This window comes from Elephas maximus, chromosome 10 (assembly GCF_024166365.1).
Source record: "Elephas maximus indicus isolate mEleMax1 chromosome 10, mEleMax1 primary haplotype, whole genome shotgun sequence".
Taxonomy (NCBI): domain Eukaryota; kingdom Metazoa; phylum Chordata; class Mammalia; order Proboscidea; family Elephantidae; genus Elephas; species Elephas maximus.
In genome coordinates this window covers 83358510-83460526 of record NC_064828.1, presented here as the reverse complement: position 1 = coordinate 83460526, position 102017 = coordinate 83358510, and the positions used below count along the sequence as shown (strand labels likewise).

At 41.6% G+C, this 102017-nt stretch overlaps 1 protein-coding gene across 1 annotated transcript; it reads right to left on the bottom strand.

Annotated features, from left to right (window-relative positions):
• Positions 1–33321: 33321 nt before the first annotated feature.
• Positions 33322–85251, bottom strand: TTC9 (tetratricopeptide repeat domain 9). Its single transcript, XM_049897958.1, has 3 exons — positions 84670–85251; positions 47530–47712; positions 33322–36761 (listed from the first exon to the last, which is right to left on the bottom strand). Exons 1-3 carry the CDS (start codon positions 85073–85075, stop codon positions 36682–36684), a joined length of 669 nt encoding a protein of 222 aa, XP_049753915.1. The 5' UTR covers positions 85076–85251; the 3' UTR covers positions 33322–36681.
• Positions 85252–102017: the final 16766 nt, after the last annotated feature.

Sequence of the window (102017 nt, the reverse complement as noted above, 5' to 3'; positions counted from 1 at the left end):
TATGCCCCTGCATCCTCAAAAAAAAAAAAAAAAAATTTTTTTTTTTTTTATCCTCAGCCTGTGAATTGGGGCTAACACCTCGTGGAGCTGTGAGGATGAAATGAGTCATGCATGGAACACTTTGGAGAGTGCCTGGCACTTGAACAGTTTTATATAAATTAGTTATTACTGTACATATCAGTATAAATTGATATGATGTAGCCCAATAAGTTTTTGTTTTGTTTTTTTAGCCCAATAAGGAGCTATTCTGCTGGTAGGCAGGATCTCCTTCCATGTCATGGCAGCTGAATCAATGACCCTCATGGGGATGGCAGATTCTGGGGGTGGCTAGATCAGTGTTTGCTGATATCAGAGTGGCCAGGCCAGCACTGGTGAAAGGCCGAGCCAAATACCTAAATCAGCACAGTCATCTTGAGACTTGGGAGCCACTGAAGAGGAGCAGCTGAAGTAGAGAATATGTCATAGATTGGACTGTGTTCCCCAAAAAGTTATGTGGGTGTTCTAGCCCCTACACCAGTAAATATGACCCTGTTTGGAAACAGGGCTTTCCTTTTGTTGTGCTTTTTTTTTTTAATTATTGTACTTTAGGTGAAGGCTTACGGAACAAACTAGTTTCTCATCAAACAGTACACACATTGTCTATGGCATGGGTTAACAACACCACAACATATCAACACTCTTTCTTCTCAACCCTGTGTTCCCTATTACCAGCTTTCTTGTTCCCTCCTGCCTTCCAGTCCCTGCCCCAGGGCTAGTTCGCCCCTTTAGTCTTGGGCCTGTTCAATCTTTGTCTGAAGGGCGAACTTTTGAAGTGACCTCATTACCGAGCTAAAAGGGTGGCCGGGGGCCATACTCTCATGGTTTCTCCAGTCTCTGTAAGGCCAGCAAGTCTGGTCTTTCTTTTTGAGTTAGAATGTTGTTCTACATTTTTCTTCAGCTCTGTCCAGGACCCTCTGTTGTGATGCCTGTCAGAGCAGTCAGTGGTGGTAGCCAGGCACCACCTAGTTGTACTAGACTCAGTCTGGTGGAGGCTGTGGTAGATGTGGTACATTAGTCCTTTGGACTAGTCTTTCCCTTGTATCTTTAGTGTTCTTCATTCTTCCTTGCTCCTAAAGGGGTGAGACCAGTGGAGTATCCCAGATGGCTGCTCACAGGCTTTTAAGGCCCCAGACACTAATCACCAAAGTAGAATGTAGAACATATTCTTTATAAACTATGTTATGCCTATTGAGCTAGATATTCCTCAGGATCATGGTCCCCACAGCCCTCAGCCCAGCAATTCGGTCCCTTAGGGAGTTAGGCTGTGTCAATGGAGCTACCATGACCTTGCCTTGTACAGGTTGTGCTGGCTTCCTCTGTACTGTGTACTGTCAAGAACCAACTTTTTAGGATTCTTTTTTTAGCATCTTCCACAGCATTGCCAAGCTAATGGATGCATCAGGGATACCTCAAGCTGTGAGCACCAGGGTAAAACTAGGAGTCCACAAGTCCAACAGTCAGGTGTGCACCTAGCATGATGGCAGCAGTACCCAATGTCCTGATTGGGATGATAGGTTCTCTCTGGGCTCAGGAAGGAACCCTTTCAGGGACTGCACCTCCAGACTTCCAAATGACACAGTCATGTGCCTGGGCAGGGCTGCAGCCCCAGTGACTCAGCAGGAAGTGGGTTCCCAGCAATGCTCACTCCCCTTGGCAGGTATTTGGCCTGAGGAACATTTGAGACCAGAGGGCAGTGCTCGGGCCTGTTCACTTCTTCACCCTCTCTATCAGTAACCTCCCTGCCTTCTGCCTTGCGCTCCCCATTCACTGATACAAAATAGTACCAGACATTAATTCTTTCTTTGCATGATGTCAGGGAAGGGGCCTCGGGTTGCTAAGGCAGTGCCATTGACCAGCTGGAGGGAATGTGTTTAGATAGATAGATGATAGATAGACAGATAGACAGACAGACAGGTAGGTAGGTAGATAGATAGATTTTTTAAAATTTTTTTCTGCTTTAAGTTAAAGTTTACAAACCAAGTCTGTCTCTCATACAAAAACTCCTAGTTGATCTTCCTCTAACGAGACAGGACACTCTTTCCCTCCACTCTCTATTTTCGTGTCATTTGGCCAGCTTCTGTCCTCCTCTGCCCTCTCATCTCTTCTCCAGACAGGAGCTGCCCACATAGTCTAATGTGTCTACTTGATTCAAGGAGGTCACTCGTCAGCAGTATCATTTTCTATCCCATAGTCCAGTCCAATCCCTGTCTGAAGAGTTGGCTTTGGGAATGGTTCCTGTCTTCTGGGGACCATGACCTCTGGGGTATTTTTAGTCTCAGTCAGACCATTCAGTCTGGTATTTTTACAAGAATTTGGGGTCTACATCCCACTGCTTTCCTGCTCCCTCAGGGGTTCTCTGTTGTGTTCCCTGTCAGGACAGCCATCGGTTGTACCCGGGCACCATCTAGCTCTTCTGGTCTCAGGCTGATGTAGTCTCTGGTTTATGTGGTCCTTTCTGTCTCTTGGGCTCATAATTACCTTGTGTCTTTGGTGGCCTTCATTCTCCTTTGCTCCAGGTGGATTGAGACCAACTGATGCATCTTAGATGGCCATGTGCTAGCGTTTAAGAGCCCAGATGCCACTCTCCAAAATGGGATGCAGAATGTTTTCTTAATAGATTTTATTATGCCAATTGACTTAGATGTCCCCTGAAACCATGTTCCCCAAACCCACGCCCCTGCTGTGCTGGCCTTTGAAGCATTCAATTTATTCCAGAAACTTCTTTGCTTTTGATTTAGTCCAGTTGTGCTGACCTCGCCTGTATTGTGTATTATCTTTCCTGTCACGTAAAGTAGTTCTTATCTACTATCTAATTAGTGAATACACCTCTCCCACCTTCCCTCCCTCCCTCCTCTCATCACCATCAAAGAATATTTTCTTTTCTGTTTAAACTATTTCTTGGGTTCTTATAATAGTGGTCTTATACAATATTTGTCCTTTTGCAACTGACTACTTTCACTCAGCATAATGCCTTCCAGATTCCTCCATGTTATGAAATGTTTCACAGATTCTTCACTGTTCTTTATCGATGTGTAGTATTCCATTGTGTGAATATACCATAATTTATATATCCATTCATCTGTTGATGGGCACCTTGGTAGCTTCCATCTTTTTCCTATGGTAAACAGTGCTGCAGTGAACATAGGCGTGCATACATCTGTTCATGTAAAGGCTCTTATTTCTTTAGGATATACTCCAAGGAGTGGGATTGCTGGATCGTATGGTAGTTCTATTTCTACATTTTTAAGGAAGAGCCAAATTGATTTCCAAAGTGGTTGTACCATTTTACATTTCCACCACTAGTGTATAAGTGTTCCAATCTCTCCACAGCCTCTCCAACATTTATTATTTTGTGTTTTTTGGATTAACGCCAGCCTTGCTGGAGTGAGATGAAATCTCATTGTAGTTTTGATTTGCATTTCTCTAATGGCTAATGATGGTGAGCATTTCCTCATGTATCTGTTAGCTACCTAAATGTCTTCTTTAGTGAAGTGTCTGTTCATTCATATCTTTTCAGGCCATTTTGAATATGTGGCAGTATAATAGGTGTCAAAATCAGGTAGAGTGAGGCCTCCCTCTTTGTTCATTTTTGGTAATGCTTTACTTATCCAGGGCTTCTTTCCCTTCCATATGAAGTTGGTGATTTGTTTCTCCATCTCATCCTAAAAAATGTCGGTGGAATTTGGATTGGAAGTGCATTGTATCTATACACGGCTTTTGGTAGAATAGACCTTTTTACAATGTTAAGTCTTCCTCTCCATGAGCAAGGTATGTTTTTCCAGTTATGTAAGTCTCTTTTGGTTTCTTGCAGTAGTGTCTTGTAGTTTTCTTTGTATAGGTCTTTTACTTCTCTGATAAGATTTATTCCTAAGTATTTTATCTTGTTGGGGGCTACTGTAAATGGTATTGATTTGGTGATTTCCTCTTCAATGTTCTTTTTATTGGTGTAGAGGAATACAACTGATTTTTGTATGTTTATCTTGTATCCTGATAATCTGCTGAACTCTTCTATCAGTTTCTATAGCTTCCTTGAGGATTCTTTAGGGTTTTCTGTGTATAAGATCATGTCATCCACAAATAGAGATACTTTTACTTCTTCCTTACTTACCTATCTGGATGCCCTTTATTTCTTTATCTAGCCTGATTGCTCTGGCGAGGACCTCCAGCACAATGTTGAATAAGAGTGGTGATAAGGGGAGTCCTTGTCTGGTTCCTGGTCTCAGGTGGAACGCTTTTAGGCTCTCTCCATTTAGGATGATGTTGGTAGTTGGCTTTGTATAAATGCCCTTTATTATGTTGAGGAATTTTCCTTCTATTCCTATTTTGCTGAGAGTTTTTGTCATGAATGGGTGTTGAACTTTGTGAAATACCTTTTGTGCATCAATTAATAAAACCATGTGATTCTTGTCTTTTGCTTTATTTATATGATGGATTACATGAATTGTTTTTCTAATGTTGAACCATCCCTGCATACCTGGTATGAATCCCACTTGGTCGTGATGAATTATTTTTTTGATATGTTGTGGAATTCTATTGGCTAGGATCTTGTTGAGGATTTTTGCACCTAAGTTCATGAGGGATATAGGTCCATAATTTTCTTTTTTTGTGGTGTCTTTACCTGGTTTTGGTATCAGGGTTATGCTGGCTTCATAGAATGAGTTTGGTAGTATTCCGTCCTTTTCTACACTCTGAAATACCTTTAGTAGCAGTGGTGTTAACTCTTCTCTGTAAGTTTGATAGAAGTCTGCGGCGATGCCATCAGGCCAGGGTTTTTTTGTTGTTGTGAGTTTTTAAATTACCTTTTCAATCCCTTCTTTTGTTATGGGTTTATTTAGTTGTTCTAACTTTGTTTGTGTTAGTTTAGGTAAGTAGTGTGTTTCTCAGAATTCATCCATTTCTTCTAGGTTTTCAAATTTGTTAGAGTACGATTTTTCATAGTAATCTGATATGATTCTTTTAATTTCAATTGGGTCTGTTGTAATATCGCCCATCTCATTTCTTATTTGGGTTATTTGCTTCCTCTCCTGTTTTTCTTTTGTCGGTTTGGCCAATGGTTTATCAATTTTGTTAATTTTTTCAAAGAACCAGCTTTTGGTCTTGTTAATTCTTTCAATTGTCTTTCTGTTTGCTATTTCATTTAATTCTGCTGTAATTTTTATTATTTGCTTTCTTCTGGTGCCTGTGGGTTTCTTTTGTTTCTCTCTATTTATTCAAGTTGTAGGGATAGTTCTTTGATTTTGGCCATTTCTTCTTTTTGGATGTGTGCATTTATTGATAGAAATTGACCTTTGAGCACTCCTTTTGCTGTGTCCCAAAGGTCCTGATAGGGAGTGTTTTCATTCTCATTGGATTCTCCGAATTTCTTTATTCCCTCCTTGATGTTTTCTATAACCCAGTCGTTTTTGAGCAGGGTATTGTTCAGTTTCCAAGTGTTTGATTTCTTTTCCCTGCTTCTTCTGTTATTGATTTCTACTTTTATGGCCTTATGGTCAGAAAAGATGCTTTGTAATATTTGCATGTTTTGGATTCTGCTAAGGCTTGCTTTATGGCCTAATATGTGGTCTATTCTAGAGAATGTTCCATGTGCACTAGAAAAGAAAGTATACTTGATTGCTGTTGGGTGGAGTGTTCTGTGTATGTCTATGAGGTCAAGTTGGTTGTTTGTGGCATTTAGATCTTCCGTGTCTTTATGGAGCTTCTTTCTGGGTGTCCTGTCCTTCACCGAAAGTGGTGTGTTGATGTCTCCTACTATAATTGTGGAGCTGTCTATCTCACTTTTCAATGCTGTTAGAGTTTGTTTTATGTATCTTGCAGCCCTGTCATTGGGTGCATAAATATTTAATACGGTTATATCTTCTTGGTATATTGTCCCCTTAATCATTACATAGTGTCCTTCCTTATCCTTTGTGGTGGCTTTAATTTTAAAGTCTATTTTCTCAGAAATTAATATTGCCACTCCTGCTCTTTTTTGATTGCTGTTTGCTTGATAAATATTTTTTCCATCCTTTGAGTTTTAGTTTGTTTGTGTCTCTAAGTCTAAGGTGTGTGTCTTGTAGGCAGCTAATAGACCGATCGTGTTTTTTTTATCCATTCTGCTACTCTCTGTCTCTTTATTGGTGCATTTAGTCCATTTATGTTCAGTGTAATTATGGATAGGTATGAGTTCAGTGCTGTCATTTTGATGTCTTTTTTTGTGTGTTGCTGACAGTTTCTTTTTCCCACTTAATTTTTTGTGCTGGATAGCTTATCTTTATATATTGTCTTTTCCTCTTATTCTTTGTTGTTGATTTTGTTTCTGCTGAGTCGCTATTTTTTTGTTGTATTTTATTTTGATGAGTAGGATAGTTAGCCCCCATTGTGGTTACCTTAATATTTACCCCTAGTATTCTAAGTTTAAACCTAACTTTTATTTCTTTATATTACCTTGTTTTCCTGAAAGATCTATGACTGCATTTCTTAGTACCTCTTTATTGTTTTAATGTTGTCTTCTTTTATATAATCACATCATGTTTCCCTGTTTTGAGCTTTTTTTTAATCTTGATTTATTTTTGTGATTTCCCTATCTGGGTTGACATCCGATTGCTCTGTCTAGTCTTCTAGTCTTGGGTTGATATCTGATGTTACTGATTTTCTTACCAGAGAACCCCCTTTAGTATTTCTTGTAGTTTTGGTTAGGTTTTTACTAATTCCCTAAACTTCTGTTTATCTGGAAATGTCCTAATTTTGCCTTTATATTTGAGAGACAGTTTTGCTGGATATATGATTCTTGGATGGCAATTTTTTCCTTCAATGCTTTAGATAAGTCATCCCATTGCCTTCTTGCCTGCATGGCTTCTGCCGAGTAGTCTGAGCTTATTCTTATTGACTTTCCTTTCTAGGTGACTTTTCGTTTATCCCTAGCTGCTCTTAAAATTCACTCTTTATCTTCTGATTTGGCAAATTTGATTATATTATGTCTTGGTGACTTTCTTTTAAGATGTACCTTATGTGGAGTTCGATGAGCATGTTGGACAGATATCTTCTCATCTTTCATGATATCAGGGATGTTTTCTGCCAAGAAATCTTCAACAATTCTCTCTGTATTTTATGTTATTCCTCCCTGTTCTGGTACTTCAATCACTCATAGGTTATTTCTCTTGATAGATTCCCACATGATTCTTAGGGTTTCTTCATTTTTTTTAATTCTTTTATCTGATTTTTCTTCAAGTATATTGGTGGCAAATGCTTTATCCTTATTCTCATAAATTCTGCCTTCCACTTGCTCATTTCTGCTCCTCTGACTTTCTATTCAGTTGTTCAATTACGTAACTTTATTGTTAATCTTCTGAATTTCTGATTGCTGTCTCTCTATGGATTCTTACAGCTTATTAAATTTTTCATTAAGTTCTTGAAACACCTTCTTAGTTTCTTCAACTGCTTTATTTGTGTGTTCCCTGGCTTGTTCTGTGTATTGCCTCATCTCCTTCCTGATCTCATTCCTGATGCCTTGAAGAGCTCTGTATATTAATCTTTTGTATTCTTCATCCCATAATTCCAGGAAGGCACCTTCATCCAGAGGATCCCTTTATTCTTTGTTCTGAGAGCTCATTGAATATGAGCTGTTTCTTTATGTGGTTTCATATTGACTGTTGTCTCTGAGCCACCTGTAAGTTATTGTATTAGTTTAGTTTATGTTTGCTTACTGTATCCTAGCTTCTTCCTTTGTTTTGTTTTGATATGCCCAAATAGGTTGCTTGAGCAAGCTAGTTTGATTACTTTTACCTTTGAAGCTCTAACGTCCTATCACCAGATGGCTAGAGCTGTTACCAGGTATACGAGCCTGGTAACTTTTCTTGTATCAATTCAGCTCAAGAGTCCAGGTAGTTGGACATCAAGTGCATGGTAGAGGCTCTGACCTACAGTCTTGGCGGAGGGGGGAGGAGGGCAGGGGTGATTGGTGTAGGTACCAGTATCTGGTTGCAGCAGGGGGTCATGCTCTGTAAAAGGCAGGGGGCTGACAAGAGTCCTCCGAATGAGGATTGCACAACATCCCTGTCCTCTACAGCACACAAGTGGGTGGGTTCTATAGACAGACTTGGGCACCCAATGCATTTGGCTGTAAGGACTGGGAGGTACCAGTTATTCTTGGGCCCCAGTCATGGGTGGCTGGGTGACCTGAGTGGAGCCATCAGTCCTTAGGCCCCTGATGTGGGTATGTGAGGACCCTGTTTAATAGGCAAAGTGGTGTCAAACATCAAACACCCTCCTCTCCACTGCACCGCTGAAACACTTGCTGTCTGCCAACAAGGGCCTAGTCTCCTGCAATAGTCCCACACAGGTCCATGCAGGGTGGAAGATATTCAAAGTCCATGGACTGTTTATGCCTGGATAGGAGCTGCTTCTGTCCTAAGCTCCCCAGGTTAGTGGAGCTGGCAGATTATCTTTTCCCTGATTGTGAATTTATTCATTCCTTCTCCAAGGCCGGGAGAATGGCTGTGAGCACTCAACAGGACCTATCTCAGTTCCAGGGAAATCAACAGCCACTGAAGCAGGCTTCAGGGTGTGGGGCACAGTACAACATACGCCAGTACTTAGCTTTTGCCAAGAGCGCCATCCTTCTCTGGTTCTGGAGGTGTGAGTAGGCTGTGTGGCTGGATGTTTCTCCCTGAGGAAAGTCAGCCAAACACTACCACCAGTCTGCTGCACCCGCTCTCAGGAATGGTGCCTGAGGGATGCCGGTGATTCAGGTCCACCAACTCCTCTTTGCTTCTGAACTGTCTCTCCCTCCCCCTGCCGCTCAGGCCATTTTCTAACTTTGCCTTTGTTGTTCAGGGCTTCTACCTTGTCATAATTTTAATCTTTTCACTTGTTTTTTTGGGTCTTTGTTGTAAAAGAGTTCACCGGAAGCATCTGACTGCTCTACCATCTTGGCCCTGCCTCATATGTTTTAATATTTTAAGAAGTTGATTTTTATGAACAGGTGTTGGTTGAATGCCAGCCCTTCCTAGTCCGCATCTGAATCTTAAGCCTGACTGCATAGGCATTTTGGAACTTACTCTTGACTGGATGTTACAGAAATCCCATTCCTCACTCTCAAACCCCCACTACTGTTCTTTCACCAACGCAAGCTTCAGGAGACTCTTGGAGTGTGAGAAATCTCTACTTTAGCCAGTTTTTTGGTCAAGGCTTCATTTCTTAATACCAGTGTGTGTCCTTCCTTTCTAGCTCAGTCCCCTCTATTTCATTTCACACACCACGTACTATCCAAATGGAACTTCTTGCTATTTTTTCCCAAACATACCCTGAGTGTTCCTGCCATCATGCCTTTGCTCATGCAGTTTCCTCTATGTGAAGTCCCTTTTCCTCTTTTCTTATTGTGCCCAACTCAAATTCCTCCTCTAAGGCGTATTCAAATAAGTCTTCAACGATTGTTCTGTTCAGAAAGGATCTCTCACCTCTGAGATCCCAAAACACTTTGTTCTTTTTTAAATTGTGATTTAGGTGAAAGTTTACATAGCAAATAAGTTTCTCGTTAAACAGTTAGTACACAAATTGTTTTATGACTTTGGTTGCCAACCCTGCAATGTGTCAACCCTCTCGCCTTCTCTATCCCAGGTTCCCTATTTCCATTTGTACAATTTTCCTGTCCCTTCCTGACTTCTCATCTTTTCTTTTGTGCTAGTGTGCCCATTAGTCTTATACATGTAATTGAACTATGAATCACGTCATGTGTGTTATTGTTGGCCCTATAGACCTGTGTAACCTTTGGCTGAAGGACGAACCTCAGGAGTAACTTCAACACTGAGTTAAAAGGGTGTCCTGGCACCCTCAATTGTGATCCCTGCCAGAACAGTCAGTGGTGGTAACTGGGCGCCATCTAGTTGTTCTGGGCTCAGTCTCCAAAACAGTTTATTTTTTAACTTCAGTTATGGCACTTACAATTTCGTCATCGTCACTGGAGTGGGTTGAATTGTGTCTCCCAAAAAGATAATTCCCAAGTCCTAGCCCCCGTACCTGTAGATGTGACCTTATTTCCAATGGATCTTTGCAAATGTAGTTAAGAATCTTGGGATGAGATCATCCTGGACTTAGAAAAAAAAAAAAATTTTTTTTTTTTGGACTTAGGGATGGTCCCTAAATTCAGTGTCTGGAGTCTTTATTTAAAAAAAAAAAAAAAAAAAAAAGGTGTGGGGGGGGTTATTATAGACAAACTGAGAAAAACAGGAAAGAAGGTCATGCGAAGATAGAGGCAAAGACTGGAGTTATGCTGCCACAAGTCAAGGAACATCAGGAGCCATCATAAGCTGGAAGAAGCATGGAAGGATTCTCCCCTAAAATCTTTGGAGGGAATGTGGCCCTGCTGACACCTTGATTTTGGACTTTTGTCCTTCAGAACTGTGAGAGAATAAATTTCTGTTGTTTTAAGCCACCAAGTTTGTGGTAATTTGTTATGGCAGCCTTAGGAAACTAATGCAATCACCACCATCATTATCATCATGTCATGGTATTTGTTGAGAATCTATTGTGTGCTAGGAAAATATTCTATGCTTTATAGTCTCATTTCCTTTTTTGTCCTTTAAAGTAGTTATTTGTTGTTGTTGCTAGGTGTCATCAAGTTGTTCTCAACTCATAGTGACCCTATGTATAAAAGAATGAAACACTGTCCAATCCTGTGCCATCCTCACTATCGTTGCTATGTTTGAGCCCATAGTTGTAGCCACTGTGTTAATCCATCTCATGGAGGGTCTTCCTTTTTTCACTAATCCTCTACTTTATCAAACATGATGTCCTTCTCCAGGGACTGGTCCCTCCTGATAACATGTCCAAAGTATGTGAGACAAAGTCTCACTATATTCACTTCCAAGGAGCATTCTGGCTATATTTCTTCCAAGACAGACTTGTTTTGTCTTCTGGCAGTCCATGGTATATTCAATATTCTTTGCCACACATAATTCAGAGGCACCAATTTTTCTTGGGTCTTCCTTATTATTTGTCCAGCTTTCCCATGCATGTGAGGCATTTGAAAATATTATGGCTTGGGTCAGGTGCACTGTAGTCCTCAAAGTGACATCTTTGCTTTTTAGCACCTTAAAGAGGTGTTTTGCAGCAGATTTGCCCAATACAATATGTCATTTGATTTGCTGACTGCTGCTTCCATGGGCATTAATTGTGGGTCCTAGTAAAATGAAATCCTTGACAATGTCAATCTTTTCTCCATTTATCATGACGTTCTTTATTGGTCCAGTTGTGAGGATTTTTGTTTTCTTTACACTGAGGAGTAATCCATACTGAAGGCTGTAGTTTATGATCTTCATCAGTAAGTGCTTCAAATCCCCTTCGCTTTCAGCAAGCAAGGTTGTGTCATCTGCATATCAAAGGTTGTTAATGAGTCTTCATCCAATCCTGATGCCACATTCTTCTTTATATAGTCCAGCTTCTCAGATTATTTGCTGAACATACAGACTGAATAAGTATAGTGGAAGGATGCAACCCTGACACACGACTTTCCTGATTTTAAACCACGCAGTATCCTCTTGCTCTGTTTGAATGATTACTTCTTGGTCTATGTACAGGTTCCTTATGAGCACAATTGAATGTTACAGAATTCCCATTCTTTGCAATGTTATCCACAATTTGTTATGATCTACACAGTCAAATGCCTTTGCATAGCCAATAAAACACAGGCAAACACCCTTCTGGTATTCTCCACTTTCAGCCAGAATTCATCTGACATCAGCAATGATATCCCTTGTTCCACGTCCTCTTCTGAACCTGGCTTGAATTTCTGGCAGTTCCCTGTAGATGTACTGCTGCAAGCTTTTGAATGATTTTCAGTATACTTTTATTTGCATGTGATATTAATGACATTGTTTGATAATTTCCACATTCAGTTGGATCACCTTTCTTTGGAATGGACACAAATATGAATCTCTTCTAGTCACTTGCCAGGTAACTGTCCTCCAAATTTCTTGGCATAGACACGTGAGGGCCTCCAGCACTGCATCCATTTGTTGAAACACCTCAATTGGTATTTCATCAATTCCTGGAGCCTTGTTTTTCCCCAGTGCATCACTGCAGCTTGGACTTCTTCCTTCAATACCATCAGCTCTTGGTCAAATGCCACCTCCAGAAGTGGTTAAATGTCAACCAATTCTTTTTGGTACAGTGGCTGTGTATTCCTTCCATCTGCTTTTGATGCTTCCTGCATCATTCAATATTTTGCCCATAGAATTCCTCAAAATTGAAACTTGATGCTTGAAGTTTTTCTTCAGTTCTTTCAGCATGAGAAATGCTGAGCGTGTTCTTCACTTTTGGTTTTCTAATTTCAGGTCTTTGCACATTTAATTATAATATTTTACTTTGTCTTCTCGAGCTCTCCTTTGAAATCTTCTGTTCAGCTTTTTTATTTCATCATTTCTCCCGTTTGCTTTAGCTACTCTGAGTTCGAGAACAAATTTCAGAGTCTCTTCTGACACCTATTTTGGCCTTTTCTTTCTTTCCTGTCTTTTTAATGACCTTTTTCTTTCTTCATGTATGATATTCTTGATGTCATCCCACAACTTGCCTGGTCTTCCGTTGTTAGTGTTCAGTGCATCAAATTTATTCTTGAGATGTTCTCCGAATTCAGGTGGGATATACTCAAAGTCATATTTTGTCTCTAATGGGTTTGTTCTAATTTTCTTCAGCTTCAACTTGAACTTACATATGAGCAATTGATGGTCTGTTCCGCAGTCGCCCCACAGCCTTATTCTAACAAATGATATTGAGCTTTTCCATCATCTCTTTTCACAGATGTAGTTGATTTGATTCCTGTGTTTTCCATCTGGTGAAGTACACATGTATAGTCACTGTTTACGTTGATGAAAAAGGGTATTTGCAATGAATAACTCATTGGCCTTGCAAAATTCTATCATTTGATCTCCAGCATTGTTTCTATCACCAAGGCCATAGTTTCCAACTATTGATCCTTCTTCTTTGTTTCCAACTTTCTCATTCCAATCACCAGTAATTATCAATGCATCTTGATTGCATGTTTGATCATTTTCAGACTGCAGAAGTTGATAAAATCTTTGGCTCTAATTGTTGGTATGTAAATTTGTATGATAATTGGATTAACTGATCTTCCTTATAGACCTATGGATATTATTCTATCACTGACAGCTTTGTACTTCAGGATAGATCTTGAAATGTTCTTTTTGATGATGACCATTTCTCTTCAATTTGTCATTTCCAGCATAGTAGACCACATGATTGTCTGATTCAAAATGGCCAATGCCAGTCCATTTCAGTTCATTAATACCTAGCATACTGATCTTTATGTGTTCCATTTTATTTTTGACATCTTCTTATTTTCCTAGATTCATACTTCATACAGTCCACATTCCGATTATTAATGGATGTTTGCAGCTGTTTTTTCTCATTTTGAGTCTTGCCACATTTGCAAATGAAGATCTTGAAAGCTTGACTCCATCCATGTCATTAAGTTGAACTTCACTTTGGTGAGGCAGCTCTTCCCCAGTCGTCTTTTGAGTGCCTTCCAACCTGAGGGCCTCATCATCTGGGACTATATCAGACAATATTCTGCTGCAATTCATAAAGTTTTCACTGGTCAGTTTTTTCAAAAGTAGACTGCCAAGTCCTTCTTCCTAGTCTGTCTTAGTCTGAAACCTGTCCACTAAGGGTGACCCTGCTGGTATTTAAAATATCAGTGACAAAGCTTCCAGTATCACAGCAACAAGAAAGCCACCACAGTAGGACAAACTGACAGACACCTGGTGGAAAAATTGTTATTTATGCATACTTTTTTCCTTTCTAGTTTATAATAATTAAGCAGATGTGGACTTGGATGCTAGTTCCATTGTTGGCTATGGGACTCTGGGCAAATTACTAAGCTTCTCTATGCTTCAACTTTCTTGTTGGTAAAATGCAGATTATCATACTTACCTTATGTGGAATGGTTATATTACATGAAATAATAAAGATAACTAACATTTATTGAATGCTTATTCTATCCTGGGCTCCAAGTACCTTATATATATTATCTTATTTAATAATTTAAATTCTCACAACAAGCCTATGATATGAGTAATAGTGCCCTTACTTTACAGTGTGGGAAACTAAGGCCAAAGTTTAAGTCGGCAAGTGGAAGAGCCAGAATAAGAACTTTGACTTTAGAATCCTTATTCTTAACCGTTACCTAACAACTGTCTCCCTAGAGTAGAAATGGCCAGCATAGACTGTATAATGTCTGTACAACACATAGCCCAGTATTTGTTAAGACTTTGTAAGTAGCAGATATTCTTATTCCCATTTCTACTCTTGAGCACAAGGGCCTGTCCTATGCATCTTTGTTTCCTCACAGCACCTCATAATAGTTACAGCTAGCCTTTGTTAGGGCGCAGTCATGGTCCAGTGATAGAATTCTTGCTTTTCATGCAGGAGACTGAGATTTGATTCCGGCCAATGTACATCATGTGCAGCCACCACCTATCTGTAAGTGGACCCTGCGTATCGCTATGATGCTGAACAGGGTTCAGGAGAGTTTCTAGACTAAGATGAACTAGTAAGAGAGGCCTGGCAATCTACTTCTGAAAACCAGCCAAAGAAAGCCCTATGGGTCACAATGGTCTGATCTGCAACAAATCATGGGAATGGCGCAGGACCAGGCAGTGTTTTGTTCCATTGTGCGTAAGGTCATCATGAGTTGGGGGCCAACTCTATGGAAGCTAACAACAACATCTGTTAAGCATTTTCCATGTGCCAAGGATTGTACCAAGTCTTTAGGCCTAGCACAATGAATGAATGAGTGATTGAAGTAATGAACAAATGGAAAATGTGGACAAAAACTCCCGAACAATGGGTAAAGCCTGTCTGAAAAGAAGAGTCTCCCCTTCCAGCTTGTTAGCCAGGCAAGAAGGTGATGAGACCGAGGCGAGTCCTCCTAGGAGCCTGACTTACCCCTAGTATTCATCAGGATCTTCATTAATGACTCAAAAGATGGAGTGCAGAGTATGCTAATCAAATTGGTGAAGCCTGCAAGGCAGGACAGAGCAGAGCTTTTAGGAGGCAAGCTGGAGATTGCAGACAGCACTTAACAAATTAGGAAAATAAACAGTCAATAAGCAGAGCTGCAGGAGCTGCAGACTTCAAGTGGCTCTGGGGGAGCAGCTGCCTATAATGGATCTGACCAGAGACACCTATGGCCCACTTTTCTCAGGGCTTCACCTGGCTAGGTTGTATCTTTGGAGCAAGTCTGCATGATAGGTAGGCTTGAGGGGAAAACCGATTTGGCTTGGAGTCCTCAAGGACGATGTTCCCACTGCACGGGCTAAGCTGTCCCTATACTTCTTCCTGGTCTCTCCTCTTCTTACCCTACCCATCCTCTCAGTTGTCTCAGAGAGAGAAGGTGGTGGCTCCACCTGCTACCTCAAAGACCTGAAGCTCAGTAAAAACATAAACTTACCCCATAATGCCCTGTCTTTACCACCAAAATGGTGCTGCCCTTCTCCACATTCTCTTCTTTAAGTGGCTTCTTTCTCACTCAAGGCTGCCCTGGAGCTTACTCTGACCTCAATTTCCTTTGGGATAATGTATTGGGATCATAAGGTTGCCATGAGTCAGAATCAACTCACAGCAACTAACAATAATGTATTGGGTGTGAAAGGAGGGGAAAGGAGACAGAGTGCATTGGTTGGGAATGCCCTGCATATGCCCTGCCAACCTTGGGAAGGAGACAATGTCTGACTGGTTTGGCAATTACCGAAATGGGTGGGCTCCGTGGAGCCCCAGTTTTGTCTTTTTGAGCTATGTGGTGTGGGATAAGATACTTAACATCTCTGAGTCAAGCTCCTTAGGTTACAAATAATTGAAAGCCACTTGGTTTGCCTTAATTAATCAAAACAGGGTATTTAGTTGGAAGGACAAGAGGGGTTTCTTAATGCCTGGGAGCTGGATATATAGCCAGACCATAAGGGAAAAGATTCAGGGGTGGAAGAGCTGCTGCAGACCAAGGGCTGGCCTCTCTTTTCTTCACTTGCCTTCTCCAGAGTTATAAAGTTCTCTGTTCCTGCTTTTCTTAGTCCGTCAGAGTCATTCTTTCTCGATTAACCTTCATGGCACCCGTGACCACACTCTGATGTTCCATTATCACCTTTACGAAGGAGGGCCTTACAGTGAGAACAAATGTCTCTATGTCCAATTCTGTATTTTCAGGACAAAGAAACTGGTGGCCCCACTGGGGTCAGGTCTCTTTCCTGGCCCAATCAGCCAGGGCTGGCCTGAGGTGGCAGGTTTGTGCTTGGTACCAACATCCTAGCAACAGCCCACCCTTGTGGGTAGGTAAAAGGTTCTCAGAGAAAGGAAAAAATGAGAAGTCACTCAATTAGGTGTTCATGCCATCTCTAAACTTCAGTTTTCTTATGTGAAAATAGGAATACTGTTACCTCCCTCATAGGTTCATTGTAAAGATCAAATAAAATATTTAAAAGCGCTTAGCACAGTGGCTGATACATAATTAGTGCCACCATTTCTTGAGCTACTGCTCTTGTTGAAGATAAGGTTCATTCAACTTGGTAGGAGGATCTCTGAGGTGGGGTGGACCTGGGTGCAGAAGGAAGCTCAGAAGGGACAGGCCAGAGGGATGTGGGGATGCAGAAAGAAAATGCCAAGGACCAGAAGGAATCTGTCTCCATTCGTTCGTTTATTGGGGAAGACATGGCTGTAAACAGTTGTGGATAAAGGTCCTCAAATGTTACTTTCAGGAGACTTGGCTTCTGATTCCAATCTGGAAGACAGGTCAGCGCTACCATGGCATGGGCTCAAGTGCCCAAACCACCTTAGTTATCTAGTGCTGCTATAACAGAAATACCACAAATAGGTGGCTGGGAAGCTAAACACCCTCCTGTCAACAGGCCTCACTTGGGATCCTGAGCCAAAGATGCTCATCTCTGAGGGAAGAAGGAATGAGTCAGCAGAAACGAGAGAAGAAAGAAGGTGACACCTGCAGAGTTTAGTTTCCTTGTTCTTAGTTGTCTTTATTCTCATGTTTCTTATGGGTTGTCCTTTCAGAAAGCAAATGAAAATTCTCTGTCAGCTCCAGGGCTATATGTGTGATAAAGGCAAGGGCAATTTTTACTTGTGAAGAAGTGAGCCAGTCCATTTCTTGGGTGTTGCCAGGTGATCCTTCCCTCACTAGCAGCCTGATAGAAGGAGCTAGGAAAGAATTTGGGTTGTATTAGCTTTAGACAAGGAGTCCCCATGTGGTACAAACAGTTAATGTGCAGTCAAAAGGTTGGAAGTTCGAACCTACCTGGAGATGCCTCAGAAGAAAGGGCTGATGATCTACTTCCAAAAAATCAGCCATGGAAAATCCTGCAGAGCACGGCTCTACTCTGACACACATGGGGTCACCATGAGTCAGAATTGACTCGAAGGCAACTGGTCAGCTTTGGACAGGAGATCTCTGTTCTGTGGCAATACAGGGCCTGCAAGCTGTCTTGAAACCAGCCTGGAAGCTGCTCCTTCAAGTCAATGATGTGAAAGCCCAAAGTCACCCTCCAGCCCTCCTGATCTGGTGCGCTTAATACCACGTTTCCTGATTGATCCCTGAACAAGTGACACCGGTTTGCTTCTTGCTCTGTATGGGGTTATGGGAGTAGAAGTCACACATCATGTAGTTATTTTTTTCCCAACTGAGACCCAGTGGCCAAACTGTTGCCAGAATTATAGCTCCAGAATTATAGGGAGTTTGCTTTTGGCTGCAAAACCTGTGATTTTTAGGAAGCAATGAGTTGGGCAAAGTGAGACTGGGAGAGGACGAAGAAAGGCTGGGCTTTTATTAGAGCAACTTCAGGGCACAGGTCTTTCCTTGCTTTGAGCTTTGTGCAGAAAGTAGGTGGTGCAGAAGTAGCACTAGCTATTTTACCTCTTTTTCTTGCCCTCTTTATTGTGGACTCTTTCTCCTGCCTGTTAATTGCTGAAAGGCCAGTGTATTATAAACACTTACTCTGTGCCTATCATCAAGGATGCAATAGTAAGTAAGACACATGGTCTCTGCCCTTAAAGAGCTTGTCTATATTGGATGAGACAAACATGTAGACTAATAGCTAGATGCTCAACACTTCACTGAATAGCTAGAGATGAATTAAAAAAAAATTCGAACCAGAGTGAATCAGGATTGGACCTTGCTGGCTGTTTTTTAGAGTACGCTGTTCTTAGCCAGGTCACTGGGCAAACATTTTGTGGACAAGAACCTTTCTTTTGTTTTTCTATCAAGATCTAACACAATGGTCAGAGCCAACTGGTTAGAAAGACTTGTTTCAAACGTTTACTGCACTCTTTTCCCATGCTTGCACATGTAAAAGCTTAGCATTTTCCTGCAAATGCCTATACTAACACACCCATCTTGCTCTTTGCTTTTGTAAGTAGGCCCTTACCAGGTAAGTGGCCCTGGTTCTCAGTCTAAGAGGTAATGGGAAGATGTTTCAGCAGACAATAAGGAACTGATAATTTGGCCCCTTATACTTTGCCCCATACATATGATCATAGCTTCCCAGTGTGTTCCCAGATTCCCATTGCTCACTCTTCTACCATTCAGAAGTACAAAGGCATGAGCCAATACTAAAACAACCCATTGCCGTCGAGTCAATTTCAATTCATAGATATCCTACAGGACAGAGTAAAACTGCCCCATAGGGTTTCCAAAGAGTGACTGGTGGATTTGAACTGCTGACCTTTTGGTTAGCAGCTGAGCTCTTAACCACTGTGCTACCAGGGCTCCCAGTCAATACCAGACCCCTTCAAAACAAACAAACCAAACAAAACCCATTGCCATTGAGTCTATTCTGATTCCTTATATAGTTCAGAGTAGAAGTGTATTCCACAGGGTTTTTGATGGCTGTGATCTCTCAGGAGTAGATCACTAGGCCTTTCTTCCAAGACACCTTTGAGTGGGTCAGACCTCCAGACTTTTGGTTAGTAGCCGAGCACTTAACCTTTTGTGTTACTCAGGACCTCCAGCTGCCAGAAATTCACCCCAAAGCTGATTTTGCTATATTTCTTGCTTGCTAGCTCTTAGAGAAATAACCACCATTCCTCATAACTCAGGCTAGCCGAAAGGTTGGAGAATGAGGGCAGGAAAATGAGGCACACAAAAAGAATGGATGGAATTGTGGGTCACACACTAAGATGGCATGTGGCTTCCCCAGCAAAGCACTAGATTCTTTTTGCCATTCCTGACAGGGCTCCAGAAGTCAGATGCCACCCCTGAATGACTGTGCAGAAACTCCAGAAGGAGAAACCTTGTAGAGGCCTAAAGAGCCAAAAGAACCAAAGGAGGCAGCTCAGCCTTATTGCTGTGTAACAACTGCTTTTTGGTTGGAAGTCATGGATTTCTTCTTCTTTAAGTGGTAGGTGGTGGTAATTGTTGTTTTTGCTTTTTGAAAGCCCAATAAAAGGAAAAATCAACACAGATAGTCAGGAGAGGAAGGATGTCATATATTGTTTCTTATCCAACTCTTTTCTCTCAGAGGTAGGAGAGACTCAGGCTTTTGCAGGGAGATTCCTCTCTGAATCCCCTATAAACCTAAATGTACCCCTTTCTTTTTTATTGTTTCATCAACAAAGATTAATTGAGCAACTCTAATATGCAAGAAAAAGTCCTTCCCTTGGAATTCCTTCCTTCTTCCCCTTCATTTTCTGGCCTTGGTCTAATCAATAACCGTTCATCCTTCAGACCTAAGCTCCCTGGAGACTGAACCTTTCCCCCTTTGATTAGTGATAAGGCTTAAAATGGAAAACTTCCCCCAAACACATGGAGGCAATCATAGATGTCTTCAGACCTTTCCCTGAAAACCACTTTTGATGTGGAGGGGTGGGGGGAGGAGGGCAGAGAATGAAGGAGGACAGAAGCTGCTGAGGTGAGTGGAAGGAGGGTCCTGTAAGGTGGTCCCATGGAGGGTGGAGGGGAGGTTCAAGAAGGGAAGGGCAAGGATCTTGGAGAATAATTTGGTCAACTTTGTAAGTGCTGACAGTATTTACAGGGTCATCAGTCTTCTATTCTGGGTAGTCAAGACCTAATGCAGTTTCATTCTAAGTTAAGGAGAGATGAAAACAGCAAAGTGAGTTAGGACCAGATACAATCTCAGCTGAAAAGAGGATGTGAGAGCCTTTTGACATCACAGGGAGGATGGATTGTTCCCATCCCAAGATACAATTTCCCACAGGGACCAAGAACTTGAACGTTGGAGTCAGACAGTCTGGGTTCACATCATAGCATTGCCATTTATTAGTTGAATGACTTTCGGCAATTTATTTACTCCTCTCAGCCTCAAATTTATCATCGGTAATAATACCTACTTCATAACGTGGCATTTACAAACCCAATAAGGATAGCAAAACACAATTCTGGCACATAGTAGTCAATGGGACTGGATTGTTTTGGAGGGAAGAAAATGGAGAACTAAGTGGTAAGGTTGGGGTATGGAATGTAAGGGGTAAATGGGGATGATTTACAAAGAAGGGATTTAGTCATTAGCAGAAGGGATTGGAGATGGAGGTGGGGATGTGAAATCCTTATCTTGGTTCCCATGATGTTTGGAATGATGGAATACCAAAAAGTTCCAATGACACTTAAGAATACAATAGTTTATTTAAACAATGTGTAGCTAGATAAAGATACAGTCTAAGGGAGTATCTGGAGAACAGGTTATCTGTCTCTGTTCATAAGTCAGGCTACGCTACACCCTAACTACTCAGGGTGTGGTCCATGGACCAGCTACATCACCTGATCTTGTTATAAATGCAGAATCTTGGGCCCTACTCCAGACCTACCAGGAATCAGAATCTACATCTTAACAAGATCCCCAGGTGACTCATATGTACATTAAAGCCTGAGAAATACTGCTGGTCAAAATTGCCCACCAAGACCCCAGGCTATTCATGGGGATGTGTGAGCTTCTGGAATTTTTAAACTCTTTACAGCAGTACGGAATGCCAAGAGTGATGCTCAGAACCTGATTGCATTCTAATTTTAAACTAAGCTTGTACTTTAGTGGGCTCATATTTGAATAAAGCTTTTGTATAAAAAAAAATTTGTTTTTCTTTTTTTTTTTTTTGTATACAGACCATTTGCAGCATGGGTCCACATCAACAATATGCTTTTGACATATTGAACATTCCTGGCCCTGGCATATATGGATGATAGATAGACAGACAGTTAGAGACACACAGTATAACATCAGCAATATTCAGTATCGGTTTTGATCCCCAGACATAATTCCTCTATTAGTGGATTCACTAGACATTCTCAAATGCATAACTTCTATTAATAGTCTTATTAAAAATACCCCTATTGCCACCTGCCAGGGATGCAGGAAATATATTCAAGCAACCTCCAACAGTCCTGATGGGAGCCTTTGAGGTCTCTGAGCATTGAATCCCAGATGGACTGAGAGTCAGGTTCACAAAGTTATTGCTGTGTCCATCATGGGTCATTGGACACATCGCTGCTCTGTGCCTCAGTTTCTGACCTGCAAAGTGAGCTGCATAATTGACAAGGAGGGTTTTAGCTTATCGAGCAGACTTTCAGCTCCTTTCACTCCTTCTGTTTTAACCTTACTTTTTATGGATCTAGGGACATGCTTCAATTACAACCTTGGGCTTTATTAACCAGATGCTTCTATAAGCCTGGGCAAGTGTAGGATTTGACCCAGGCTAGGACAGTGGGGCTTAATGGCTCAAAATGTAGCTGCAGTTGCATGGAGTGGAAGGGAAAGGAGGAAGCTAAAGAATTTAGACTGACCACAACCCCGGTGCCAGCTCTGATGGTACCTGAAAGCCCTAAATTACCATGTACTCAAAGGTTATACATTCAATCCACTGGGGATGATGTGTCAATGCCTTGTTTACACTGAACTATGTGCCAAATAGGGGCACTGGCATGTCTTTTTAATCTCTTCATTGCCTTATCATAGAAGCCTCCATCAAGTGTAAGTCTACCATGATACTGTAACCATGACTGAGGGTCCGACATTCCATCTCCATCATCTTTATAGTCATTCCTCTACCTTTTCTCAAGTCCCTCTGTGAAAAAACAACAACAACAAAGCAGACCTTTGGTCAAAACCAAAGTCCCAGTGCATACTAATTCATGCAAATAGATGCATGGGCCAGGAAGGACAAACTCTGCCTGGGATCAGCTAGGATACCCTACAACATATTTGTAGAATATTTGAACTGTGGAAGACCTCTGAGTTTATCTTAGTTTGGTGTTTCCCAAATATCAGTTTATGAACCAATATCAGAATTTTAGCTTTTAAAAAGTAGTTTCCTGGACCTCACCATCCATATTTTTTAAACATGCCGCCTGGGTGATTCTGATCCCCTGCCAGATTTCCGAATCACTGTCACCCATGTGTAGATGAGGGTGAGGTAAATAAGGCCTGCCACAAGCTCAGGGTCCACAAGTACAGCCACTGATGGCAGATCCAGGGTCACATTTCCTCAGTCACAGGTTGTGTGCTCACCTGCATCTCTTAGCCCACGTATGTGTCAAAGAAATAGAAGCCATAAGATGCTGAATCAAAAGTAATCAAAATGTAAAAATTTAAGGAACATTTTGAACAAGCTGATCTTTAGATTATCAGAGCTCTCCCCCATAAAAGGTTAAAAGAACCAACATGTCCCAAATGTCTTTCCCTGCCCTCCTGCACCAGCCTGTGTGCAAATATATACTGCTTTGAGGCTGCGGGGAGTAAGGGAAGGAACTAAGTGTTCTTCACGATTTTAACAATTCCAGTGGATTCTAAATCCAGGAGAGTAATTTTCCTTCTAAGCTGCCAGTCTCTATTTAGAACTTGTCAAAACAAACAAAACAAAACATAACAGCAGACCAAACAATAGCTTTAGTTAAGGACTCCAGATGACCCTGGAAACCTTAAGGCCTTCTGATTGTGGATGACTAATTCTGGCTGTCTGTTCTCCCCCTAGGGAGCTTTTTTCCTTCCTTGGCCTTGGTGCTTATTTCCATGCATGGGACTCCCAGGCCTTCCTCTGCAACCCTGCCCTCTCCCCTGTACCCATCTCCACTGGGGGACCTGTCGACATGTCCCTCTTCGTTGCATCCTAATCAAAACTCAGTCCTTCCCATCCACGTGGATCATCTCCCAGTGGCTCCTCTCAGCCAGCACTTCTACAGTGCTTCTCATCTCCTAAACTTGAAAATTGAAGACAGCCTTCTAATTAAGTGCTGCTGGGCTCCATTTTTATTCTTGTCTTATGTTCACTGATAACCTGAATTATGAATGGCAGGCATGATTATCAAAATTGTAGATGGCTTGAAGTTGCACATATTAGGAGACAGTGGATGCTGTCGTGCATTTTATCAAGATGAAAATGCTTGCAACAAGCTGTAAGGAAAGGCTGAAAACAATGTGATTAAATATGATAGGAATAAAATTATGCATTCAGATTAAAAATAACATTATAGTACTATATGATTTCATTCGTATAAATGTCAAAAACAGGCAAAACTTATCCATAGAGCTAGAAATTAGAATAGTGGTTGCCTTTGGGCATTGCAGGAGTGAAGGTTGACTGGAAAGAGGCATGAGAGGACTTTCTAGAGTAGTAGCAACGTCTTACATTGTGATTAAGGCATTAGTTACAGAAGTATATTAAAATTGTAGGACTTTGGCCATTAACCAAAAGGCTGGCAGTTCACCAACAGCCACTCCTTGGAAACCCTATGGAGAAGTTCTACTCTGTCCTATAGGGTTGATGCTATGAGTTGGAATCCACTTGATGGCAACAGGTTTTTTGTTTTTGTTTTTTTTGGTTTTGGTTGTCAACTGGCATTTGAAATCTGTGCAATTTACAGCATAAAACTATTCTTCAATAAAACAATATAAAAACAAAAAAGACAATGGTACAAGTAGAAGATGGGATCACGAACATACTACTAGCCAATAATAAAATGATCTGGTTAAAAAAGTTAGGCACATTTGCAGTTCAAATGTAGAGAGAAGTAGATGGTCTCCCTGTTTTCTGTGCTGGTCAGTATGGTTCTGTGTACTGCCTTTTAAAGGGGGCACTGATAGAATACAAAATAAGTGCCAGAGCTGGAAAACCTGCTATGGGAAGAATAGATGAAGGAAATGAGAACATACAGGCTGGAAAAATAGGAAACTATAAATAGAGACCAGGTGACTGTTCTCAAATATTTGGAAGGATGTCATGTTGAAGAGAAGACTGTCTTGCTCTGGACAGAGCCAAAGGTGGGTTGAATATGGAAGCTACTGAAAAACAGATTCCAGCCCAATATAAGAAAGTGCACTCTAACATGTAAAACTACCTAAAAATGGAATGGGCTACTTTTGAAATAGGACTCCTTGGAAGTATTCAGGCAGAGGCTAGAAAACAACCTGTTGGGGATTGTAAACTTCTAATGTGGAGATCTGTGGTTTACTGAGAATCTGCTATATGCCAGGCACTCTGCTGAAACCTGGAGACAAAATAAATAATCATAATTTTTATTATACAATAATTAGCTAACACTAAAGAATGCTTCCACCACCTGTCTGTCACTTTGTCATAATGTGATGACTTATATGTTTCTATGATACTGGAAGCCATGCCAGTGATATTTCAAATACCAGCAGCAACACCCATGGTGGACAAGTTTCAGCGGAGCTTCCAGACAAGACAGACTTGGAAGAAAGATCTGGCTATCTACTTCCAAAAAGCAGCCAAAGATCGCACTAGAATATTGTCTGACATAGTGCTGGCAGATGAGCCCCATAGGTTGGAAGGCACTCAAAATACACAGAGACCACAACAGTGGACTCAAGGATACCGAAGATCATGAAGATGGTACAGGACTGGGCAACATTTTGTTCTGTTGTACATGGGGTCACCATGAGTCAGAGCCAACTCAGTGGCAGCTAACAACATGAAGAATGCTTACTCTGTGCAGCCACCATCCTCAACAGTTTACATGTATCAGCACATTTAATCCTTACAATAGCTCTGTGAGGGTGATACTATTATTATTTCCATTTTCAGAAGCCAGGAACACAACTAGTAAGTGTTTAAGTCTGAAGTTGAGTCCTGGCTTGGCTCACATTGTACAGGGTGTGGGAGCCAGTGTGGGAGCAGAAGTGGAGGCTCATGGAGGAGGCTGCTGAGCCCTCCACTCTCTGTTCCTCTCTCCCCCTGCACTGCAGGCCTGGCTCCTCTGCCTTGGCTGGGCAGCAGTAGCTATAGAAGAAGCTGGGGGTAGGGCTGCTAAAAACTACATGAATGAGGAGGGTTAACATTACCAGGAAGGCCTCACCAATCTGGTCATTACTTAGTCCTCGTGATCTCTTCCTTGCAGGCTCTAGAACTTTGCTGTCCAATATGATAGCCACTAGCCACATAACACTACTGAGCAATTGAAATATGGCTAGTCTGAACAGAGACGTGCTGGCAGTGTAAATTACACACTGGATTATGAAAAAAGAATGTAAAATATATTAATATTTTTATATTGACTACTTGTTTAAATGGCAATATTTTAGATATTCTGGGTGTGATCGTTAGGGTTGTGTATCAGTTTGGATGGGTCTTGATTCTCAGTGTTTTGGCAGTTATGATATAGTTTGGCAGTTGTATGATGATGTGATCATTTCCATGATGAGATTTGATATAATGTGATCACCTCCGTGATGGGATCTACTGTGAACAGCCAATTAGATGAAAGGGAGTTTCCCTGAAGGTGTGGCCTGCATCGAATATACAAGGACTCTCTGGCAAGGCTCACTGGCTTTTGCTCACTCCAGGATCCTGCAGCTGGCTCCTGTTCATCTGACTTCCAGTTCTTGAGACACTTTAGCAGCTCACCTGCAGTCTCACCTGCTGATCTCGGGATTCGTCAGTCTTTGCAACCTGTGAGCAAGAGCCCTGCTGTCAGACCTGCCAATCTTGGGTCCGCCAGCTCCTGTGGCTATGTTAATCAGGAGAAGCCTCCAGCCCCAGCTATGGATTTGGGACATTCCAGCCAGTACAACTGTGTGAGCTATTTCCTTGATATAAATCTCCTTATATAGATGTTTATACATTTTACTGGTTTTGCTTCACTGTAGAACCCAGCCTAAGATACTGGATTAAATAAAATATATTATTTTAACTGTTTTATTGAGATACAATTAACATACCACATAATTAACCTATTTAAGATGTACACTTCAATGGCTTTTAGTATATTCACAGAGTTGTGCATCCATCACCACAATTTTAAAATCTTTGCATCACCCCTGAAAGAAATTCCACACCCCTTAAAAGTCAGCCCCCAAAACCCTGTCCTCCTGACCCTAGGCAACAAATAATCTACTTTCTTTCTCTGTAGATTTACCTGTCATGGACATTTCATATAAATGGAATTATATAATACGTGACCCTTTGTAACTAACTTCTTTTACTTAACATAATGTTTTCAAGGCTCATCCATGTTGTAGCTTATATCGGGACTTAATTTGTTTTTATTGCCAAATAATATTCCATTGTATGGGTATAGCACATTTGGTGTATCCATTCATCAGTTGGGGGACATTTGGGTTGGTTCTACTTTTTGACTCTGAGAATAATGCTATGAACATTTATGTACAAATTTTTGTGTGGATGTATGGCCTCATTTTTCTTGGGTGTCGTGTATTGAATTGTGTCCCCCCTAAATATGTGTCAACTTGGCTAGGCCATGGTTCTTAGTGGTTTGGCAGCTATGGAATGATGTAGTTTGGCAGTTATGGAATAACGTAGTCATCTTCCATTCTGTGATCTTATGTAGCTATTCTCCATTTTATGTGTTGTAAATTCTATAGGGAGGATTAGGGTGGGGTGTATTTAAGTTCACCACCCTTCACTGTCTTACTGAAGTCATGCTCTTGCTTGAGTCACACCTTTTATCTTACAAGAGGTAAAAGGAGAGAGAAGCAAGCAAAGAAAGAGGGGCCTACTACCTCCAAGAACCATGAGCAGAGCACTTCTTTTGGATCTGGGGTCCCTGCACTGAGAGCGTCCTAGCCCCGGAGGAATATTGATGCCAAGACATATTGAGATCTCCAAGGAATGCGGGGCTCACAGGTGTTGAAAGGAGATAAGGACATTCCTCCAGCACCAACAGAGAGAGAAAGACTTCCCCTTTAACTGGTGCCCTGAATCTGAACTTCTGGCCTCCTAAAATGCGAGAGAATAAATTTCTGTTTGTTAAAGCCATTCACTTTTGACATTTCTGTTATAGTAGTACTAAATAATTAGGATACTGGGTATATTCCTAGGAGTGAGCTAGATGTGTCATATCGTAACTCTGTTTAATCAGCCAGACTGTTTTCCAAAGCACCTACATATTTTGTATTCCCACCAGCAGTTTAAAATGGTTCTGTTTTCTCCACATCCCTGGGAACTGTCTTTTTGATTGCAGGCATCCTAATAGATTAATGGTTCCCTAGATACCTGATTCTGGTTTTGATTTGTGTTTCCCTAGTGCCTAGTGGGAGTGCCTAGTGATGTTGAGTATATAGTTATATGCTCATTGGCCATTTGTGTATCTTCTTTGGAGAAATGTATCTTCACATCCTTTGCCAACTTTTTAATTGGGTTATTTGTCTTTTTTATTATTGAGTTATAATAGTTCTTTATGTATTCCAGATACAAGTCCTTTATCAGATATATTATTGGCAATTTTTTTTTTTTCCATTCTGTGGTTGGTTGTTTCACTTTCTTGATCATGTCTTTTGAAGCACAAAAGTTTTTTTTAATTTTAATAGATAAAAAGTCAAATTTATCAATTTTTTCTTTTGTTGCTTGTGCTTTTGGTGTCAAAGAAATCATTGCCTAACCCATGGTTGTGAAGATTTACCCCTGTGTTTTCTTCTAAGAGTTTTATCGTTTTAGCTCTTATTTTAGGTTTTTGAAGTATTTTGAGTTAATCTTGTATATGGTGGAAGGTAGGGGTTCAACTTCATTCTTTTACATTTGGCTATAGAGCAGTTCTACTATGCATACAGGGGGTCACCATGAGTTGGAATTGACTCAGCTGCAACTAACAAGAATCCAGTTGTCCAAGCACCATTTGTTGAAAAGACTATTCTTTCCCTATTGAATATTCTTGGTACCCTTGTAAAAAATCAATTTGCTATAAATATAAGTTTTTATTTCTGAACTCTCAATTATATCCCATTGATCCATATGTCTATCCTTACGCCAGTACCACAATTTCTTACTATAGGTTTGTAGTAAGTTTTGAAATCAAGAAGTGTGAGTCCTATGATTGAAAAGATCTTATTTTTCAAGATTGTTTTTTAAATATCTGGGGTCTCTTGCAATTCCATATGAAATTTTGGGTCAGTTTGTCAATTTGTGCAAAGAAGTCAGCAGGAATTTGATAGGATTACATTAAATCTATGGATTCATTTAGGGAGTATTGCCATCCTAACAATTTTAAGCCTTCTGATCCATGAACATGGAATACCTTTTCATTTATTTAGATCTTCTCTAACTTTTTTCAACAACGTTTTGTAATTTGCAGGGTAAAAGTTTTGCACTTTTGTTAAATTTATTTCTCTGCATTTTATTCTTTTTTATGCTATTGTAAATGGAATTGTTTTCTTAATTTAATTTTCAGTTAAAATATATTATTAAAATTAATTTTGTCTTTTTTTTCCTTTTGAAATATGGCTACCATGAAATTTTAAGTTACATAGGTGGCTCATTTTTCTATTGGACAATGCTGCTCTAGAATAAAGGAGCTGAAAATAGAGTGAATAGAGGAACAAACATAAAGCAAATGGATCTATCTTGGGTGAGTTGAGTCCAGGGGTGCTCATGACTTTATGCCTCTGGAGTTACATTTGTGAAACCTGGTCTAGAATTTTCCTATATTCTGTCAATCACAGGCCTTGAAGAGCTCTGATTGCACTCAGAGAAAAAACATGCTCTACTGGAGGAGATTTAAGCAGATATAACCTGCAGGTCTTCTGTGACTTCTCAGCCCTTGGGCCTACAAGTGTAGTAAAATTGATACTGCCTGAGCTTGAAAAACCAGGTTAAAGGTTAAAAAAAAAAAAAAAGCCAGCTCATGATGACTGCCTCAAACCTTACCCTGAGTTACGTACAGGAAAAGAAATAATAGAGCGCTGACATTCACCTGGTCTGCATTTACTCATCTTCACCACTCCTGTACCACTCCCAGCCATTCTGAGCAACTGGCACTTCATGGAGGTGCCATGTCCCTTTTCCCTTCCGGCCTTTGCTGGTGCATTTCCCGTCTGCACTATTCTTCACTTAGTTAAAGACTGCTGGGTTTTCCGGTCTCCACCCACTTGGCAGCCACTCAGGAACATCTTCCCTAGTCCTCTGGGATTGGTATAGATGCCCCTCCTGTTTATGCTCAATATGTTTTTGTAATACTCATTATGCAGAATTGAAGTTGCCTATTTTCTTTCTTCCCTATAGCCTGTAAACTTAAGCAGAGACACAATGTTGTCAACCATTGAACCACTTACTGCAGTGCCTGGAAAGATACACATTGAGTAAGGGGATGAGTGAATGAGGACAACGTTCTTTCTTTCTTTAGAAGAGAATACTTATATGGCATTAAAATAAATGTTCTTTTCCATCTTTTTTTTTTTCTTTTTTGTTTAAGATAAGTGCTTTGTGAGCTTTGGTTCTGTAGAAAGAGTATTAAGTTCGCTGTCAGAAAACTGACCTGGGTTCCAGTTCTGACTTTGCTACTTACTAGTTGTGTGACCTTAAATAAGTCACTTGACTTCTCTGGACTAGATTCCTCATCTATAAGATGAGAGAGTGGGACTGTATGAGTTGTAAGTCTCCTTCCAGCCCTAATATTCTGCAGGACTTTGAAAACAGGGCAAGTCTAGATTTCAAATGCAGGCTCGCTTCCAGACAAGCACTTCAGCAGAACAGCTGTGATCCCCAACCTTTTGCAGGGGCCTCTGCCTCCTCCCCCTCCTCCATTTCTAAGCAAATATTAATAGCCTAGGGCCTCGCTGAATGTGGTTTTTAATAGAATCCAATTTCAGTCCATTTAGAACGGGACTTTTCTTGCTGACTTGGTCATTTGAACTCTGTCATGCCTGATAGTCTGAATGCATTTTCCCTGCCTCTGCTGCCCGTGCCAGGCCAGTGGTGAGAGCACGCGGGCATTGGAACAAGGGAGAAATAGCATCTTATTCAAAGTTGCTACAGATCAACTCTTTTGGCCACACTACCAGTCTTGTCTGTCCTCCCTCAAGGCATGTGACAAGGATACCAGGGGTGTTGGAAGGAGGGTGGGCAGTGGCCATTTTCCCCCTTGACAACCAACTGTCCTTGCAGCTCAAAGGTACTGTCCTTTGGGTAGACTAGCAGGAAGAAAACTGTGCTGGTCTTCAGATGTGACTGGAAGACAATTGGTTCTGAAAAAAATATCAGAATGATTTCCACTGTTTTCTGTGGAGTCTGATGTGCCTGGAGAGACATGGGGTGGGGCTTCCAGCATCCTCTGCCTCCTAAATCCCCAGGTACTTGCTTTTTATAATCAGAGAGTAACCCAAGCACCTGTTGGAAAGTCCCTTTCTTCTGGAGTACAGAGCTTGGGAATGTGGAAAGCAAACACCCAGGTATTGGCAGCCTTCAGCAGTTTCCTAAAGATGAGAAAACCGAGGCTAAGGAGGATGGCGGAAATGAAGAAATATATATTGTGTGCTTACTTGGTGACAGGTACAGAGCTAGGAGACAGTTATTTCTTAATCCTCCCAACAGCCTTTAAGTGATGTAACATTATCCCCATTTAGATGAGGAAAAAGAGTCAGGAAAGTTAGGCAACTGCCTGAAGGATGTCAAAGCTGGGATTCAAACTCCTCCAGCCACTACAAAGGGTCACATGATTTGAAAAGGTAGTAGAGTGCTGGGAAATTTGTCTGCTGGTCTACCACAGCAGTGGCTGCTTAACTTGACTAGTTACCAGAATCACTTCAGGACATTCAAACACTATAGCATCTTGAGCACTATTTCCCTTCAGTCTGATTCAAGAAGCCTGGGGTGGAGCCTGAGATTACATATTTTTAAAAAGCTCTCATATGATTTTAATGGTCAGCCTGTTTTGGGAAGCACAATACTGGAACACCTGGCTTCTTTCCTGACTTGACTATCCTTGGACTTGTTCAATTCTCAGAGGTTAACATTCCTCAAGTAACATTTGCCACCGAATTCTTTAGTCAGTCCAGGCTCAATGCTCAATATTGATTACCTACTATGCACTGTGTTAGACATTCTGGCTGCAAAGATGAATAAATCACAGGGCCTCCTTGAGGAACATACAGATAGCGGGGGAGCCTGAAATGCAAATGTTGTTGTTAGTTGTTGTCACGATGATTCCAACTTATGGTGACCCCATGTATGTCAGAGTAGAACTGTGTTCTGAGGGGTTTTCAGTGGCAAAGATCTTCTGAAGAGTCTGTCTTCCAAGGCACCTCTGGGTGGGTTGAAGGCTTAATCATTTGTGCTACCCAGGGACTCTTGAAATGTGAATAGAAAATTCCAATACATCGTGGCAAACGCTAGGCAGAGGCAGGCTCGTGTTGCTTTAGGAGCACAGACTAAGGGATCAAGCAGGCTTTCTAGCAGTGATACCCCAGTCAAGTGCCTCTAGTAAGGCAAAGGAAGGATTGAAGAGGCAGGGAACAGCAGACTGGGCAGAGGGAACAGCGTGAAAAGGCCCAGGGACTGAGGACGACAGGCTCAGGGAATCATAGAAAATCGTGCAGCAGTAGAATGCAGGGTACTTTGGGAAAAGGGCCAGGAGGTGAGCCTGGAAAAGGAAGTGGGAGAAATCTCATCAAAAACTCTGTGTGCTATGCTAAGAGCTTTGGACTTTATCCTAAAAGTGATGAGGAACCATAAAAAGCTTTAAGCAGTGGAGTGACATGACCAGATTGCGTTTTAGAAGGATCACTCTGGGTTGGAAATGAGAGGATGAACTGCAGGGCAGAAGAAGCTGGCAACAAAGGGACAAATTAATTGCAGAATTAAGAATTTATGTATGTTAAAAAGCACCATAAGCAAAAATTGAAAGCAAAGCACTTGGAAAGCATATCTGCAGCATTTTTTGACAAAAATAATATTCTTAATAAAATTCCATATTAATAATAGAGATAAACATACCAATATCAAATACACAGAAAATTCACAAAGAAAGAAGTACAAATGGTCAATAAGTATATGAAAATGCTATTCACTAATAATCAAAGAAGTGAGAGTTAAATCGACATTGAAATAGTATTGTTTTGCCTATCAAATTGATAGGGTTAAATAAATGATAATACCCAGTGTTAGTGAGGCCCAAGGAACAGAGCACTCTCAAAACTGCAAATAGGAGAGTGTTTTCTGGAGGGCAATTGGTAACGTATCAAAATTGTTAAAAATAGCCAAGCAACTTCCTTTCTTGGATTTTACCCTAAGTTAATAGTCATAGGTGTGTGCAAATATTTAGTTATAACAATGTCTGTTGCAACGTTAGTCACAATAAAAAAATGGGAACAAATGAACTCTTATTATTGGGGACTGGCTACAAAATGAGGGTCCATCCATATAATGAGGACGCTATTGAAAAAGTTTGAGAGACATGCAAAAAACATTCATGATATAGTAAATGAAGTGACACAAGTTGGAACAGTGTGTGTCCAATATGCTACTGTGTGTGTGTGATAAGAGAGCATATATACATATATGTTTAAAAATGCATAAATATCTTGGGAAGGATATACAGGTAATTGGAGGGAAATTGGGTGGCTGGCAGACAGGGCAAGAGGGAGATGTACTTCTTACCATACAGCCTTCTATACTTTTTATATTTTAATCTGTGTATGTATTACCAAAAAAGCCCACTGCCTTCGAGTCGATTCTGACTCATAGCGACCCTATAGAACAGAGTAGAGCTGCCCTATAGAATTTCCAAGGAGCGCCTGGCGGATTCAACTGCTGACCTCTTGGTTAGCAGCCATAGCACTTAACCACTACGCCACCAGGGTTTCCGTGTATGTATTACATATGCTAAAATATAAATACACAATTTGAAAAGCAGATTATTAAAGAGTATATACAGTGTGATCCACCTTCTGTTAAAAAACGAAACTCTGTGCATGTGTATGTGTAAATTTATATTCTAAAGAACCAAAAGGCATATTAAAAATGATAACAATGTTTATCTCAGGTGGTAGAATTATGCATAAGGTTTTGTCTTAAACTTTTTTTCCCTAACATTTCTGCAGTAAACATGTGATGTTTTCACAGTTAAAAAAAAAAAAGGTATAACTTTTCACCCAAAGAGTCTATCATAAAAGTCCAAGTAGATGACAAAGCAGGTCAGGTCCAGGATTCGTATTCCATGTATAGTTCAGCAGTGACATCTGCAAAGGAAGTGTGTAATTTATCAACAGTCCCTGTTTGGGGGAGGGGTGGGAAAAGGAAGCTGAAGGTTTGGTGAGGTGAAGGTACTTGATTTTGCTTAATAGCTCTTTGAAGTTTCTGTTGGACAAATGTACAGATAATTCAGCCCCACCACTCCCAAATATCCTCAGCCAATACCCCAGGCAGCTTTTTTCTTTTGGATCATTTAACTTCAGGTCAGAGTGAACGGAGTTCCATAAGCACGTGTCTCTAAGTCATCAGACAAGCAGATGGACTGTACACCTGTTCAACGAGGTTCCATGAGGTTGTGCTCACTTAGTACTGGTTTTCAACCTCTCTCCTTGGGACCACAATAATCTTATCCCCATCTGTCCAGCCCTGCCCCAACTCACTCATTTAGGCAAGACCTCTCTCCTGCCTCCACGGATGGAATAGTTACTCTGAGTACTTCTTGATGGCATGAAGATCAAAAGAAGAGCCTGTCAATTGGAATAGGCCCTACAAGCCACCTCTGTCCTCATCTTCATGCTTCAGGTCCTAACAGTATGTCAACTCACACACTTTCTGGCCTGGGGATCTAGGGTGAGGGCATTTCACACATAAGCCTATGCTACTTCTCAGGGTGGGATTGAGTTCAGGTCATGTGAAGTTGTTTTGGAGAAAGAGGGCAGAGAAGAGGACATGGTAGGGATGAGGGAGAGTGCAGTAGCAGGAACAGCTTTTTCCTTTTCCCCTTCTCCACAGGGTGAGCTATAGGCAATCAACTATGCGCCCTTGAGTATTTCTAGCACCTTCCTGCAGCCCCCATTGAAAGCCTTTGAGTAACCATGTGAATATAACCTGTGCTGCTGCCTTCTGGGCCCCTGGGCAGTGATTGGATCCTGCAAAAGTGGAACCTCTGATTAAACAAATAACCTATAATTAACTTTGTGTTTCCTTTTAGTCTCTAACTATAATTGTGACTCTTCCCTGATGTTAGGGATGGGGTGAGGAATGCTAGGTGGGTTGTGTGGATAGCGATGGCCCATCAGCAAGTAGAACAGACAATACATAAAAATACCTGCTGGGCCTTAGCTGTCTTTTCCTGGCTTGTCACTGCTCTGACTCCTAAGGAGTCTGGTCTCAGGAACTTTTTCTCTTTTAGTCTCAGTACAAGAGGAGGCCATGGAGCAACATTAATATGGTCATGGCTTTTCATTTTATTCCACATTGTCCTGCTTTGGAATGACTGAAACTGTTCAACATAATACTTCATGCAGAGGCAATTTGTAGGTTAGTTAAGAGCTAGAGCTCTGGAGTCAGACAGACCTGGTCCAAACCCTAGCTCTGCCACTTAGGGCCATGCAAAATTAACTATCTTGGGATAGTTAATTTTCCTGGCTTTCATTTTCTTATTCATAAAGTGGGAATAATATCTCCTGGGGGAATTGCATGAAAGAAATAAGATTATACAGGTAAAGATCTGAGGATAGTGCATTTAATAAATGCTAACTATTAACATTATTGCATCTGTATATATTTTAATTATACAATATTGTCTCTTTCACTAATACCATGAAAAAATACATGAAAGTGCCTTGTAAAATTTAAAGCATCATATAAATTAAAGGTGTCACTGGTAATAATCTCATATGCTTATTTCTCAACTCCTCTATCTTCTTGGAGACTGAGACTGCGTCTTCTGTTCCATAGCGTATTGCACTTTGATGGGCAAACAATAAGCCCTCAGTAAATGTTTCTTGTTTGACTGAAGCAGTATGGCATAGTGTAAAGAGCATAGCTATCAGGATACTAGGCTGGAATAAAATTAGTTTAAGGCAGGAGAGCCAGTCTGCAGTCATAATTTATTCATTCAACAAATATTTGTTGAACATATTCTATGAGCTAGATATTGAGTTCAGATAATTTCATCAAAAAGAGGCTACACAAGTCTCCATATAGGAGTCCCTGGGTGGTGCAAATGGTTAAGTGCTCACCTACTAACCTAAAGGTTAGCGGTTAGAACCCACCCAAGGCTGCCTCAATAGACAGTCCTGGAGATTCACTTCCAAAAGTTCACAGACTTAAAAACCCTATGGAGCAATTCTATTCTGCACAATGGGGGTTGCCCTGAGTCTGAATCAACTCAAGGGCAACTAACAATAATAAAAAGAAGTCTCGATACAGCCAAGCCACTGGGCAGTCTCCACAATCCCAGCCCACTCTCAAAGTACAAAAGCTGCAGCCAACATTGCATACCACTGGACAAATGTCCAGTTGCTTTGGGAGAAGCTCTAACTGCCTGGCTATAACCAGCTGGTTGAGGTTTGGAAGAGAGAGCTAAAGTGAGGGAATGAGCTGCTTCTAACAGAAATGGCAGGAATTATTCCCTGTTAATTTATTTTTATTTACACTTGTTAGTCCACAGTTCAATCCCCTAATCTCTACAGTGTTCTTTCTACTAGTTGTCATCTCTCCCTCCCCCAACAATCTGTTTGGTCTGCCCTGTTCCAACCCTTTCCCACTTCACTCTGCCCTTCTGCTGTTCAGCTGCCTGCTGTGTGGGAGTATGGGCGCATGGTATGTGCAGTCACCAGAGGGCACTGAGAGTGGGCTTTGATGGCATGTGAATCCTGGCAGGGTCTTGGATCCTCAAATGGGAGGGAAAAAAGCTTACAAGCCAATATAACACGTGAGGGAGGGAGGCAGGGCTGAGTTACTGAGAGGGACTCCAGTGTACAGATTCAGAGTCTGTTATGTTGGCTTAACAAATGCTTCTGGTGTATGTCTAATTCCTGGATTTGTCACAGTTGGCTTGAGATGCTCTGGTCTGTCAGGAAGGTATAGAAAGGCCCAGCCCATGGGCTCAGGGTCTGCTGCCTTTGGGATGGCATATCTGCCAGGCTCTACCTCTATCAGGAGCACTGGCCAAAGTCAAAGTCACAATATCACTCAGGACCTGTGAGACTCCTCTCCAGCTGTCCCACTAGAAGATAGGCCCTTCTCTGTCACTGGCCTGCTAAGGAAGAGAATTTCTCCATTTTCTGGGCAACCCACCAGTTTGCAGATTTGGGTCTCTCTTTCATTCACACTGGGAGTAGCTAAAGAGTCGAAGGGCAAGTGGAAGAAGAAGGGGGAGAAAGAAGAGGTGGAAAGAAAGGAACAGTCCCAGGGAGGGGTCTTCATCAAGGGTGCCTGAAGGTCCCAGGTCAGGCATGGGCACAGCTCTGGAGAGGCTTCTGGTTACATGGCTTCTTTCTCTCTCTGGGAGCATCTGCTGAGCTTCATTTCTGTCAGCTGGATATATCGAATCACGTTGGTGTCTGTGAGGAGAGAAATATACTTCAGGGAACTTGTGGTGAGGGGAACTGGTAGGTCTACAGAGAAGCAGTCTAAAGCTGGATCTGCAAATAACCAAGAGGCCAGACTCACTCAGCCAAGGTGCTTCTGCCTGCTGATGGGCAACCAGAATGTTGAATTTCTCATCTACTGCCTCCCCTTAGCAAATGTGGGAGTGGTCACTGTGACCTAAGTGGCTAAAGGGAAGAAGAGACACAGAGAAGGAATTTCTCTGCTTACTTCTATATAACAGCACACCCCAGCAATCCCTGGGTCAGCATACTTGGAGTTTAACCCAGGCAGGTTACCAATGTCTCTGAGTCTCACGTCTTGTCTACAAGAAACAGCCTCCAACTTTGAATGCCTATTTTGTGCCAGGTTTTTTACCTTCATTATTTCATATACTACAATACATACCTTACTACAATCCTGCAAGGTATGTATCAGCATCTTTACCATGACAAAAAAGACATCTGGGCCTTGGAGAGATTAGGTAACATGACCAAGGAGACATATAGTGAGTGGTGCTGTCTGCCTCCAAAGCCTGCCTCTCCTGGGGAAAATAATATCTTCCTCATAAAATTGCTGCAAGGACCAAAATAGATAAATACAAAAGTGCTTAACACAACGATCAATTAATATTAGTTGAATGTAAATTTTTAAAAACTCGAACAGTTTAAATGACTTTGCTTCATCGTCTCATTTTATCCTTACAAACGGAGTCAGACAACCACCTCACCACAGACTGGTCCATTTTCCCCAATTCATGTCCTTAAATTAATGAGCAGAGAATGATAATGAATAGCTGCTTAGCTCTGAATATACTAGAACCTAGGTGTTACAGGACTGCCTGGGATATTTACTTCCAGAAGCAGGAATGAATGCTGTAAAAATGCTAAAAAATGCCAGGCATAGGAAAATACAGACAAAACTCTAGAATAATTTAGGAAAATAATAATAGAACAAAATGACAAATTAAATAATTAGAAAAATACAAAAACAACAACTAGAAATTCAGAAAGTTAACAATAAAATATTAGAAATAGATAATTCAATAAAAATAGCAGGACATAAAAGTAGGATTGAATCAATGAAAGAAAGAATTAGCAAAATAGAAAACAAATCTCTTCATACTAATTTACTTGAGGAACAATCAGAAAAAGAATGAAGAAAAAGGAAGAAAGCCTAACAGTTACGTGGGACACTATCAAGAGGAATAATTTACACATGATTGGAATTCCAGATCAGGAAGAGACCAAAAAAAAAAAAAGCACAGGGAGAATCTTTGAGGATTTGCTGGCAGAAAACTTCCTTTACATAATGAAAGATGAGAAGGCTTCCATCCAAGAAGCTCAACAAAGCATACACATGATAGACCCCAATAGAAAGTCACCAAGACATATCATAATCAAACTTGCCAAAACCAAAGACAAAGAAATAATTCTAAAAGCAGCTCGAGAAAAACAATCACCTACAAAGGGGCACCAATAAGACTAAACTTTGATTTCTCAGCAGAAACCATGCAGGCAAGAAGGCAACGGGATGACATATAAAACTCTGAGAGAAAAGAATTGCCCACCAAGAATTGTATATCCAGCAAAAGTGGTCTTCCAAATATAATAGCGAAACTAGGATATTCCCAGATAAACAGAAATTAAGGGAATTTGTAAAAACCAGACTAATCTTGTAAGAAGTATTAAAGGGAGTACTTTGGACAGAGAACCATTGACATCAGACAACCTGCAATTAAGACACACAACAGCTTTACCCAGATACCAACCCAGATAAAGAAATCTCAAAAGTAAAATAAAGCTACAAAACTGAAAACAGGGAACCAGAGATGTCAATTTGTACACTATGACAGCTTCAAAATACAGAGGGAATAAATGGTATAGATGTAGAAATTCCACATGAACAGGAAGCCATGGCAAGATCAAGAAATAACAGACTGTTTTAAACTTAGTAAGATGAAAGTAAATTTTAGAGTAGCCATAAAAAAATTAAGAAATACACTCACTAATATAAAAAAGAAGAAAACAATAAAGACCCAGTAAACACAAAATCAACAACAATGAAGGAAAAGAAAAGAAAATCCATAAACAAAAAGAACTCAGCACAGATAATTAAGTGGAACAAAGAAATCATCAAGACTACAAAAAAAAAAAAGCCTATCAAAATGACAGCCATAAATTCATACCTATCGATAGTCACACTGAATGTACATGGTTTAAATGTACCAGCCAAGAGACAAAGAGTAACAGAATGAGTAAAAAATGACCCATCAATATGTTGTCCACAAGCGACACACCTTAGACACAAAGATGTAAACAGGTTAAAAAGCAAAGGATGGAAAAAAATATACCAAACAAACAGCAACCAGAAAAGAGCAAGAGTGGCAATATTGATCTCTGCTAAAATAGACTTTAAGTCAAAATCGATCACAAGAGACTAGGAAGGACATTATATAATGATTAAAGGGTAAATCCACCAACAGAACATAACCATAATAAATATCTATGCACCCAGTGACAGAGCTCCAGGATATATAAAACAAACTTGAATAGTATTGAAAAGAGAAATAGACAGTTCCACAATAATAGCAGACTTTAACACACCACTTTTGACGAAGGACAGAACAACTAGAAAGACACTCAACAAAGATACCAAACCCACTGCCATAGAGTCTATTCCAACTCATAGTGACCCTATAGGACAGAGTAGACCTGCCCCATAGAGTTTCAGGACCACCTGGTGGATTCGAACTGCCGATCTTTGGTTAGCAGCCATAGCCCTTAACCACTACACCACCAGGGCTTCCAACAAAGATACAGAAGACCGAAATAAAACAATCAACCAACTTGACCTCATAGACATAGACAGAACATTCCACCCATCAGCAGCACATTACACATTCTTCTCCAATACATATGGATCATTCTCCAGAATAGAACATATTTTAGGCCTCAGAGCAAGCCTCAATAAATTCAGAAGCAATGAAATGGTACTGAGCATCTTCTCTGATCACGGTGCTCTAGAACTAAAAACCAGTTACAGGAAGAACAAGGAAAAAACATCAGAAACATCAAATACATGGAAACTGAATGACACCTTCCTTAAAAACACTGGGAAACCCTGGCGGCGTAGTGGTTAAGAGCTACGGCTGCTAGCCAAAAGATCGGCAGCTCGAATCCTTGGAAACTCTATGGGGCAGCTCTACTCTGTCTTACAGGGTTGCTATGAGTCGGAATCGACTCAATGGCAACGGGGTTTTTTTGTTTTTTTTTTTCCTTTTTTTTTTAAAAACACTGGGTAATAGAGGAAATTAAAAATGAAATTTAAAAAAATCCTCGAATTAAATGAGAATGAAAACAACATACAAAAAGCTTTGGAACACAGCAAAAATAGTAGTCAGAGAATTCTTTTTCTTTCAGATTTTTTTTTTTTTTAATTGTGCTTCAGGTGAAAGTTTACAGCTCAAGTTAATTTCTCATTCAAAAATTTATACACGTGTTGTTTTGCAACATTAGTTGCAATTCCCACACTCCCCCTTTCCATCCTGGGTTCCCTGTGTCCCTTTGACCAGTTCCTGTCCCTTTCTGCCTTCTCATCCTGTTTTTGGACAGGAGCTGCCCATTTGGTCTTGTATATCTGAATGAACTAAGAAGCATATTCCTCACATGTATTAGCTTTTGTTCTATAGTCCTGTCTAATCTTAGTCTGAAGAGTGGGCTTTGGGAATGGTTTCAGTTCTGGGTTAACAGTGTGTCTGGGGGCCATAGTTTTGGGGGTTCCTCCAGTCTTTGTCAGACCGTTAAGTCTGATATTTATACATGAATTTGATTTCTGTTCTACATTTTTCTCCTGCTCTGTCCAGGACTCTTTGCTGTGTTCCCTGTCCCTGTCATTGGTGATAGTGGGGCACAACCTAGTTCTTCAGGTCTCAGGATGGTGGAGTCTCTGGTTCATTAGTCCTTTGGGCTAGTATTTTCCTTGTGTCTTTGGTTTTCTTCATTCTTCCTTGCTGCAAGTGGGATGGGACCAATTGATGTACCTGAGATGGCTGCTTGAAAGCTTTTAAGACTCCAGATGCCACTCACCAAAGTGGGATGCAGAACATTTTCTTAATAATGTTATGCCACTTGACCTAGATGTTTCTTGAAACTATGGCCCCCAGGCCCCAGTCCCAGCTAGTCTGTCCCTCAAAGTATTTGGATGTGTCCAGGAAACTTCTTTGCTTTCGCTTGGGTCCTATTATGCTGACTTCCCCTGTATTGTATGCTGTCCTTCCCTTCACCAGATTTGATCCTTGTCTACTATCTGCGCAATAATTTCCTCACCCATTGCCACCCTACCCTCGTAACCATCAAAGAATGCTTTTTTCTGTGTTTAAACCTTTTCTTGAGTTCTTATAATAGCAGTTTCATGCAATATTTGTCCTTTTGTGACTGATTTATTTTCCTCAGCATAGTGCCCTTCAGATTCATCCATGTTGTGAGATGTTTCACAGATTCATCATTGTTCTTCCTTGTTGTATAGTATTCCATTGTGTGTATGTACCATAATTTCTTTATCCATTCTTCTGTTAATGTGTATTCAGGTTGTTTCCATCTTTATGCTATTGTGAATAGTGCTGCAATGAACATGGGTTACATATGTCTATTCGTGTGACAGCTCTTATTTCTCTCGAGTATATTCCCAGGAGTAGGATTGCTGGATCATATGGCGTTTCTATTTCTAGCTTTTTAAAGAAATGCCATATTGTTTTCCAAAGTGGTTGTACCATTTCACATTCCCACCAGCAGTACATAAGCTTTCCAATCTCTACAACATTTGTTATTTTGTGCTTTTTGGATTAGTGCCAGCCTTGTTGGGGTGAGATGGTATCTCATTGTAGTTTTGATTTGCTTTTTGGTCAGAGGAGAATTTATAGCAATCAATTCACACATCAAAAAAGAAGAAAAGGCCAAAATCAATAGTTTAATCCTAAAACCCAAACAAATGGAAAAAGCAGCAAAAGAAGTCCACAGTCACCAGAAGAAAGGAAATAACAAAGATTAGAGAAGAAATAAATGAGACAGAAAAACAGTAGAATCAACAAGACTAGAAATTGTTTCTTTGAAAGGGTTGATAAAATCGACAAACCATTGAGCAAACTGACAAAGGAAAAGAAGGAGAAGATGCAAATGATCAGAAGAAGAAATGAGATGGGAGCAGTTACAACAGAACCAACTGAGATAAAAAGGATCATAACAAAATATTATGAAAAATTATACTCCAACAAATTTGAAAACCTACAAGAAATGGACAAATTTTTAGAAACACACTACTTGCCAAAAGTAACCCAAACAGAGGCAGAAAATTTGAACAGACCAGTAAGAAAAGAAGAACAGGGACCAAACAAGTATGCCCTTTATCACCATTCTTATTCAATACTGTACTGGAAGTCCTAGCTACAGCAGTAAGGCAAGAAAGGAAAATAAAGGGTATCCAAATTGGTAAGGAAGAAGTAAAACTATCCCTACTTGCAGATGACATGATTCTATACATGGTAAATCCCAGAGACTCCACAAGAAAGTTGCTGGAACTAATACGAGAATTCATCAAAGTGGCAGAGTACACGATCAACATACAAAAATCAGTTGGTTTCCTCTACACTAACAAAGGGAGCTCTTAAAAGAAAATCAGAAAAACAATACCATTTACAAAAGCCTCCTCCTCCCCCACACCAATAAACCTAGCCAGGCATGTAAAAGACTTATACAAAGAAAACTACAAAACACTACTACAAGAAACCAAGAGACCTACATAAATGGAAAAACATACCATGCTCATGGATAGGAAGATTCAATATTATGAAAATGTCAACAGTACCCAAAGTGATCTACAGATATAAATTCCAACAACATTTTTTTAACAGAATAGAAAAACTAATCTCCAACTTTATTTGGAAAGGAAAGAAGCCCTGGATTGAAGAAGAAGAACAAAGTGGGAGGCCTCACACTTCCTGATCTCAGAACCTACTATATAGCCATGGTAGTTAAAACAGCCTGGCACTGGTACAATGACAGACATATAGACCAATGGAACAGAATTGAGAGTACGGAAGTAAATTCATCCGTCTATGAATAGCTGATCTTCGACAAAGGGTCAAAGTCCATTAAATGGGGAAGAAATAGTCTCTTTAACAATTGGTGCTGGCAAACTGGATATCCATTTTCAAAAAAATGAAACAGGATTCATACCTCACATCGTACATAAAAACTAACTGAAAATGGATCAAAGACCTAAAAGTAAAACCTAAAACTAAAAAGTTCATGGAAGACAACATAGCAACAAAACTAGGGGCCCTAATTTATGGCATAAACAGACTATCATAACTAAAAATGCACAAACATCAGATGATAAACTAGATAACTGGGACCTCCTTATAATTAAATATCTGTGCTCATCAAATGACTTCACCAAAAGAGTAAAAAGAGAAACTACAGACTGGGAAAAAAATTTTGGCGGTAACATCTGACAAGGGTCTAATCTCTAAAATTTATAGAAAACTTCAATACCTCAACAATTAAACAATCAAACAATTAAAAAATGGGCAAAGGACATGAACAGATACTTCACCAAAGAAGACATTCAGGTGGCTAAGGAGATGTTTGCTATCATTAGCTATTAAAAAAGAGATGCAAATCAAAACTACAATGAGATACCATCTCACCCCCACGTTACTGGCACTAATTAAAAAAATAGAAAATAACAAATGTTGGAGAGGTCGTGGGGAGATTGGAACTCTTATGCACTGCTGATAGGAATAGTCCAGCCACCCTGGAAAATGGTATGGTGCTTCCTCAAAAAGCTAGAAATAGAAATACCATATGATCCAGCAATCCCAATCCTGGGTACAGAGGAATAAGACCTGTGGCACAAATATATGCACACCACGTACATTGCAGCATTATTCACAATAGCAAAAAGATGGAAACAACTTAAGAGCTCATCAACAGATGAATGGATAACCAAACTATGGTACATACACAAAATAGGATACTAAGCATTGATAAAGAACAATGGTGAATTTGTGAAACATCTCAACATGGATGAATCTGGAGGACATTATGCTGAGTGAAATAAGGCAGTTACAAAAGGACAAATATTGTATGAGACCACTATTATAAAAAAATCAAGACTTACATACAGAAAGAAACATTCTTTGATGGTTACTAGGGATTGGAAGGGGAGGGAAGGAGAATCACTAACTAGACAGCAGACACGTGTTAATTTTGGTGAAGAGAAATGCAATACACAAGATGGGAGAAGTCAGCACAATGTGATCAAGGCAAAGGAAGACAATGAGAGACACACAAAAATAAAGGGTGACTACAGTAAATACTATAGCGTATAGAAACCTGCAACAGCAATAAGAGTAGATACACATGTAGATATGTGAGGCGTAATGGACTGCTTTTGTGTGGCCTTTTTTGCCATGGTCTTGTTACTCTGACCCAGGTGATTGGGCAGGACTGCGTAATAGGGTAATTGTGGCCCACCAAGGGATTAGTCAGTTTTGCCATCTTGCTGGGCTTGAAATGAGTGACCCCGGAGGCGAGAAAGAGAAGAGCCCACAACCACCAAGGAAGGAGAGATCGGCAGCAGAGATCTGGCAGAAGAGATCCCATAGCTGGAGACAATACCATGGGCCTATGAGCCCACAGAGATAGAAAGCTGAGTGAGTACCTTTGGGCAGAGTGAGGGCCAGGGAGAGGTGTGCCTGTGAGCATGACTGGGAAGAGGCTGTCCTGATGGAAGAACTGTATCCTCAGCTTTCCTCAATCTGAATTGCAACTTATTACTCCCCTAATAAACCCCATAACTGTGAGTACAGTCTGTGAGTTCTGTGTGGCCATTTCAATGAATTACTGAACCCAGCAGAGAAGTAGAGATTGCCATGGGAGGGACGGTTGGTGTCAGAACTGGTAAAGATGGCAAAGAGAGAAGGCGTACCTGACCTCCGCCTCATAGGAATCAGCCTTGGGCTGTTGGTCTTGATTCTCCTTTCCCCTTGTGAAATTAGAGGAGGTCAGATATTGCCCTCATGCCGTTTTGACAATATGTATGCTTAATAGGTAAGGGAGGTCATAGAAGCATACACACGCATGCATATATAGGTACTTCCATTGCCTTTGAGTCGATTCCAACTCATAGTGACCCTACAGGACAGAGTAGGACTGTCCAATAGGGTTTCCAAGGAATGGCTGGTGGATTTGAACTGCCGACCTTTTGGTTAGCAGCCAAGCTCTTAAACACTGCCACTCCATATATAGATGTAGTTCTGGATATTTCTACATATATGTATGTGCTGCAGGTATATTCATATATATATATATATATATATATATATATGAGAGCATGTGGGGGCACAGCTATGGAAACCACTTAAAAAACAAAAAACCAAACTCATTGCTGTCAAGTTGATTCTGACTCATAGCAGCCCTATAAGGTTTCCAAGGCTGTAAATCTTCATGGAAGCAAACTGTCACATCTTTCTCCCACAGAGTGGCTGGTGGGTTTGAACCGCTGAACTTTTGGGTTAGCAGCCAGCTGCTTTAACCACTGCACATGGAAATGACTTAGTCATTAACCAAACTCCTTGAGGGACTAAGATACTGGGCTTGAAGGCTAAGGACCAATGTCTCGGGTGACATCTAGGTCAACTGGCACAACATAATTCATAAAGATAATGTTCTACATCCTACCAAAGTGAGTACAATCTGGGGTCTTCAAAGCTTGTGAGCAGCCATTTAAGATACTCCTATTGGTCCTATTCTGTCCAAAGGTAAGGAGAATGAAGAAAACCAAAGACACAAGGAATATATTAGTCCAAAAGGCTAATGGCCCACATGATCTATAGCCTCCGCCAACCCAAAACCAGAACTGGCTGGCTACTACCACCAACCACTCTGACCAGGAACACAATAGAATGTCCCAGTTAGAGTGAGAGAAAACTGTAGAACAAAATTCAAATTTACAAAAAAGGACCAGACTTACTGGTCAGATAGAGACCAGAGGAACCCCTGAGACTATAGCTCTAAGATACCCTTCTAACTTGGATTCGTGGAGATCCTTCTAACTTGGATCTCCACTCCCTAAGATCACCTTTCAGCCAAATAATAGTCTGGCCCAAAGAAGACAATAACACCAGGAAGGAGTGTGCTCTTTGGAACAATCAACTATAGGAGACCAAGGGGGCAGCAGTTGCCCAAAAGCAAAGATGAGAAGGTAGGCAGAGGCAGGGAAACTAAATGAATGGAAATGGGGAACCCAGTGTGGAAATGGGGAAAGTGCTGACACATTGGGAGGATTGCGACCGATGTTACGGAACAATTTGTATATGAACTACTGAATGGGATACTAATTTGATACATAAACTTTCACCTACTGCGCAATAAAGTATTTAAAAAAAAAACATGCCAAGCATAGCACCCAAAATAGTGCTGGCACATAGTAGAGTCTCAAGAAAATGTTGTCGAATGAGTCCAGTTCTTAGTCCTCGTGCTGCTTCTAGTAGCACTGGGGGAAAATGATTTACATACAAAAAGCAAACCACCAACACATAAAAATAAAGATCTTGGTGTCCTTAAAAAAAAAGGTATACTTTTTGCAAATTGATCCTACAGTTCTTAAAAATTTCTTGGAAGGAGTACTCCACTAAAAAAAAAAAAAAAACATATGAACAACGGCAGCATCAAGTCAAAGTCATTGTTTAAATGTTACCTCCTCAGAGAGGCTCTTCCTGATCACCTGGTCTAAAACAGCACCCCCATCACTCTAGTCTTTTACTCTTGCTTCTTTTCTTATAGGATTTGTTGTTGTTGTGTGCCACCGAGTCAATTCTGACCCATAGGGATCCTATAGGACAGAGCAGAACTGCCCCACAGGTTTTCCAGAGTGTAATCTTTATGCGAGCAGATTGCCAGGTCTTTTCTCCCACAGAGCTGCTGGTGGGTTCGAACCATTGACCTTTCAGTTAGCGGCCGAGTGCTTAACCATTGCACCACCAGGGTTGCTTCATAGCATTTACCATAAATGAATACTACATTATTTATTTGTCCATTTGTTTACTTCCATCTTCTTCCATTACAACATAAGCTCCTTGAAGGTAGCAACTTTCTTTTGTTCACTGCTGTATATCCAGCACCTAGAATAGTATCTGGCCCACTGTAGCTGCTCAATAAACATGGAATGAATGAACGGGTGAGCTAGTAGATTTGATCTAAGTGAATGATAACACGTGCTCCAAGGAATGGGATCTGACCAGAGAAGTAAGAGAGAGCATGCTGCCTGGAAGACACAGGCTTAGCACTGAAATGATCTGGTCATGTTCTCTCTTGCCAACAAGAGTGTGAGCTCTTTACAGGTAGGGACCACATGCTCTCATCTATATCTCTGTTGCCCAGTACAAAGCTTGGCATATAGTAAGAATTCAATGTGTATTTATTGAATGAATAAAGGAAGCTGGACTCTGGGTTGGAAAAGACGAAGAATTGTGTGCTTAACTTGAAGAGGCACCATGCTCCCTGGAACTCAGACCCCAGACAAATTCATGGACTGTGTGCTTTCCTCACTCTGGATCCAAGCACACACCCTGATGCCTAAACTGCCTGGCCCTCCTACCCGTGAAAACCAATCACCCTAATGAGAAGCCCTAGGAGCTGCAAGAGGGGGTTGAGAGTAAGAAAACAATAATGGCTACCTTACCTGTTGGCTGTCGGATCTTTGCTTCCTTCAGGTAGTAGAGTGCTTTGTCATAGTCTCCAAGGTGGTAGAAGGCCACACCAGACCGGTAAAGGGCCTTGAAGTTCTCCCCTTCCTTCTTCAGGACTTTGAGGCAATACTCCTTGACTCGCTCGTAGTTCACCAGCTCAGCCTGGAGCAGGCAGGCTGTGAAAGAAGGGAGAAAGAAGGAAAAAGGTCATCAACACAATGGTGGCAGGCTGTGAGGGTCTCTCCTAGGTTTTTCCTCCCAGAGAAGGTTTAGCAATGTGGTGTGATGCTTTACATCACGGGATTTGTCCTCAAGTGATACTGGGTCCCAGGATGTTTCATCATTAACAAGCTTTGTGACCTTGAGCAAGGTACTTAGCCTTGCTAAGCTGCAAGAGGCAATAATAATAATAACTGTGGTTAATATTTGTTGAGGGGGCAGTGGTAGTTCAGTGGTAGAATTCTTGCCTTCCATGTGGGAGACCCGGGTTTGATTCCCATCCAATGCACTTCAAGGGCAGCCACTGTCTGTCAATGCAGGTTTCAATGTTGCTTTGGAAACCCTGGTAGCATAGTGGTTAAGCGCTACGGCTGCTAACCAAAGGGTCGGCAGTTCGAATCCGCCAGGCGTTCCTTGGAAACTCTTTGGGGCAGTTCTACTCTATCCTATGGGGTCGCTACGAGTCGGCATCGACTCGAGGGCATTGGGGTTTTTTTATGATGCTGAACAGGTTTTAGAGGAGCTTCCTGACTAAGACAGACTAGTAAGAAATGCCTGGCAATCTATTTCTAAAAATCACCCAATGAAAACCCTACAGATATCTGCAACTGATCATGGGGATGGCGCAGGACTGGGCATTGTTTCATTCCATTGTGCATGGGGTCACCATGAGTCATGGGTTGACTCAAACAACAATACTTATTACCTTGTGCCAGATGCTTGTCTCATTGCTTTAGATGTATTACCTGATGTAATCTTCAGAATATTATGATCTAGGTACAATTATTATTCCCACTTCACAGTTGAGGAAGCTGAGGCCCAGAGAGGTTAAGTCATTTTCCAATGTCACATCACTTGAAAGAGGCAAGGCTGGGATTTAAACCAAAGCCATCTGGCTCCAGAGCCCAAGTTCTTCCTTGTTGAGTTGTTGGGGGCATTATATAAAATAATGGCTATAAAGTACTTAACATGGGGCTTCGCATAGTGTAAGCACTCAAAAAGTGGTAGTTAATATCATTATAACTCTTTTCACTCCCACATCAGTGACATTTGCCTCTGACTTCCCTCAAGTCCCCCTTTGTCCTCTATCATGTTTGTCTAAGCAGTTCCTGAAAGCAGGGACTTTCTGATGGGCCGGTGACTAGCCTCATACAGGGCACACTTCTGGATCTGAGAGGCCTAGGCATCCCAGGCAAGAAGACGCCCAGGTGGCCAGGTGCCCATGGTGGGAACCCCTTCCCATTCCATAAGCAGCCATCCCTGAATAAAGCATCTCCTCCTAAGACTTTCTGTCACCAACTCTGAACCACTAGAGTGGGACTAGGCTGAGGAAGCTTGCGTGACCCTGGAGAGTGAGTGCAGTGAGCGCCTCCTGAAATCTTGTGCCCCAGGTACCTCACTTGCCTTACCCAAATCCCTGTCCTGCCGAGCCACTTCTGCCTCCATTCACTCACTCAACTATTTATTTAGTAGGCATTGACTAAGGGCAAAGAGGTGTGTTACACACTTTGGATGCATTACAGAAAAAGGGAAAAGGCACCTGTCTACCTCTTCAAAGGAATAAGAGCAGGGACAACCTGTCTGGATGGATGGGGGAAGCTGCTGATACTCTGCCCCTATGCTCAGATTTTTCTCTCCTTGGAAGCACTGCCTCTGGGTGGAGGTCAATCACCGATTTTAATCTTCAAGAAAAAAAAAAAAAAAAAAAACGATAAACTGATTTTTTTTCTTACTGTGGTAAAATTTACATAGTGTAAAAGTCACTGTTTTAACTGTTTTAAAGTGTATAATTCAGCAATATTTAGTACATTCAAGATGCTGTGCAACTATCACTACTCTCCAGTTTGAAGAACATTTTCATCACCCCAAAATGAAGCCCTGGACCTATTAAGCAGTCAGGCACCACTCCCTCCTGATCTTTAGCCTCTGACAACCTCTGAACTGAGTTTAATCTTAAAGGAATCTAACTTCATTGTTTCAACCTTTTAACTAGCTTCCCAGGTATCCGAATTGCTGAGCTTCTTTTTAAGAGACAAGACCTTTCACTGCACACTTTGGACAAACAAACAAAAAACATCCTTTTGTAGAGTGAGGAGGAGGTGAGCCACACAGTCTCTCAGGTTGAAGGTGTGAAAACCAGGAAGCGAAAGAGAATCAGCCCAGATCTAGAAACTGACCCTTCAAGTTTCACTGGCCGCAGGGCAGGAAGCCAACAGTCAATGGCAGCCACAGGCTAGCAAGGAGGCAGACTGATCTTTGTCTCTGCTTTGCCAGGAAAGACTTCAGTAAGGTCTGCTGGCTTTGTGAGGGGAACTGCTAAACCCTTGGGTGCCTGCGGTGCACTGGGACCCACACTGTAAGGGCACACTAGAGGGACCATCCCACTGAGCTGATGCCACAGTCTCCCCTCCCCTCTTCTCCCTCAGCTGTGGGTCTTAGACCCCTCTGTCCTCAGGGAGGGGTTCCTGCAAAGAGTTTCCTGCATATGAACATCACTGGTTGCTACCTGTGTGGGACTTGGCTCCAACATCTGCTCCCAGAGTTAAAGGATTTCCTGTCTGTAGCTTCCATGTGCCCTGTCTGACTTCCTCTAGAGCAGGCTGAGCAGTGGCCCTCTTCCTGCCCAGCCTTCCATCTCCAAACAGACACTTCTGTTTGCTGACCTGAGCTGTCTAGGAAACGGATTTTTGTGTCTTTCAAAAACAGTTTCAAAGGTCTAAAATGGGGCTGAAAGGCAGCAAAGAGCCCTGGAAATGGAAAATTTCCCCACTCAAGGGTAACCAGTCAACAAGTTTCTTTTGAGGCAACCCCGACTCATGGCAACCCCATGTGTGTCAGAGTAGACCATGCGCCATAGGATTTTCAATGGCTGATTTTTCAGAGGTAGATAGCCAGGCCCTCTTCCAAGGTGCTTCTGGGTAGAGTCGAATCTCCAACCTTTCTGCAGCAGCTGAGTGTGTTAACTGTTTGCAGGACCCAGGGACTATGCCCAAGAGTAAAATGGACTACAGTAGGCAATTTCTGGAACTCATTTGGTAAAAATGTTTCAAATTCCCCTTCAGATCCAATGGGAGCTGGGATACCTGGCTAGGTACCAGGAATTCAGGCCCGCTGGTTGGCGGGGCCAGTCTGGTTACAGGGTGTGGAGTCCCTGCTGACATGAGGCTGAGCCCAGGAAGATGGAGAAATCTAAAGCTAGGTAGGGTCCAACTGGGCTGCTGTCCTGAAGGGGCTGGGCAGAGAGGCAAAATCCAGATAAGAAGTCAGGGATGCCAGGCCAGAGCTCTTCAAGGGCAAAAGAGGTAGAAGGGGTGATAAGAAACTGTCTCGAAAGCTGCTTTCAGTTGTACCTGTAGGTGATTTTTAAGTACCTCTCTGCTTTGGGTAGGGAACTACTAGGGCTATATATAGCAAGCCCATAGGATGGGTAAGATGGGTTGTTTGCGTGCACATTTTAGAGTTGAGGAAATTAAGAAGGAGAAGCTGCCTGGCTGCCCTCTGATTGTTCTTTCCACATCACTGTGTCCACCGAACAGGGCATGGGGCCCATAGTGGACCCTATGAACAGGTCACAGTGGCCCATGGCTGGCCATCGTGTTCTTCTCACGCTTATTGTCCCCTTACCCTATGTCAGAGGTGGTGCTAAGTGCTTTATATACACTAAGTCTTTTAATCTTCACAACAACTCTATGAAACAGGTTCTATCTTTACCCTTCTTTTGTAGATGATGAACCTGAGTTCCAGAGAATTAACTTGTGAAAGGTCACTCAGCTAGGAGGAAGAGGAATTAGGATATCAACCCACTTCTGCCAGACTCCCAAGACTGTTCTCTTCACCACTGGGGTATCTGCAGGCCTGCATCTGAAGCCCTTGGAGCCCCATGCCAACCTTGGTGAAAGACAGGCCATCTGTGCATACTGCATTTCCTCTGTAGTGTAGGGCCAACAAGGTGAAATGTGATGCCTAACTGTGCTGGTGCCATGCAGGGCACTGGGGATCAGGTGATGAACCAAACACTTTGCCTCTGTCCTCCTGGAGCTGGTAGACTGGTGTGGAAGGCAGATGATACATTATCTCAAGTAACCGCATGTGGCCCAAGTGCAGTGAAGGAGAAGGGAAGGGTGTGGAAACATATGGGGGTGGGGGGGGTGCTCAACCTACATTATCAAGGGAGGGCTTCTTAGAAGAAGTGGTCTTTAAACTGGGACCTGAAGACTGAGTGTTATGAAGGTCAGGGTTCTCAACCTTGACACTATTGACATTCTGGGCTGGGTGATATTTTGTTGTGGGAGAGGGGGGCTGTCCTGCTTTGTAGGATGTTCACCAGCATTTCTGGCTTCTACTCAGTAGATGACAGTAGCAAGCCCCCCTCACCCCCCTCCCCAGTGATGATAACCAAAAACGTCTCCAGACATTCTCAAATGTCCCCTGGCTAAGAGCCACAGATCTAGGTGAAAAGGAAACTACATTATCTAGAAAGAAAGAAAGAAAAAAAGGCATTGCCTAGTTGAGGAATTTTGAGAAGCTATTCCCGACTGGAGTGGAGACAGAAGGGAAGGGTGAACAGGATAAGCTGGAAGAGCAAGAAGAAACCAGGACATACAGGCCCTTCGGTCCATGTCGAGGAACTGGTACTTTATTGTAAGGACAAGCGTGTATTTGGATGAAAGGCAGGGAGAAACGGATCCATTTAAGTGGCATCCAAGGGGTAGAACTGACTAGCATTAGCAAACCTCTGAAATATTTTCTCTCTGCTGTCCACAGTCATGCGGTTACCTACCTTCATCCAGGAGACCTTAGATGGACATTTGGATTTACTGATGATCCACAAGTGCTCTTTCAAGCTGTAGTACCCTGGTCTTTATGTGAATGAAGCCTTATAAAATGGCCATTTCGATGTTCTGTGCTATGGCATAAATCAATATCTTAAAGAACACCGGCCTTGGAATCAGGAGAGCTGTATGCTAGTTCCAACTCTGCCACTATTCAACTTCAAAAAAATGGCTTTCACTCAGCTGGGGTGGCAATCTTAATATCAGAAAAAGTAGACTTTAAGGCAAAATCTGTTCGAAGAGATAAAGAAGGGCACGGGTTTGTTATTATATAGTGATAAAGGGTCAATTAATCAAGAAGATTTAACCATCATAAATATATATGCACCAACATCAGGACACCTAAATGTATAAAGCAAACAACATATAGAATTGAAAGGAGAAATAGATACTACTACAATAATAGTTGGAGACTTCAATACACTATTTTCAATATTGGATAGAACATTTAGACAGAAGATCAACAAGGAAACAGAGTACTTGAATGACTCTATAAACCAACTAGACTTAACAGACATATACAGAACACTCTACCCCAAAACAGCACGATATACATTCTATTCCAGTGCACATGGATGATTCTCCAGGATAGACCACATGTTAGGTCACACAGCAAGTCTTGATAAATTTAAAAAGGGTGAAATCATACAAAGTATTTTCTCTGACCACAACAGAGTGAAGCTAGAAATCAACAACAGAAAAAATCTGAAAAATATACAAACATATGGAAATTAAACAACACACTTAAACTACCAATGCATCAAGGAAGAAATCAAAAGAGAAATCACGAATTTCCTGGAGTCAAATGAAAATGAAAGCACAACATTCCAAAATTATGGGATGAAGTGAAGGCAATACTCAGAGGGAAATTTATAGCAATAAACACCTACAGGAAGAAAGATCTGAAATCAACAGCCTAACTTGATAACTCCAGGAACTAAAAACAAAAGGGAAAACTAGGTCTAAATCTACTAGAAGAAAGGAAATAACAAAGATCAGAGCAGAAATAAATAAAATTGAAAACAGAAAAACAATAGAGACTCACTAAGACCAGAAGGTGGTTCTTTGAAGAGATCAATAAAATTGACAAACCTTTAGCTAGACTGACAAAGAAAAGAAGAGAAAAGATGCAAATAACCAAAATAAAAAATGAAAGAGGCAACATTACAAGTGAACTGATAAAAATAAAGAGAATTATGACAGAATATTATGAACAACTGTACAGCAAAAAACTGCATAACCTAGATGAAATAGACTACCTCTTAGAAGCACACAACCTACCCAAACCGACTGCAGAGGAAACAGAGAGTTTCAACACACCCATACCAAGTGAAGAGATTGAATCCATGATCAAAAATCTCCCAACAAAAAAAAGCCTGGGACCAAATGGCTTCACTGAGGAATTCTACCAAACATCTACAGAAGAATTGACATGTTTAAACTCTTCCAAAAGATAGAGAAGGAAGGAATATGCCCTAATTCATTCAACAAAGCAAACATAACCCTGATACCCAAACCAGACAAAGACATCACAAGAAAAGAAAATTACAGGCCAATATCTATAATGAACACAGATGCAAAAATTATCAACAAAATACTAGCGAACAGAATCCAACAGCACACTAAAAGAGTCATACACCATGACCAACTGGGATTTATTCCAGGAATACAAGGATGGTTTAACATTAGAAAATCAATCAACATAATACATCACATCAAGAGAACAAAGAAAAAGAGCCACATGAGCTTCTCTATGGATGCAAAAAAAGCATTTGATAAAATCCAATGCCCTTTCTTGATGAAAGCCCTAAAGAAGATTGGAATAGAAGAGAAATTCCTCAATATGATTCAGAGAATATATGAAAAGCCAACAGCCAACATTACACTTCATGAAGAAAGACTGAGAGCTTTCCCTGTGAAATAAGGAACAAGACAAGGGTGCCTACTTTCTCCACTTCTATTCAGTATTGTATTAGAAGTCCTAGCCAGAGCAGTAAGTCAAGAAAAAGAAATAAAACATATCCAGATTGAAAAAGAATATGTAAAATTATCTCTATTCGCAGATGATATGATCATATATATGCAAACCCCAAAGAATCCACAAGAAAACTTCTAGAGCTAATAGAGGAAGTTAGCAAAGTTACATGGTACAAGGTCAACAAACAAAAATCAGTTGGATTTCTATACACCAGCTATGAGATCTCTGAAAAGGAAATTAGGGCAACAATTCCATTTATGATATCATCTAAGAGAATAAAATACCTAGGGATAAATCTAACAAGGGACGTGAAGGACTTATACAATGAAAACTATAAAACGCTGCTGAAAGAGATTAAAGGAGACTTAAACAATTGGAAAGACATTCCATGTTCATGGATCGGAAGACTTAATATTGTTAAGATGTCAACATTACCCAAAGCGATTTATAGATTCAACACAATCCTGATCAAAATTCCAACAGCCTTCTTTATAGAAATATAAAAACCAATCTTCAACTTTATATGGAATGGCAAGAGGCCTCCAATAGCTAAAGCAATGTTGAAAGAGAAGAAAAAAGTAGGAGAACTCACACTTCCAGATTTTAAAACATACTATACAGCTACAGTACTCAAAACAGCCTGGTACTGGTATAATGACAGACACATAGGCCAATGGAATAAAATTGAGAGTCCAGATTTTTTACAAGTGTGCTAAGTCCATTTGATGGGGAAGGAAGAGACTTTTCAATAAATGTGGTGGGAAAATTGGATTTCCACATGCAGAAAAATGGAACAGGATCCATGCCTCATACCATACATAAAAACAAGTTCAAAACTGATTAAGGACCTAAATGTGCAAACTAAAGCGATAAAATCCTTAGAAGAAAAGGCAGGGGCAATGCTGTCAGCCTAGCTTTTAAACAGTATAATTTAATGACAAAAGCACAATCAGCAAAAGACAAAATGAATGGGACCTCATAAAAATTAAAAACTTGTTCATCAAAAGTTACCAAAAAACTGAAAAGACAAGTTACCAACTGGGAGAATATCTTTGGGAAGTATGTATCTGTCAAGAATCTAATAACCAAAATATATATAAAACTTTGACAACAACAAAACAAATAACCCAATCCTAAAATGGCCAAAGCCCTTGAATAGACATTTCACCAAAGGGAACATTCAAATGGCCACGAAACATATGAAAAGATGCTCTGTGTAATTAACCATCAGAGAGATGCAAATCAAAACCATAATGAGATCCATTTCACTCCCACTAGGATGGAAACGCTGATGGCATAGTGGTTAAGTGCTAAGGCTGTTAACCAAGAGGTCCGCAGTTCGAATTCACCAGGCACTCCTTGGAAACTCTACAGGGCAGTTCTACTCTGTCCTTTAGGGTTGTTATGAGTGGGAATTGACTTGACGGCAGTGGGTGGGTGTGGTGGGTGTGTAAGATGGCTCAGATCAAAAAATCAGGAAACAAATGTTAGTGAGGATGTGGGGAAACTGAAACCCTTACCCATTGCTGGTGGGAATACAAAGTGGTACAGCCGTTGTGGAAAAGTGTGGTAGTTCCTCGAAAATCTAAAAGTAGAACTACCATATGATCCAGGAATTCCACTCCTAGGTATACACCCAAAACACTTGAAACAGAGACTCAAACAGAGCCTTGTATACCAATGTTCATTGTAGCACTATTCACAATAGCTAAATGCCCATCAATAGATGAATAGATAAACAAAATGTGGTACATACATACTATGGAATACTACTCAGCCAGTAGGAAAAATGAAGTCTTGATACATGCTACAATGTGGATGGAGCTGGAAGACATTGTGCTGAGTGAAATAAGTCAATCACAAAAGGACAAATACTGTATGACCTCACTTACGTAAAAAGACAAGACAAACATACGGATATCAAAACTTATAAGTGGTTACCAGGAGTGGCATGGAGGGGGAAAGGAGGAGTTAATGGTGATGGAAATATCACATTGATTAAGGGTAGCGTTGCACAGCCAATTATTGCAATTGTTGTCAGTAAGTCATATACCTGTAAAAAACTGAATTGGCAAAAGTTGTAACAATGCAAAAAAAAAAAAAAAGGAGTAGTTGCTGAGCCTGCTTATGCACAACCAAATACGTCATGGGATTTGGTCCCTTGGTTTGGAGGTTTAGGGTCATGGTTTCATGAGACATCCCAGTTAACTGGCCTAAGAACATGTTCAGTGCTTCTGTTCTGCCTCCTAGTTCGTTGCGTAGTGCCTGGAGTTTTCAAAGCTTGTAAGCAACCATCCAAGGCACAACAATTGGTCTCTATTAATCTAGAACAAAAGAGGATGAAGCAGGTTCAGGAATAGGAGGAGGATGTGGGATGTGTGGCTAATTGCCTCCATGAACAACTGCACCCTTTGCCGTGAGACCAGAAGAACTGGATGGTGCCCAACTACCACTACTGAACATTTTGATCAAAGATTCCACAGAAGAATCCTGTTCAAAAGTGGAAAATGCAGAGCAGAATTTCAAATTCTCATGGACTCCAGACTTTCTAGAGCCATGGAGGGTGGATGAACCCCTGAAACTAATGTCCTTAAATACACCTTAAACCAAAAATATCCCCTTAAGTCTTTTTGAAACAGAATAGTTTAGTGAGCTTAACTAGTAAAAAATGTCTGCCTTGAACATTATGCTGTTTTAAGAACTATCCACATGGGATCACACTAACAACAGCAACTCAAAAGTTTATATAGGAACCTTGAAGGGTGGTGAGTTTTGTTAACACGGAGGAACAACTCAGAAAATGAGGGTGAGAATGTAATCAATGTCACTGAATTATACATACAGAAACTGTTGAATTGGTGTATGTTTTGCTATGTATATTCTCAACAACAACAAAGTGAAAAGAAAAAAGTTTTCTCTCTCTGGGCCTCTGTTTCCCATCTGGAAAATGAGGGCCCGCATCTCACTCAACAATCTCTACCATCTGTTTAGATCTAACAGTTTATGAATACAAACATTTGCCACTTAATAGAAGGGTAGAATTGTTTCACTGATTACTTTTCAAAAGTAATTCTGTTCACTCTATTCATTACAGTGAGGTAGCTTCTATGAGGCAATTTCTCTCCTCTGTGTGGGTACATATGTATATCTGTATGGGTGTATGTATATTTGTATGTATACATAGGAGTCCCTGGGTAGTGCAAATGGTTAAGCCCTTGGCTACTAACAGAAAAGTTGGCAGTTCAAATCCACCCAGATGCACATGAGAAGAAAGGCCTGATGATCTATTTATGAAAGATGACAGCCATTGAAAACACTGTGAAGCACAGTTCTACTGTGAGACACATGGGTTTCCATGAGTCAGAATGGACTCAATGGCAGCTGGTTTAGTTCTGGTATGTATATATATCTATCATGAAGACGACACAGGACTGGGCAGTGTTTCATTCTGTTATACATAAGGTTTCCATGAGTCAGGGTTGATTTGACAGCAATTAACAACAGTGCACACACACACACATATACATATATGTATCCTCTTTTTTGCATAAAGATTGGGTGTTCTGATGTGGTCTCCCAAGGCAAGGTTCTGGGGCTGTCAATCATCCTCAGAAGACGAAGATGTTGAATCAGGAAGAGACAAAGATGTTGAATCAGGAAGGCAAGTCTTAGGTTGGATGGAGAGGGAGCTTGTTCCCCTCTGTGGCCTGGACTCTGAGGACATATTTGGATTCAAAGATGCAGTCACTTGGTGGCAGAAAAGGTGCAGGGTGGTGAGACACCTCTGCAGTGGGCACATTAGATGGACCTAGGCTCCCAGACAACCATATCTAGAAGCCCTTTTGAAAGGAATGTTATTAACCTTCTGGGCTCCCCAGTCTTCTGCAGTCTGAATAAATGCTACATCTTGGAACCAGCCCTGCTGTGGAGAATTAAGATAAGTTTCTATCCATGCTTGGGAAGAAGCACTAGAAGAGAAGCAGCCTTCCGTGAGCCTATAATGGTGACCAGCCCCTATTATGGGCTCCAGTGCAATTTACAAGGGAAAAGGAAATTTGGGGGGTGAGAATCGGAGCTGTGAATCTCCATCCACTGATCCCATGTAGAGATTTGTCCTCCACAGCCAACCTTGAGTGGCTGGTGTATGATTTTACGAAAAAAGCTACCAGGCTTTCTCATAGCTCTATGAAGGGGTTTGCAGTCAGGAAAAGTCAGTCAGCACCCTAAAGAGACCTATTGTACTCTCCTGCACACACACACAGAGAAAATCATCGGTTAGATGTTCCCCAAAGCAGCAGCCATCCTGAGACCTCAGGCTATGACATGTCGGGTTCTCCTTGGCTCCCAGCTCTGGCACCTACTTTGTTTTTGTTTCTCCTGGTGCATGCAGGGCATAGCGACTGCCCAGGCAAAATGCCATCCATTGGCATGAGATGAAGGGAAACCAGATGAGAGAAAGAACAAGTTCCTGTAGCCACTGGCTTTCTTCTTATAGTTGCTTCATTATAGTTTGCCCTTACCTGCTGAACAGAAGGGAAGCATGAGGTGGGTGGAAGGAAGGAAAGACCCATCTGGGGCCAGGTGGGAGGAAAAGGAATCCACTCAACCAGCCTGTCTTCTTCTGGTCACCCCTTTGGGAGGTGGGCCTAGGAAGGTGCTATTATTACATTGCTGGGGAGAAATACATTTGCTTTCCAAAAGTTAACCAAATTATTTGATTTGTTTTCAAATTTATGTCAAGGAACAATGCATATTGGTAAAGTGGAAGGAGCTTGGGCTCTGGACAGAGATGACATTGAAAGCATTTAACAACTAGAGTAGGTCATAACCAAACTGAACAGGCACATGCCAGTCGTGCCAGTTCTGGGGCGTCCTGGCTGAAGTTCAATGCTGGATCTGCAAAGACAGTCCTGGGCTGGAATCTGAGCTCTGTCACTTACTAGCACTAGTCCTTGGGGAAGTTACTTAATCTCCCTGGGGCTCCTTCTTCTCATGTGTTAAATGAAGATAATACCTGTCTTGTGGGTGCTCTTGTGATGATGAAATGAAGTAATTTATGCTGTACACCTCACACAGTGCTGGGCAGAAACATTGGTTCTCAATTAATGCTAGTTCTTTAGGAAACCCCACATCAAATATGGTTTGCCCAGCAGTGAGTACACTAATTGGAGAAAATTTCCATTTTGAGTCCTACACACAATGTATGATACATACATGAAGCTACAGCTTAATTTAAAGAAACTTTTCATGAATGAATCAGATATGCCTGACTTAACATAATTATTTTGGAGGATGATTTAGAGAGTCCTTTGGAGGGGAGACCCTGGTGATACAAGTGGTTAAGCGCTCGGCTACTAACCAAAAGGTTGGCAGTTCCAATCCACCCAGAGGTGCCTCAGAAGAAAGGCCCAATGATCTACGTCCAAAAGGTCACAGCCATTAAAAACCCTGCGGAGTGCCATTGTACTCTGAAACACATGGGGTCGCCAGGAGAAAGAATTGACTTGATAGCAACAGGTTTGGTTTTCTTCGTTTTCTGTGGAGGAACGTGAAAATGTAGTGTGTGCAGTGAAATGATGGGAGCTATTACTCCATGAAGTCCCATATCCAGGAGTACAACGACTTATCCAATATCACCTTTCCCTGAAAATGCCAATTTTCTTTTCTGCATACACAAATTCTTACATTCACAGTTCTGAAAACAACTTTCTTCTTTTTATCTCTCATTTTTTTTGTTGTATGGTCTAGCATGTACAAAAACTCACATTTACCCAAAATGCTTCTTAAAGCTAGGTTTGCTGCTTGGTTTTAATGATCAGTTTTCCTTTCACAGGAGTAGTTTCCCTATTTGGGGGCAGCGGGTCTTATATGCAGAGAACATTACAAAAGCAGCTTCAAAGCCAGAAAAGAGGACTTAGGAGAAAGAACAGGATGGGGTTCTGGACATATTTTCTTCTCATAGATTAAACAGCCTCTGAGTGAACAGTGGGTTCTGATCCTTCTCTCCAGCCTCCGCACTCAAAACACTAGTGCTGCCTGCTGCAGCCCTCAGCTCCTTCCTGCACTGTGAATGGATTCTGCAGTTGGTATCCAATGACAGCTTTATGGGTGAGTGGAACACAGACCAAAAGTATCTGGGCTCCCCTGGAGAAAGCTAGGAGCTCTAAAAGCCAGTGGTAGCATGAAAATGAATGGGCTTGGCTCCTGACCCTATAGGGTATTAGAGGACCAATGAGGGAAGAAGAAAGTATTTTTAGAAGTTGCCGACCAGTGTAAGTGTCTCTGAGCTGGTTGATTAAGACACCGTCCCCAGACTGGCATTTATTTTTGTGTCCTTGGGTTAAAACACTTCAATTTTCTGGGCCACAAGGATGAAGTTGGTAAAAATGAAGGTAATTGTGATTGCTACCTGCCTTTTCCTTTAAGGCTTGTTGGCAGGATGAAAAAAGTCAGTGCTGCCTAAACACTAGAGCCTGTGCACCTGAAGAAAATCCCACAGGCCAGGGGTTCTCACAAATCACTCGTGGAGGCTTGTTTAACATGGAAATTCCCAGACTCCATCCCCAAGGATGAAGATTCAGAGGGGCCAAGATAGAGCACAGGAGTCCACAGTTTTAATAAGTCCCCAGTGGGTTCCTGTGGTTGAGCCATCTCATCCCCTGAGACAGCACTTCACTTTCTAGCATTCTCAATATATGTCTCTCACAGACCATGCAGCTGGTCAAGCCAAGAGAGCCCAGCATAGCCATGTGAGTTTCAGGAACACCCACAAGGGCAGAAAAGCCTCAGCCTCAGAAGGCCAAGACCAGGAGCTGGAAAAGCTGTACATGTGTGCAAAAAAGTCTGCTCAGGCAGACTGTCAATGTGGAGAACAGGAGTCCAGGCCAGGGAGATGAGGAAACGGGGTGGAAAGATGATGTGCCCCATGATGAAGTCAGAAGAATCTAGCCCTGAACCAGGGCATCCATTCTTCTAGAGGGATAATAAAAATTAGAACAGGTGACCTTTATTAAGCTTGAATGGGCCAGGCAGTGTTCTAAGCTTCAACTCATTTAATCTTGATAAGAACTTATGAGGTAGGGGAAGTAATATCTCCTTCGCTGTGAGACCAGAAGAAATGGATGGTGCCCAGCTACCAGCACTGGACATTTTGATTAAGGACCTAATAGATGGATCCAGATCAAAAGGAAGGAAATTGTGGAACAGAACTTCAAATTCTTATGAAAACCAGACCTACTGGATCCACTGAGACCAGGTGAACTCCCCAAATTTATTTTTAAAAAATGGAAACAGTTCTTAAACCTTGAACAAAACTACCCCATGAATTCATTTTAAAACCAAACGAGAGTTTAGCTCAACTAATAAAGAATGTTTGCCTTGTACATTGTGCCCTTTTAAAGAATTATCTATATGAGATGAAATTGACAACAGTAACCCTAAGGCACAGAAAAGAACTTTAAGGGGAAAAGACTAAGTTAATGGTGGTGTAACAATATGGGTAGAAATAGAATGGTGACACAATGTTGAAGATGTAAACTTTGTCATTGATCCACACATGTAAAGATTGTTGAAGGTGTGTTCTTTATATTTTTACTAAAAAGAAAAAACCTGTCAGGTAAGTTCTAGTATTATGCCCATTTTGCAGATGAGGAAATTGAGGCTTAAGGAAGTTAAGTGACTTGTTCAAAGTCATAAAGTTATTAAGGATCAGAGTCAGGATTTGAACCTTGGCCATGTGGCATCTGAGACTGTGCTCTTAACCATTACACATATTATGCCTTCCTAGGATGCTCAGCCGTCTATAATGAATTTGAATTCAGTTCCTTTGTTAGGCAGATTTGAGGCATGGGCTCTGCTTCCTGTGAGGTTTAAGTGTGGGACCCTGATGATGCCAAGTTGTGCTCACTTTAAGGGTAGGTGGTTCTGATCTGGAAGCTTCCTGCATAACCCTTTAGGATCTTCTACCCTACTTGTTCCTCTGCGTTCAGATAGAAAAATAAACAAAACCAAGTGCAGAGTTTACACTACAGTTTTGTTTGCTCATTTGTGTTTGTTTTTTTTAAGTTCCTGTAACAAATCGTAGTCTAAAACCAGCAGCATCTCCAATTGGAATGAGAGTCTACTGTTATCTTTGTTGTTAGGTGCCACTGAATTGATTGAAATGATACATTTCTAGTTTCTCCCTGTAACAGCCCCTATCTTAGCCAGTGCTTGCAAAACTAAGCTCAGAATTATTTTTAATTGAATTTTTATTGAGTCAATTATAAATTCACATACATGTAAGAAATAATCAGGGAGATCTCCTGTACCCTTTACCCAGTTTTCCCCAATGGTAACATCTTGTAAAACTACAGTATACTATTACAATCATGATATTGACATTGATACAATCCAAATATCTTATTCCAATTTCCCCAGTTTTACTTGTACTTACGTGTTTATAGTCTATACAATTTTATCACACATGTAGGTTTATGTGTCCACCTCCAAAGTCAAGATACAGAACAGTTCCATAACCAAAAGGATCCACCTTGTTGTCCTTCAATAACTCCTTTTGTAACGATACTTTCCTCCCTTCTACCCCCCCGCCCCCGCTCCGTGGAAGACTCATTAGCAACCTGTGATAAGGTGACACAACCTGGCTTGCTGAAAGTGAAGAGAACTTGAAGCACTTACCGATGAAGATCAAAGACTACAGCCTTCAGTATGGATTATACCTCAACATAAAACAAAAATCCTCAAAACTGGGCCAATAAGCAACATCATGATAAATGAAGAAAAGATTGAAGTTATCAAGGATTTCATTTTACCTGGAACCACAATCAATGCTCATGGAAGCAGCATTCAAGAAACTAAATGATGCATTGCATCGGGCAAATCTGCTGCAAAACACCTCTCCAAGAGTTAAAAAGCAAAGATGCCACTTCGAGGACTAAAGTACGCCTGACCCAAGCCACGGTACTTTTGATTGCCTCATATGCATGCAAAAGCTGGACAATGAATAAGGAAGATCGAAGAAGGATTGAGGCCTTCAAATTATGGTGTTGGTGAAGAATATTGAATATACCATGGACTGCCAGAAGAATGAACAAATCTGTGTTGGAAGAAGTACAGCCAGAATGCTCCTTAGAAGCAAGGATGGCGAGACTTCATCTCACATACTTTGGACATGTTATCAGGAGGGACCAGTCCCTGGAGAAGGGCATCATGCTTGGTAAAATAGACAGTCAGAGAAAAAGAAGAAGACCCTCAAAGAGATGGACTGACACAGTGGCTGCAACAATGGGCTCAAGCATGACAACAATTTTAAGGGTGGTACAGGACTGGGTGGTGTTTCTTTCTGTTGTACGTAGGGTCACTGTGAGTGGGAACCAACTTGACAGCACCTAACAACAACATCCCCTGGCCCCGTGCCCTCTTTAACCCCTGGCAACCGCTAACCTGTTCTCCATTTCTAAAATTCATCATTTCAGAAATGTAATATGAATACTGTGTGAAATATTTTGGAACAGACTTTTTTCACTCAGCATAATTCCCTCAAGATGGATCCAAATTGTTGTGTGTATCCGTAGAGTTCATACCTTTTTGTTGCCGACTAGTATTCCATGGAATAGATGAACAATAGTTTGTTTAACCACTATTAAACTTTTTTTTTTTTTAAGCACTGAAGGACACCTGGGCTGTTTCCAGTTTTCGGCTATTACAAATAAAGCTGCTGTGAACACATGTTGACAGGTTTTTGTGTGGGCACGAGCTGTTATTTCTCTAGGACAGTGAGGTAAACTGCCCATCCAGTTTGTATGAGAAATTGCCAAACTGTTTTCCAGAGTGGCAGCACCATTTTCCATCCCCATGAGCAATGTATGAACGATTCAGTTTCCCATTTCTGCCAGGGTTTGTTGTTGTATTTAGTTTTTATTTTAGTCATTCTGATGGATGTGTAGTGATAGCTCTTTGTAGTTTTAATTTGTGTTTCTGTGATGGCTAATGATGGTGAACATTTTTTCACATGTTTGTCATTCATATATCCTCTTCAGTGAAACGTCTCTTCATGTCTTCTGTCCATTTCCTAACTGGACTGTGTGTTTTTTGACTATGGGGTTTTGAGAGTTCTTTGCATATTCTAGATACCAGCTTTGTTAGATATGTAGTTTGCAACTATTTTCTCCCACTTTATAGCTTGTCTTCTCATCCTCTTCACATGGTCTTTTGCAGAGCAAGTTTTTAACTCTGAGAAATCTAATTTATCTACTTTTCCTTTTACGAATGGTGCTTTTGGTGTTAAGTCTAAGCTCTTTGCCTAGCTCTAGATGCCTCCAGGATTTTCTCCTATGGGTTTTTTTTTTTAAGTTTTATACTTTCACATTTCATCTTTAAGGCTGTAATCCATTTTGAGTTAATTTTTATACAAGGTGTGAGGTACAGATTCATTTTATTGCCTATGGATGTTCAATTGCACCACACCATTTGTTGCAAAGGCTACCCTTCCTCCATGAATTGTTTTTTGGACTTTTGTCAATAACCAGTTGAGTTTATCTGTGTGGGTATGTTCTGGGTCCTCCATTCTGTTTATTGTCTATGTGTCTATCCCTTTGGCAAAATCTTTCTGCCTTGATTACTGAAGCTATATATTGTTGTCGTTAGTTGCTGTCAAGTTGATTTTGACTCATGGTGACCGCATTTGTTACAGATTAAACTGCTTCTTAGCATATTCTTGGCTGTAATCTTAAAGGAAACAGATCGTCAGGACTTTTCTTCCGTGGTACTGCTCTAAAAAAAAAAATAAACAAAAAAAGCCTCTTGCCTTTGAGTCAATTCTGACTCATAGTGATCCTATAAGACAGAGTAGAACTGGTGGGAGTGGCTGGTGGGTTTGAACTGCCAACGTCTTGGTTAGCAGCTGAGCTCTTAACCACTGTGCCCGCAGGACTCCATGTGGTTGTTTGGTGTCATTGAATCAGTTTTGACTGATAGCGACCCCAGGTACCACAGAACGAAACACTGCCGGATCCTGTGCTGTCCTCACAATTTTTCCCATGTTTGAGCCCATTGTTGCAGCCACTGTGACAATCCATCTCATTGAGGGTTTTCCTCTTTTTTGATGACCCTCTACTTTACCAAGCATGATGTCCCTTCTCCAGAGACTAATCCCTCCTGATAACATGTCCAAAGTATATGAGATGAAGTCTCACATACTTCATCCTTGCTTCTAAGGAGAATTCTGGCTGTATTTCTTCCAAGGCAGATTTGTTCATTCTTTTGGCAGTCCATGGTATATTCAATATTCTTTGCCAACACCATAATTCAAAGGCATCAGTTCTTCAGTCTCCCTTATTCATTGCCCAGCTTTCGCATGCATATGAGGCGAGTGAAAACACAATGGCTTGAGTCAGGTGTACCTTAGTCTTCAAGGTGACATCTTTGCTTTTTAACACTTTAAAGAGGTCTTTTCCAGCAGATTTGCCCAATGCAATGTGTCTTTTGATTTCTTGATTGCAGCTTCCAGGGGCATTGATTGTGGATCCAAGTAAAATGAAATCCTTTACAACTTCCATCTTTTCTTATTGTTGCTTATTGGTCTAGTTCTGAGAATTTTTGTTTTCTTTATGTTGAGGTATAATCCATACTGTAGGCTGTAGCCTTTGATCTTCATCAGTAAGTGCTTCAAGTCTTCTTCACTTTCAGGAAGCAAGTTGTGTCATCTGTATATTACAAGTTGTTAACGTGTCTTCCTCCAATCCTGGTGCCCCATTCGTCGTCATATAGTCCAAGTTCTCAGATTATTTGCTCAGTGTACAGACCAAATAAGTATGGTAAAATGATACAACTCTGATGCACACCTTTCTTGACTTTAAACCACGCAGTATCCCTTTGTTCTGTTTGAACGACTGCCTCTTGATCTATATACTGGTTCCTCATGGGCACAATTAAGTGTTCTGGAATTCCCACTCTTTGCAATGTTATCCATAATTTGTTATGATCCACTCAGTCGAATGCCTTTGCATAGTCAATAAAACACAGGTAAACATCTTTCTGGTATTCTCTGCTTCAGCCAGGATCCATCTGACAACAGCAACGATATTCCTGGTTCCATGTCCTCTTCTGAATCCAGCCTGAATTTCTGACAGTTTCCGGTCGATGTACTGCTGTAGCCGATTTTGAATGATCTTCAGCAAAATTTTATTTGTATGTGATATCAATGATATTGTTTGATAATTTCTGCATTCGGTTGAATCACCTTTCTTGGGAATAGGCATAAATATGGATCTCTTCCAGTCGGTTGTCCAGGTAGCTGTCTTCCAAATTTCTTGGCAAAGAGCACTTGGCATAGTGAGCACTTCCAGAACTGCATCCCTTTGTTGAAACATCTCAATTGGTATTCTGTCAATTCCTGGTGCCTTGTTTTTCCCCAATGCCTGCAGTGCAGCTTGGACCTCTTTCTTCAGTACCATTGGTTCCTGATCATATGCTACCTCCTGAAATGGTTGAAGGTCAACCAATTCTTTTTGGTACAGTGACTGTATGTATTCCTCCCATCTTCTTTTGATGCTTCCTGCATTGTTTAGTATTTTTCCAGTAGAACCCTTCAGTATTGCAACTCGAGGCTTGAACTTTTTGTTCAGTTCTTTCGGCTTTAGAAATCCCAAGTGTGTTCTTCCCTCTTGGTTTTCTAACTCCTGGTCTTTGCACATGTCTTTGTAATACTTTACTTTGTCTTCTCCAACCACCCTTTTAAATCTCCTGTTCAGCTCTTTTACTTCATCATTTCTTCCTTTAACTTTAGCTACTCGATGTTCAAGAGCACGTTTCAGAGTCTCTTCTGACATCCATTCTGGTCTTTTCTTTCTTTCCAGCCTTTTCAATGACCTTTTGCTTTCTTCATGTATGATGTCCTTGATGTCATTCCACAACTGGTCTGGTCTTTGGTCGTTAGTGTTCAACACATCAAATCTATTATTGAGATGGTCTCAAAATTCAGGTGGGATATACTCAAGGTTGTACTTTGGCTCTTATGGACTTGTTCTAATTTTCTTCAGCTTCAACTTGAACTTGCATATGAGCAATTGATAGACTGTTCTGCAGTCAGCCCCTGGCCTTGTTCTGGCAGATGATATTGAGCTTTTCCATTTTCTCTTTCCAGAGATGTAATAGATTTGATTCCTGTATATTCCATCTGGCAGGGCTCCATAGCTATATAGTAAACTGTAATATTGGGTAGAGTGATTCCTTCCAATTCATCCTTTTTCAAGATTGATTTAGTGATTTTAGGGCCTGTGCCTTTCTGCATAAATTTTAGAATAAGTTTGTCTGTCTTATAAAATACCTTGCTCAGATTATCATAGGAATTGCATGAAACCTATAGGTCAATTTGGGGAGAACTGACATCTTTACTTGGTGAGTCTTCTAGTTCATGAACATAATATGCTACTTCATTTATTTACAGCTCCTTTGACTTCTTTCATCAGCATTTTGTAATTTTCAGCATATATACCTTGTACATGTTTGTTAAGTACAATATGTACCTAAATTAAAAAAAAAAATTTTTTTTGAATGACTGTAAACAGGATTGTGTTTGTAATTTCAGTTTCTGCATGTTCATTGTTGGTGTAATGGTTAAGATTGTGTGTCAGCTTGGCTCGGCCATGATTCTCAGTGTTTATATGTGACCACTCCCATGATGGGATCTGCTGTGAGTAGCCAATCAGTTGAAAGGGAGTTTCCTTGGGGGTGTGACCTACATCCAAATATAAGGAGATGTTCTTACACATACTCAACAAACATAGTACACTAATTGGTGAGCATACATCAAATAGTACATAGTGTACTCACCAAACACCAACACCTAACATTTGTGTGGTGCTTTACAACTTGCTGACCCTCAAGGGGACTCTAGGCAATAAGTATCATTAGTCCTACTTTCAGAAGCTGAGGTACAGGAATGTTAAGTGACTTACTAAAGCCATTCAGTTTGTAGGGAAGGAGCCAGGGTTGTCTAACCCAAAGTCCCATGTTGGTTCCACTCCAGCAGAGTTTGTGGTTCAGGGTGGAAACTGGGCTCACTGGTGTTTAAAGGTCTTTTCCAAGTCTAAAGCTCTGAGAATCTATGATGAACAGGAGGTTGGTTGGCTCAGGAAGGTAGCATCCTCCAAGTGGCTGTATCTTTGTTCACACCAATGTCTGTTTTACCTGCCTGCTGCTCATACAGAGAATTCTCCCACTACTGCTACCCTCACTGCCATGAGTTGTTTGGCTCTATCTAGTGGGCTAAATCTCCTCTGATTCCACTCACATTAATTTCTAATTTCTGACCTATTTTTCCAACCAAGCAAATGTTTGTACTAATTCAAACACACAAATATTGCCAAGTGTTTCTTTTGTTCTCTTTGTCTTAGCAACACTGTCTTTGGAGATCTCTCTCCCCTTTCCACCATTACCAAGCTGTTCCTGGTTTTCCCACCCTCTGAATTCTTCACATGGATGCCCCCCACTTTGTGGTCCCTACCAAAGCTGCTGCTTCCTTTTCACCATCATTGCACGAATCTGCCCAGATGTTCTTAGTATATTTATTCAACAACGACTCATTCATCAGAGCCTGTGCCCAGGACTCCACAAGGAAAATGGAAGGCACTCAAGCAATATTGAAAAGTTCAGGGTGTTTATAGTCTTCTTTAAACACCTTCTGGAAACATTTTTATTTTGTCTTCATTTTTTTTCTTTCTTTTTTTAAATTTTATTTTTGATGTGGTTGTTGAGAATATACCCTGCAAAACATACAGCAATTCGACAGTTTTGACATATACAATTCAGTGATGTTGATTAGATTCTTCAACCATTCTCACCCTCCTTTTCTGAGTTGTTCCTCCCCCATTAACATAAACTCACTGCCCCCTAAGGTTCCTATCTAATCTTTCAAGTTACTGTTGTCAGTTTGATCCCATATATATCAGGGTAAATATTTCTTTTTTAAATTGTGGTAAATATATATATTTATAAACAAACATTTGCCATGTCGACATTTTTTACAGGGATGATTCAGTAATATTAATTATGTTCCTCACACTGCACAATCATCGCCACTCTGTTTCCAATTTTTTCCACAGGGTGAAGTTTTTTATTGCAATAGCTGGCATCAGATTTCTTCTTAGGGAAGAAATTGTCTTTTTTTTTTTTTTCAGAAATACCTCATCAACTGCTGCAGATGAGGAAGGTCAAGTCAGAAGTCAGTAGGAGACAAATTCAGTAGACGAAAAGATGGCCAAGCTTCTTTGCATATGAAATGACATGAATTTGAGAGTGGGAGAACCTAAGAAGCAGAGATAGTCAAGAATGGTACAAACAGCTTGGGAAGCATGGCAGGTGACTAGAACCTCCCAAAAAAGGTAAATGGTCCATAAGAAATTCCTGGTAGCCTAATGGCCAACTGAGTTTTAGGAATAGAAATTTCTAATATTCAATTTTTTGAGATGTAGGCTTCTCCTGTATCCCCTAATCATCAGTGCCATCTGGTATAACTATACCGTGTGAGGCTATCATGGGATACAGAAGGGAAGAAGCAACAAAGGGAAGTAGGGCCTGCCCCTTGGTTGACACCCATGCAGAATGAGTGGCATCCTGCGGGGATAGAGTGGGACAAAGGAGACCAGGAGTTCCCAGCAGAGGCCCAGCATCTGTGAGACAAACCCCTTCTTTCCCAAATAAACTACAGAAAGGTAGGCCTTGAAGTGAATTGCCTGAGGGTAGTTTTACCTATCAATGTTTATTTACACACAGAAGAATTGCTAGAAGAAAATAAACCAAAACAAGTAAGAGCAGTCATCTTGGGGTGGTGGATGACAAGTGAATTTTTTATTTTCTTCTTTGTAATTTCCTATGTTTTAAGTATCTTCTACAATTATGATGTTTTACTTTCATAACTAGAAAACTATTTTTTAAAAAATCACCACCGATAGAGACTGGAGGAACTATGGCCCCTGGACACTGTTAACCCAGAACTGAAATCATTCCTGAAGCCCACTCTTCAGACAAAGTTTAGACAGGAGTATAAAACAAAAAATAATACACGTGAGGAGTTTGCTTCTTAGTTCAATCAGATACATGGGATCAAATGGGCAGCTCCTGTCTGGAGGCAGGATGAGAAGGCAGGAAGGGACAGGAACTGACTGAATGGACACAGGGTACATGGGGTGGAAAAGGGGAGTGTGCTGTCGCATTGTGGGGATTGCAACTAATGTCACAAAACAATACGTGTATACATTTTTGTATGAGAAATTAACTTGAGCTGTAAACTTTCACCTAAATCACAATAAAAAAAATAAAAATTAGAAATCACCACCAGCCATTATCCCTCCTGAGACAACAGGAGTGGACCTTGGGGGGAGGTGACGGAAAGAGTTCTGAGCAAAAGCCACTGACTCTGCAAGATCCTACCTTGGGGTGACCTAAGATGGTGAGAGGACCCTGGGCATTTTGGTGGAAAAGCATCTATAAGGGAGGGCTAAAAGAAGGACCCAAGGGACGCAGGACACCACCTGCTAATGCCCTGACTCCAAGTCAGACTGTAGCCTGGGGGCATTCCTCATCCTACACCAAAAGGTAAGTAAGTTGGCACCAGCAGCAGACACACAAGAGTGGAGACATGGCAGACGCGAACCTGCCAGCCTCAGGCCTCCCCATGGATGTTTCCTTCTCACACAGGCCTCTGTCGTCCTCAATTTCCCCTTTCCACTAGTCAGTCTTCTTGCTTGCTCAGTTCCCCAGGGGACCCATTTGATCACAGCATGTGTTTTCGCTTCCCAGTAAATCTTTATTCTCTGCTGTCAGACTCTGAACTGGTATGACTCGTGAGAGCCCAAGGTACTTTCACTGCTGTTAGTTCAAAGAGTCAGGGGAATCCTGGAAAGAAGCAGAAAAAGAATAGGTACTGTCTAGGTGAACTTTAATGACTTGTGCAATCTCTGGGCAGAGACTGTCTGCCTAGAATCTAGCAGTTTCTATGTGTTTCCGGAACTGACCTGAATCACAAGCAGCTGGAAGGAGGCATAGACAGTTGGGCAAGGGCTGGTGGTCCTCCTGAAGCTCAGCTACCCTCGGGAGGAAGCCTGGTGGGTTACTTGTTCACTCAGCCCCCTGCCCAAGAATGCACCAGCTAGAAAGTGCCCACACCCATGGATGTTGGTTCACCACTTGCTCACTTCCTCTGCCCTGAGGACTTCTTGTTGTTGTTGGGTGCCATCGAGTCAATTCCAATTTACAGTGGCACTGTGTGACAGAGTAGAACTGCTCCACAGGGTTTCCAGGCTGTAATCTTTGTGGGAACAAGTTGCCAGAACTTTCTCCCTCGGAACCTCTGGGCGGGTTTGAGCTGCCAACTTTTTGGTTAGCAGCTGAGCATTTGACCATTGCAACACCAGGGCTCCTTCTGCAGTGACTTAGGGGGATGAAATTCTTCCTCCGACCCCTCTGTTGTCTTCATCTATTTGCTTGCTCACTTGTTTCCCATGTTTGCCAGCAGTCTTCTTCGCTGGGTCCTTTTTTCCTCTCCTTGCATACTTTCGTCTTAGTACGTACTGGAGTAAGAGTTAGATTTGCATACAACCAGTTGCCGTTGAGCTGGTTCTGACTCATGATGACACCATGTATGTTAGAGAAGAACTATGCTCCGTAGGGTTTTTTATAGCTGATTATTTGGAAATAGATCACCAGACCTTCCTTCTGAAGTACCTCTGAGTAGACTTGAACCGCCAAACTTTAATCGTTTGCACCATCCTGGGACTCCAGATTTGCATATAGCTATCATTTATTTATTTATTATCATTTATCATTTATTAGGCATCTGCTATGTGCCAGGCACCTGTGCGTATATCATGTAATTCAATCCTTGTGAGGTATGTATTATTACTCTGATCCTGAAATGATACCAGAAGCTCATAAAGGATGGGCCCTGTCCAGAGATAATGGAGGAGTCAGTGGGGAAGCCAGGATTCAAACCCAGATCCTCTCAAACTCAGTAAAGTTCTTTTTTCATTATGCCACATTACTTCTGAAGATTTCCGGGGCCTGGAAATGCTGCCCACCTCTTCCTCTGTGTTCTCTCTCTTTGCTTCCATCCTCATTGGCGCACATAGGAATGCAGCCCTTTTACCTACGTAGGTAAAAGGTACACGTTTCCTACGACCCTGTGACCTTCACAATTTGGGGTTACAACTCCATTAGAGAAAGGGGCTCAGCTCTAACTCAGCGTGGGTAACAGGCGCAAGATTATATCCAGAGAGGCTCACACATCTGGTCCAGATTCCCCAGGTCTCTCCAGCCTTCGGCCAAGGGCGGCAACTCTCTAAGACGCTATAACTTAGCCAGCAACTGTTCTCTGACGCTCTTGGCACTGCCAGTCTTCTTCTGAAAAGCTTTTTTCTCTTGCCACAAGTGCTTCCTGGCCTAACATAGCCGGTATTGCCAGGTTTCTGACAGCAAATGACTTCCCACTAATATATATATATGCATATGTATCTGTAATATACATATATAATAAAATAGTACTTAGGAGGGGGTAATAGGACATTTAACCTACAGAAGACTGAAGGATGGGCAAGAGAGTTGCCCTAAAAATATTAAGGCCAGTCCTCATTACATATATATGTCCCCCAGTAATATTTTATATAGGCTTCTAACCCTTACCCTCAGTTCTCTCAGAAACTCCCTGGGAGGCCGGAAGGTCCCTTATTTTGCTTTACTCCCAGAGTTGCAAGTTTGCCCTGGAAATCTCAGCTGACATCTCTCAATGGTTATTTGTCAGCACCGCCAGTAAACTGGTATAAAAGAGAGCTTATCTCTTGTTTTCTTCCCCAAATCTGGCTGCTGCCAGAGAGAAAGACCAGAGGGAGTAGGGAGCTAGCAGACCTTCAAAATCCTAGGTGGGTCAACACCTCTGAAAGGAGACCTGGAGGTTATCTGGTCCAATCGCCACTGCTTACAGATGAGGAAACTGAGGCTCAGAGTGAAGTGACTTGCTCAAAGTCACAGAGCAAGTTAGCAGTAGAGACAAGCCTAGAACCCTGGCACCTACTGCCTCCACATCAAGCTTTGAGAACAGACAGGGTTTAGGTTTGGGTTGTGAAGAACCATGGTGGGCGTCTAGTAAAGACTGGATGAATGAGTTAGCAGAGCTTCCGGGAACTTGGGCTGTTCTATCTGAACTGCCAATGGGCATGTTTTCCTAGACTCAGGGACCAGCAAAAATCTTGGTCATTTAGCACCCGTACTGTCCCTTTCTCAACACCAGAGAAGCACTACTAATGTTCAGAACCAGTTTATATCACAAGCTCTGCTCCTCCTCTCTTTCCTGCCTCACGGGCAGATATACACTGTCACTAAAAGTCAACAGAGCACAGAGGGGCCATCCCCTACTCTAAAGTACCTATACCCCTGTCAAGATCTAGCCCTGTGCGTGGGTTGGGGTGGTGGTGCTTCACAGAAAGGTGGACAAGTCCTTTTATGAAATAGTAAGAAACATTTGGGGCTTGGGATAATTTTGCTTGACATCTTCACTGTTACTGTCTGATAAGGATAGACATGGTATAGTTAATACCCTGAATGGCATTAAAACTTATGTTTACAAGTGGGTTTCCTTTAAGCCCAGGAAAATAAAAAGAAGAAAGCAAAACTACCCAAAGTTTCTCTATATAAATAACCCCACTACTATTTTTCTTAAAAAATAAAAGTAATAATGCCTCGCTTGATGGTTTGATACTTTTTGTCTGGCCCTGGGCTGCAGCCTGCCTTGTGATTGGTATGCACCTTGCAGAGGTTGGTCAACATACAATGCAAATGAGGTGGCTATAGACTAAGCAAATGAAGTGGCTATAGACTAAGCAAATGAAGTGGCTACAGCCTATCATGCAAATGAAGTGACTGTGGCCTACTGACATGGGATTGGTCAGTTCATGGCCCTGGTGGGAGGCCCATGCCTTGAAATTGACCAGGAGCTTGCTTACATATGTAGCCAACCTCAAAGAGGTTTGTAGACAGAAAGAGAAGGAAGAAAGAAGCAAAAACGAGAAAAGGCAAGAGAGGTAAGAGGAGAGAAAAAACAGAGAGAGAGGTGAGGGGCCTCCTAAAAGAGCTGTTACTGAGTTCTGTGTGGCCATTGCAATGAATTATCAAACCCAGAAGAGAAGTAGAGAGCACCGTGGGGAAGATGGCTGGTATCAGAATTGGTAAAAAGGTTGGAGAGTAGAGGTATGTCTCACCTCCACCTCACATGAATCACTATCGGCTTTGTGCTGATGATAATTCTCATTATCCCCCACTAACTGAGACGAGGTCTGACGCTGCTATTACCATTTTATACGCGTATAGATGGAAGAATTAAACGCTACAGAAAGATTTAAAATAAACAGCGAAAGTCTTCCTCCTAAATTCCTATGTCTAGTCTCTTTCCTCAAAGGTAACCATTAGTAGCTTCACTTGCACTTGTATGATTTCAGATAATTTTTTTACGCAAATACCATACTAGCATATGTTTATTCTCTTTTCAAAATTTACCCCTAAGAAGTCATACTAAACACTTTCTGCATCCTGCCATAATAATAGATTTTGGAGACTGGTCTATATCAGCAGATACAGAGCTACCCCATTCCATGTAATAATGGCTCCACAGTTCAGAAAGAATGGCATGGACAATCTTCTTTATTCATTTTTTTTTTATTGTGCCTTAGATGAAGGTTTACAGAGCAAATTAGTTTTGCATTAAATAATCAGTACACATATTGTTTTGTGACTTTGGTTGCCAACCCCACAACACGTCAACACTCTCTTCTCTCCTTCTAGACCTTGGGCTCCCGATTACCAGCTTTCCTGTCCCCTCCTGCCTTCTCGTTCTTGCCCCTGGGTGGGTGTGCCCATTTAGTCTTGTTTTGTTTTATGGTCCGGTCTAATCTTCGGCCGAAAGGTGAACCTCAGGAGTGAGTTCAGTACTGAGTTAAAAGGGTGTCTGGGGCCCATACTCTCTGGCTATCTTCAGTCTCTGTCAGACCAATAAGTCTGGTCTTTTTTGTGAGTTAGAATTTTGTTCTACAGCTTTCTCCAACTAGCTCTGTCCAGGACCCTCTATTGTGATCCCTGTCAGAGCAGTCGGGGGTGGTAGCTGGACACCATCTAATTGTGAGAAAATTTTTCTTCTAAGAAAGGATCTTAGAGATCTTGGACTACAGCCCTTGCTTTGTATGGATCAGAAAACTGTGGTCCAAGTGGTAAAATCCTTTGACCCAAAGCATACAGCAAGTTAGAAGCAGAACTTGCAGTACAGGTTCCTCTTCACCAAGCCACCCTTTGTTCTATGCTTTAATGATGGGGACATGAGGACGTATGAAGAGAACTGGGGCAATCTTAGCCTTCAAAGAACAGCCCTTTTATCCTCCTCATCAGATGGGTTCTTTAATGGCTGAAATGAACTCCTATTCCCAACACTTCCATTTGAATTTCTCAAGACCTCTTAACTGGAATTCACATACTCTGGAGCAAGAGGAGGTAGTAGAGATGGGGCTTTACAGTCTCTAGGCTCATTAGAAACTACGACTCATCGGGCTACTTACTCTTCTGTCCACACAAATTCAGGTCACCATCCTAGTGACATGGGAGGACCTATGGAAACAATGACCTAGTTATAGAACTCTGTCTTTCCCCTTAACCACCCAGGATGGCCATGGAGTGGGAATCCTAATCATGTGAGGCACAGCCACGGAAAAGGATATTTAACCTACAGAAGAAAAGACTGGAAGATGGGCAAGACAGTTGCCCTGATGTCAAGGCCAGTCCCCATGACAGGCATGAGAGGCATTCTATGTGGCTTCAGTGGGTGGAATATGGATCAATGGATTGAAATTTCAAGGGGGCAAATTTAGTACTTAAGGAAGAAACTCCTAAAGATGGAGGCTGTGGGGGTGAATGGTTAAGATTGCAGGCTTTGGAATTACAGACAGCAGATGAGAAATGCTCGTTTGCCCTTAGTACTATGTGACCATGTGCAAGTCACTTAACCACTCCAAGCTTAAGTTGCCTCAGCAAGCTTTTGTATAGACCAAATGAGATTATATGATAGTTTTTAATAAGGATATATATGATATAATCTCATTTGAGATTATATGATATATATTATATATATATATATATATATATAATCTCAAAGCCTATAGTCTTAACCATTCACCCCCACAGCCTCCATCTTTAGGAGTTTCTTCCTTAAGTACTAAAATTTGCCTTCTTGAAATTTCAATCCATTGATCCGTATTCTACCCATTGAAGCCACACGGAATGCCTCTCATCACTGCATTGGGGACTGGCCTTGACATTTTATATATAATCTCATTTGGTCTATCCCTGGTGGTGCAATGGTTAAGCACTTGGCTGCAAACCAAAGGTTGGCAGTTTGAACCCACCCAGTGGCTCCACTGGAGATATGACCTGGTGATCTTCCCCCTTAAAAATCACAGCCTAGGAAACTCTATGGGGCAGTACTACTCTGTCATAAATTCACCAAGGGCATGGACCTTGTCATTTATATTTACTGTTTTATACCTGGTCCCCAAACCCAGAATCTAGCATGTAAATGAAATGGTTGGCTTTACTGGACCCTTAACATGAGATAGATGCTGGGTTAGGCATTTTCATTCATTCCAAAAACATTCATTGAACGTAGACTATGTGCCAGGAACTGGGATCATCATGGTAGTCTTTACTGTCTTTATTGTTACGGTTATTATAGTTGTTGTTGGAAGGGTAGTGGCGGTAGTTGTTGTTAAATGGCTCATTTCAGTGGCAGTGAGTTCCCTATCACTGGACATACCTAAGCCAGTACTGATGACAAGTTGGTAATATTGTCAAGGATATTCACGCACCTGTGTAAGGTCTGGGGTCATATCCAAATCTGAAGCAAGAATTCTTATTTTACATCATTCTGGAGCCAGCTGGATAGTACCTCCTCACACTTTTGTTCTTACCACACAGAAACACTGTGAAAGGGAAACATTTGCCCCGTGAGGTTCCTCGGTTTAAACCCTGTCTGTAATTTAATTTAGGTACCCTTTTTAAAGCCCTTGTGGTAGAAAGGTGAAGAGTAGGGAGAAGAGGCATGGTCCATTTGGATATATCTTAACCTGGGATTCTTCTAGTACAAGTGAGCCATCCGTGGCACTATACGTCCTGCTTCCCTTTCAAAAACCTTAAGAGAACTGTTGGTTTTGGGTCCTACTAGACATGGTATCATTTCAGTGCTGATATGAAAATGTGTATTGTACTGAATGAATAGCGTCCCCTCAAAATTCATGCCTGCCCAAAACGTCAGAATGTGACCTAATTTGGAAATAGGGTCTGTACAGATGTAATTAGTTAAGTTCAGATGAGGCCATACTAGATAAGAGTAGGTCCTAGTCTAGTGACTGGTGTCCTTATAAGAAAACAGAGACACACAGACACACTAGGGATAAGCCTATATGGTGACAGGCAGAGTTTGGAGTGATGCATCTATAAACTAAGGAATGCCAAGGATTGCCAATAAACCATCAGAATCTAGGAAGAGGCAAGGAAGAAATCTTCCCTAGCACCTTCAGAAGGAACACGGTCCTACCAACACCTTGATTTCAGATTTCTAGCTTCCAGAACTATAAGTGAACAAAATTCTGTTGTTTTAATTCATTCAGTTCATGGTACTTTTTACAGCTGCTCTAGGAAACTAATACATGGGTGTATGTGCAAGAAAACAATAATGAGCTTTAAACTCCTAATGAACAATTTCAAGGTCATATGAATGCCACCAAGGAGACAGAAGTCCTTTAATCTTTTGTGGCATTATCTTTGGCCTTTTTTATGTCTGGTACCATTGTCTGTGCTTGAGTTTGTGGTTGTTGCTCTGTGGTTGGTACTGGACCACACTAATTATCTGGGTGACCATATTAATTATCTGGGTAAAAATGGAAAACTTTGTTCCAGGCGTGGACATCTGACTTCCCCAAAGCCAAATACTTTGGCATTAGGAAATATCTCGTTGGTTGGTTGAAACATTTGGTTTTCATCCTAGGTGTTTGGAGGAGACACAGCCTGACGGTAAAAGAGAACAACTGGAAGGAGAGAACTTCCCATACAGGAGCAGCTTTTGCTGCTCTACCTCTTGGCCTTCCTATCTGCTTTGCAGCTGGGTCCCTTGCCTTAGATGGGACACTCCTATGTATTCTGTATTCTGGCCACAGGGACTCCAACTTCAAGATGTTAACTAATAAGTTTCTGACTAAAATCCACCCAACTCATTTCCTTTGGAGGCAGACTAAGGAGCTTCAGAATCCATGTTAGAAACTCAGCCCAAAGTCTACATTCGGAATGGTCTTCCCAGAACCTTCCTAAAAAGTATTCTGTAAGTTTCATTTACAGAGCCCTTAAGCTTATAAGCTGCATTTATAGGGTCATTAAGATCTATTGGCCAAGTTGCTGCCCAAGGAACAGCCTCAAATCCACAATGACTTGGCCACTCAAGCTCTCCAGCCTAGATGGTTGAATCTTGGCTGAGCATCCTGGCATGAGGTCCCTTTTCTCTCCCGATCCTTTGGCCAATTTTTACCCCCACAACTCATCTTCTGACTATCAGATTACTGTTTGTCTTTAGCTCTGGACCTCCTTTTCACCACTTAGTTTTTGCATTTGTAATTCATCCATCTTCATGCTGGGTTCTCTGCCTCTAAACCAATTTATGTTGAGTATTCTTTGTTCTTGGAACTTGTCTATATCCAATTTTGTCTACCTTAAACTTACCCACTCAGTCATATTCTGTTGTCACATGGAGGGCCAGCTTCAAGGGTGGGTGACTTGTGCAGTCACATAGGCCCTATGCTCAGAAGGGTCCCATGCTTTGTTTAATGCTCTGCGTCACCTTCTTGAAATTCTTAATTTTATCTTTGAACTTGTGTTTTGTAAGTGAAGTCCAATGGGACAATGGAGCATGAGAGGAAGCAGGGGAGTTATATATAATACATGTTTCCCACTCCTTGTCAATCCCATTTGCAATATAGCATTCATGGTGTTCCATGAGCACAGAATCCATGGATCCACAATGTGTCAGAGTCCAGAGAGACTCAAAATGAGTACAGGTAAGGGTGTTATGTCTGTAACTGAGTAAGCTGACAACTCTGAGAGGCTATGCTTGCCATTCAAACCAGAAATTGCTTCAAACGCAGACAGAAAGTAATGGTGTTCTAATAAACACCAAGAACCCTATCACATCCTTTCTTACTTATGTTACTTGTCTCTATTAGCCAACCATTTATATTGAAAATGATGGCAGAAGGAAAAGGTAATTCCTCGTTCCTTTTCCCTTGAGTCCTCCTTACTCATCAGTAAGCTTAAAGTAGAGAGTATTGGTAGAAAGCGCACATACAAAGAAGTGAAATAAAAATAGTTGTATTAGTTTATCAGCATTTGTACTGCCCTAGTAAAAGAAAATAATACGCATGTATAAACTACGAAATGTGAATTGTGTAATTTCTACAATTTCACATACAAGTTAATTGCTCATATTTCCTTTTAAGACTGGCGTTGCGCAACAGGAATATGAACAGTAAAATTTATGTCAATAACTTAAAACTTTAATTTTCTTTTTAGTTGGAACAACATTAAATAATAAATAGAAAGCACCATGCCAAAGCAAGAAAGAGACCATCAAAGAAAGGAAAAACCTGTATTTTAGTACCTTTGATGATACCTTTTTTTCTGCTTTTTGAACAAGGAGTCCCATGTTTTCATTTTGTACCAGGCCCTGCAAATTATGTAGTCAACGCTGGTCCCACCACTTTAAGCGCTGATCCAGAAGGCCGTATCGCAAGCTTTTTCCCAGAGTGACTTCACTGACTTTGCACTCCTTGCCGTGCCTCTGTCCTGGGACTTCAGTTGGGATCAATGGATATTATTAGCCCCTTTGGAAGAATGAACAACAAAATCTCCCAAACATAGTTCTGAACGGATGGAAAAATGGAGGTAAATGAAGTGGTAGGGGCTTATTCAAGGTCACAGATCGTCTCTTTCAGGAATAGAGGCACAAGCTAACTCTCACACTCCTAGCCTTGAGGTCCAATGCCATGACCTGTCAGTACCCTTAATACTACATTACTGGCACTTGAGCTTCAAACATCACTTGAGACTACCAACGAAGTCTTTATGCGTTATAACTTTTAAGCATATCTTAGCTGAGGGCCCCCACAGTTTCATAGGAACAGATGTAGAGTAAAAGCCTCTGCCCTTCAAGGGGTTTTGCAAAGAATATTCTGAGGCCCAAGGGGAGTCCCATGTCTTATTCAAGGTTGGAGTGATCAACAGGCCAATGTGTGCCTCCTCTGTGGCCTCCATAAATATCAAATTCCTAGTTTCCCCAGGCAGGTCACAACGTCTTTTCTAATCATCATATGAGTCATTTGAAATTCCAAAGGAACAGGATGCTCCCATCTCTTTCCTTGAATTTCTTAGAGAATAAAGTATGCAAATCAAGTTTAAGGGCCAGATCCTTCCCAATCAGAAGGAACTCTAAGCTCAAATAGAGACAAGCATGGGCACTTTGGAAACTGCCTGTGCACCTCTGCTACGGTCCCAAGTCGCCTAAATGGACTAACGTCTCTTAGTACATGCTGGGTGCCCCGTTGCTATTCTCTTACAGCATTCAATGTAGAGCACAAGGGCTCAGTGAACCTAGGTTTCCTCCAGTAGCCTCACAACTGCCTCTTGTTTGGAGCAGAGACACCTTAGCAACACAGCCTGATCCTCCAGGTACTTCTGGGCTAGTCCAACTTCCTTCTAAATTCCAAGCCTCTCCCTCTATGCAGAGCTCTGCGTAGAAGGAGGTCAGATCCTTTAGAGAATATCTCCAGATTGCTCATGCCTGGAGCTCACTGGGCTGCTCTGCCAGCTGCTGATTCAATGGAAGGGTTAGCAGCCTTTCTGCCAGAATAAACCTGCAGTTGTTGGTCTCCCTTCTTTTAGCAGGCACATGGGGGAATTATATCTCATGGGTCACACAGCACTGTTCTGGCTCTAACAATAATAACAGTGATCATCTTTCCTTCCCTTCCTATCAAGTGATGATCACAAACACACATTTAAAATTTTTGTTTCCATTTAAAATAATCTCCATAAAAATATTTTAATAAAATGCAAAAATGTTTCTGACATAATTATAAGTGGGAATAAAAGCAGGATACACGGCTATATATATAGGAGGCCCTCAGCTTTGTAAACAGTTTACGTTTACACACAGAAAAAAATATAGGAAGGAAATATACCACAATGGATTTCTTTAGGTGGTGAGATTAGAAGTACTTTATTTTCCTCTTTAAAGTTTTTGGTATTTTCTAAAAAAAAAAAAAAAATACGTACTATAAGCATGGATAACTTTTGTAATCCAACAAGAAAGGATACTTTATTAGCTGGGGCTCCTGAAATGGTAGTACCCAATTTTATGCATTACCCCAAAAGAAACCAACATCAGGCTTCTTTCTATTTCTCGCCCAAGTGATTTGTACGTGGAATTCTCCTCCAAACTGAATTTTCTATACAGGATGCAGATTTTGACTTTGGCAAGACTGCTTAGCTTGTAATCACTCTTCTTTTCTTTCTTAGGTGGAACTTGACAACATTTGGAAATAGCCTTATTAGAGCCCTCAATCAAGGGACACTTATTTCTTTCTCCCAGTTGCCAGGGTTAAGAGTTTCTCAAAGGAATTTATGATGTGTAGGGCTTTGGAGCCCACCTGAGACTGGGCTCAGGGGAGACAGAGGCCCAGAGGATGCTGACTTTGTACATCAAGGTGTGATAACAAGAACATTGGTTTTGGAGTTGAATGGCACTGGAGCCTCATTTTTCTGTTTCTCTGCAAAGCTGATGATCATATTTCTTTTATTAAGTTGTTATGAAGATTTAAAAAGACAATATATGTAGGCTGCCCAGCTCGCTGAACATAATAAATGATTAATATTAATAAGTGGCGGGCACTGGAGGAGAAGGCAGCAGAAGGGGAAAATCATTCCCTTTCCAGAGTGTGTGGGGGTGGGGGTGGGAGTGGAGGAGCTGTCCAGATCTCAGCCCCACCCTGACTGAGCTGGCCTGACCAAGGACACATCTTTGGTTTCAGGATGGAAATGTAGCCACTTCTGGGGTGGAAGGCAGGCAGTGTTAGCCCCTGGTAGGCAGCCAAAGTCATGGGGTGAAGGGCAGTCCTAGAATGCCCACAGATAACACTGAATATAAGACTCTATTACCACTCAGAAATCACTGCATTAGTGATCTACGATGCCTCTTCCTCCACCCATAGCTGCTGAACTCTTTAACTATTCATCAGGCAGCAGCGTGCATGCCAGAGACTTACGGGAAATAAAGGGAATCAAACCAAATCTTGTGATGGATTTAAATATTCCATCTTTGGTCTGCTAGTACTTTATCTGCAGCTGTTATTACTAGTACTGCTACCAGCATCATCATTTCTATAACTGCAAGCTACTACCACTATGACTATTAATCCTTTACATTTATAAACTGCTTCACAATTTACAAAGTGCCTCTCCAGCCTGAGTTTTGCCTGATTAAAGATGGCACTGGACATGGTATTATGGGGAGGCAGAGATGGGCTGGCATCAGAAACCTCAAAGGGAACAGAGCAGGTCTGCGCTTAGAGCAGAAGTATCAATACTTACTTTCATCCCCCAACTGCTTGGGCTGCAGACATATCCACCAGCCCCAACCACACCCAGACACAGTTCCAACTGTTCCCTTTCATAGCTAGTTTCGGCAACTTCAGGGGTTAGGAACTGGGAGAAATGGCTTTTTTTTTTTTTTTTTACAAAGGAGTTTATCAAACCAAACCGGTTACCACCGTCAAGTCGATTTCAACTCATATCAACCCTAGAGGACATAGCAGAACTGGTCCATTGGGTTTCCAAGGCTGTAATCTTTACGGAAGCAAACTGCCACATCTTTTTCCATAGAGAGGCTGGTGGGTTCGAACTGCCGACCTTCTGTTTAGCAGCCGAGTACATAAACACTGCACCACCAGAGCTCCTTCAAAGGAGCCTGAACATGCCGTAATCCCACCAAATGGGGTGGCACAAGAGGAGAGAGTACTTCTCCAATATAATGCCACTGTCTCTGCCAACTTCTCCCACCTTGTCACAAGAAGGCCCTGGAAAGACCCACATTCTCCCTGTTTGAGAGGCTTTACATTTTCCTGTACCTAAATTAATTTTTTTTAATGCCCCACTTTGACCCTAATCCCCAAAGTAAACTCTGGAATGTACACCTTCTTATCCCAATAGAAGGGGCCCCCTTTTCCTCAACCTTAGCAGCCACTACTCCTGGTGAGAATGAGGCAGAGAGGAAAGCCAGGTTTTTCGGCTTAAATTCGGAAAGCAGGCACATAGCTCAAGTCCAGCCATGAACTATGTTCCCTTTGAGCTCTCTCTCCTCACCTGGCAACTGGGAGTCCCAGTAGCACCTTGGAATCCATTTTGCTTAAGATGCTGAAGGCATCACGGCAAACTGCCTTCTGCCACTGGGGCCAAAGGAACTTGGGAAAGGACCTTGCCACTGGGATTCGGTCAGTTGGGGAGAAGGTGAGAGCCAGCTCTGGTGCCTCTGATACCTGAGGGCAGGCAGGTGCGTTGGCTGCTTCTAGGATCCTGTTACAGGAAAACGCGGGTCATAGGGTGGGTGCGGGTGACCCACCCGGGGCGCTGCTTCTCTCACTTGTACCCAGGTCCTCTGGTGAGTACTAGCAATAGCAGTCACCGCCAAGCTGTTGAGTCCTTTTCTGTCTGTCCCAGTTATTTACAGGTGAGATTTACGATGGATGTGGGAAGAGACTCGGGATGACTATGGCCTTTGGAATGCATAATCCTAAAAGTCACACTTTTTCTAAAGCACCCCCCTCCCAGGTTCTCCTCCCCTGAGCAGGCATGGTCACAGCTGGGGAGTCTGCCCCGCGGGCGCACCGCAGTGGTCGACCGTGATAGGAAGAAAGGCGAGCTGGGAGGCTGGGAGGGCAAGGGAGAAGGAAGGGGTCGGGGTGCGGCGTGGTGCGGCTCACCTGCCAGGCTGTTGTAGCAGTCGATCTCGATGGCTTCCACCGTCTTGCTCTGCTCCTCCGAGAGGCAGCCGGCTTTGGGGGCTCCGGTCAGGGAGGCTGCGCGCGAGTCCCGCTCCCGTTCCCCGGGCAGCGGCAGCAGTCCCTTCAGCTCCAGCAACGCGCGGTGGTATTTGCCTATGGCTTCGCGGAATTTCTTGTCCTTGTAACACTGGGCCCCTTGGCTCTTGAACTCGTGGGCACGCCGAATGAGCTCGGCGGGCTCGGCCGCCGCCCCAGCCTGGCCCGGTGCTGGGGCCCCGCTGCCGCCGCCCGGGGCGCACAGAGGCGGCTGCGACCGCTGCCCCTCTCCCGCCGCGGGAGGACTCGGGTTCCCCTTGGCCCCGGCCACCGCGCTCTTCCTCTCCATTCGGCCACCGCCTAGGCGCCCCGCGCGCGCTCCGATCCCCCGCCGCCCCCTCCCGGGTTTAAAAGCGGCGGGCGCCGGCCCCACGCCTCCGAAGCTTTGCCGCGGCCGTGACACCCTGCGGCCGTCGCTCGCCCCGCACTCCCATTCTCCTCGCCAGCTGCCAGAGGCTGCTCTCTCCTCCTCCTCCTCCTCCGATTGCCTTCCCCTCCTTCCTTCCCTCCCTCCCTTCCCCACTCCCGCGCCGCCCGCCTCCTCCCCGCCCTCCTCCCTGCGCGCAACCTGCGGGCGGTGACCACCCAGCCCTCGGCGCTCCGGGCTTACCCGTCTCGGGGGTCAGTGGGCCCGACTGGGGTGGCGGTGATTCTCTCTGACCCGGAAGAAGCTTGGCTAGGCCGAAGGAGGTGAAGATTAATGATAAAGACGGCCGCGATCTTTCCCATTCAATCCTTCCCCCGGAGACGAGCCTAGCCTGAAAGACACGAATGGGGGAAGGGGTGTGTGTGTACGTTTTTGGGGGGGGGGGGGGCGGGGGCTGGCTGCAACCAAATGCTTGCAGACTCACCCGCAATAGATTTTTTAAAAACTAAAAAGAAAGATGCGGCAGGGAGCAAGGGACAGGCACACTCTATAGCTTCTTATTCTTTGCAGGCGGCCAGGTTCCCTTTTTGTGGACCCAGGTTGTTGTGAGGTGTGTATCTCCAACCTTGTGTGGCCGCCGGGGAGCCCAGAACACGGTGTGTACTTCAGTGTATGGTCGCTGTACCCCAGGAGGATATTTGTGCTTAAACCTCTGTGTGTGAGCAGCTGTGCGGAATGAATCACAGACATCAGAGATGGAAAACACCTGTTCCTGTTGGTCACTAGGCTTGGCACGTATGCATTCTAGTTTCCATTTATAGGACAGTTCCACGCCCTTCTTCAGTGCTAGGCTCCTTCATTCATTCTTACATTCAGTCAACCCTGAGTGTCATCTGTCTGCTGGGGATTTGCTAGGGCTAAGGTGCAGTGCTTAAGCACTCAGCTGCTAACCAAAAGATTGGTGGCTGGAACCTACCAGCTGCTGTGTGGGTGAAAGATGCAGCAGTTTGCTTCTATAAAGATTTACAGCCTTGGATACGCTATGGGGCAGTTCTCTGTCCCACAAGGTCGCTGTGAGTCGGAATGACTCCATGGCAATGGGCTTTTTGGTTTGAAGAGGCATAGACAAGTCACTGCCCTGAACTCAAGAAATTCCCGGTCTACCAGGAGAGATAGCCATCCACTGGTAGAGTCAGAGATGTTAGTTGCCTGTCCAATTGGCTCTGACTCATGGTGAGCTCACGTGTAACAGAGCTAAACATTGGGGGTCCTGTGTCATCTTCATGAGGGTTGGTATATTGGAGTCCACTGTCGTGGCTATTGCATAGTGCCTTCCAACCTAGGAGGCTCATTTTCCAGCCTTGTATTGGAATAGTCTGTTGAAATCCATAGGATTTTCCTTGGCTAATTTTCATAAGTAGATCACCAGACCTTTCTTTCTAGCCTGTCTTAGTCCAGAAGCTCTGCTGAAACCTGTCCTCCATGGGTGACCCTGCTTGTATTTGAAATACTGCTGGCATAGCTTTCAGCATTATAGGAACACACAAGCCACCACACTACAACAAACTGACAGAGACGTGGTGGAGAGTCACAATACCAGGTAGGAAATAGTAAGTGACACTGGGGAGAAACAGATAAAGTGCTGTCGAGCCCTGAGTAAGGGAGGGAGAGGTGACTTTTGGGTGGTGGTGGATCAGGAAGCTTTATGGAGGAAGTAACCTTTGAGGACCTTGAAGAATGGGACGAATTTGGGTATGAGGAAACAGAAAAGTGATGCATCAGCCAGAGTGAGGAAATAGAGCAGAAATTCTGAAGTTAGAAATCTCAGGTGTGTTTAGGGCATAGTGTTTTGATTTTGTGGCTGAAAAAGAAATGGTGGAAAATGATTGGGTTAGATTGTAGAGGCCTTTGGATGAAGAGTTTGGGTTTGATTTTGTAGACAATGGAGAAGGCAGTCATATTTTTTAGTGCCCTCCTCCTTTATGATGCTAAGGAAAAAAAAAATTGTAAAGCAGTAGTTCTCAAATTGTGGTCTCCAGACCTGCAACATCAGCATCACCGGGGAACTGTTAGAAATGAAACTTCTAGGGTCCCACCCCAAACCTACCAAGTCTGAAACTTTGCAGCTGGTATCCAGTAATCTGTACTTTAACAAGCCCTCTAGGTAATTCAGCTGCATGCTTAAGTTTGAGAAGCTCTACACTAAAACCTTACTATCCAAAGTGTAGGCCTTAGGCCAACAGTATTAGCATTGCCCTCTTTGAAATGCAGAGTCTGCAAAAGCCCAGACCAACTGACTCAGAATCTGCATTTTAACAAGATCACCAGGTGATGTGTACAACTATTAACACGTGAGAAGCACTATTCTAGAGGATTTGGAGAATACAGAAAGGTATTAAGAAGATACCCCTAACCTTCATCATCACTCAGAGATATTCTTTGTTAATATTTTGGTTGAATTCCTACCAATTGTTTTCTGTGTATTTTTTTTTTTATATGCATACAAGGCTCCCTGGGTGGTGTAAATGGTTAGGTGCTCAGCTACTAACTGAAAGGTTGGAGGTTCAAATCCACTTTTCAAAGGTCAAAGCCATTGAAAACCCTATGAAACACAGTTTTACTCTGACACATGCGGCGTTGCCACGAGTTAGGAGCCACTCAAGAGCAATGGACTTGGTTTTTGGCTTACATGTATACAAACCGCTCTTTTAACAAATATAAATGGTATGGCACTAAATACACAAATATACACAGTAGAAACAAATTCCTGCTTTTTTTTACTTCACACTATATGATATGATTAAAAATGTATATTGTTGTTAGGTACTGTCGAGTCAGTTCTGACTCACAGTGACCCTACGTACAACAGAACAAAACGCTGTCCAGTCCTGTGCCATCCTCATAATCTTTGCTATGTTTGAGCCCACTGTTGCAGCCTCTGTCTCAATCCATCTCATTGACGGTCTTACTCTTTTTCTCTGATTCTCTTCTTTACCAACCATGTCCTTCTCCAGGGATTGATCCCTTCTGATAATGTGTCCAAGGTACACGTGATGAAGCCTCACCATCCTTCTAAGGAGCATTCTGGCTGTACTTCTTCAAAGACAGACCTGTTGGTTCTTCTGGCAGTCCATGGTATATTCAGTATACTTCACCAACACCATAACTCAAAGGCATCAATTCTTCTTCAGTCTTCCTTATTCATTGTCCAGCTTTCACATGCATATGAGGCAACTGAAAATACCATGACTTGGGCCAAGTGCACCTTAATCCTCAAAGTGACATCTTTGCTTTTCAACACTTTGAAAGAGGTCTTTTGCAGCAGATTTGCCCAATGCAATACGTCTTGATTTCTTGACTACTGATTCCCTGTGTGTTAATTGTGAATCCAAGAAGAATGAAATCCTTGACAGCATCAACATTTTCTCCATTTATCATGATGTTGTTTATCAGTCCAGTTGTGAGGATTTTGCGTGTGTGTGTGTGTTGAGGTATAATCCATACTGAACACTATTGTCTTTGCTGTTCATCAGTAAGTGCTTCAAGTCCTCTTCACTTTTTCAGCAAGCAAGATTGTGTCATCTGCATGTCACAGGTTGTTAATGAATCTTCCTCCAATCCTGATGCAATGTTCTTCTTCATATGGTCCAGATTCTCAGGTTATTGGCTCAGCATACAGATCAAATAAGTATGGAGAAACAATACAACCCTGATGCACACCTTTCCTGATTTTAAGCCATGCAGTATCCCCTAGTTCTGTTTGAACAACTGTCTTTTTATCTATGTACAGGTTTCTCATAAGCACAATTAAGTGTTCTGGAATTCCCATTCTTCACAATATTATCCATAATTTGTTATGATCCACACAGTCAAATACCTTTGCATAGTCAATAAAACATAGATAAATATCTTTCTGGTATTCTCTGCTTTCAGCCAAGATCCATCTGACATCAGCAATGATATCCCTTGTCCTACATCCTCTTCGGAATCTAGTTTGAATTTCTGGCAGTTCCCTGTCCATGCACTGCTGCAACCGCTTTTGAATGATCTTTAGCAAAATTTTACTCGCATGTGGCATTAATGATATTGTTCGACAATTTCTGCGTTCTGTTGGATCGCCTTTTGGTCACAAATACGGATCTCTTCCAGTCAGTTGGCCAGGTAGCTGTCTTCTAAATTTCTTGGCATAGATGAGTGAGCACTTTTAGCATTGCATCTGCTGAAACATCTCAATTAGTGTTCTGTCAACTCCTGGAGTCTTGTTTCCTGCCAATGTCTTCAGTGCAGCTTGGACTTCTTTCTTCAATTCCTTCGGTTCTTGATCATATGCTACCTCCTGAAATGGTTGAATATTTATAATAATATTTAAATATTCTTTTAAACCCTCATTTTTAACAGCTGCATAATATTTCATTGTATGTCTGCATCACAGTATACTTAACCATTATTCTATGGCTAGGAAGATTTTAATTCCAATTTTTTGTTATTATGAGTAATACTGAGATAATAAAAATAATAGATCCACTTACATATCATGCTCTTTTTACATATAACGATTCATTTAATCCTCATAACAACCCTCTGAAGTAGGTGCTATTAGCCCCATTTTGGACACCAAGTTGTAAAGACTCACTAAGGTCACACTGCTAGTAAGTAGTGGGGCTGGGATTTAAATCCAAGCAACCTGGCTTCAGAATCTGTGCTCTTAGCTATCTTTCTACTTAAATTTTTGTCTTTATTTTTCCCTACAAGAAATTATGTCGTTCTTTTTTTTTTTTTTTAAGTCTTGAAACGTTGTCCGTGTGCTTTTTGGGTAGGTTGTACTAACTTGTGCTTCCGCCTTGACAGCTGCATCCTTGACAATATTGAGGGTTAATATTTAAAAAATATTTTCCAATTTGATAAATGAAAACTATTTATTGAATCAACTGGGATTTCTTTAATGATTAGTAAGGGTGAACATTTTTCACATGTATTGCTACCATGTATATAATACCGAGGTCTTTCCAGTCGTACATACTTTTAATATACTAAATTATACCTTACTTGTACAGCAACTTACTTTTCTAAGTGCTTTAACATCTTTGATCTCATTTGGTCCTCACTTTAGCCCCATAGAGGGTAAGTGATTCTCCCTGCACACAGTGAGTTTACAGTGGTCTCAGACAAGTGAGACCTCATATTAGTTCAGTAGTGAAGAAGCTTTGGGTTCAGACAGATGTGGACTAGTTTTCCAGCTTTGCTACTTCCTGGGCAAGTTATTCAACTTCTGCAAACGTCAAATTTTCTGACTCATTAAATGAAGGTACTACTTACTTCATAGGGTTTTCATGAAGTGCATTGTAATTGCTCAGCAGATGGCAACTTTAATTATTGCTCATTAAGTCTTGTCATTATCGGATCCCATAATAATGTTGTAGGAGAACTCCAATTAATCCATAAATATTTGCCCACCCATGTCACTTTTTACTTTAAGGTACTAGGTCAGGACGAGCAAAGAGAAGAAATTTAGAGGTCTGGAGCTTTGAATTTTCGTTGTTACCAGTGCTTACAATCATTTAGGTAGGAACGGCTACTGAAGGCAAATATGGGACTAAGATCGAGGCCTGGGATCTGGCTACTGTCAGAAATAAGTCATGATTTGGGTCACAATGGTCACAACCATTTAAAGGTGAGAAGTAGCGATGTGCCAAATTGCTTTTTGTTTTCCCACTGTGCCCTGGCTTAATGGAACAAGTATTTCATTCTAAGATTTTGGGTTTGAAAACAAGGCTGCCAGAGAACTGTGATCCATGTGGTATGACCCTGTGTATGAAGCAGAACTCAACACAAGCGCTCAGTACTAGCTTAAATGAAGGAAAGTACGAATGAGGAAGGGAGGGAGTATTATGGGGGTGTGCGGTAGGAGGAGACTTACTATGCCCATCTGTCCTGCTCAGCAGAGCTGTGTGTGTATGTCTGGAACTGTTTCATTTACTTGTTTTTAATATGCTTCTGTCTCTCTGTCTAAGCCACTCATTGGCAACTGTGTGCTGGTTTCTCCTGCCTTGAAATGGAATTGAAGTAGGTGCCAACAAGAATATCTCAAATGTCCTTTCATTAACTACTAGCTGTATGTACAGCACTATTTTAGCAAGTGAGTAAAGAGCTGAAGGACAGAAAATTTAGGCATGGATTTAGGTCAGAAATTCAGTGCTTCTCAGACTTTAACATGTGTATGAATCACCTGAAGAGCTTATTAAAATACTGCTCTCTGTTTCCATTCCTCTAGGGTAAGGCTCAAGATTATGCATTTCTAACATGCTTCCAGGTGATGCTGCTGCTGCTGGTCAATGGACCACATTTTGAGTAGCAAGTGTTTAGAGAAAAGGGAAACTTCATACCTCCCTCTCTCTCCTGGCCTTCACCTTCTCCCAGAGAGGAGGAGAGTGTTTACTTGGCTGGTCAGATTCCAGGAATTAATTGTTCCACATTTAACAAGGGCATGGTTAGGGATCTCCATGCAGCTTTCTCTTCTACTTTGTGCAGGAAGAATCAGTAAGCTGAGCCAGGGCCTCCTCTTGGGATCTGACCATAGCATTTTCTCTTCCTTAAATGCATAGCCAAGAACACTTTTTATTGCTTCCATTTCTTGTCTAATGTGGCAGGCCAGAGAGTAAGAAGACTTTGGTGCTTAGTGGGCAGAGTAGGGGTAGGGAGAAGAGGTGGAGAAGAGAGAAAGGGACATGGTGGAGGAGGCCCTCTAGATCTTTAGTGTAGGCTACTTCCTCCAACCTAGTGTGTATAAGAGAGCCCTGCACTACAAAACTGGGCATTTATTCAGGTGAGAATAAAGTGGTATTTTGATTTTTCATCTGCTGGTGGCCCTTGAATATATTGCTTCCTCATGGAACTCACAGGGGAAAGAGCTGACTGAACCACAGCCATCATGGTGCACTTGGCCCAAAGTCATCAAAACCTCTTCCTTTGTTCCTAACGGGCAAGCCCTGGGTACCTGCCGGTGAATCCTATGGATGACCATTCTACTAGAGGGATGACTCACTACTGTTGAGATATGCTGGACAATTCCTTAGAGAAGATGTGTGTGGAGCTATTCTGAAGGAAAGAACTTGGTGTGGTCAACAGCAAAAGGCACAATGCACCTGCTGGCTTTATGGGTCTCAGGCTTTGTATCTGCCCTGATTCTGGACCATGTTTCTGCTTCTCTGAGTTTCCACCTCTCACTTCCCACTGGTCTTAGAAGACTGAAGACCCTTTTCTTTCCAAACACACTCTGGAGCTTGCATATCTTCTAAACAGATGGTGTGTGCTGGTTTGTCTTTTCCTTCAGCTCTGAGTCTTAAGCGTATGCGAAAGACACACATTTGAATCTCTTTTATACTAATCTAAGCTGTTCAGGATTTGGTCACATGCCAACCAAGCCAAAACTATTTTGGGGATGTTTTTCTAATTGCATCAGACTTCACAATTTACCTGAGAAAATTACAGCATTTCTATCACCACTTTTTATCCACATTCAATCTTCAGTCATTCCTCTGTGGAAAATGGGGATTATTAACTATTTCACATCCAGAAGAAGCATGTGAGGCTAATGAGAGCTTCACAGTTTTGTGTATCCCACCTTTTACAAACTCCCCCACACCCAAAAAATCTCTCTATAGTTTCAGAGCCCTGCTCAGCCTGGCCTTATTTTTCTTCCTCTTTTCCTATTCCCACTCTCTCCTGCCACTCAGTCCATTTTCTATGCCCCATCCTCCCTATCTCCAATATCAATTATAGTCTTTCATGGGCAGCGTGACTTCAATTATTTGAATCTGGTACATCCCTTCTTTAGAGGAGTCTTCCTTCCCATTTTCGTGGTTTCTCATGGACCTGTCAATCAGGGTGCCTTCCCTGCAACCCCTTCCCTCCATGCATACTTGCTAGTACCTCTTCCAGCCTTAGTGATCATGTTACTCCATCTTCCTAGGCCACAGTAATTGGTTTGGGATGGGAAATGAGTCAAGTAGAGACAATCAGTTTTCCCTGAGATTTATATACAGACAATGGGGGAGAGAATTTTTTTTTCATTGGTATTATTGAGAGGATTTGAAGCAGGGGCTCTCAGTGGGTATCTTGCCCACCACCTGGAGAAAGCCTACCTAAAAAATGAAGTTGAACAGAGGCAAAAAAAAAAAAAAAAAGAGATGAAGAAGAGACAGAGCTCTAAAGGCATCAACTAACTTCTTAGATCCAGCCGTTTTTAATGCCAGATACATCCTTGGGCTTACCACATATGTGAACCCATGAATCCCCTTTATTACTTAAGGTAGTTTGAGCTGTCACTTGCAATTGAAAAAATATTGACTTATACATTCCTTCTCAAGTATTTGCTCTCTTCACCCACCACCTACTGCTACTCCAGTTTGGCCGTTGTTACATGTGGCTAATAACCACTGCCATGTCCCCTTACCTAAGCATACACAAAAGAAAGAATAGTATAATGAACTTTCAAGAACCTATCACTCAGCTTGAACAATTATCAATAACCAATATTTATTGCCATATGTTCAGTTTTCCATATGTGCTATTCTCTTTTCTGTCTTTATGCCTTTGCACTTGCAGTTCCCTGGGTGTTCCATGTCTCTCCCTCTCTCTATTTTTTCTCTTAGACTACTAGGTCTTTCAGTCAAAGTCACCCAGATTGGCTTTGTCCCCTCCACTATGAAGCCTAACTAACTTCTAAGTACAAGTTTGGTGTTCTTTCTGTGTTTTGGTAGATCCTTTTTTGAACTTTTAGATGATAATAGCACTTATTCACTCCATGAGTATCTATTGAAAAACTTCACTTATTCAGGCATTGGGATCCATCAATGAACAAAACGGGCAAAACACTCCCCTTCATGGAGCTTCCATTCTAGTGGGGGTGGACTGACAAGAAACATCACAACTAAGTAAATTACTTGGCGTAGTAGAATGTGATAAATGCAATGGAGAAGGAGAGTTTAAGAGGGATTGTGTGTGTCTAGATTTTAAGTAAGGATAATCAGATAAAAAAAAAATCAGATCAGTCACATTTATTACACTGCGTAATGGTGATTTGCTTACTTTTTTGTCTCCCCGGCTAGGCTATAGCTACTTGAAAGCAGGGGTTGTGTCTTATTCATTTTGTAGCCCCAACATCTAGTATAGTATTAGGTGTTCTGCGAAGGTTGTGGAATAAATTGAATAAACAGAAGAATACAAAATAGCAAATGGAAAGACTCTTGGTGTCAAGGAAGTTTTTTTAAACATAGTACATCTCTGGGAAAAAAATTCAAACAGCACTCTATATTTAAAAAGAATATATTAAGAAGCAAAGTTTCCTTCTACTTGTGGCCCCAGTCCTCCAAAATCCTTCCCAGTAGCACCCACTGTTACTTCTTTGTTATGTATCATTGCAGAGGTAATTATGTATCTATATATCTATCTATCTATGCCTGTCTATCGTTTCTCTATCTAACTTGCAAATATTATTGTGGAAATAATTGTATTTTAATGTATATGCAACTGCCACATTCTAAAATACACCCATATAGTACAGGTAGTCCCCAAATTACAACGAGGTTCCACTCCCACAACTCCATCATACGTAGGTTCTGACATAGGTCAAATACTTCATTTTTTTTTCTCTCAATGTTCATTATTATTGCCTTTTTTTTTTTTTTTATCAGTATCTTTATAAATCTGATCTTTATTTGTCTTTGGGGATTGGAACCATTACGTACAAACATACAGATATATTTTAATATATAGCCTGTTACCTGTTGCCATCAAGTCGATTCTGACTCATAGCAACACTACAGGACAGAGTAGAACTGCCCCATAGGGTTTCCAAGGGCGGTTGGTGGATTTGAACTGCTGACTTTTTGGCTAGCAGCCATAGCTCTTAACCACTGTGCCACCAGGGCTCCATATATACATAAAAAAATACACAAACCATTAAAATTTACTTGAACGATGAAGAAGCGTTGGACAACATTGCCATATTGTCAGTTCTGGTAATAACTCCACTTGTGGAAGGTTATGGATCTTCTGCATTACCCCTGGGAAGGGGGATGGCATTTCTAGTCAGAAAATTAGTGAGAGTCGTCTGTATGGTCCTTTTCTTTTTTTTCTTTATGTATTTCGTGGAAACATCTCACCACTTCCCAAATCTGCCTATCGACTTTAGCAAAGTGATCAGTGTTTGGGTCCACGTTTTCAAACAATTGAAGCCCCTGATTTAGCTTAGAAAATAAATCCTCAGGGCAGTGGTTTGAGCAGTAAATCATAAAATTGAACATCCACGAGGTAACAGCTGAGAATGATGACATCAGCAAATTACGTGCTGAAACATTGTATTTGTTTGTATGGCTGCATCAGAATGTATTTTACAAGGCTCCAGATGATGGGCAGCTAAGTGTAATGAAGATGTTTTGATGAACCACTCACTAGTTGAGAAGTCAGGCTGTGGTATGAATTTGGTACATCAAATCTTTCGTATTAAGCTAAGTCAACAGCTTCCCTGTTGAGGATGAGGCCAGTCTCACCACTTATGTGTATATTATCTAACTTCACGACAAGCCCATGAGGTTGTTATTATTGTACTCCCTTTACAAAGAAGAATCCTGAGATGTTTAGAGGTTAGGCAATTTGCCAAAGATCACACAGCTTGAAAGCAGGGCGTGGGTCTGTCTGACTCCAAAGCCCATGCTTTTTGCCATCACTGGGGTTTTTGGGAATTCTGCTAGAGATGAAATAAGGATGATTTATGTAAACTACTCAGTGGGCTGTCCTAGATTCTTTCAACCTGGGGCGCTCTAACACTGTTCCCCCCATCCATTCTCTGCCCTTTTCTATCCCGCTTTATGCCCTAGGAGACTGACTTCTACACCCACTGGGCTTCTTTAACCTCTTGCTGCCCGTCAGGTTTGGCCAAAGGGAGGCACCAACATGAGACTGATGATGGAAGGATAGAGAGGGTAGGGTATTTCTTTCTCACTCCCTTCTTGATTTGGAGCATAGTTTTGGCAGTGGCCATGTCCCTTTTTTACTGTAGTTATGAGTAGGTTCCCTCTCCTCCTCCATGGTTCTACCTCTCAGTGGGCTCTGGGAACATAATTTCTTCCCTTTGCTCGAATATTTTTCTTCTGGTGCTAGTTTCTGGTTGCCTCAACATTCTTTCTTGGTTCCTATAACCATGCCCACATTTCTGTAAATATTCTTCATACCGAAAGTCTCGTAAGGTGAACCATCATTGTTATATTTTGTCTCATGTCTTGACCCTATTATAAATACTATTTTAAGATGTTATCCCTTTTAGAAGACTTTTAAATACCTGATGCTACAAGACCCAATAGAATAAGTCTGTAATGGTAAAATTTCAGGTTGGTAGGATGAGCTATTTGGGGTTAATGAGAACTTTTTACTCTCAGATTCTATTTAGTTGGCAGCAGCCTATCTGGGCAAGTGCTGAGACCTGCTCTGCTAGTGGTGAGGTTCTCAGAATATGTGGGGGGTTTTGTCATTGCTGCAAACGTGGACTCAAATGCTCTGTTTCTCATACTTTCATATGAAACTCTGAAACTATGAGCTGGAGCGTCTATCAGCAGTCAGTTAACATTTTAACAGCCTTTGTTAAACTACATACATACACACACAAACGAATATTTTTTTTTTCCTAAAGAAGTGCTAGAGAGATGTATTAGTTATCTATTGCTGAGTAACAAATTACACCAAAAGTTACCAGATTAAAACAACATTTATTACTTCACATTTTCTATGGGAGCTTTTTAGTAGGGTGGTTTTGCCTCAAGTTCTCTTATGAGGTTGCAGTCACACTGTTGGCCAGGACTGAAGTTCCCTGAAGGCTCAACTGAGGGAGATTCCAGTTCCAAGCTTATGCCCATCATTGTTGGCAGACCTCCACTCCTTGCTGGCTCTTGGCTGCACATCTCATTTCTTTACCATGTGGGCCTCCTGTCGTCTTCCCCACACGGTAGCTGGCTTGCCCCAGAGTGAGAGGTCCAAGAGAGAGATTGAAGAGATCCATAGTCTTGTATAGCCTAACCACAGAAGCGACATACCATCACCGTTGATGTATTCTGCTGGTCACATGGACTAATCCTGGTACAATGCAGTGTGAACATCAGGAAGTGAGGGTTACTGGGGGAGCATTTTGGAGGCTGGCTACCTCAGGAGAGAAGCAGGTGTTGTATTTTTGATTGTACCTAGCCACATGCTAGAGCCTAAGAGAGCATTTGTATAGTATCAAAAGAAAAACAAAATCAAGTAAGTTGGCCACTGATCACAATGATGTAAAAAGGCCTGCATTTTAAAAATTTTATTTTGTTGTTGTTGAGAGTATACACAGCAGAACATATACCAACTCAACAATTTCTGCGTGTACAATTCAGTGACATTGATTACATTTTTCAAGTGGTACCACCATTTTCACCCTCAGAAAGCACACGTTTTTATTACAAAGGTCAGAGGAAATTCAGGGCATTGACAGCAATTTAGAACTCAGAGTTCCATTTTTTTCTTTTGGTTGTGATTTTGTTTTTTCTGTAAATTTAAGTTCCTAAGTTTAAAATTGAAGAGTATTACCAATGCGTTTTTAAGATGTTAAAATGTCATTTGATCCTAGAACATTTCTTTGAAGCTAACCGGATGGTAGGAATTCTCTGTAAAATTATTCTATCGATCTCTACCTTATGCTGCAATCACTGCAGACTTATTTAATGGTGTGATTTGGGTTGCTATCCCTGCCTATATGCCCCTGAGTCTAGTTATTCAGCTGCTATAGATTGAATTGTGTTCCCAAAACTTGTGTCTAAAAAAGATATGTACTAACCCCTGGATAGAGCCCTGATGGTGCAGTGGTTAAGAGCTACAGTTTCAAACCAAAAGTTTGAATCCACCAGCCAATCTTTGGAAACCCTGTGAGGCAATTCTGCTCTGTCCTACAGAGTTGCTATGAGTGGGAATCAACTCAAGGGCAAGCAGTTTGGTTTTTGTTGTTGTTTCACCCCTGGTGTCTGTGAACAGGACCCTGTTTGGAAATAGGGTCTTGAAGATGTTATCTGTTAACATGAGGTTATACTGGAGTAGGGTCTCCTATAAAAGAGAAGGGACGGAGAGAGAGAGAGAGAGGGATGATGCCAAGTGAACATGCCTCTGCAAGCTGAGGAACACCTGGGGCTACCAGAGGTTGAGAGAAACAAGAAAGGATCGTCCCCTAGAGTTTTCAGAGAGAACATGGCCTTGCCAGTGCCCTGAATTCCATACCTGGAGCCCTGGTGGCATAGTGGTTAAGAGCTTGGCTGCTAACTGAAAGATCAGTAGTTCGAATCCACCAGCCACTCTTTGGAAACTCTATGGGGCAGTTCTACTCTGCCCTATAGGGTTGGAATTGACTCAACAGCAACTAGTGTAGCCTCCATAACTATGAGACCATAAACTTCTGTTCTTAGGAGCCACCTAGTTTGTGATATTTTGTTACAGCAGCCCTGGGAACCTAATATACCAGCCTACTGGGTGATTCTGTGAGTTATCCCATAGCCTTTTAGTCAATCCATTTTATGCTTAAATCAGTTCCATTTGCGTACCTGACCGGTATAATATGATTCACCTGGTATCATGATGTCGGAACTGGGAAACTATCAAGCTTTGATGAAAATAACGGGGATATTTTGGGCTCAGCAAGAAAGCTCTGAGTAGGTGGCTGTTTCCACACAGCTCAAATCACACTTCTGACCACCACCAACATTGGGATTGTGTGGCTTCTCTGTAACAACTGTAAAATGTGGACTTGCAGTCATGGAGTTGCTGAAGTTGGCCAGATTTTCTTTCCCCTTTTCTTGTACCCAAGATCTCTTCAGACCTGCAGAATGCGTCTGAACTCCTGCAGACTTTGCTGCTGCAGCAGCGATCTGTCACCAGCCAAGCTAGCCATCCATTATTTATTTCCTTTCCCTGCATTCTGCCCCAACCCTCCCAAATAAAGGCTGCAGAGGCTTTATCAGTAAACTCAGGGCTGGGATGTGGACCTGGAAGAGAGGTATTTAGACATTTGGGTGGAAGCGGCAAAGAGAAATAATTAGAAAGAAGAACATACAGCTTAGCTTCCACTTAGTTCTCTTGTGCGCACCGGATAATCTGTTAAATGGAAGTATAATATATCCCACTTATCAAGACCAGAAGTCCAGAGCTCTCTGAACTGTCCCTATAAATCAAAGTACAGAGAAACACACGAAAACACCTATTACCCCACGTTGAGGAAGTTTGTTAACAATTTTCTTTCTTTATCTCCTTCCTTTTTTCTCTCCTCCTAATCTTTTTTGGGAGCCATGGTGGAGCAGTGGTTAAGAGCTCAGGCTGCTAACCAAAAGGTCGGAAGTTCAAACTCAAATTTACCAGCCATTCCTTGGAAACCCTATAGGGCAGTCTCTACCCTGTCCTGTAGGGTCACTATGAGTCAGTCGACCTGTCGGCAGTGGATTTGGTTTTTTGTTTAAATCTTTTACTTCCTTTTTTCCCATCAACTAAATTGCATTGTAGTTGATCGATTTGTTCTGTCTTCATCAGGTACCTTTCTTTGCTGATAAGTTACGGCATTACATTTTTTGAGTTGGCTATTTCATTCAAAAATTACTAGTGTTACCAGGGCCACCTTGGCATGTGAGAGAAGGTTACAAACATGCAGGTTGTGATGCAGGAGAAAAGGGAGAAGTTCTGGAGAAGAGTTCAGAATGGATAGACTTAAACGTGGGGCCAGAACAGCAGTACTAAAATATTCTGGGAGTTGGGGCCTATCAGAGCTAGAGGGCAAGTACAAAAAGGCAGCCAAGGGTTCATTTCCAAGTCTAGCCCATTAGCACAGAGACTTTGGGAAGCACCATGCTCATGACTTATTAAAAAAAAAAAAAATTTTTTTTTTTTAATATGACTCTTTACATCATCAATCCTTTTTCAGTTTAAAAGAAAGAAGAGGGGAAAAAAGCCCAGAGATAAAGGTGAAGCGTTGCTTTGTTTTGCTTTCGTACTGGTAAATCCAAGGCTCTGGTGTTCCTCCTGAGCACTGAGAATGAAATCCAGCCAGCCTCATTCCCCTAGAGCCAAAGGAAGAGCCAATGGAATATTGCTTGGTGAAGTGGAAGCTCTTGCATGTAAAATCATCTTCCACTGGGTAGGGACGCACTGGGCTCTCCCAAGCTGTGGAGTAGGGAGCCAAGACTCAGGCCCTTTCCCTGTACCTTCTTTGCCTCAGCTTGGCCCTGGGCCAAACTGTAACTGGCTTTACTTGCCTCTTCTTCCTCAGCCACTGTCAAAGTTGAGACCAGACAAAGAACTTATTAAAAAGGATAGAATATAAAGTTTCCAACATTATGCATTCTAGTATTATAATTCCAAACCATAATTTTAACAATGTAATATATGTTCATGAGGCATGAACAAATCTTTTATTTATTTATTTTATGTCCTTCGATTTAAAAAAAAATTTTTTTTAATTGTACTTTAGATGAAGGTTTACGCAACAAATAGTTTCTCATCAAACAGTACACATATCGTTTTATGACATTGGTTAACAACCCCACGACACGTCAACACTCTCCTTTCTCGACCTTGGGTTCCCTTTTACCAGCTTTTCTTTTCCCTCCTGCCTTCCAGTCCTTGCCCCTGGGCTGTCATGTCCCTTTCGTCTATCTAATCTTTGGCTGAATGGTGAACCTCAGGGGTGACCTCATTACTGAGCTAAACGGGTGTCTGAGGGCTATACTCTCTGGGTTTCTCTGGTCTCTGTCAGACCAGTAAGTCTCGTCTTTTTTTGTGAGTTAGAATTTTGTTCTACATTTTTCTCCAGCTCTGTCTGGGAGAACAAATCTTTGAACAACACATGGTGGGTTGGGAAGGGGAGTGAGAGAGGGACTTCAGAAGTCATCTATACCAAAGTGTAACAATTATAATAAGGGCTTTAAAGTCATACTTTTTATGTTTAAATTCTGGTTCTGCCATTTATCACCTGTGTGGCGTTCTGCAGGTGACAACTTCTCTAGGCTTCAGATTTTCTGTCTTAAAAATGGGGACCACACAACTTACTTCATAAAACTGTTGGGAAGATTAAACACCAAAATCCATGTCAAGTGTTTTGTTGAGTTTCTGGGCATAGTAAGTGTTTAATTGTTGTTGTTAGTTGCCATTGGCTCCAACTCATGGTGGCCTCATGTATAACAGAGGGAAGCATTGCCCAGTCCTGCACCATCTTCATGATCATTGGTATGTTTGAGTCAGTTGTTGTGGCTATGTGTCAATCCATCTTATTGAGGGTTTGCCTCATTTGTTGATCCTCTACTTTACCAAACATGATGTCCTTGTCTAGCGATTGATCATTCCTGATGAAGTAAGCAAGTCAAGGTCTCTCTATCCTCACTTTTAAGGAACGTTCTGGTTGTATTTCTTCTAAGACTGATTTGTTTGTTCTTTTATCAGTCCACAGTCTATAGAAGTGCTCAATACATGTCAGTTATTGTTGTGGTAATCATTGTTACCATCAAGATTAAAACAATAGACAGAAAAAGGAAGGCAGTATAGCATCTTTGCTAAAAAGTGTGCACTCTATGACCTTGAGAAATCTACTTAACCTAAGACTCAGTATCCTTCATAGGACTGTTGTGAGGTTTAGATGAAAGAATATTTGTTCAGTACTTAACTCAATATTTGACCAATATAGTGGTTATTATTTAGATAAAATGAAATATAGAGAGGTTAGTGCTAAACTATGACAGATTAGGAATAAAGGGTAGGCAACCTACTCCCAAAATCAGCCAGTGAAAACCCTATGGATCACAGTGGCCCAATCCCA

Coding starts and splice junctions, on each gene's coding strand:
- TTC9 (XM_049897958.1), bottom strand. CDS start 85,075: ATGGAGAGGAAGAGCGCGGTGGCCGGGGCCAAGGGGAACCCGAGTCCT. Junction 47,713..84,669: donor CTGCTACAACAGCCTGGCAG/GTGAGCCGCACC, acceptor CTTCTTTCACAG/CCTGCCTGCTCCAGGCTGAG. Junction 36,762..47,529: donor AAAGATCCGACAGCCAACAG/GTAAGGTAGCCA, acceptor CTCTCCTCACAG/ACACCAACGTGATTCGATAT.